Raw genomic sequence first — 144179 nt, forward strand, 5'->3', positions numbered from 1 at the left:
TATGAAAACCCATCAGTATAATATATTATATAAACAAACTGAAAGAGAAAAAACCACACGATCATCTCATTAGATACTGAAAAGCCTTTGACAAAATCCAACACCCCTTCATGTTAAAACTATTGGAGAGATCAGGGATACAAGGTGCATACCTAAGCAAAATAAAGGCAAGATACAGCAAGCCAGTAGCCAACATCAAATCTAATTGAGAGAAACTTAAAACAGTTTCACTAAAAATTAGGGATAAGAAGAGGCTGCCCATTCTTTTCCTATCTCCTCAGTATAGTACTTGAAGTTCTAGCTAGGGCAAGTAAGGCAACTAAAGGAGATCAAGGGGATACAAATTGGAAAGGAAAAAGTCAAAATATTGTTATTCCAAGGTAATATGACAGTATGCATAAGTAACCCCCAAAATTCTACCAAAGAACTCCTGCAGCTGATAAACAACTTCAACTAAGTGGCTGGATCAAAAATTAATGAAATTAATAAATTTGAATTAATAAAAACCAGTAGCTTTCTCTTATACAAATGATAAATAGACTGAGAAAGAAATGGTAGAAACAAAAGTTTACACTATCCAGAAATAATATAAAATATCTTGATGTAACTCTAACCAAGCAAGTGAGAGACCTGTAGGACAAGAACTTCAAGTCTCTAAAGAAAGAAATTGAGATATTAGAAGATGGAAAGATCGCCATGCTTATGGATTGGTAGGATAAGCATAGTAAAAGTGGCCATCTAACTAAAAGCAATATACAGATTCAGTCCAATTCTCATCAAAATTCCAACACAATTCCTTACAGATCTTGAAAGAGCAATTCTCAACTTCATGTGGAAAGACAAAAAAACCCAGAATAGTGAAAATGATCCTGTATAATAAAAGAACTTCTGGATGTATCACCCTCCCCGATTTCAAACTGTATTACAGAGCAATAGTAATAAAAACTGCATGGTATTGGCATAAAAACAGACGGGTTTATCAATGAGATAGAACTGAAGACCCAGAAATAAACTCATACACTTATGGACACTTGATTTTTGACAAAGAAGCCCCAAACCACATAATGAAAAAAAGAAAGAAAGCATCTTCAACAAATGGTGCTGGTCTAATTGGATTCTGCATATAGAAGAATGCAAATAAATCTATATCTAAGACCCTTCATAAAAGTCAAGTCCATGTGGATCAAAGACTTCAACATAAAACTGGACACAGCAAATCTAATAGAAGAGAAAGCAGGGAACTGCCTTGAACACATTTATATAGGAGATGACTTCCTGAACAGAACACCAATAGGTCAGGCCATAAGATCAACAATTAATAAATGTGACCTCATGATACTGCAAGGCTTCTGTAAGGCAAAGGACACCATAAATAGACAAAATGGAAACCTACAGAATGGGAAAGGTTCTTCCCAACCCTACATCTGACTGAGGACGAATATCCAAAATAAAGAATGAACTCAAGAAATTAGACATCAACAACCCAAATACCCCAATTAAAAAGTAGTGTGCAGGGCTAAATAGAGAATTCTCAACAGATGAATCTCTAATGGCTGAGGAACACTTAAAAACGTCCTTAGTCGTCAGGGAAATGCAGATCAAAAATGACGTTGAGATTCCATCTTATAGCCACCAGAATATCTAAGATAAAACACTCAAGGGGTAGCATATGCTGGGAAGGATGTGGAGCAAGGGAAACACTACTTCATTGTTAGTGGAAGTGCAAACTTGTACAATCACTTTGGAAATCAATTTGGTGGTTTCTCAGAAAATTGAGAATAGTTTTACCTCTTGACCCAGCTATACCACTCCTGGTCATATACCCAAAAGATGTCCTATCATACTACAAGGACACTAGATCAACTATGTTCAAAGCAGCTTTATTCATAATAACCAGAAATGGGAAGCAATCAGATGTTCCTCAACTAAAGAATGGATAAAGGAAATGTGGCACATCTACACGGTGGAGTACTACTCAACTATTAAAAACGAGGACATCATGACATTTGTAGGCAAATTAATGGAACTAGAAAATATCATCCTGAGTGAGCTAACTCAGACCCAGAAAGTCATATATGGTATGTACTCATAAGTGGTTATTAGCCATAAAGTATAGGATAACCATGCTACAATCCATACACCCAAAGAAACTAAGCCATAAAGAAGGCCCAAAGAGGACGCTTGAATCTTACTCAGAAGGGGAAATAAAATAGATCTTAATGGTGGACAGAGGGAGGGAGCTGGGTGGGTTTCTATTGGGGAACAGGGATGATGATCAGGTACAGGAAGAGGTATGGGTAGAAGTGTGCTGCGAGTGAGAACACAAATTGGTTGGGGGTATTTCTGGGACAAGCTGGGATAGGGAAATTTCCTGGGAGTCTATGGGAGTGAGCCTAGCTGAGACTCCTAGCCGTTGAGGATATAGAGACTGAAGTGGTCATTCCTGTAGCTAGGTGGGACCTCTGGTGAAGGGAGGAGGACACCAACTAACCAATAAAACCTTCCACCCAAAATTTATCCTGCCTACAAGATGTGCAGGGATAAAGACAGAGCAGAGATAGAGAAAATGGCCAACTAGTGACTGGCCCAACTTGAGATCCACCCACAGGAGAAAGCCAACTTCTGACACTATTAATGATGCTCTGATATGCTTGCAGACATAATTGTCTAATATAATTGTCTCCTGATAGACTTTATCCACAGCTCATGGAAACAGACACAGAGACCCACATTGAAACATTAGGTAGAGCTTGGGAAGTCTTGTGGAAGAGTAGGGGATAGAATTGAGGGATCAAGAGGGTCAAGGACACCACAAGAAGACCAACAGAGTCAACTAACCTGGGCCCATGGGGGCTCTCAGAGATTGAACCACCAACCAAAGAACATGTATAGGCTGGACCTAGACCATTTGTAGCAGATGTGCAGCTTGGTCTTCATGTGGTTCCCCTAATGATTGGAGTGAGTACTATCTCTGATACTGTTGTCTGCCTTTGGATCTCCTTCTCCTAGCTGGGCTACCTTGTAGGGCCTCAATGGGAGGATGTGCTTAGTCCTGCTGCAACTCGATGTGCCAGGGCTGGTTGGTACCCTTGGGGGCTCTGAGGACAAGGGGAGGGGGGAGAGGGGTTTGTGAAGGGTGGGACTGGGAGGAGAGGTGGGGGGGTCTGTGACTGAGACATAAATCAAGTAAATAATGAATAAATAAAATAATTAATTAATAAGAAAAACACGATAGGAAACCATGGTAGTAGAGATGTCTATCTACATCATATGTAACTGATAGAGAAATGGGAATTTGGCTCCCAAAGAACAAAAAGAAAATGACAAGTGCCATGATTTGAATATGATTTGTTTTCTCTTACACATGGTGAATTTCAAGTAGTGAAGACTGAAGAAGATACAATCTTAATCCATCTCTGGATTTAAAAGAGGAGTCTTTGGAGATGATAAGATTTAATGAAGCCATCAGGGTGGAGCCCATGATTTAATCCTGCTTGTTTTAGATAAAGGGAGGTTGACCAAAGCGCATATATATTTGATATATAATTGTCAATCACCATGTCTTGAACATCCTACAACAGAAGATCAACAAGGGACCAATGGGGGTGGGGGAGGTGGAGGTGGGGAGGAGAGTCTCTTAACCTCTGGCCAGAACCTTGAGTCTAAATAAGCTTCTTTATAATATTCATAGTCTTTGATATTGTGTCACTGGCAACAGAACATGAACTAACACCACAAGTCAGCACAAGAATAGGCAAAGGAGAGATGGTGAGATGAGTTAGCAGATAACGGAGCTTGCTGTCAAGACTGGTCATTTGAGTTCAATCCCTAGGACCCGTAAAGTGGAAGGAGAGATCTGACTCTCGGAAGTTGTCTTCTGACTACCATACATGTACCATGGCACATGTGCTCCCATGTAAATAAACAAATTTAAAAACAAAATTAAAAAAAGAGAATAGGAAAAGGGGGGTGGGTATTAAGCTTAGCTTAGCAGGTAAAGTGTTGGCTGTGCAAACACAAAGCCCTGAGTCTGGATCCCCAGTGCCCAGTAAAAAGTGGATCATGGCAATGTTCTGGATACAGAATCTCAGCACCTGGAAGGTGGAGAAATCAGGAAGCCAGACCCTCATGGACCCAGCTTAGCCACTCAATGAAGTCTCGGTTCATTGAGAGGACTTATCCCTCTAAATAGTCTAATAGATGACACCTTAGACTCCATGGGGCCCTGAAAGAAAATAGTGAGACAAACATGGTGAATCGAAAAAAATATATTTATATATGGAATCTGATTACTATATATAGTGTAATCAGAGTCCATCTCTCAGACATTCTTCTCTAAGGGCTGGGTTCATTAAAGCGCTCAGCCTGAAATCCTCAAACAAAGGCTCAACAATGTGAATTGTATCTGGTGCCAGCTCCTTTCTTCCTGCTTTACTGTCTACACAGTACCTTCCCCATCCCAGCATCTCTGGGGTGCTCATCAGCAGGTTTCTCTCAGTGCCCTGGTGAAGGAGTCATGAAGCCATTGCTCCCAGGTCATTTTGAGAGAAGCAGTACAGTCGACATTACCCCCTTGGATTTAGTGGAACAGGGATATTGGGTTGAGTTCAGAGAGGCCTGATGATTAGAGTTGTCTCTACAGACTCAGAGATCATTGTTATTTTGCTCAAATATTTCATCAGCAAGTAAATAAAACATGGGATTATGAAAGTGTGGCCATAAAAGCGAATGAAAGCAGTTGAAAGTCTTGCCCGCCCTGGCCCCTCCCTCCATGTCGTCCCTCCTCTTCACACTAGTATTTCTTGTGTTGACAAAAGCTGCTTTGCATCCAAATTCTTTGTGCGACAGGCGAGGATGCTGCAGTCCACAGGGATGCCTGGATCTGCTCAAGGTCACCTTGCCAGCCTGGTAGAAGTCTGCATCCTCACAGTCATGGGCTCTGTGCATCATAACTTGGAGTAATCTCTTGCGTTTCTTAGACTTGAACCATTATGAACATATTATATTGATTTTTTCTTCTTCCTTTCTTCCTTCATTTATTCGCTGTCTACGTTCTTTATGTTAAAAAAAAAAAGACAAATTTGGGTGTTTCTAAATCAACCCATGCAATCCTCATTCATTACGTTCTTACAACTTTTCATTCTGCTGAGCTCCATGTGAGTTAATTCCTAAGTAGTGGATGACAGAGGAGGGAAGACGGATTGGAGGGACACTGCTAAGGAGGAAAGCTACATGAGCAGCTACCTTGCCTGCTGGGCCCCACACCATTCTCTTTGAAACCGCACATGCATAGAGAACCTGTTTTATCAAGCTATGCTTTTTAAATGTCAATATTTCCCTTCCAGGTAAACCCATTGCTCACTTTCAGCACAGAGTGAATATTAATGACGTTTCTCAGGTGATTTCAGTGTGGCAGAAGAGATACTAAATGCTCACATACATTAGCCCATGTAACCCACAGAATAATAGTAGGAGGGAAACACAATGATTACCATATCTTATTTACAAAAAGGTAAGTAGAAGTGGATAGAGGTTAAATGTTTCACTTCGAGACACATAGCTGATAAATGGCAGAGTCGAGGTTGAGTCTGTGTGCTTAGCAACTGTCTTAGTTAAAAGTTTAAGAGACACCATGGTCAAAATTGGGGGTTGGCTTACAGTTTCAGGAGTTCAGTCCATTATCATCATGGTGGGAAGCACGGCAGCGTGCAGGCAGACCTGGTGCTGGAGGAGCTGAGAGTTCTACACCGTGGTCCAAAGGCAGCCAGGAGGAAACTGTCTTTTTTTCAGGCAACCAGGAGGAAGGTCTGGATCACACTGGCCAGACTTAAGCATATAAATGAAAACTCAAAGCCCCGCCTCTACAGTGACACACTTCCTCTAACAAGACTATACCTCTTTCAAGGCCACACGTCCTAATAATGTCACTTCTGAGGGCCAATCATATTCAAACCACCACAGTAACGATCCTATTATATGTTAGACACGCCTTTCTTTATTCATTCATAGGATAGGTGTCTTACTAGATGTGTGGAAAAAGGAAAAGTTACCTGCAAAACCGGTTTTCCTTCTTTTTGTAATCTATCTTATGATAATCGTATATATTTTGATTAGAGGTACTCAGGAATAAATAAATAAATGTAGGAGGAAATGAGTCATATAAATACAACCAACTAGCAAGAATAATGAAATTCTCACTTATGTAAGTTTCGCTTTCAACATGTAAGTTTTTCTTTCAAACACAAGGGCGATTTCTCTCAGAGCTGTATGTTGTCAGCTTCAGTCTGACTGCCTTGTAGACTTAGTTCTTAAATTGATTTTAAGGGACTTTTAAGGACATCTTTAAAAGAATGTTGATTACTGGTTATGTGTTTGAAAGAATGGTGAGCTAGGCATTTGAAATAGTGAGTTAACCTTACAAAATCTCCTTCTGAAACTGGGAGGGCTCTCTCGTCACAAACCTTTAAGAAATGAACACCACACTGATTTAAAAAAGGGTGGATAGTAGGCCGTACCACAGGCAGTTCAGAAGAAGAGGTATCTTTATGTTAGGTTTAATGATTCAGAGCACGTAACGAAGGAGCAGGTTCTCTCACTTCGTTCATTATTCCGAAGCCTTAGCTTCATTCTCAAGTTGACTTCTTCATGTTCAAAATATAGCCGCTGGCAGCATTTGGGCTACAGCCTTCTTATTCGCATACAGGAAGGCAGAGAAAATTGTCTTTCCACTACTCTCTGCTAAGCAGCAAGAAGAACTTTCCCAGAAGCCTCCCTTTCTTCCTGGCCAGGATATAGGGTCAATATGACTGTGTCTTTGCTAGCCCCTTGAAAAGGAGTTGAAGTTGCCTACTGTAAGCCAGACTCATCTTTTTAACTGATATATTCAGGCAGATGCCATTGCTTATCAGTAAGAAAGAAATGGAATACACATTACAGGAGTAACCACAATGCCCAGCATGCAGTACGCCCGCACCAGATGGACGCCATGATTCACCAACACACTCCAGAGGTGTGTGTTAGCTATCTGCCATCTGTTCAGAACCAAGAGATTCTGAAGAACAGTTATACACAAATCCCTCTTCTTATTAGGTGAAAAAATTGTGCTTCACGTCCTTTCTAACCTCAAGTTTGTATACGCACTTAACATAAACCCTGTTATAGTCAGAGACCGCACAAGACTTGGCAGCTAAATCCAAGTTGACAGCTCCATAACAGAAAAATGGGCCAAACTTAGGCCATCACTTAGGCTGAAGCAACTATTAAGTACAATCTTTTAACAAAAAACAATCACTATTCTTTTTGCATAGAGCAACTTTCCTTTATCATATGATAGGTCACTCAATTGGCCTTGATCCCTTGAGAGCCGAGAGTCTCTGTCCTATCACCCAAAAGTCATCAATTTGACTTTAGAACTGTAGATTTATGTCTTATTCTCTGAGGAAAGGCTCAGAAATGCTTATCGTTGGGGCTTGAAGTGTCCTATATTGGCAAAATAATTCTTATTTTGGAAGTACCAAGTGTTTGCTGATGGACTTCCCTTAGAAGCAATTGAAGAACGGAATGTGAGAACGAGTGAAGAGTTGTCTTACTCTGTGATTTGGCAAGGTCTGAAATGTGTCAATAGACAATTTTAATTCTCTCCCTTTTCTATCAGCCCAGCAGACTGCACCTGCCTCTTTGTTAGCAGTAGATGAGTGAGTACCTAGCAACACAAAATTGAATCTTTTTATTCTGCTCTGCTGGAGACATGGGAAGATATAATGCTTCCAGAGAGCCAAAGGTTATCGGCTCCAGCACCAGGGCCATCCTAAGAGCTCCGAGGGCCTAGGGGAGGCAGGGCATGCGCACTCCTGTCTCTCCCTGGGACTCCTTTTCTTTGTTTATTTCCGGAGGAAATTGGAGCAGAGCACAGCGCTGTGGTCTTTCTCAGTTTGTTCCGAGTGACTCCCAAGCCGATCGTTTCTGGCACTGACGGTTATAAAGAGACAATTAATGTATGGTTTTACTTTTGACACCGTTTAATTGCTGGCTTATAAATCTCAGTAAATATTCTCGTTTATTAACGGCAGCACGTGCTTCGCACTGTAGAGAGAGGTGGGAAGGGAAACATTGAGGAGGCCAGTGAGCCGAAAATTAAGCTCCGCCAAAATGGCAGTACAGGACTTTGGCTCACCATAGCTCTAAACTCATACGACATTTTATCTCACACCTTTTTTTTAACCTCCAAGTAGTTTTAATGACTTATTTCTTGTGCAGATTAGACACTAATCCCGTTATTGCTCACATGGTTCCACATGTATTTTATCACCTTTATCCCAGTGTCTAAGTATGGTTTATCTCCCTCTTAGCAGCTTACATATGTGTAGTTTGAGGTCCACTTTTCAGCACCTCATAAATACCCCAAGACTAAGGGGTTAGGTGGGAATAGTCAACAGGGAAAGGGAGAAAAGGGGAGGTGACTATGGTCAAAGCATATAATACAAAGTAATTCGTACAATGATTATAACAAAGAATATACATTAATAAACATACGCAGGAGTGAGGATAATGGAGAACAAAACATGAGACCTGGTTGGCCGAGGCTTCTTCTAACTTTAAAGAATCACAGATTTGCTTTGAAACATGAAGAACTGTGTTTTGGTCAACTCTGAACCTAATGTGTCTGGTTCTATAATTCAAGATTAGGACTAAGGCCCTGAAATGCAGTGGTCCTCACGACAGCACAGGGCATCACAACTCTAATCCTTAAATATTGTCTGCTGTGTCTCCTACCTTTTCTCTTCCTTGATAACCCAGTCTCTACTTTGCCATCAGAATTTTCTTTTAAAACACAGGAAACAAAATTTGCCAGCCCCCTTCATAAAACTGTCAAGGACAGTCAAGCACCCTGAATAAAATCCAGATTCTAACCGTGATCTTGTAAGCTTGGTTGGTTTAGGTTCTGATGGCTTCTCTATGTTCTTTACCGTTCTGATTGCTGTACACAATCCTATTGCTATTGCTTTTCCTCCATGCCTGGAAAGTTTTTTCTCTGATCCTTCATGTCTATCCACCATGAGAAATATTCTGACCATTCTTTTCTAAGTAGTGTGGCGACTCTTATGGATTGAGTACTTTAAGATCCATTTAGTTCCTCTTTTCCTAGGCTAAAAATCCATAGCAACCCTTCTCCATGCCCCTGACATTTCTCAGACTCTCTTAGAGCTGGGATCCTAGAGAAGTTTTATTTTCCACCAACAAATGCAGGGCACCCATTTTATGGTTCAAAGGGTTTCCATTTGGACAGGACTGAGCATCCTTGTGCTGGCACAGGTTGTGGCAATAAGTGGCAGGAGTCTGGAGGAAGCAGTAGCAGCTGAGGCCAGGGCTTGAAGCAGGAAGAGGCAGATGCCAGCTTCGGTGGCTTTTGCAGCGGCAGTACAAGCTATTGCAATTTCAATGGAACTTAGGCTGGCTCTTCGGTCAGCAGGGCACTGCACCTTCCTAATACAAGAACTTCCTATAACAGAACGTGCAGAGGCTAGGATGTGTTCTCGAGAGAGCAGCCTAATATCTGCTCCACCAGCCCTTGAAATAATTTATCATATTTCCACTCCCTGTATAGTCATCCTTTGCTGTCTTTACGGCATTGGTTGCAGGATCCAGGGTGGGTATAAAAACTATGGATCCTCGAATATGTGAAATGGCCTAGTATCTCATATAACATATACATAACCCTTCATGTACATTAAATCAGCTCTAGACTAATATTCTACCTAAGCTGATATAAATAGCTGTTTGCTGAATGTTTTAGGGAATAAGAACAAAATCTGTATGTGTTCAGTGCAGATACATTTTCCCCACATATTTCTCATTAGTAGATAGGGAAGCTGGATAGGGAAAGCCAACGGTGTGAAATTGCCTTCTGTTTGAATAAGAGAGTAGATCCTGTTGTCTGCAGTAGGCCCAGTGGAAGTGATTTCATTAGCTAGTCTTTGGCATATTAGTCAAAGTGTTTCGACGCTCACAATAATCTAAATTATACTACTAATATGTTGTTGCTGTCCACTGTAGTATAGGTGTAGAAAGAATGACATCTTTTCTCTTTCGCCATTCGGTCCCTAGCACTTAGAAGCATGGGGGAGTGCACCATAACTGTTGCATGAATGAATGGGTCGTAGACATTTGCTGAGGTACACCCCCCCCCCCCGGGTAATCTTCGCAGGAGTAGGGCTTGCTCTGAAGCAATCATCTTTAATTTGACTCACTCATTTGTATCAGGCCCAGCTCCAATTTCAGTCTTCTTACTCAGCAGTGGGAAAATGCTCTTTTCGATGGTGCCAGAGTTACGTCCTTGAGTTCTCTAAAAGCGCTGCATCGGGAGGCTCTGGCTAGATGGAGTCCCTCGTGCAGCTCATCAGCACAACGATGTTCTGCTGGATTTTGCTCTCAGCAGGATCAGGCAGTGGGTCAGAGACTGGACAAGTGAGCACCAGCCCAGCTTGGCCATTGCAGACTCTTCTTGTTTGAAAAACTATTTCACAAACAATAGCAGGTCCAGGCAATTTCCTGACAGACTGCCTAGGTCATTCCATCCATTCTAGTTGCTTGCAAGACATTCCCACATATCAAGCAGGCTTTATTTTTTTATTCTGTAAAAGTTTTCATAAATCCAAAGCATTCCCTAGCAAACTGAACAGTATTTTCTCTTAACAGGGAGGCCACCTTCCCCATTTCCTATCCCCAGGTGAGTCAAAGTGTCTAGAAATATGTACCTGGTCTTGCTTTGTTTAGGAAACTGAGTAGTGGGTTTCTCCTAACAAAATGTTGAGTAGTAAATTATTCACCTAAAATGATCTCTGTCTTATTCAGTTCTTACTGCTGGGGTATACAGTCTGGCACAGAACGGGTGTTCAATAATGCTTTGAAGGATGATTGAATGAGTGTATCATCCCACTTTGCTGCCTTTTTATTTTTTTTCAAGCTGGCAAAAGGTTAATATATGCTGAGAAGACAGTATACGAGAAAAACATTGCACATATGACTTTGATTCTATTCAAATGTGTTCCTGCAGCTAGGCAGGACTTCATTAACATTTCCTCCGAGCTGCGCCTGCTGAATATCACTGCAAGGTTTAGTTGACAAGTGCCATTCACAAGCCACATCCCCAGACCTAAGAGAGAAGCTCTCCACATGAGGCTTCTTTTTCCCCAGTCTAGACACAAATAAGACAGCAAATGTCAAGTGGTCCTTTTTAGAACTCATATATAGACTGGTGTGCTTCTCCAAGGTCAGGTCAAGCACCCACTTGACTTTGCATTCATGTTCAAGATCGCCAGCAAAGTCAGGTAACCTTCAAAGGAGGCTGTCACAGGCAGAGAGGGGAAAGGCCAAGAACTGAATCTTCCCTGAAACGTCACATCTTCTGGTTGGCAGGAGAAGGGACTCATGTCAGGGCAAGAGACTCAGTGGCAGCCAACGGCTGCTGTTTACTGATTAATCTGGGCAGGCATTTTAAAGGCAAAAGAACAACCCAGAGTTCAGGCTAGGCAAGCTCTTGCAGGCTCTCACCTGGTGGGGGAGAAGGTAAAGGTGGGGGGAAAGGGGAGGTGAGAGAAAGGACATAGGGTACGTGCCTTCTGCCTGGTGGGAAGAAAAGTCTCTCAGAGATAGCCAGGGTCTCTTTGCCATGGAAGCTGCCAGAAACAGGTAATCTATTTTTTTTAGGGCAGATAGTTCTGAGTGTTGCCAGCTGTCCCAAAGGGCAATGCAAAATTCTCAGATGTGAATGATTTCCTACCTTTGTTAACAATATCTACAACACAGTAACCTCAGAGTGCATTTGGAGGCCAAAGATTTCCACCCTTGAAATGCTGGTATTTTCACTTGCTTACAGTGGTATAGTGAACCCAGAGCAGGCTTGGCCTATACATATACCATAAGCCTTCAACTGAATCCTTACAACCTGCTGACATGTGTGTGTGTGTGTGTGTGTGTGTGTGTGTGTGTGTGTGTGATTTTGTAAATAAGGCATCCAAGAGTCTAAACAACTTGTCCCACATTACAACTGAAAAGGGACAGAATTCACTTTCTTGTATGAAACAATTTTGTTCCTTTCTAGGTAGGTGAGTCATTCAGTAGGTTCTTTGTCAACCTCACAAGATTTTTCTATTTGGCCCAAGGGATGCTGCTTTCCATAACTGTGAGCTTACTGTTGATGGTGCCTTTGGATCTTTCTGTTCATTTTAATAACTCAAGATCAAACTAGGTATAGACTCAACTGCATGAAAAAAGGTATGATTTGGCCACAGCATGCACGGCAGTTACTTGAGGAGTCAGCTTATGAACGTGGGTAGAGGAGGGTCCAAAGCTGCAGGCTCACTCTTCTTCTCTCCTCTCCCATGTCAACCTGCTCTGATGGTTGAAGTCTGCAGAAAGGAGCCATTCATTTAGACTGCTGGTCTACCATCTCTGTTTATAATCTCTCTACTACAATTTCACTTTGTTACCTGTGAAGACTGGTGTAGTAAAAATAATGTGAACATTTTGTCTGCAAACAGCAATTTCTCTCATTTGGTTTTCTTAAGCTTTAACCAATGGGTCTCTTTGGGTTAATTCATAAGAATAGAGAACTCTGAGCCACTGAGATGACCCAGGGAGGGAAAGCACAACGTTCAAGCCTGAAGAACCAAGCTCTGTGTCTGGGACCTAGATATCGGAAGGAGAAAACCAACTCCTGCAAACTGTCCTTTGACCTCTGCATGCATACTATGGTATGCGTGTGTTTACACATAAATATAATCATGTGTGCATGCACATGCACATATACATACACATGAGAGAGAGAGAGAGAGAGAGAGAGAGAGAGAGAGAATGGTTATCCATATGTTTACTATGATATGTATGTGATCATGTATAAACAGTAGCATAAACACACACACACACATATATACATACACACACATGTACACATGAGAGAGATACACACGTGTAAGTAAGCAGGAGTTGTCAGAAAAGGGTGGCAACATCTCTCCACCATGGTCTTTCAGGATCCAGTACAACCTGAAACACAGAGAGGAGAAGTCAGCACAGTATGTGGATGTGAGCATCAAAGAGCTAAGGACAAGTTCATGAAAGTTAAGAAGCCAAGGTCTTTGGATATTGGGAAGAATCTGTTTCTAGTGTTAAATCTGTAATAAAAATTTTAGGTAAACTTTATTAACTTACCATTAAATATATTTTACTGAAGAGACCATATCTCTTAACAATTTTGTCCTGGCAGTCCTAGGTAGAACAAAAACCAGATGCTGAAAGAGAAGAGGGGAACCAGTATGAGTGTGGTGAAGTTCATGGACTTTTTTCTGATGCCAGAGGTAGGACAGGGGCATCTGTATCAGCAAGTTTCTGTTTTTAGATCAGGAAGTTTAGGCAGACCTTATACACAGAGGTTTAATTACAACATGGACTGTGGACTGTGCCAAGGTCATCTGCTTCCCTAGGATGTGGGTGACCATGACTGTCCCAGGGAAGTTCCAGGGTCTACCCTCCATTCTCCCAGCCCGAGAAACTCTTACATAGACCTTTGTCCTAGTCCTGTCCTATAAGACACTCTTAGCTTCAGGTCTTTGACAGCTTGTTGTTTCCCTGTAAGTCATTTCCTGAGGCCTCAAAAACTCACATCTTCTTACCACTGGCTTCTCCTTCCCTGGCAAGCAGTGCTCGCCTGGGGCAGGCTTGCCAATCATGCCAAATCTGGTTTTTATTTCCTCTGTTCTTCTTGCTCCATTTCAATGGAAGTTAAGTGTGTTGTACCCTTATCCTTTTCTTCTGCCCATCGCTACCTCTTGACTAGTTCACCTCTTTTGCTCCAGACATGCCCTGCTTTGGATTGTTCTTTTCAACCATCAGAGCCCACTTGCCCTAAATGCCTATTTCAAGCTTCCTTGTTTCAGGCTTCTTTCTCTTGGTTGGTAATACCAGGTCATACAGATAAAGGAAAACTAATTAATATGTTAGCTAACTAATGTATCAGTCCTGTTAAGCAACACCTTCAAATGTCTCAATACAGGCTTTGTTTGTATTAGGAAGAGTCCTTGAGGCATAGGCCTAATGGAAAACTCCAGCACTGTCACAGATCACATGGAAGACATCTCAGTCACTGTTCACCTCAACCTGGGAGTCAGCTGCCCCTCTGTGTCTGTATAAGACAAGCCCTGGGAGGTTTGAGAGTCTAGACTTGTACTTCATTTTCATTCCAATAAGATCTTGGCAAGTAGCTGTAAATCTCCCTAGAGCCTTGAGGGTCTTTCTCTGCAAAGTCAGTGTTAAACAGTAAGAGGGCAATTTCCTTTCTGTATGTGGTGACCTGACTCAGTACACAAGTTTTGGCTACTAAATTATTTCAAAGTCTTCAGCAAGCACTGGGTGCCTCAGAAAGGCTTAATAAAAGATTTGGATGAAATTTCCCCTGTTAGTTGGATGGGATGTTGAGATTGGATATTTGGCAGAGTCAAGTGCTGAAAAGAGAACTTCTTATAATGCATTAGAAAAAAAAGAGCTAAATGAAGTATTCATAGCCATTAAATGCTTTCTGCCCTTAAAAAAATGCAGCCTGGCAAAGCTGGAAGCTGACTGCTGCCAACCATTGTCCAAGTTTGTGATGCTGTCTTAAGGAGTCTTTGAGACACATTGTGCTATGATGGTCTTTAGGTTGGCACAGGACAGTCCCAGCATTTGAATCCCATTTCCATAGACTTAACTGTGTGGGACATGCATGCTTCCAGATGTTAGCCCAAAGAAATCCTGTCTACTTGCCTTGTTCCAGAAGCCACCCAGAATTGGATTTAATAATACTGAAAGGCAGAACACAGTGTACTGGTTCAATGACACCGAATTTCTCATGAAGGCGTTGGTAATTTCCTGTTTCCACAGAGCTTAGGCTCTGAGTTCATCATATTCAACAGTCACTTGCTCTCGTCTATACAGAAGGGTATGTTTCTGAAGAGCGTAAGTTCTTTCTGTGAAAATGGGCATCGATTGGACCTCATAGCTACATCTGAACACCCCAGAGGAAAGTCTGTTCCACATTAGGTGACTGGGTTCCCAAAGCTTGACCAAGGTTTGGAGTTGAGACAGAAATGCTAAAATATAAAGAAAAAAACCAGGACCTGAAGTGTTTTGCCTAATGTCATTAGCAAGATGAGTAGCACTCACTTATTTTTAATTTTTCTTTATTTTTTAATTGATAGTTTATGTTGTATACTCAGGGCAAAAAAGAACAAAAGAACATTGAACATTTGACTAAATATCTGTTCTTCTTTCTCTTCCGAGGCAACTTGCTTGTGTTTCTGTGGTGGGACCTTCTATGACTGTTTTATGAGCCTATGTCTACACTTCAGGAAGTAGAGGCAAGGCCAGTTGGCCAGTAATGTCTCAGATACCTTTTTTGCTGTTGTAATGAGACACTGTGACCAAAATGGCATATAGAAGAAAGAGTTTATAGGGCTTATAGTTTCAGAGGGTGAGTCCATGACCACCATGGTGGAGAACATGGCAGCAGGCAGGCCAGTATGGTGCTGGTACAGTAGCTCAGAGTCTACAGTTAGATCTACAAGTAGGAAGTGGTGAACTAATGCAGGGGAGTGGAATGGGCTTTTGAAGCCTCAAAACTGTCCTCAGTGACACACCTCCTCCAAGATCCCACCTCCCAATTCCTGCTGAACAGTTCTACCAATTGTGGATCAGCTATTCAACTATATGAACCGTGAAGGTCATTCTTATTCTTTACACCACATAGTCTATCACGGCTGGGAAGGCATGGCAATAAGAACATATGCTCTCATTGTGTGTTTATTCAGGAAGTAGAGAGGATCCAATACTAGTACTTGAACTCTTTTTACTCAGTCTTGGATCCTAGCCTACATGTAGTGCGGGTATATCCAGTTTGATTGATCCAGTTTTCAAACTACTCTTAAGATATGCTAAGAGGTTTGTTTCCTAGGTGATTTTAGATCCTGTCAAGTTGACAATCATTATTACCTAAGTTTATTATATTTCTTTAGGGAAAATACTTGGGGAGAACATTATTTAAAGTTCATTGTGCAAGTAGAGAGGGACCAATATTCTTTCCAGCAATAGGATAGCCCACCCGTGCTATGAAGATGTGCTACAGGAGATCTCATATTTGGAAAATCTATCAGAATTTTTTCAGGAATTGATTCTTTTGACATTAACTGGCATTTTATTCTTTACCTTTTTGGGGGGTATTCTTTTTTGATCCTACCAGTTTCTTTTCAGAAAGATTCTTTGGGTTCTTACATCTTTCAGTCTTCTTTTTAATCAGGAAGAGGTGACTAACTTAGGTGATCATAAGAATAGGTGGCAAAACTATGAAGTGGCAAATGGAATAACTGGGAGAGGCTCTGATGGGGTGGAGGGAGGGAGGTTGATAATGAAGGAGAAAGGGGGACAAATAATATCAAGTTTGTTTGATGAAGTATCAAGGAATCGTATTATTTTATATTTATATAGACTTATACATAACAAATATAAGTATATGTAAATATTTTATCTATATTTACTTAATATATGTGTATATTATAGTACACACTATGGAAGTTAAGCTACTTGGACTGACAATATTCCCCATGAGAGCCGTAGACTAAGAAAAAAAACCCCAGTGTCAAGCATAAGAAACCACCTTTTGAAGGGTTTGTCAGGGGAGTCTAAGTGGCTCCCAAAATAATATAGATTTTTGGTGTAGCCCTTGATTGCCTCTTAGGTATTAATGGTAGTCCTGTATTGTTGAAGACACCATACCTTTAGGACACATGAATAAGATGTTTTTAGCTAGATTTGACCCGAAAGCCTCTTTGTTGTAGTCTAGCTTTCATGGTTCCAGAAAATACTATGCAAGCTGCCAAGGGAGAAAAGCAATTAAAAATCCTACCCAGCTGTAACTCCTATGAACCATGACAATTACCAGCATGGCAAGATATGAATAAAGGTGCAAGAAATGGCACTCCCATGTTGGTGGCAACCAAGAGCTGTCTAATTGGATTTCAGGCCTACTCAAAAGGACAGAAATCATGCCTGGTACTGGAAACCTTGCCAGCTTCCCAGGGTTAGTGAGGTCTTGGACTTTAGAGAAAAAGTATTACTGCCACTTTACTAGATAGCATAACTCCTCACTACATTTTAAATTTTATCCTTACACCCACAGTTAAACAGCTAGCACCTTTCATCAAAGACCTTTCTCTTTATAGCAAATGGAAATAATCACACAATACAGCAATTGGAGACGATACAGAGACCAATGGAGCATGGGCTGCTCAGCCCCAAAGGATAAATGTACATCTCAGTTCCTGCATCTGTGGTTCAGGGAATATTCCAGAAGAAGCTTTGGGAAGATTGTAAGAGCCAGAATCCTAGGAAGTCTGCCATGAGGCAGTCTGTCACAGTAATGGACGCACAAACCAGTCTAGAATAATAGAAATGAACAATGGATGTGTTAATATGGAAGGGGGAAGAACCAGACAAAGAACTGTGGCAACTATTGACTGCTGGGAGAGGAATTAGCCTTTCCCGGAACGAACCCCTCTTATCAGTTGTCCAGTACAGAGTTGTCAGCCTTGAAACCATATATATGCAAATGTATTTACATACATTTGTACATACTCACATATATGTATATACATATACATATATATGGGTATAACAAATATAAAAAAGAAAAAGAGGCTATAAACTTGAGAGTAGAGAGGTGTGAAAAGGGTTCAACAGAGGGTAACTGGGTGGGCCTTGAGGGAGGAAAGGGAGGGAGACATGATGTAATTCTATTTCAATGAAAAATGCTTCATTTAAAAAGAAACGGTGGATATTGGAAGTACAGTTTTGGTGATAAAATTGGGTTGATAAAAAGAACATGAATACTAAAGAGAATGAATATTCAAGAACCAATGTTCTAAATTTGTGAATTACAATGGTGCTTTTGAGTCATAGAGATACTACAATCCTAATGCTGGTATCGAAGTCTGTTTCCGTTACTATGATAAAGAACTATAGACTGGGTAGCTTGTGAACAACAAAACTTTGCTCCTTACATTTCTGAATGCTGGCTAGTTCAAATCAAGGAAGCTGTGGGCTTGACAAGGTAATATTTCCTGATTCATGGATGGCCACCATCCCACTGTATTCTCTCATAGTAGAAGTGGAAAGACCTTTCTGGGCTCTCTCTAATAAGGGTATTATCCTGTTTATGATTTAATCTACTAAAGCCCACACCTACAAATACTGTCATATTAATAATTGGGTTTTAACATATGAACTCTATCTGTACTTGCCACAGGACAGGCCCCTGACACACTGCTGGGGATCCACTGGTAACTTGCCTATTTTATACTGAGCCATGTCCTAAATTTCTGCTCCTCTTGCTCATTGATCCTTATCATTTTATCACAGTTCATGTTGAAGAAGAAGAATCGGAAATGAGGCATACTCTTGATTGATTATCTGCTGATCTAGAAAGAATGGTCTTTTTTATAGAATCATCTTCTTATTTCCAGAGCTTAATGGTTTTTATCATTGATGACAACTCTTGCCAGGTGAAGCAAGATACTACAGAGGTCAGAAGCCTTGATACATTTTTGGTGTTTACGATTACCATCTGTCTTACTTAGGGTTTTACTGCTGTGAACAGACACTATGACCAAAGCAACTCTTTTAGGGCTGGCTTACAGGTTCAGAGGTTCAGTCCATTATCATCAAGATGGGAACATGGCAGCATCCAGGCAGACATGGTGCAGGAGGAGCTGAGAGTTCTATATCTTCATCTAGTTTTGGATGTTCATCGAACCTGTAACTTGTATCAGCATCTCATTTCTTTTCATGATTGAATAGTCATCTACTATGTGGATGTACTACTGTTTGCTTAGCCATTTATCTGTTGATTGACATCAGAGATTTTTCATACTTTGGCTACTGTGAATAGTGTTACTCCGAATAAGCACCTACATGTCTTGTTTGAGTATCTGTTTTCATATTGTTTAACTACATACCCAGAAGCCTAATTGCAGGTTTGTGTGGTTCTGTGTTTAACCATTTGAGGAAACACCAAAAGGTTTTTTTTATAGTGGCTCAATCATTTTGTTCTTCAACCATTGAGTGTGGTGGCAAGCCTAGCTTGAGGAAGAGACCATGAGAGCATGAGGTAATGAGTGGGATATTGAAATGCCAGAGCTGAGGGTCTGCAAGTCAGAATGATGTTCTTGAGCCTTAGAGCCCAGTGCTGTGGCTTTATTCCTCTTCAGCGTCTAGCTTTTGCACACTGTCAACAATATTTGTCACTTCGGTTTAACATACTTTGAAACCATTGTGTTTATGCCACTTTTTGTAGTCAATGAAGTATTAGACTTTAATTTTTATCAGTCTTTAACAATTGAGTGCCACAGAGTGTCTGATACTATCTGAGCCCCAATTCAGAATAATTTATTCCACTTTCCCTCTGATCCTGTAATTCATCCCTCTGACTTTATATCTTGATAGATTTTGAGCACAGCACTTACTGTCAGGGTGAGACCTCTTTGTCTTGACTCTGTTTTATGCATGGCAACTTGTACATGTCAGCACTGATCTACACCACAGCTCTGACTTCATGGTCTTTATTCAAGTCCATTCAACTCAGAAAGTTAAGTAGCAGTGCTCACAAGTTCCATCCATTGAGACTTTTGCTGTGACACAACAAAAGGAACACAGGTTCAGTGGAGATGACTGACCCAAAGGAAAGGGCCCATATTCTCCTGTGTGAGTCTCGCAACTGGCAAAGGGATGATGAGGGTAGAGGGTGCTGAGATAGGCCTGTAGGGCTTGAGGATGATAGAGAGGAGCAAGAATGGCTTTGTAACCTAAAAAGTAAGCTGGATCAAGTATGAGGGTAACTGTCTCTGGCAGACTACATTTGCCTGCTATCCCTAACTCGACCACTGAATCAAACTTTTAGGGAAAAATGACAAATGCAGAATTCAGGTTCTTTCAGTCTAGGGACCACTGCAGTGTATGCTAAGTAATCAATCCCTGAGGAGGGACTGCCTTAATGTTCACTCTATACTTAGGAGCCTCCCTAGCCAGCCCCCAGTAGATGCCAGTAGCACCTTTATACCACTCTGAATAGCTTAGGAGGCAGAAATCATCCTTACTTGAGAACCCCTTATGTGGTTTCCCTTTGGCTTATCAGTTGGAATTATTAATGGGTTGTTGTTTGAAAGATAGTGTTTATCGAGGCTCTGCTGCATACCAGGAACTAACATTTTCATTCAACCATTGCTCAGAAAACGTGTGTCTGTCCTACTAGGGATAAAGTCTGGAATGTCGATTCACATGCAGGCAGATTCCTGCCCCATGGAGCTTTTGTTCTAATAGAAAGACAAACGTGCTAAGAATAATTATGCAAACCTAAAACTGTAAGTGTGGTAAATGAAAGCATGGCTTTATGTTTCTGGGAAAAAGGCGATGCAGTAAGCAAACTGACGAGGGTCTATTTTGGCTCACAAGTTTGGGGATTTTAGTCAAGGTCATTTTGTTCCTTTGCCTCTGTGCCTCTACTGGGCATGCACAGGAGGACATGTGACTTCATGCCAGGGAACAAAAAGAAAGATCACAAGGAGTTGGAATTCTACTGTGTGCTCTGAAAACACACCCCCAGTAATCTAAGACATCCTCCTATTAGGACATAGACATTGAAGGTGTAGCACCTTCTAAGGGCACTGAGCTGGGGACCAAGTGTTCTAGATCCCAACTATTTACTGCAAGAGACCTTTAGGGACTCTGCTGGGAGAGCAGTTTCCCAAGGTTTCCCCACAATATGGACTCTGTTTTGAGAGCATCTCAAGCATCCGCTCCTGGGCCAGTGAATAACCCCATGATATAAATACAATTCGTTACAGCTGCTTCACAGAAAAGGAATCTCAGAGGACAAAAGTGACATGAATGGTAGTGCTAAGTGGCAGAATCTGGATTTTGAACCTAGATGGTTGTCATCCCAAACAAAGTCTTTAGCTACTACCTAAGGTGAGACGAAGGGAAATATGAAGGGTAAGGGGATGCCAACCTGTTGGAGCATAAGTGGGAAACCTGTCTCAAGAAGCAAATGGGTTAACTTGGGAGCACAAAGGTAGACATCTGCTGGAAAGATGCCATGGCTGGAGGTAGTGTTTGGATGGAGGATACAAAAGAAGATGGGTAGCAGCCATGCCATCCTGAGGCCTTTCTGACGTTATCTTCATCTGGAAACCGATGGCGACTCACTGAGGGGTTCTTAACGAGGAACAAGACTTGCTTAGGGACTTCACATTATATTTAATATTTGCAGCTACCTAACAAAGACGCGATGGCATCCACTTTGCACAGGGAGCAGGAAGAACTCAGGAAAACGAATGTTTTGCTGAGGAAACTCGAGTTTTCCCAGTTCCCTTCTTCACAGAAACAAGATTAGAACATGTCACCTTCTAGTCCACGGTGGGGTTGGAGGTTTCAAATATAACCAGGTCACTAAGCACACGGTCTTTTCATGACACCTGGTGAGCTTGGTTTGAGGACAGGAAATCTCATCTCTTGTGCTTTGTACTGGGTGTGGAGACATAGAGACGATTCTATGCATTGCAGCCACAGTCATCCCTTAACTGCGGAATGGTCTGGTCTCTGTTTATTTTCTCTCATGCCAAATCCAACTCATCCTCTCATCACGTCCACCCCTCAACTCTGCAGTTCTGCCCCGGGACACTGCGCTTGTGGCCGCTGATAAGAGTCATTCCATTTAGAGTAGCTGGCAGATAGGTGTCCTGTGTATCTGGCCCTGTATAAAGGTATCCAATCCCCAGAAACCTCTGTGGTGGAGCTGGGGCTGTGCGCTTGGCCTTTGTCTGGTCTCTTGGAGATAGTGTGTTTGCCCTCCAGGTAAACTTCATGCTAGTGTTCATTTGAATATTAATGTGCTGTTGTACAATGTCTCTTGCACTATCCCCCCATTCGCTGGGGATTAGGTTGAGCAGGCCATCTTGCTCAGTTTAATCATCCGTTTCAGTGCTGCGGAGGCTGGCTGTGGTGTTGGTTGCGTCCCTTTATACCATCCAAAATGCTCCGGAGCGCTAACCAAATGGAAATGAGCCCCTTCATCTTGCACACAGATAATTAAACTTCAAACACTGTTTATCTTGGTCCCCAAATCCTCAGAATGCAGAAGCAAATTAATTTTAAATCTATATCTGCTTTAAATAGTAATTGTTTAATCAACAGGCTTGATGTATAATTATATTCTTTGTTCGTGCTCCTTGCAGGCTTGAATAGACCACATAATTCCTGGGTTGCTTTCATTTCTGTAATTAAATCACGTGACAGATACTTGCTATATTACAGTTGACTACAGTTGCTTCTCTCTTACCCCCTTTTAGCTTAGAAACGGTTTCTCGGGAACACTTGGATCACAACCGTTCAGCTTAGCAAGGAGCTCCCAGTATTTAGCTTTAATCCTTCCTCTTCGTTCAACTAATAATTTACTTAGGAGCAATCGATTTTTACTGGTGCTTTATCCTTTCAAAGTTGAGGCTTCTTGTCCTTCCTTTGAACTCGTTTTCTCAAAGAACCCCCTTCACACCTCCCTTGACTGCATAGAAATTACCTACGTGAACCTGTGGAAGTCATATTATCTGGACAGATGTTATATATAAGGCTCAAACAGCACAAAAATATTCTGGGATTTTTATTTTTATTTTTTAACCATCTGGGACTTTGAGAAGAAAAAAGGAAGTAATTTTCATTATTAGAAGGAGTGGCTTTGGCTCCAAGGATTTATTTTACTTGCCTGGATTCCTCCCGTAAGAATGAGAACTGGACAGTGGATAATTAGGTCAATGCTGGAATCCATTCTCCAATTGGAATTTGTTTGTCCCACACAATATGCCTGATTTTCTTTGGGTCTGTGCTGGAAATGTGATTGCTTTAGCCAATCTGCCTCTCATTTCCTCTGCCCATCAAAGCCTCCAGCTCATTATCCCTCCGGTTTGCTCTCCTCGAGTTCTCACAGTTTTTAATAGTGTTCTTATCTAGGCAGGCGAAACCGGTAAAGCATTGTTGATCTTGGAACAATCAATACTGTAAACACTGGCAGGAGTGACTGGAGGTCAGAGAGAGAGAGAGAGAGAGAGAGAGAGAGAGAGAGAGAGAGAGAGAGAGAGAGAGAGAGAGAGGACGGCATCTCAAACAACAGCAAAGGAAGGACACTTAGTGCTCGTAGCAATCAGATGGTTTCTTCCTTCACCCTTCAGGGCTGTGTCCAAGCTGGCACTTAGAGAACGATGTCTAAGTTGCACTAAGTTCCACGCCAGTCACTCCTGGGTCTCCTTCACTTTCTCCATCTATTATTCCTTGGGTGGAAAAACCCAGGGAGTATCTGTGGTTCCGATGGGTTCCTCTTACCTCTCCCACTCTGTGCTTCCTGGGCACTGTCTGGACCTTCTGCTTTGATCTAGCTGTGTACGATTATGAGATTATGATTTTCAATGTGATTTCCTACCCCTATTCTGTAATTGTCAGATTTTTATTCCCTCATTCTTTCAGGTATTTGTGGAATACATTTCAAATTATGCCTGGGGAATTAATTTCTGCATTTGTCATATGCCTTTCTACATGTCCTTGCAAATGCTGACATAAATGCATGCCATGTCCACAAATGAGTAATTACCCTGTATTAGCAGATCTAGGATATATTTGGGCTGGAGAACTCTAAACTGAATTTTTTTTCCTTCTCTTTACCGGGATAGTACTCATGATGTAGTTTGAGTTTGTATGTTTTCTAAAGTATGGAATCATGCATGATTATACAAATGATCACACGGATATGCTTTGATTAGATGTTGTGTCAGCTAGAGGTTAGTGAGGAAGCATAAAACAGTTTAATCTCTCAACAGATGCACTGTTCCATAGAACTGGTTGTGCTGTTAGAGTTATAATCAAGACACTGTTGAGGGGGTGAGAAGCGTCTCAGAGTTTGGCAATGGCTAACAGCTGTTTCAGACCTGGGGCAGGCATACCACATGGGGCGGCCGGGATAATGGAGCTGTAGTTGGGGCATCAGGGAGAACAGGGAAGTGAGAGCTCAGAGGAGCTGCTTGTTTTTGAAATTGGGGGTCTGCAGGAGCACTGCAGGACACTCCCGGGGCAAAGAGAAAAAGGATGGACAACTTAGCTTCTCCCTTTCTCCCGCCTTGGTCAAGCTTTCTAGACTCCCATAGCCTAATTATACATGGAGTCACTTATGTGCATGAGATCCAGTTCCCCAGTACACACAGAGTAGGCAGAGGAAGTGGAGAGAGTAGGGCTGAGAGCTAAGAGGTCGATGGTGCACAGATGTGGTCAGCCATACTGAGAAAAGTATGTCGGTCAGCTCTACCCAGCAAAGGAACTTCACACAGGCCCTTTCTCTGTAATCTTGCCAGTTCACCATATGTCATTGTCTGCCTCAATGATCCTTTCTGAATAATGACCCCTAATTCTTACCAACGAGGTCTAACTCTCCAGGATTTTCCTCATTCGAATTTCCTTGATAGCTCAGATGCAATCATTTGCTAACATGCCTCTTAAAAAAAACTGATGCTTTTTTCTTGAAATTTTTTTGAATTTTTAACTGTTTGGTTTGCATGTATGTATGTATGTATGTATGTACGTACGTACGTACGTACGTATGTTTGTATGTATGTATGTATGTATGTATGTATGTATGTATGTATGTATGTATGTATGTTATGGACAGTTGAAAGCTGCCATGTGCTTACTTGGAATGGAACTTCAATACTCTGGAAGAGCAGTTAGTGCTTTTTTTTTTTTTTTTTTTCGGAGCTGGGGACTGAGCAGTTAGTGCTTTTAATTGCTGGGTCAACTCTCCAGTTGGCACAACTTTAGAGCAATGGTTCTCATCCTTCCTAATGCTGCAACCCTTTAATACAGTTCCTCATGTTCCTCAAGATAAAATTATTGTGTTGCTACTTTATAACTGTGAATTTGCTATTGTTATGAATCATAATGTAAATATCTGATATGCTGGATATCTGAAATGTGACCCCTGTAAAAGGGTCATTCAACCCACAAAGGGGTCCACTGTGTTAGAAGAGAGAAAGGAAGCAAGGTATAGGATGTCCACATATTATGCTACAGATACTAATCTGGGAACTTTGTGGAGTGTCTCTCAATGTGTAATCCTCAGGTACTATTCCTGTGCTTTGGTAAGATATTGACTGAAACTCAGCAGGGGAGGGCATCTGTTTTAAGGTGACACAGTGGGGGGTTGGAATTGGAGCCAGGTCCATGTGACACTGACCTTGTTACTGCAACACCATATTTCCTCTTGGCTTTACTAATGCTTAGAGAAAATAAATGATTTATGGACTGATGAGGTGTTTTACTAGTGGACATGATGAACAGGTTCAGGGGATAGTAACATTCTATCCTTAAAACTTATTTCTATCAGAATTAATCTCTTTTTGCTTCACTGGGCCATCTTAAGATTAATGAGTTCAAATCCCGTGAACGAAAACAACTGATGGATCAAATCAAGGGTCCTGAAATTGGAAGACCAGAAATGAGGAAGGATTTCTATTTTATTAACAGTGGTAAGATAAGTGTGGCTGACACTAGGTGTTGTGCAGATGGCTATGTTTTCCACTACAATAGAGTTCTCATGGTGTCTGGCATCTTGACTTTTCTTTTCCTTCTTCCTTCCTTCCTTCCTTCCTTCCTTCCTTCCTTTCTTCCTTTCTTTCTTTCTTTTTGGAAAGGTCTTAGGTCTTAGGTTTAGCTCTCAAGTCACTGCACATCTAGGTATTTTGGATGTTGGCTTGGTGGACGTATTGGGCAGATACTGTGATAGCTTCAATGTATTGTTCTCCTTTGTCAAGTGCCAGCAAGTGGTATGGCTATAAAGGCAAGGAAATCATTCCTCCAAGAGGAAAGAGGATAGAAGATGAGGTGTGTCCATTTGTCAAGCATGTGTGAACTACTGAGAACTTTGAATGACCAATATACTCGTGTTTAGAAGTTAGCAAGGGAGGGCTCCCCAACCAGCCACCTCCCCTAGCCATGTGTGGGAAAACAATTGGGAATCTCCCTTTGATGGGCAAGGATGCTGGACCTTCAGGTGGAGATAGGGCTCATTTGAGCACGTTGTGGACTGCCTTTAGGGATCCCTGGAGGAGACTGAGACTTTAGATGTGCCTTTTCCTTCTACACCTCCTTGGTCTCAGGAAAGTCTGATGACGTATGTATTTTTCCTCATTTTAGCATCCTGCTGAATGCTTCCATAAGAATCCAGGTTTACCTGTGGTACTGGTGGGCTAAATCTTTTTTTTTTTCATTTGTAAAACCCAATACCATAGTTTCTGTAATTTACCCCTTTGCCTCTCTCCCAGTCTCCATTGCTGGTGAGAAAGCTTCTTCACTCCATCGCCAGACACTTAACTGTCTATTATCCGGACCATCTGCTGCAGATTTTTCTGTCTTATTTTAAGATTTTAATGAAGCTTTTTAAAATTTGTTCATTTTACATCCCGTATCCTAACCATTCCATTAAGGACTCAGCTCAGATTTCCTTGGCCATCTGGAAGAAGATTGGATCAATCTCATATATATTATTGATTTTGGAACTGACTCATAACTTTTTTTGAAGATTTATACAGTTTTTAACTCATTGATCATGGTCCAGAACATTCTAGCCCACTGCTTAAATTTTATTCACAATATGGTATTCTCTTGCTGCAAAAATATTTTATATAGCAAATTTTATTGATCTTGATTTGGTTATCCTTAAAACTGTTATGATGGCAAAGCAGGACAGAAGGATATTATCAGCTAGGTATCAATATCAAAGATTAAACCCCCAGAGCTTTCTAGTCTTCTCTCACTCAGTTTTTAAGAATTTGTGACTTTGAATTTGGCTGAACACATTTCTCCCTTTCTCTCTTTCACAGTTTTTTGCATGGGTTTTTTTTAATTTTTATTTATTTTTATACTTTTTTTTTAGTCCAGTCATTTACTCCCTTCCTGGTTGACCCTCCCGGAGTTCCTCATCTCATTCCTCCTCCTCCTCCCTGTCTCCAGAGGATCTCCCTCCCCACAGGCCTCTCCACTCCCTCAGGCTTCAAGTTTCTGGAGGGTCAGGTACATCTTCTCCCACTGAGGCCAGACCAGGTAGGCCTCTCCTCTATATGTGTGGAGGGCCATGGATCAGCTTCTGTGTGCTGCCTACTTGGTGGCTCAATGTCTGAGAGATATCTGGGGTCTAGGTTATTTGAGACTACTGGTCTTCCTATGTGGTCGCCCTCCTCCAACTTTTCCCTAATTCAGCTCTATGGTTGGGTGTAAGTATCTGTGTCTGTCTCAGTCAGCTGCTTTTTGGGCCTCTTGGAGGACTGCCATGGTAGGCTCCTGTCTATAAGCACACTACAGCATCAGTAATAGTGTCAGACCTTGGTTCTCTAGCCAGTAGTTTTCAACCTGTGGGTCATAATCCCTTTGGGGGGTGCTAACTACTTTTTTACAGGAGTCACATATCAGATATCCAGCATATCAACCTTCCTAATATTGAGACCCTATAATACAGTTCCTCATGTGACTCTCTGACCATAAAATTATTTTTATTACTACTTTATAACTGCAATTTTGTTACTATTATGAATCATAGTGTAAATATACAATGTGGAACCCCACCAAAGGGCCATGAACCACTGGTTGAGAACAGATGCACTTATAGTAAAGATGGTAAACCCTAAGAGTGTTGAGGCCTTCTGCTTTTTACTTATGTCCCTAGAAAGTGTCATCTGCGTGCTCAGTAAAGACCAGGTAAATGAGTATGGCTACCTGCCCGGTGGACCAATGCTAAGGGCCAGAGGTAGGAAGCCTTTGGAAGTCTGCGCCCAAGAAGTATTTTCCCTCACAAAACAAAGTTGTCTTTCTAAAGGTTAGTGTTCTTTAATCTTTCCTATGTGATGATTTTTGTTTGTCCCTATTTACATATAAACACAGCTACTTTATTATTTTTTTTAAATAGAGAGATTCTATACAGAAGTCCAAGCCTGATTTATTGTTCTGTTTCCAGGGAAATGTCCCACCCCACAAAAGGCAGAGAAAAGTACAGGAGGAGACAAGACTGTGAAAGGACATGCACTTTGGAGTTGGGCAGAAGTGAGTGTGAGCTGTGTTGCTTCTTCCTGGTAAGGAAGCTTTGTGGCCAGCCCTGAGTCTGTTAGATGACACTGCTAATGAAGACCAGATGAGATGACATTCCATGATACAGAAAGGTCTCCAGGGTCCTGGCTGGCCTAATCCTGACTGGCCCCGCCATGCTTTCCTTCACCAAATTCCACCAATAATGCTATTTCATGGGTTCTCTAAGCCAGTAGTTCTCAGCCTACGGGTTGTGACCGCTTTCACGGTGTGGGGCGGGGAGAGCGGGGTGGGGGTTAACTATCTTTTCACAGGAGTCACATATCAGATATCCATCCTATCATATTTACATTACAATTCATATCATCAGTTGCAGAATTACAGTCATGAAGTAGCAGTGAAAGTAATTTTATAGTTGGGGGTCATGAAAACACAAGGAACCACATTAAAGGGTCACAGAATTACGAAGGCTGAGAACCACAGCTTTAGGTTCTAAGCTCCTATGCATCCCCCACAGGGGATCTGCACACTTCTTTGTACTTCTCCATTCTTTTTTTTCTTTTTTTTTTTTTCTTTTTTTTTTTGGCTTTATTTTTTTTTATTTTTTATTATTATTTTTTTTTTATTAACTTGAGTATTTCTTATATACATTTCGAGTGTTATTCCCTTTCCCGGTTTCCGGGCAAACATCCCCCTCCCCCTTCCCCTTCCTTATGGGTGTTCCCCTCCCAACCCTCCCACCATTGCCGCCCTCCCCCCATAGACTAGTTCACTGGGGGTTCAGTCTTAGCAGGACCCAGGGCTTCCCCTTCCACTGGTGCTCTTACTAGGATATTCATTGCTACCTATGGGGTCAGAGTCCAGGGTCAGTCCATGTATAGTCTTTAGGTAGTGGCTTACTCCCTGGAAGCTCTGGTTGCTTGGCATTGTTGTACTTTTGGGGTCTCGAGCCCCTTCAAGCTCTTCCAGTTCTTTCTCTGATTCCTTCAATAGGGGACCTATTCTCAGTTCAGTGGTTTGCTGCTGGCATTCGCCTCTGTATTTGCTGTATTCTGGCTGTGTCTCTCAGGAGCGATCTACATCCGGCTCCTGTCGGTCTGCACTTCTTTGCTTCATCCATCTAGTCCAATTGGGTGGCTGTATATGTATGGGCCAAATGTGGGACAGGCTCTGAATGGGTGTTCCTTCAGTCTCTGTTTTAATCTTTGCCTCTCCCTTCCCTGCCAAGGGTATTCTTTTTCCTCATTTAAAGAAGGAGTGAAGCATTCACATTTTGATCATCCGTCTTGAGTTTCGTTTGTTCTAGGGATCTAGGGTAATTCAAGCATTTGGGCTAATAGCCACTTATCAATGAGTGCATACCATGTATGTCTTTCTGTGATTGGGTTAGTTCACTCAGGATGATATTTTCCAGTTCCAACCATTTGCCTACGAATTTCATAAACTCGTTGTTTTTGATAGCTGAGTAGTATTCCATTGTGTAGATGTACCACATTTTCTGTATCCATTCCTCTGTTGAAGGGCATCTGGGTTCTTTCCATTTTCTGGCTATTATAAATAAGGCTGCGATGAACATAGTGGAGCACGTGTCTCTTTTATATGTTGAGGCATCTTTTGGGTATATGCCCAAGAGAGGTATAGCTGGATCCTCAGGCAGTTCAATGTCCAATTTTCTGAGGAACCTCCAGACTGATTTCCAGAATGGTTTTACCAGTCTGCAATCCCACCAACAATGGAGGAGTGTTCCTCTTTCTCCACAACCTCGCCAGCATCTGCTGTCACCTGAGTTTTTGATCTTAGCCAATCGCACTGGTGTGAGGTGAAATCTCAGGGTTGTTTTGATTTGCATTTCCCTTATGACTAAAGATGTTGAACATTTCTTTAGGTGTTTCTCAGCCATTCGGCATTCCTCAGCTGTGAATTCTTTGTTTAGCTCTGAACCCCATTTTTTAATAGGGTTATTTGTTTCCCTGCGGTCTAACTTCTTGAGTTCTTTGTATATTTTGGATATAAGGCCTCTATCTGTTGTAGGGTTGGTAAAGATCTTTTCCCAATCTGTTGGTTGCCGTTTTGTCCTAACCACAGTGTCCTTTGCCTTACAGAAGCATTGCAGTTTTATGAGGTCCCATTTGTCGATTCTTGATCTTAGAGCATAAGCCATTGGTGTTTTGTTCAGGAAATTTTTTCCAGTGCCCATGTGTTCCAGATGCTTCCCTAGTTTTTCTTCTATTAGTTTGAGTGTGTCTGGTTTGATGTGGAGGTCCTTGATCCACTTCGACTTAAGCTTTTGTACTTCTCCATTCTTTTACCAGTCAATTCTTAGTGATGCTTTAGATCTCTGCCAGAGTATCACTATCTGAAAGAAACTTTCCCTAGTCTCCAGCTAAGTGGAATCCCCGATGAAGTACAACATGAACATTATAGACTCCGTCTCATAATTGTCAAAGCTAACAATGGTGTAGTCAGTCACTAACACACTCCTTCCAGAATGTCATATAAAGTTGTTTACTCCCACCCCATTTTTCACAACTGCTTTTTACTTTTTAAAGTTTTGCATGGGAAAGTAAGAATACCGGAAAGAGACGAGGGCCTAAATGAGTGTACCCTGACCTCCTGCAACTGTCTGAACATTTCTCCCTTGGCTATTCCTTTGAATTCCACAGTTCTCTTCTCTCCTGCTGTAACAGAACCCTACAGAAGCTTTGGAAAAGAGAAGATAGAAACTTAAGGTAGCCTGGGTTCCTTTCATCAGCTTTTTTAATGCTTTCTGGGTGATTTTAACATGTAACCAGGGTTGACAACCATTGCTCTAGGAAAGGATTTATTTTGAAAAGACTTTTAGTTTGAGTGTACAAAGTTCTTTATCAGTTGGAGTAGGTGAAACAGCTTAGCACTTAGCAGAATTTCTGCACTGACTATGGTCCTGAGGATGCACTGTGGTCCTGAGGATGACTGTGGTCCCAAAGAGGGGAAGAAAGCTGGTAATGTTTTGGATGTGTACCAGGTGGTCATGACGAGGTGGGGCCCTGTGAAAGCAAACTCCATCTTCTTCCACACTCTGCTGAGGGCAGGGTTTGTCTAAATGTGCTAGGACTCTTGTTATTTTCAGGTAGTGAATAACATAGGGTATTTGTGGATGTGCCTTTTCCCTGACAGAATGTTGGATGGGATGGCTTTAGTGTGGCAACAGCTTCCAGGATTGGCTCTGGAAGGTACATGGAGGAGAGTGGCTTGAATGTGATACTCAATGCCAGTTGGCAAAGATCCTGGGGAAAAGTAAGCAAGATTTAGCTTCAAAGAATGAATTAGTAGAGTCTTAAAAAGGAGGGAAATGGTAAAAAATATATATAGAATAATAATTTGGATATAAAAACTCTCTGATGCTAAGTTTTAAAACAAGGCTTGGTATTTTCTGGCCTAAAGGCCCAAGCCTGCCAACCACCCATTTTGTACAGCTTGTAACTAAGAATGCATTTTATATTTTCAAATGGCTGAAAATAATCAAAAGAAGAATTATATTTCATTGCCTATAAAAGGTATATGAAATTCAAATTTCAGCGTTCATAAAAAAATATTACTGGAACACAGCCACACTTTATCCATTTGTGTGTTACTGCCCATAACTGCTTTTGCTATACACAGGCAGAGTTGAACAACTGCTGTAGACCATGTAGCCCACTAGGGCCCACCTATTTACTGTCTGGTTCTTTACTGGTACAGCCCGCTGATCATTGTGTTAAAGAATCAAATAAAGATCTTACTAGAAAGATTAACCACGAACAGTGAAGAATAGCAAAGGAAGAAGAGAAGAGGGCAAAGAAAATTCCGGTTAGATTGCTAAGTACACTATACAGTTTCTCCACAATCCCAGGACAGAGTTAGGGTCCTAGCAAAGCACAGGAATGACCTTGGAAAATTGAAATACCTGGAAAAGGATGATGCAGTGGACTGCTTGCAAAGTGAGAGCAATGGTGACCAGCCATAAAATACTTCATAGGCTTCTAGCAAAGAAGCCTTTGTCACCTCTAGGCCTGAAGAGTTGGAGGAAGAGAGAATTTCCAGAATCCATAATATAGGAATGATACAGACAGGTCAACCTTCAAGAGCAGTAGTAAGCGTAGGTAAAGGACATTGCTATTCATACAGGACTCATGGAGACCACATTTTGCCCCCTTTCTAGTTTCCCAATAAAATAAGAACCTAATGGAGACAGCCCCAAGTGTCTGCTGAAAACAACTGGAAGCTTGCAGAGGGATTTTTTTTGGTGCCAGTTACATACCTCAACGGAGCAGAAATAAGGTTAAGGAAGGGACAAAAGGGCCTGTAGGCACAAACAGAAGCTGCCTTGCATAGGTGGGCACCACAGTCACTATCAGCCCCACTTTCTCAGAGTTTTATATGTGATGGAAGTTTGGCTCTGATCCCATGAACAATTTCCACGGGTGGGATTGAATCTGACAGCATCAGATTCCAAGAGCTGCCATATGAACCTTTATTCACATAGGGGACATGGATCTGTAAGAAAATTTAGTTTTATTTTTTCCAGCTCAGGAAGGTCTTTGACCATGTAGTTAGCAGCAGGCCCTTTGGCCACTGCATAAATAGCTCTTCAATAGGGACCGATTATGCCCTCGAGGTTATTTCTCTCTTCCCTGAGTGATCACTGTTATGGATTGAAAGTTCTTTATAGTGGACAAACCTGGGAGGGAATATGTACTCATTACAAATATATAGGAATTAGAGGCTTCCAAGATGGCTTGGGGGTTAAGTATGTGGCGGTTGGTTTCCAGCCCCCAGATCAGCTGGCTCTTAACTCAGCCTGAAACTCCAGATCTCAGGCTATCTAACAACGCTTCTGGCTCCCAGACTTCTGAACTCATATGCACAACCCCCCATACATGCATATAATTAAAAATAACAGCTTTTTCCTTTGAGACAGGATTTTTTCTTTGAGAACTATATAGCTTTGGCTGTCTGTATAAATAGATCAGGATGGCCTCATGTGTCTGTTTTAGAGTACTGGGATTAAGGTGTATGTCATCATGTCCAGCTTAAAAAAAATCAATCTTTAAACACACCAAAATCTGATGCTCTGGTTTTCCTTTTTCCCCCATTTCTTTAGTTTTTTTTTCACTTCAAAGTTGGTAGAGAAGTCCCACCGATATTCTTTTTTGATGTACTACTCAGCACCCCCCTTATGTGATATCTTTTATTTAATGTCCTATTTCAGTTCAATGGTCACATCCCATAGTCTCTTTTGTCTTTCAAACTCATAGCCTTTAAGCAGAAGGCACAAAGGCATACCTTGGGCTATAGCCTTTATTATTTCTGTTCCTTTTTTGTTTTTAAGTTGGTCTGAAAGGTATGGGAGGTGGTGCCAGTCTTGTATGAAGCAGCAGAAGTGGACAATAGTGATGGTGGTCAGGGGTAACTTGTGACCATGTCCTCTCCTTTTCCCTCCTCCCTCCTTTCTCTTCTCCCTCTTTTTCTCCCTCCCTCCCTCCATTCCCTCAATCTGTTCCTTCCTTCCTTCCTTTCTTCCTTTCTTTCCTTTTCTTTTTAATTTTTTATTAAAATATTTTCACCCAATATATTTTGATTATATTTCCCCTGCTTCTCCTAGATTATCCTTACCAACCAACTTCATATTCTCTGTCTCTCTCAAAACATCCAGAAAAATAATAACAAGTAAAAACAAAACAATCAATTTCAAGAGAAAATAGTACAAAAAAATGCCAAAACAAAACAAGACGTGTGTGTGTGTGTGTGTGTGTGTGTGTGTGTGTGTGTGTGTGGTGTGTAAATGTGTGTGTAAAATGAAGTCCTTTTATGTTGGCCAACTACAGAGCAGCCTGTCCTGGAGTATGGCTGATATATACAGAGACATTCCTCTTTGCAGATCTGCCCTAAATGGAATGTTTGTTTGTTTTTAAATCAAATATCTCCCCTAAAACTCAAGGACCTATGTGGAAGAGGAGGTGGGAAGATTTTGAAAACACAATGGCTCCTCTTCTAGACACAACAGATTGATACAAATATATCAGAGACTGTGACAGTGTGTCTCCTTCCTCTCTCTAAACTTGCATGCTGGACTGGTTCCTTAGCTCCTCTTACAATCACTCCTGATTTCTTTGAAGACTCCTTAAAAAGCAATCTTTACAGTTAATAACATGTACAAAGTGAAGATGAACATTACTATGTTCCAATGATCAAAGACAAAGTTTCCCACAGCCTGCTAGCCCATCTGTCCTGAGCTGGGTCGGTGTGGCTCCTCCTGTGGACAATGATAATGGATGGCTAGGACGATTTCCATTGCTCCTCCTTGCCACTTCTCTACTATGTGACAGTTGTTTTCCCAAAGTGCACCAGCTCTGTATATGTCAAGCCCAGTTTGATTTGCTTAAGTTTTGAGGAAAGTCCTATAAGATTATCTAGTGGAATTGTTTTCTGCAAGTTAGGTGATGGAAACAGAATTCTAATTATCACACCATTCTAGAGAGTTTTATGAATGAAATGCACACGTAAGCATCAACATTCTTTTTTAATTAAAATTGCATTGATGTGAGTAACAGAGCATTTGTAGGCAGCTGGATAATGGCCGCCATTTGTGGGGAAGGTTAAATAGTATTACTCACAACTCAAAAATAAATATTTTTAGGGGAGGGATGAAATCAAGGTGAAGGGCAGGGAGTGTCTCAGAGTTGCAGTTCCCTCCTGAGCCAGCTGAGGGCAGTTGGTGTGGGAGAGCCATTGTCTATTTTTAGATTCTACTCAAGTCTGATGAATGGTCTTTTCCTTAGGAGGAAAGATATTTGAGGCACTCAGAGGACTCCGTTAGAGGGAAGGCTGACAGAAAGCACTCAGATCGATTTACTTATTGTTTCTCAGCGTGGTCCTGAGACTACCTGAATTATCTGCTGAAAATGAAGATTCTATGTTCCACTCTCAGGCCTCGGAGTCAGGAATCCCTCGGGTGATTCTTCTTACAATAATAGTCTAAAAGTTACCACTCTTTGAGCTTCTGTTCAGGTGGAATGGGGATTAAACACAAAGATATGAGTTGGCCATAGTGTCACATAGGGACTGCCACAGGAACCAGGAAGTAGGGAATGCACAAAGGTCAGTCAAATGAAGACCTCCTCCAGGAGGCTTTTGCTTTACTAGCTGGAATTTCAAAATGGAACTAGATGTGAGGTCGACCTGCCATCAGATGACAGCAACTTTGTCAGCCCTGGGTGTTCACACTCCCCAACCTGAAAGCTTAGAAGCCCCTGTGTGCAGGGACTTGAGAGCTGCTGACTGTGATCTCCAAAATGCCTTCTTTCACTTGGCCGTGGGAAGAGGAGTAAACTCACGATTTCAGTTTTCCCTTCCTCCTTTCTAAACCCACAGGATATTCTCTTGTCAACCCAACAACCAAGTTGCATCCATGTGAGCAAGATCCAGGGCTTTGTCAACACACTTGTTGGACAGAATTGATCTAGATGTAACCTCTCCCTCAGACTTCTTAGTTCATGGTGATAAGAGCATTTCAAGTCATGGACAAAGCCCATAGCACGCGTTGAGAAAAACCAGACAGCTGGGGCTCAAATCGTGTGCACAGGTGGGCTGGAACGCACGCTGTGACTTCCGAGGACACTGTGCTGAGTTGTGGGTTTTGAATTTATCCCGAGGGCAGTAGGGAGCAATGGGAGTGTCTTAAGCAGCAGGATCAATTAGGATCTGATTTGTATTGAGCCTGAGAAGCTCTATGGGTGGGTAGTTAATTGGATCACGTTAACAAGAGAAGCAGAATAGGGCCAAGTTATTTGCTTAGTTGTTTTACTGAGACATGAAGTGCACATTTGGAGGGATTTGACGTGAGGTAACCTGCTATGTCACATGCTGGTCCTGGACTCCATCCTTCTCCCTTGTCCTCACTGCTCACTTTTCTCATGTTTGGGAGGGAAAACAAACAGGATTCTTCTAGTTCCAAGTAGGAGATGGGAAACAAAGTTAGGAGTACACTCATCTTGTGGGATTTTTTTCATATATTCTTCAAAAATCCAAAACCAATCATTACAGAAGAGGCACAAATATTAATATCTTAAGAATGTTCTGGGGGATTTGCTTCTTATTTTCTTCAAAAAGGAGCCCAGGACTAATGAGCTAGAAACCAGTAGGACTGGTTAGCAACCTGGGTCTGCAGGCGCCAAGGTCAAGGGAAACAGAGGGCGTGAGTTTTCTGACTATAACCTTTTATTTAATTTTGACTTATACACCTTAATAATGGTTTACATCACCAAACTATTAAATGAACAAACAGCAGCAGCAGCAGCAGCAGCAGCAGCAACAGCAGCAGCAGCAGCAGCAGCAACAACAACAACCAAGCAAGCAAACAGAAAAGAAACCAACGAAGTTTAAACTAGCAAGGATAGAAAAAAAAAAAAACAAAAAACAAACAAACAAACAAACAAACAAAAAAAAAAAACGAAGGCCGAACTCAAAAGAAAAGCAAAAGGAACTGCATCAGACAGATTAAAAGAAAGCCTACACATTGGGAAGATCACTAAGCATTATGAACTCCAGTGATAATTTTTAAGAAGAAAAAGTGTAAAGAGATCTTGGATCTTACTTACTTGGTATTGTATGAGCTACTATCATGGGGGACCTAGGTTCCCACTCTGGAATAAGGGAGATATCAGTATGAACTTGATGGTGAAAATTCTTCTTTATTTTAAATTCTAAATGATTAAAGTTGGTATTCAAAGTAATGGATTTCGTTATGGCATTTTCATACATGTCTGTCACTGTACTTTCGTTCTACTTCATCCCATCCTTGATTACCCTCCCCAAGTCCCTTTTCCCATCGCTTTCCTTTCACAGGCGTCCTCTCGGTCCTGCCCCCAACAGGCGACTCTTGCCTGAATTAGTCATTGTTCTTAGTCAAGTTCTTCTCTATTTCTAAGTCCCGCCCCCACTTATTAGTTGATATTATTCAGTAAAAAAGAGTGTTTCTTTTTCCTTCTTACGTTTTTAAAAAACAATTTAAACAAATGTATTATTTTTAAAGATTTATATATATGCTTAAAGATTTTATGTATATGCATATACATACACGTACACATACACACACACACACACATTTGGGGATTGAACTTAGGACCTCTGGAAGAACAGTCACTGCTCTTAACCACTGAGCCATCTCTCTAGCCCCTCCCTTTTATTTTTTTAAATATTAGATTATCTAATCCATTTTAAAAATAATATATTTCTTCTACTTGTCATTTAGTTGCTCAGTGTTTCTTCAGTGAAAAAAAAAATCCTTCAAGTGGACCACTGTGTCTTCTTGATATTTCACTACCATACTAAGGAGTGAACTTTTGAAGTAATTAGTTTATATTGAATCTGCTAACACTAATTCAAAAGTACAGAACAAAAAGTAAATTTAAAAAACTTCAAAAAGTGATATCAGCTAAATGCACTAGCTGATGAATAGGTGATCTCTGATTGGATTCCAAAGATTCATGTGAATTTCTACATAAAAATGCATGCATATGCACACTCAGAAACATACAAATGCACAGAAGATACACATTCTATATGAAACTATAGGAACAATAACTGGAAAACTGGGAAAAGGTGTCTGTATTAAAGAAGAGTATTTTGTCAGTTTTTTGAGTATGATCATTGTGTCCTTAGAGTGAGAAAAATACTTTTTGTTCTCTTTAGAATCTTTAGAATGTAAGAACAAAATATCATAAAGACAGGCAAATAAATTCTCTGGTGACTAAATATAAATTGTGTGTGTGTGTGTGTGTGTGTGTGTGTGTGTGTGTGCGCGCACGCGCACGATTGTGTGCATGTGCATAGACGAACTACACATGGCACACCATGAAAAGCAAGTGTGTGAATTAAAGTAGATTTATGTGCTATTGTGCTGTTCCTTCAATTTTTCTCTAAGTTAGCCATTTTTTCAAAATAAGGTGGGGTGGAAACTTGCTGGGCCAAATGAGAAAGGCTGAGAAGGGAAGGCTGGGGAATTTTCAAACTTTAACATCTGCAGAAAGTCCTAGAGCATCCCGGGGGATGCGCTACTGGAATGTGACTAGAGGCAAATGCCAGAAATCAGAACTTCTTTTATGCCGGGGCACGGCTTACTTACACTGCTTTGAAACTTCAAGCCTTGGGTTATAATGACACAGCTACGTGTTTTAAATATACATACGACACCATTTCATCTCAAATACATGCTTCACAAACACAAATCCAAGGTCATGTACCAGCTCTGTCCCAAACCCCATCACTCAGCCAAAGGCACATTTATTGGCGATTCTGGCAAGATGGGTTTCTCTCCAGAGCTCTTCAAAAATGATTTCAATTCTTTCCCATTAATCTTGTCATGGAACTGTGGTGCCAGGATTGTGGAGGAGAGTATCCAGGGGATCCAGGGATCAGAAGTACGGCTTATTTTCTGTCACTATCTGACTCTGGTTTTTATCTAATGCTTACTTGCCACATAGCTTCTCACAGAAACCAGTTTGCCAGCCCACCTCCCTCCTCACCCTGCGCTTCCCCGGCTACAATATGGATTCTGATTACTGAAGCTCTTGTTCGATGAGCTTCAGAAGGCTCCCGTTCTCATTTTTGTCCCCCTGAGTAAAGTAGCGACTGCTTTAAACTGATAAGGATGTGTTTTGCTGCCCTATAGACAGTCATTTAGACTCTGAGATATGTGGCCACTGCCTTGAAATTCAAGCAATGGAAATGACATCATTATCAGCAGACTCTTTATGATGAAAAATGACCCACATTAGGAAACAATCTGAACCGGGGGAAACTTCGGTGATCAATCATCACAATTATAATTTGCTAGTCTTTTATGTAAATCCAACCCACAGTGAAGCCTGGCCGAATGGGGGAGTTGGCAGAGAGAAATCCAGTGGAAAAAGAACATTAGTACAATGTAATTAAGCAAAAGGGAAAGCTTTGGATAATATATGCCTCTCAGGGGATCATTGCGTGCCTTGGGGACCCTGACGGATCTAAGCTGAAAGGGTTGCATCATCATCATTAACTACACTTGTTAAATGCCCAGGACACACAGGAATGGAGGAATGGGCAGGGCTTTGTGCCACAGTGAATTCATTGCAACAAGCCAAGACCCTTCCTCAGACATTTGAACCCTCAGCAGGCTGCCTGTTGGATGGGTGGTAGGAAAGCACACTGGGCGCTTCAGAGAAGCCATCACAATCATCAGAAAAAATTGTTATAGTTTTGGAGTGTCTGGTTAGTTCCTCTCATACCTAATTCATTTTTTGGGTCTAAGTTCTACATAAGGTTGTGTTGCAGCCGCAAGGTGGTCTGGGTAACTGAAAAATAAAAACAAAACAGAATAAAACTATATACAAGGACGATTGTTTTCAGAGAACAAATGGCGTGTACACTTGGTGATGAGGCTGGTTGTTATCCCCAAGGACACACATCCATGTACCTGGCCAATCTCACTCTCTACTTAAGTAGTTCTCAATCTCCCAAATGCTGGAAAGGCATTAATACTGTTAAAGGGTCACCTCGTGTTGTGGTATCCCCCAACCATAAAATTATTTTTATTGCTACTTTCTAACTGTAATTTTGCTAGTGTTACAACTCATAATGTAAATTTCTGTGTTTTATGATGGTATTAGGCAACCCCAAAGGGGTTTTGACACACAAGTTGAGAACTGCTGCTTTGCATGAAGTCTTTGGGGTTTGTTCTATGCATTCTTTTCTCAGACCTGGAGGTGGGGGTATGTATATGACTGAGTACAAGCAGATCCATGGGAGATGAGGAAGGGCAACGAGGTTATTGGTGTGGCTGCACTGGTCCCAGGAAACGTCAGAGAACAGCCTTCTCTAGTCATCTCCAGATGGCCCTTACTCTTGGTCATGTGAAATGGAAGAGAAGAATCTTAGGTTGGCCCAGTTATCTTATGCCAGACATTCCAGGTGCTAGAGATGTAGACACAGCAATATCGCTTGGGGCTACCAAGTGCCCCAAGCATGGTCTTTACACCCTGGCCTCTATCTGAGAGTACTAGGTCCTCTTCAGCACTGGCCCACAACCCTAGAAAAACACCTCTCAACTTCTCTTAAAGCCGACTCATGCTGTGAGTGCCCCACCATCCTCCTACTTCTCTTTCTGGGCATTATTTCTCTCCATGACTACAGATAAACCATTTTGTGTGGAGATTCCCTCGAGACATGGCAACCTTCTATTGAAAACTTTGAAAGGCAGCGTGTGAAGTCTGTATGGATTGTGAATGGGATCTTATGCATGTAACGGCTGAAATGGGTTTCAAAAGATTAAAGGGGAAAAGAGCCGGGAGGCAAGGGAAGGATGGAGGGCCTATAGTCCATATGTACATGTAGGAAAGACGGGGATTTGAAGGGAGAGTTAAATCCATCTCAACTTAATTTTGACTTGGAGTCAGGCACTGTGCTCAGCGTCCACACCACGCATGCTATTCAATCATTGAAACAACATGTTCCTCTGTGTGATAACTGTATCCCTTTCTGTTGAGCCTGTGGATTGGGGAGGTTAAATGCCTTTTCAAAATCACCAGGTTGATGGGAGGAGGTGGGATTCAGCCCTGTTACTCTGACTTCTAACACATGTGCTTCATCACGCTCCTCCAGAGAAGAGGCACACGGTGGGAAGAAGTCTATCAAGTTTCCTGGAAGAAGGTTCCTCTTGTGATTACCTCAGCACTGCCTAAAGTTCAAGGCACTGTGGTTGTCTCTAATTCTCTAATGCACCAGAGAAATGCCATAGCGGTGGCAGGAGACTACATGCCATCTAGAGACTCATTAGCCCTCCTACAGATGATCCAATTTCATGGATTAACTCTAGAGCAGTTGAGGAATCTTATCCTTGGCATCAGCAGAGTACTCCATTGGTCACTTTCAGACTAACAGTGCCAGCAACTTCCTAGTCCAACCAACTGAACATTTTAAACACTGCTGGCAAACGCCAGGGTAATTTATTGAGAGAGATTGATGGGATCATATCTTGGGATCTACAAACCTCATTGGGTGTGCTCCCGTTAACCTCAAGAGTGGTCCAGTGGCTGATTCCTGGGAGCTTCATCTGTTCAGTCTGCTCAATGACTATGATGTGTTGATAGTGGCTTGGTTTTTCTTGAAGGGAATACCTTGCCTTGTTTGAGGCTGAATGTGAAGACATTTTGGAACATGTCCTCAAATGCAGTCTCTCTTGTTCATCCAAGTAGCTGATACCTTAGCAAGTGGCTGTCTGTGTGCTGTAAAGTTAAGGAGCTGGGCTTTCTGGGAGGTTTGGTCAAGTGACTGTGGCTCATTCTGAATGTACTCTTCTAGCACCATAGCTTCAGGTCTAGGGAAGGGCAATGAGGGGTGCTATTTTAAAATAATCTACTCAGAACTTACCTCATGCCTCCTTTAGTGAATGATCTGCATCTGGTTACTAGATCACCCTTCTTCACTTTTTAGTTGGGGGGAGGGATAAAATCAACAGCAATGGTTCTGTTTTTCCTGTATTCATGGACATTGCTCATTTTAGAAGCTCAGGACTTTCACGTTAAGCAAGAAGAGGGGCATGGGTTCTCCTAAAAAAGGGACAAAAACAATTCATAATGGTTGGGAGTGTAGAGTTTGGGAAAAGAATCAATCTGCCTTCATCTGTAAAATTCCCATTGTTTTATACCTTTCTGAGACTATCATTTTGTGGCTGAGGTCTAAGGGACATCTTCTTAATATACTATGGTCTTGATACTCATGAAATCACATGGAAAATTGCCTTTTGTGCCAAGAATGTTTCAGGAGCTGGAAGAGTGAATATCTTACCTAAGTTCTTGAACTTACTTTTTTTCCTTTGGGTTCTCTCGTGGGGTGGGGGTATACAGTCATAACTAGATTTTAAAACTGTATATGTCTCAAGTCTCTCTTAATTCTCAGCCTTCTTCAGGCCCATGAACTGGGTGTGTTTCTAACTAAGAGACATACCAGGTAGGTGAGTGCTGGGTCATGGGTAGTAAGGGTTGAGGGGTTAAGTGCCAACTGGTGGAGAAAGGGGAACAGTATATAACAACCACGGAGGCAGGAGGCATGAAACCAAGAGATAGGATTTGTTTAAAAACTTGCTGGGCCTTGGCTATTTGTCTATACACCAGAGATTATAAATACTGACCCTGAGGGGTCTAGAGGGAGCTTGAGTAATATAAAGTGCATGGATGAAGTGCTCTGGGAATTATAAAACATTTTACACATGTAAATTGTGGTTCCTGGATTTGCATTGAATCAAATAGTTCTTTAAAATATGACAGTCTAAGTCTGGTGCTTTGTGAAACCGATATTCCTCATTGATCTTTTCTCCTAATGGGATTTAATCTGTACACTGTTGTGTCTCTGTGTTCAAGAGATGAGCTGGTTGAAAAGAATGGTACTCTGAAGTTGAGTAGGGTCCCCACCTCGCAATGTAGAAACTGCTCAAAGCTTGAGCACTTGTCACTGTACCCTGGCAAACAGATGTGTGTCTCGGTAAGGTACTCTGCATTTGATGGGTTGGTGGGTTCCACATCTGCCCTCCAATTAGTTTTTCACCTCTTTCAATGCCTTTGAGCCGCCATAATTGTATACAAGGACTATGATCATGATTTTGCTGAATCTTCAAGTCTTTCAGAATGAGAAATGCTTTGGCATTTAGGCATGTTTTAGAATTTCTGCCACTTTCTGTTTACTCTACGTGTGTGTTATGAGGGGTTGCTCTAAGCACTGGATTGTGTAACTGCCTTAATGAAGCAATATTTTCAGGTAGGAATTGTTAATACCCCTAGTTTATGGATAAGGGAATTGAAAACGGAGAGCTTTAGGTCAATTGTTCTGGGTCAGGAAATATGACAGTGCAAGTTATGGGTATGTGTGGGTCTGATTGGCTCCAAAGACTTCTCCTACATCAGAATACTGCTCCATGTCTGGCTGGGCTAGAGATAGCAAGAATTCAAAGGTATTGGGTGAGGTTAAGAGGTATCTCCCTCTTGCTGGAGAGAAGAAAGGTCCAGAACATGTAGCATCCATCCTGAGGCACTGATGGACTGGACCCACCTTCAGCCCCCACACCCCCAAATTTCACATGCCTAGATTGTCTGTACATAGCACATGTGTGCTGGTCCCTATGCTCCACACTGCTTTTAAGGTGCAATTGGTCATTTCAGCCATTTGTTCTGAAGAGAAATGTCCAGTTTTTGTGTGTGTGGCTTAGAGCAGGGCTTGGGTAAACCACAGATCATTAGAACTTCTCTAAGGGCTCACTTTAGCCTTGCTTCCTATTGTGCATTCAGAACTTATAGGCATTGCCTTCAGAATGAAAAGGAAGGAAGTAAAAGAGGAAAAAGAAAGAGTGAAAGAAAGGAAGAAAATAAAGCAAAGAAAAGAAAGAGGTTAGCTTAAGCAAGCAGAGGAGAAGGAAAGGGACAGGGACACAGGATTCAGGGTGGGGTCAAAGAGCATGAAACTGAGACCTTGGACAACTCCTTATTCACCCTATGCCATCTCATAAATCTTCATATTTCATTTCACTAACCGTGTCAGAAATGCAACTATGCTTGTTCATAATTGCTGCCATTGAAGAAATCCACCCTGGCATACCCATATGAAGTAAAAAAAAAATAACCCATGTAACCTAAGAGCAAATCAGAGGCTGGACGCTCTGTGCCAAGCATAATCTCAAGCAACATTTAACTAGGTTCAATATTTATTTCCCTGCCTTGACTCACTTTGAAATGATCTGGACTCAGTTCAGACAGGACCAGCCCTAATTTTATGGTGCTCTTGGATTACTTCCAGCAGCACAAGGCTCAAATGTCAGGGAGTTCCAGAAAAGTGAGATCCTCATAGATTTCACAATGTAAGACACCCTCCTTCTCTCATTTTGCAACACGAAGGCCTTTTCATTGATGATGTGACTTTTTGAGAGTTGTTTGAGCACCCTTAAACAATATCTCTCCTGCATGTCTCTAGGGGTAAAGAAAATTGACTTGGTTAACAATGGGCATAAGTAAAAAATCTCAGAAAAATCTTCAAAGACCATTGACGAGTATTCAAACAGATGACATGCCCCCAACCATTGAGGAAGTCAGACTTAGACTGAGCTCAGCTGACTGTGGAAGTAGACTAAGCTACAGTAAATAGCAGATGACACTCAAGCAAGTTTGATGGATACAAGGGACACATCAAATAAAAAGCAGCTGATTCTCAAGCTTTTGTACCTCAAATAATCAATAGAAAAGCCAACCAATTTTAGTATAAACCAGAGATAAATCTTAGGATGGCAGGACTGGTTTCTAGCTCCCCGTTAAAGGAGGTATTAGGCTGACACCGAATGACCTCACACTCAGCCATGACATTTATTATAGCAGTATGACTTGGTTAAGGGAAGTGATTGATACCCTCCCTTAAAATGAAGCCTTTCATATTTTTTTTTCTTGGTTTGGAAAAAGACTCCAGGACCTTACTCTATAAAATAACATATTTTCATTTTCTTTATTTTACTGTCACTGTACGAAGTGAGTTTTTATCCAGCTTAGCTGCAGGAACTTGGAAGGCTGTGAAGCCTATATTCACACCCTAAGAGCATCTTTTATTGACCATCAAGGAAATTTGTGGGCTTCTCTAGGTGTAGAATTGGGAGACTTGAGGAAGATAATGCATTTAAAGCAGCTAGTAAAATATGCCGGCATATATTCAAGAAATGCTGGGCATGCTGTTGTTCAAAATAATAATTATCATTAAAGTTATTTTGATTCTTGATGTCATAATTTCATAAACCATTATGCTATCGGCAGATGTAAAAACAATAACACCTATGATAGATGTTTTTGTTGATAGCAACCAGCTTCCAGGCAGGCAACATGCTTAATATGTTATTTTTTCTTTGGATTCGCACAGCCATCACCAAAGTATATGAGTTTTAGAAAGGAGGGAACTGAGGGAACGGAAGGAAATTGTCAAGATCCAAGAATACTGAGTCTTGCTGGCCTCCCTGTGCCATGTCATGCAGATGGTTGGGTTTTGTCCTGTTATATCTTTGGATGACCAGCAAACACTGACAAACTTGGAGGGGGTTACTTTGTCTCTTTGGACCTTGGGCTTTTCATCTGTCAGGTGAGAAAGTGGAGTGGATTACATGAGATATTTTTGGACTCCAGGACTCTAACAGAGTCAGTTCTTGAGAGATACAAGCTCGGAAAATGTATAAACAGGGTTTTATGTGTTTGGCATGGAGCTTGTGTGCGTGGATAGCACGCTTTGCTCTGTCACTCTTTCACTCAGGCTGAGGGGAGGAATGGTGCTGCATTTCCCATGATCCCTTAGCTCTCTGTAAGCTCTTCCACAGAAGAAGCTGTCTGCTTCCCAGTCACATCTGCAGTCTACATGGCTGGTTTCACAGTAGTAGTGAAGTCCTTAATTCTAGTGAATCTTCATGTCCTGCTTCCAAATTTGGTTCTTCAGAGACACTTAACGATATAACTCCTTCTTTCCACATCCTAAAATAAATTTTCCTTTCATTCTGGGAATACTGTTATGAATTAAAGAATATTTATATTTGGTCCTGGATCCTCACACTTCAGGGTAGATAAGAAAAAAAGAGATTGGCTACTTTGTTGTAGGATGTGTGTGTGTGTGTGTGTGTGTGTGTGTGTGTGTGTGTGTGTGTATTTGTTGTTGTAGGGTTAGTATATATAAAATATAATATACTTTATATATGTTAAATATATACTTTTTAAGTTAAGAAGTAACTATTTTTGTTGTAGAGTTACTATATAATTCTGGCCACATGTTAAGCAGTTTCCAGATATAATATGTTTTGGAGCTTGGCCTCTGGGGGTGGTGGGCAGGGCTGGGGTCCAGTGTCTGGAAGATGATAGGGTCCATAAGTGATAGTAGGAACTCTGAACTTTATAGTTTTTGTGGCACCAAGCCTAGGGACGTTTCTGATGACCAGCTATTGTGGCCTGGTGCCCCAATAGACTCTTGCCGTGGACTTGTGTTCATTCCTACTCTTGAATCCATACTCTGCGGGGCCTGACTCCATTCTGACTTACTGTCTTGGGAGTGGGAGGGGCATGTAGAAATGCCCATGTTGGTTTGATTTTTAAAAGCAGTTGGGACATTGGCACATTTGGGGCCTTCTACTTTTGGGGAGGTGAGAGAATGGTGGTTTTCAGGCTATAGAAAAACATGAGAGGAAAAGAATAATCCCATCTGCCTTCAACCCCGAGGGCTAGCTCCTTTATGCTGTCTGTTGGTAGACAGGACCTGTCGGGGAGCCACCAGCTCCATCCTGCTCACTTTAGTACCCCAGAGATATTTGGAGGGAAGATCAGAATTAGTTAAACAGTGATTCCACTTTTAGATATGCTCATTGATTTTATGGCAGAAGGGTTTTGTTTCTTTGTTTGTTTCTTAAATTTGATTAATTTACATGTATACACATATCAAATCAGGGCCTATCAGTTTCATGAAGGTTGCCACCCATACCTAGGACAACTGAAGGAATAGTAACAGAAACTCACAGATGGACCAAGCCTTTTAGGGCAGAGAGGAAGTAAATAGAAGCTGGAGGTGTGTTTAATAATGTGTTTCAACAGCACTTACCCAAACTGAGAAAACTCTTAAGCAGAGATCTGTTAGCCTTGCTTTTGGTGGTTTGTACCTAACAGTAAAAATCAGGAGACCAGTCCTTCACTGAAAGGGAGGACCATCAAACAAGATTTGCTGTCCTTTAAATATTATTTACCCAAATATGACCTGGCTTTTCAGGGAAAATGTACAAAGGGTAATAAAAATGTCTATTTTTTTTAAAGAGCCCCTTAAAGCTTGCTGTTGAAGCTCTGTCATGGATTTTAGCAAAGCTCTTTTGCAGGGGTTTGAAATATACTCATAAAAATTAACTGCAGGCTTCTTATGCAAGTTAAAAACAGAAGTCATGTGGTTCTTTTAAAATCTTATAGGTCTTTAAAAGAGGCATAGTGAAGACAGAGCCTCCTCAATGCTTTCCCTGTAGCTGCACAGCCTGTTTGTTTAAGGACCATTAAGGCTTAGCAGCTCATCTCACCTTATCCCCGCTCCCAGAAGCACCAAGTATTTCCGGTTTTGTTCAGAGCGATCAAGGAAAATGCCAGCTGTTCCTTTTTCCCCCCTTCTTACCCCCGTTGAAATTGAATTAGAGTTCAGGAAAGGTATAAGATAGCTTCATGGTGCAGAGCCTAAAACTCCTGCTCAGGTCTCTAGGAAACTGATGCTTCAATAGTATGTGCGTAGGACCAACTCCCATGGTCCTCTGGGGCCATGGTATGGAGTACCAGCTGATCTTGTCAGGCCTTGCAAGTTAGGTCTGCTAGACTATCCTCTTTCTTTCTTTTTGTTCTAGTCACAGTAGAAGATAGACTTCTAAAGTCATTGTGATCTTTCTGGGTCCTGTCTTCCCTACCGGAAGCTAAGACTATACCTACATCATGTTCTGCTTTACTCATCCTTAAGAGAAGAAGCCACTGTTGGTCCCCGCTGAGGTGGCTTTCATTAGTTCTGTTAAGGACCTCTTCTTGGGTCTTTGTATTGTCTTGGAATATGGTTGCAGTGTTCCGTGTGGTAGGAGGAGAGATTATAGCACGGAAGACTCAAAGACCTGCATTTACTCACATATTCAAATATAAAGTGAACATGTGTGCACGACACATCACTAGGGTGCCAATGATGAGCCAACAGTACAAGTTTCACCCTCACAGATGAGAAGCCTGCAGGCATAGGAGAGTTCACCTTTACAGTGTATGTGTGAGAGCCAGTCCTCTGAGGGCATTGTGGGGCAGAAGGGAGCCATCTATCCCAGAGAGTAGTTCATGAAGAATTTCCTGAAGGGAGACTCATGGTTGTAGGTGAGGAACAAATGCTCATGAAGGCCCTGGAATAATAGTGACAGTGAATAATTTATTTGTGAGATAAATGTCCTGGTGATTGTAATTTAATGCCAGAGGTTGTAGAGGACATAGCCTTTCAGGACCTAAGTAGCACAAGCACCATCCTTTCTACCTGTTTCTGTGAGGACGGTGCCATTTTGTTCCCTGACACTTGGCGTGCTCTCTTCCAGGTTTTGTCTCACTTACGATCAAAGTCTAAAAGATCAGATTCCAGCTCTGCCAAGCTCAGAGCCTCAGCCCACCTCTTGTTATTTCTATATATAGCACTGACCCGGCCACCGCTACTTGGCTGGGTCACAGATGTCTAACACTATGAAGGTTCTCATTGGAGATGCCGCTCAGGAGAGTAACCTCCCTTTGACCTGTTCTTGGCACATTGGTTTCACTTTGTCACCATTACAGTCTCTGTGGACTAAGAATTAGCCAACGTCTGGTAGCAGAGAGGCCTTTCGCAAAGTCAGAACAGAAACTCAAGCAATGTTGCCTTTGAAACCAAGCAAAGATTCTATAACCAGACAGAGACAGACAGCTTTATCCTCTGATTCAACTGCTAACAGAGCTGCTGGCAGGTAGCACAAACGAGTCTTTTTCCTCAGTGGGGATCTTGGATTACTTCTCGTTCCAGTAGATTATTTCTGATTTCAACATGGGTGGGCATCTTGTTTCCTGGTTCTCAGAATGCTAGTAAGAACGAGCAAAGAAGAGGAAGGAGGACAGTTATCTGTTAGAGGTGGCCAGAAGAGACGGTAGATGGTGACGCAATAAGGAAAGAAGCAGAGGATTGATGTGTGGGACGGGAATAGGGACAGAAGGTCCGAAGAAGTAGAAGGTCTCTGGCCGGGTGGGCCAGAGTGGAGAGTCCGGGATATTCTGGGCTTTCTTCTCTGTCATCAGCCATCCATTCTGCTCCCTATCTCTAGCATTCTGTCCAATTAAATGTGTTAAAACGTTTCCTAATTTTGAACTGACATGAAAATTATGGTAATTTGTGATAACAAGTTTCTTAAGTCATTTGATAAGCTATTATAAAAATTGTGGCTAAAGACAAAACATGCAGGTCCCCTCTCATATGTGAGTCGTAGGCCATAATGCATACATGCATATATGCAAATGGCTTAAATGTGAGTAAAGTCTAAAAACCTAGAAAGGAGACTTGAAAGAGGTCGATGTTAAGTGATGAAGAAGGATGGGGGAGGGGTAGGCAGAAAGAAGAAAAAGGGGATGCGAGGTAGCAGAAAGTTGGGGACATAGGGTTAGAAGAACCAAAAAAAAAAAAAAAAAAAAAAAAAAAAAAAAAAACCAAAAAAACCCCACACTATTCGAAAAGGCCAGAATGGTACCTAACATACTATATGATGTTTTAAAAAATAACATATAGATAATAATAAAGAGCATAGCTGTGATTGATGAGAAAAGTGTCAGGGCCTTGTGAGTACCCTTAAAGCAGAGTCACATGGGTCCAGTGGGGAAGCAGCAGGTGGGACATCTTCCACCTGTATCTTTGCTGCTTTGGGCTTTTCCTCTGACTCTGAAAGGAATGCACATATCCAGTCTTCCTTTTGTAATAGAAAGTTGGGGATGTTGTAGGAATATTGGAGTGCTACGCCTGTATAAAAGAGATTCTAAAATGCATCGTATCTGTACTGTGACTCGTCTAGCATGCAGGAGGTTGAAGCCCAAGGAATGCAGGTTCAACGCCAGTGTAGGCTAAATGGTGAGGATGAGACCCAGTTGTAAAAACACCAATAAGCCTGGTGGTGGCACATGCCTTTAATTCTAGAAGGAGGCAGGGGGCAGAGGGGCAGAGGGGCAGAGGGGCAGAGGGGCAGAGGGGCAGAGGGGCAGAGGGGCAGATCTCCAAGTTTGAGATCAGTCTGGTCTATAGTTTCAGGATAGTCAGGCCTACACAGAGAAACCCTGTCTTAAAAAACAAACAAACAAAACCACAATAATTTTAAAAAACCAACAACAATAACAAATAGCTGCTAAAACAGAAAGAAACAACAATAACAAAGCATGTTCCCAAGAGCTCTAGAATCCTATGTTATATGTTTGCGCGAGGCTTGGGAAAGAATACTCAGCCCACCAAATCAATCCCGGATGCTATCTTGGAGGTGGTTTCAGAATCAAGGTGTTTTCAGGCTTTGTTTTAGAGCTGGGAAATGAGATGTGGCAAGGTAAGTTAACATGGCTGAAGGTCCCTATGAGAGCAAAGTTGGGGCCCTTTGGCTCCTGGGTTATTCTTTTCGTCCATTAGTTTGTGACATTGCCATTAGTTTGTGCCATTTAGACTGGTGGAACTACCCTTTGATTTTTATGTATCTTCTAAATTGTATTTATGGCATGCTGGAGCTTTTCTCTTGACACTGCATTCAGAATTATTTTATGGCTAAGGAAATCTTTGAAGGTTTATAATGCAGTGGCCTCTAATAGCGGGTCCATCGAAAGAAGCCTTTCACTTGGCACCAATTCTCAATGATCTCAGCAAGCTATTTAAAGCATGGTGAAAGAGCCCAGAAAACTGCTGAAGTGCCACCCTAGAGCTGCTTGGCAGATGTAATTTGGATCCTGAGAGAACAATAGTTGTCACAGTCAAATCACTTGCTTTAGCTTTGTTTTCTTGTTGTTGGGATAAAATACCTTAGCAAAGGCAGCTTAGTGGGAGAAGAGGTTTTTTTTAAGCTCACAATTTGAGTTATAGCTCACCATTGTGGGGGAGGTCATGGTAACAGGAGCATGGAGCAGCTCGTCGCATCCATAGTCAAGAGCCAAGAGGGAAAATGAATGCATTCAAGGTCACCACTCTCCCTGCTCTTTTTCATTCTTATGCAATCCAGAGACACAAGCCCAGGGAATGGTGCTGCCCTCAGTAGGCAGATCCTGCCACATTAGCAAACTTGTGATAATTTCCCTATAGATATGCCTCCAGGCCAACTAGATCTTCTGTGATTAGGATATTACCTTTAGACATTCTCTTGTATACTGTATGTGTGCATGTCTGACTTCCCATGGTCTTGCTTATCACTAAGAGAATGAGGGATTGTGGCAGGTCTATGCAAGAAGATTATTGGTTCCCCATAATACCAATACTAGTCTCTCTTCTTCTCATGCACCGCAATCCAGAAGGATTATTCTTAGGTAGTCTTTATAGAGATTTGAAGGACTATACATGTTTTTTCAATGCCCATTTGCAAATAGAGTATCTATGAAGTTCTTTGCTTCATGCTAGATAAAATGGGCAGTAGATACAGATAGAGTAAGTGATCCCTACCTACCACAGACTGGAACTCAACTGTGTAATGAGGACAAAATAGAATGAATATAGAATGATATAAAAATAGTATTCAGCCAAGATAGTATGAACAAGCACAAAAGATGGAGCATGTAAGTTGGGGAAGGTCATGGATTTTCTGTCAGTATTCATGACCAGTTATTTCTAGCTTTGTTATTGTAGTTAAATAGACTTGGAAAGTTATGAAGATTAAGTAAAGACCTATATAACTGGTTTAGAATAAGACAGGGTGTATAAGGAGTACTCAGTAAAAAACTTTGCCTTATTGTTATTATGATAGACCTTATAAATGCTGCGAGAATTCAGAGGCGAACATAGTGGGTTTGGAACGAGAAGCCCTGGCCATCCTTACAAAGGAGATGTGAGAATGAACATGCAAGTCAATCAGCTAGTTGCCCAGACAGAAATGATGGGTAGATGAGGGGAAGCTCTTAAATTGCCAGTCTCTGGAAGCTTTTGTTTTTCCTCAGCGATTCACAGTAGTGAGTAGCACAAGGCAGGCAGAAACAGCAGCAGATGATAGCTTCTGCACTTCAGTCTCTGTATAGGCCTCGGATAGCAGGACCCTTATTGCAACCCTGTAAGTGTTACATTCTTGTTCAGGGAGGCACAGAGACTTTGACACTGTTCATTTTTGGTGGTAGCCAGTGTTGTGGCTCCTGGCCTGGAATCAGAGGTCCTTGACTTTGTTCCTCATGACATTTGAAGGTATTCCAGCTCTCTGGAACTCTCGGTGACCAGGACCTGCAGTTTCTCTTCTCTGGACTCTTACAGTTATTTATCCTTTTTAATTATGGATTTTTGCTCTCTCTGGTCCCCTCCTCTCTCCTACTATTCTTTCTGTACATTTCTCCAACTTAGCAATTACAGGGACTATCACTGTGTCCCCCTCTAATGGAATGTTTACGATAACTTTAGGGACATGTGGGAGCCTGAGCTGCCTGGGAAGTAGGCATAGGCCCCTTGTGCCCCTTGTATCTCTTTGTGACAGTTTAAGTGAGAAATGTCCCCAGTAGGCTCATGTACTTGAACACTCAGTCCTCCACTGATGGTCATGTTTGGGGATGTTGTGGAATCTTTAGGACTCAGAGCTCTGCTAGAGGAAGCATAAGACTATGGATGGGCTTTGAGGACTCAGAGCTCATACTCATTTCCTATTTTCTCCTTCTGTCTCCTGTACGTTTACAAAAATACTATCAGCCAATTCTCTGTTCCTGCTACCTGCTACTGTGCTATCCACTCCCTCCCTGCCATCAGGCCTCTATCCCTCTGAAACCATAAGGTAACATAAAACCACTCTTTCTTCAGTTGTGTTTGGCCTTGGTGTTTTATCATAGCAACAGGGAAGTAACTCTGAGCATCCAACTGCCTCTCTGCTTTCACAGCTCTGTCTGCTAATGACTCAGCTGTCACTGCCATTGCTATTGTGCAGTGCCCCCCCCCACAACCCCCACCACACTCCACCTTTCTGATTTCTTTGCCACCATCATGGCTCTCTGCTGATCTTCCTTCCTGTTGCCAGCTCTTCCTGCACTGCTGAAAGTGGGCAAGAAAAGACCGCGCAGGAGAGCAACAAAAGGTTGCTCAGACTCATTTGGTGAACTGAGTGGCAGACCTCAGGGAAGCAGGACAAGGGAGGTTCTCCTCGCTGAGTAGTAGCTCACTTATATGTCCTGAGAGAGAGGGAAGGAGGGTGGGAGGGGACTAAACATAGACATTTCTTTGAGCCACTGTTGTTTGGTTCAGTTCTATCACAGACAGCTATTTGGCCAATCGCAGTCCTGTTTCTGAGGACCAATCACACCAATCTCTTTGCTACGTCATCAGAAGAAGTGCTCCTTAATTGTCCAAATAAGAAATGACTGCAGAGTCATCTAGAGTTGAGATTTCAAAGTCCCAATGAGCTGCAAATTGGCTTCAGGTAGTCAGCTGCAGTCTTCATATAAGTATAAGTATAAGTCTTCATATAAGTCTTTAATATCTATAGAATGTTTAAGGTGTCTCTAGTGTCTCTAGTGTCTCTAGAACGTTTAAGATAGTTGTCTATCTAGTTGTGTCTAGTCTATACAGAGTGCTTATGATGTTTGATGCTGGGATAGGCAGGGTGTCTATTAGAACGACTGTCCTTTTCATCTAGGCATGAAGGAGAATCCAACAGATCTTAATTAGGGTCAAGTCTCTGTGTCTCATCATGTCTGCTCATTTATAGGAAATTGACACCAGAGAAGTACTTGCGATCACATTAATTATATTATATTATAATATTATTACTATTGACCAATTATTAGTTAACTCTGTGTTACTCATGATCTTAATTAGATTTTTTTATTTATTTTTTTTCTTTTTTATTTAATTTAAACATCCCCCTCTCCCCTCCCCTTCCTTATGGGTGTTCCCCTCCCAACCTTCCCCCCATTGCCGCCCTCCCCCGCATAGTCTAGTTCACTGGGGGTTCAGTCTTAGCAGGACCCAGGGCTTCCCCTTCCACTGGTGCTCTTACTAGGATATTCATTGCTACCTATGGGGTCAGAGTCCAGGGTCAGTCCATGTATAGTCTTTAGGTAGTGGCTTAGTCCCTGGAAGCTCTGGTTGCTTGACATTGTTGTACATATGGGGTCTCGAGCCCCTTCAAGCTCTTCCAGTTCTTTCTCTGATTCCTTCAATGGGGGTCCTGTTCTCAGTTCCGTGGTTTGCTGCTGGCATTCGCCTCTGTATTTGCTGTATTCTGGCTGTGTCTCTCAGGAGCGATCTACATCCGGCTCCTGTCGGTCTGCACTTCTTTGCTTCATCCATCTTGTCTAATTGGGTGGCTGTATATGTATGGGCCACATGTGGGGCAGGCTCTGAATGGGTGTTCCTTCAGTCTCTGTTTTAATCTTTGCCTCTCCCTTCCCTGCCAAGGGTATTCTTTTTCCTCATTTAAAGAAGGAGTGAAGCATTCACATTTTGATCATCCGTCTTGAGTTTCGTTTGTTCTAGGGATCTAGGGTAATTCAAGCATTTGGGCTAATAGCCACTTATCAATGAGTGCATACCATGTATGTCTTTCTGTGATTGGGTTAGCTCACTCAGGATGATATTTTCCAGTTCCAACCATTTGCCTACGAATTTCATAAACTCGTTGTTTTTGATAGCTGAGTAATATTCCATTGTGTAGATGTACCACATTTTCTGTATCCATTCCTCTGTTGAAGGGCATCTGGGTTCTTTCCATTTTCTGGCTATTATAAATAAGGCTGCGATGAACATAGTGGAGCACGTGTCTCTTTTATATGTTGAGGCATCTTTTGGGTATATGCCCAAGAGAGGTATAGCTGGATCCTCAGGCAGTTCAATGTCCAATTTTCTGAGGAACCTCCAGACTGATTTCCAGAATGGTTGTACCAGTCTGCAATCCCACCAACAATGGAGGAGTGTTCCTCTTTCTCCACATCCTCGACAGCATCTGCTGTCACCTGAGTTTTTGATCTTAGCCAATCGCACTGGTGTGAGGTGAAATCTCAGGGTTGTTTTGATTTGCATTTCCCTTATGACTAAAGATGTTGAACATTTCTTTAGGTGTTTCTCAGCCATTCGGCATTCCTCAGCTGTGAATTCTTTGTTTAGCTCTGAACCCCATTTTTTAATAGTGTTATTTGTTTCCCTGCGGTCTAACTTCTTGAGTTCTTTGTATATTTTGGATATAAGGCCTCTATCTGTTGTAGGATTGGTAAAGATCTTTTCCCAATCTGTTGGTTGCCGTTTTGTCCTAACCACAGTGTCCTTTGCCTTACAGAAGCTTTGCAGTTTTATGAGATCCCATTTGTCGATTCTTGATCTTAGAGCGTAAGCCATTGGTGTTTTGTTCAGGAAATTTTTTCCAGTGCCCATGTGTTCCAGATGCTTCCCTAGTTTTTCTTCTATTAGTTTGAGTGTGTCTGGTTTGATGTAGAGGTCCTCGATCCACTTGGACTTAAGCTTTGTACAGGGTGATAAGCATGGATCGATCTGCATTCTCCTACATGTTGACCTCCAGTTGAACCAGCACCATTTGCTGAAAATGCTATCTTTTCTCCATTTGATGGTTTTGGCTCCTTTGTCAAAAATCAAGTGACCATAGGTGTGTGGGTTCATTTCTGGGTCTTCAATTATATTCCATTGGTCTATCTGTCTGTCTCTGTACCAATACCATGCAGTTTTTATCACTATTGCTCTGTAATACCGCTTGAGTTCAGGGATAGTGATTCCCCCTGAAGTCCTTTTATTGTTGAGGATAGCTTTAGCTATCCTGGGTTTTTTGTTATTCCAGATGAATTTGCAAATTGTTCTGTCTAACTCTTTGAAGAATTGGATTGGTATTTTGATGGGGATTGCATTGAATCTGTAGATTGCTTTTGGTAAAATGGCCATTTTTACTATATTAATCCTGCCAATCCATGAGCATGGGAGATCTTTCCATCTTCTGAGGTCTTCTTCAATTTCTTTCCTCAGTGTCTTGAAGTTCTTATTGTACAGATCTTTTACTTTCTTGGTTAAAGTCACACCGAGGTACTTTATACTATTTGGGTCTATTATGAAGGGTGTCGTTTCCCTAATTTCTTTCTCGGCTTGTTTCTCTTTTGTATAGAGGAAGGCAACTGATTTATTTGAGTTAATTTTATACCCAGCCACTTTGCTGAAGTTGTTTATCAGCTTTAGTAGTTCTCTGGTGGAACTTTTGGGATCACTTAAATATGCTATCATATCATCTGCAAATAGTGATATTTTGACCTCTTCTTTTCCGATCTGTATCCCCTTGATCTCCTTTTGTTGTCTAATTGCTCTGGCTAGGACTTCAAGAACTATATTGAATAAGTAGGGAGAGAGTGGGCAGCCTTGTCTAGTCCCTGATTTTAGTGGGATTGCTTCAAGGTTCTCTCCATTTAGTTTAATGTTAGCAATGGTTTGCTGTATATGGCTTTTACTATGTTTAGGTATGGGCCTTGAATTCCTATTCTTTCCAGGACTTTTATCCTGAAGGGGTGTTGAATTTTGTCAAATGCTTTCTCAGCATCTAATGAAATGATCATGTGGTTCTGTTCTTTCAGTTTGTTTATGTAATGGATCACGTTGATGGTTTTCCATATATTAAACCATCCCTGCATGCCTGGGATGAAGCCTACTTAATCATGGTGGATGATTGTTTTGATGTGCTCTTGGATTCGGTTTGCCAGAATTTTGAGTATTTTTGCGTCGATATTCATAAGGGAAATTGGTCTGAAGTTCTCTTTCTTTGTTGTGTCTTTGTGTGGTTTAGGTATAAGAGTAATTGTGGCTTCATAGAAGGTGTTCGGTAGTGATCCATCTGTTTCAATTTTGTGGAATAGTTTGGATAATATTGGTATGCGGTCTTCTATGAAGGTTTGATAGAACTCTGCACTAAACCCGTCTGGACGTGGGCTCTTTTTGGTTGGGAGACCTTTAATGACTGCTTCTATTTCCTTAGGAGTTATGGGGTTGTTTAACTGGTTTATCTGTTCCTGATTTAACTTCGGTACCTGGTATCTGTCTAGGAAATTGTCCATTTCCTGTAGATTTTCAAGTTTTGTTGAATATAGGTTTTTATAGTAAGATCTGATGATTTTTTGAATTTCCTCTGAATCTGTAGTTATGTCTCCCTTTTCATTTCTGATTTTGTTAATTTGGACGCACTCTCTGTGTCCTCTCCTTAGTCTGGCTAAGGGTTTATCTATCTTGTTGATTTTCTCAAAGAACCAACTTTTGGTTCTGTTGATTCTTTCTATGGTCCTTTTTGTTTCTACTTGGTTGATTTCAGCTCTGAGTTTGATTATTTCCTGCCTTCTACTCCTCCTGGGTGTATTTGCTTCTTTTTGTTCTAGAGCTTTTAGGTGTGCTGTCAAGCTGCTGACATATGCTCTCTCCTGTTTCTTTCTGCAGGCACTCAGCGCTATGAGTTTTCCTCTTAGCACAGCTTTCATTGTGTCCCATAAGTTTGGGTATGTTGTACCTTCATTTTCATTAAATTCTAAGAAGTTTTTAATTTCTTTCTTTATTTCTTCCTTGACCAGGTTATCATTGAGTAGAGCATTGTTCAATTTCCAAGCATATGTGGGCATTCTTCCTTGATTGTTATTGAAGACCAGTTTTAGGCCGTGGTGGTCCGATAGCACGCATGGGATTATTTCTATCTTTCTGTACCTGTTGAGGCCCGTTTTTTGACCAATTATATGGTCAATTTTGGAGAAAGTACCATGAGGAGCTGAGAAGAAGGTATATCCTTTTGCTTTAGGATAGAATGTTCTATAAATATCCGTTAAGTCCATTTGGCTCATGACTTCTCTTAGTCTGTCGACATCACTGTTTAATTTCTGTTTCCATGATCTGTCCATTGATGAGAGTGGGGTGTTGAAATCTCCCACTATTATTGTGTGAGGTGCAATGTGTGTTTTGAGCTTTAGTAAGGTTTCTTTTACATATGTAGGTGCCCTTGTATTTGGGGCATAGATATTTAGGATTGAGAGTTCATCTTGGTGGATTTTTCCTTTGATGAATATGAAGTGTCCTTCCTTATCTTTTTTGATGACTTTTAGTTGAAAATTGATTTTATTTGATATTAGAATGGCTACTCCAGCTTGCTTCTTCTGACCATTTGCTTGGAAAATTGTTTTCCAGCCTTTCACTCTGAGGTAATGTCTGTCTTTGTCTCTGAGGTGTGTTTCCTGTAGGCAGCAGAATGCAGGGTCCTCGTTGCTTATCCAGTTTGTTAATCTATGTCTTTTTATTGGGGAGTTGAGGCCATTGATGTTGAGAGATATTAAGGAATAGTGATTATTGCTTCCCGTTATATTCATATTTGGATGTGAGGTTATGTTTGTGTGCTTTCATTCTCTTTGTTTTGTTGCCAAGACGATTAGTTTCTTGCTTCTTCTAGGGTATAGCTTGCCTCCTTATGTTGGGCTTTACCATTTATTATCCTTTGTAGTGCTGGATTTGTAGAAAGGTATTGTGTAAATTTGGTTTTGTCATGGAATATCTTGGTTTCTCCATCTATGTTAATTGAGAGTTTTGCAGGATACAGTAACCTGGGCTGGCATTTGTGTTCTCTTAGGGTCTGTATGACATCAGTCCAGTATCTTCTGGCCTTCATAGTTTCTGGCGAGAAGTCTGGTGTGATTCTGATAGGTCTGCCTTTATATGTTACTTGACCTTTTTCCCTTACTGCTTTTAATATTCTTTCTTTATTTTGTGCGTTTGGTGTTTTGACTATTATGTGACGGGAGGTGTTTCTTTTCTGGTCCAATCTATTTGGAGTTCTGTAGGCTTCTTGTATGCCTATGGGTATCTCTTTTTTTAGGTTAGGGAAGTTTTCTTCTATGATTTTGTTGAAGATATTTACAGGTCCTTTGAGCTGGGAGTCTTCACTCTCTTCTATACCTATTATCCTTAGGTTTGATCTTCTCATTGAGTCTTGGATTTCCTATATGTTTTGGACCAGTAGCTTTTTCCGCTTTACATTATCTTTGACAGTTGAGTCAATGATTTCTATGGAATCTTCTGCTCCTGAGATTCTCTCTTCCATCTCTTGTATTCTGTTGGTGAAGCTTGTATCTACAGCTCCTTGTCTCTTCTTTTGGTTTTCTATATCCAGGGTTGTTTCCATGTGTTCTTTCTTGATTACTTCTATTTCCATTTTTAATTCCTTCAACTGTTTGATTGTGTTTTCCTGGAATTCTTTCAGGGATTTTTTCGATTCTTTCAGGGATTTTTGCGATTCCTCTCTGTAGGCTTCTACTTGTTTATTAATGTTTTCCTGTGTTTCCCTAAAGGAGTTCTTCACGTCTTTCTTGTAGTCCTCCAGCATCATGATCAAATATGATTTTGAAATAGATCTTGCTTTTCTGGTGTGTTTGGATATTCCATGTTTGTTTTGGTGGGAGAATTGGGCTCCGATGATGGCATGTAGTCTTGGTTTCTGTTGCTTGTGTTCCTGCGCTTGCCTCTCGCCATCAGATTATCTCTAGTGTTACTTTGTTCTGCTATTTCTGACAGTGGCTAGACTGTCCTATAAGCCTGTGTGTCAGGAGTGCTGTAGACCTGTTTTCCTCTCTTTCAGTCAGTTATGGGGACAGAGTGTTCTGCTTTCGGGCGTGTAGTTTTTCCTCTCTACAGGTCTTCAGCTGTTCCTGTGGGTCTGTGTCTTGAGTTCACCAGGCAGCTTTCTTGCAGCAGAAAAGTTGGTCTTACCTGTGGTCCCGAGGCTCAAGTTCGCTCGTGGGGTGCTGCCCACGGGCTCTCTGCAGCGGCAGCAACCAGGAAGATATGCGTCGCCCCTTCCGGGAGCTTCAGTGCACCAGGGTTCCAGATGGCCTTTGGTGTTTTCCTCTGGCGTCTGAGATGTATGTGCAGAGAGCAGTCTCTTCTGGTTTCCCAGGCTTGTCTGCCTCTCTGAAGGTTTAGCTCTCCCTCCCACGGGATTTGGGTGCAGAGAACTGTTTATCCGGTCTGTTTCCTTCAGGTTCTGGCGGTGTCTCAGGCAGGGGTCCTGCCGCTCCTGGGCCCTCCCCCACGGGAGCCCAGAGGCCTTATACAGTTTCCTCTTGGGCCAGGGATGTGGGCAGGGGTGGGCAGTGTTGGTGGTCTCTTCCGCTCTGCAGCCTCAGGAGTGCCCACCTGACCAGGCGGTGAGGTCTCTTTCCCACGGGGTCTGGGAGCAGAGAGCTGCTGCGGGCCGGGATCCGCAGGTGTGGGCTTTCTGGTAAACACAGGACGTGCCCGGTCCTAGAGGAATTCTGTCTCTGTGTGTCCCGATTTCACCAGGCAGCCTTCTTGCAACAGACAAGTTGGTCTTACCTGTGGTCCCGAGGCTCAAGTTTGCTCTCGGTGTGCTGCCCACGGGCTCTCTGCAGCGGCAGCAAGCAGGAAGACCTGTTCCCGATCTTAATAGATTTTAAGAGTGTTTAACACCTGTGCTTTTCCTCTGGGAGAGTTTGGTCCCTCTTATATGTTTCAAGCGGGATAAAGAAAGGGCCCCTAGGCAGTGTTAAACAAGTAAAAGAGAATCTTAAGTAGAAGGAGAGAGCATTTTTAGAATGATGTCAGGCAAAAGGTTTTTGAGGGTCTATGAGGCATGGGCAATGATGGGGGTGGCACTGGATTTGCCTAGGGCCAAATCATCTACCCACTTCTTCTCTCAGCTGGCTCTCAGACACTGCTCTCTGCTTTCTTTCATCCACTGATCAGCAGGATATCTGTGAAATGGGTTTCAAAGCCTTCCCATAATTACTTCTGCCTCATGCGAGCAGATGAGGGTCAAAAGAGGACCTCTGGTTCACAGCAGGTGGCCTTGTGACTAATATCCAATATCTTTGTGCCACTGCCTTTATCTTTGTGCCACTGCAGTTCCTGTTACCATGGAGTGTCGAGGCTCCAGGCATCTCACCAGAGAAGAATCCAGACAACAGAAGAGATTGGGGAAGTCATGTAGCATCTGGGACTTTATTGTGGATTTCTCCTCTTCATACAGAGTTCCTGGTAAAGGCCTGCTCATTTACCCTCATGTCAGTGCTAGGGTATTTTTGACATGAGAAATCACCCCCTTTGCATACTTCTCAAGGTTCTCATTCAGCAAGCATCACGGACTTGCTAGTGCGTTTTTAGTTTAGCTTCTATAGCAATTGTCTTCTTTTCCCCCTGCTATGTCTTACTAATTACAGATGATGGTAAGTTCCCTCCACCCACAGAAAACCCAAAAGGCATTAGCTGTCTCCATTATCATCCATAGGCTTGTGCAGCTGAATGGGAAAACGGCTGCTACAGCCAAATTGCTATTTTGAAAGAATGATTATGTATCCCTCAGGGATTTTTAAAGCGTGTTTCTTGATAGCCTTACTGAGAAGAGAGGGGATAGTACATTTCCCATCTAAATCCGTATGAAAAGCTCCTTGCGAATGTATCTCTGAGGCTCAGAGCTAGGAGGAATTGCTACCTGGGCTTTGAAAACTAGCTAGTCCTTGACCGTGGATTGTAGAAGTAGGTCACTTTCTAATATCCACTCTCAAGAGCCCCTTGTGTATTGTTTTATGAAGGACTTAAGGCAGATCTTGGTACTTCTATTGTGGATTTGTAAGCCATAGAGAAGTAGACTACGATTTCCGTCCATCACAGAGCAGCCTTGCATTAGTTATGCTATTTGGTATAACAGTATTGTTTTATTGTCCCCCTCCTTCCTTTGAGGATTCATTCCGTTCAAACAGAAGATGGAATGACACTTACCTACTGACCTCTTTAGGGTGAGGCAGAGCTGTCCAAAGCAAGACTGAGCACTTGCAGCAAAAGGGATAGAGAATCTTTGAAGCAGAGCTGTGTTGGGGATTGTTCTGATTCTAAATTAGTTTGCAAATTGATATTATTTAGTTTCTCTGTTCCATTAAAAAAAAAAACCAAAAACCATTGTTTCCTTTTCAGCGTTACCTTCAGGCAAGAGAAAGGAAGAACATTTTATACCAAATAAGATGTGTGATAGTAACAGTGATCTAACTACTATTTAAATGAGGACATGGTGTTTCTGATTCTTCCCTTGGGGAGAGAGTAAGGAAAGGAATGGTCGGTCCCCAGATGTCACATCTGCTAGGGAAGCAGGAAGGCGTCCTCATTATTACTAAGTATTAGTGTATTCACCTAGGATAATTCTCAGGACTCAAACCTACCAGTAGCCCTTGGCTGTGAAAGAGGCCGCTCCTTTGCCACAGACATGGATGTGTCAGTGTGTTTGTCTCATGGAGGCCGAGGAGCACGCTGCTTGCAGCAAAACTGATAGAGAATCTTTGAAGCAGAGGCTGCAAGACAAAGGATGGGATGGCTCTGGTTTACTAGTACTCCGTAAGATGGACAAGAAGAGTTCCCTTTCTCATGTGGGGCAGGAAAGTTTCTTCAAGCTTCTTTGCTTGAAGGGAATTTGTCGGCACAGTGGTGGACGGTAAAAGAAATCCTAATCCAAGGACATTAGGTTAAAAATATAACCCGCAGAAAATGTATAATTTAGCTATTAATAAAACAAACAGAAAAACAAGTTAAGCTTTGATTCTGTCCCTCCCCTCACCCCTTTCCTTCTTACATTTCCGATCTTTTGTTCCTGAAAAAAAAAACCAAGCAATTGCAGGTGTGTTAGACTTCTCTATAGATAGTGACACTTACATCTAGGTTCATGCCTATCCTCAGATCTGGTTAAACCATTTTTTAAAAATCTTGCATCAAGAAGATTCTGGAAAGAATGTCTTTTTTTTTTAAAGGATATACTGTGGTCAGGTCCCATAATTTTGAGATCCTGGTATTGATTATCTACAGTGTCTCGAAGCATTTCCTTACTCCCTCTTTTGTTCATTTCTTTAATGCTTACCCCTCCCCCGCTTAACTAGTTTTTCATTAGTTTTTATTTTCTGCCCTGTACTGTACTTATGCCATTACCTCTCTAGCTTCTGCCAGTCACATTTGTACTCAATTGAAAGCACCAATACCCAAGATTAGGTCCTATATCACAGGTTGATGTATATATGGCAAATAAAACTTCCTGTCATAATTTAAGAAGATTAATTGTGTATCATAATTAGAGAAATAAAGTTGGTCCCGTACAAAATGCAGGTGATCAAATGCTCAGCATCCATGAATTGGGGCAATGTTTTTGGGGGAAAGTAGACAATATCTACTACTGCCAGAGAATACATTTTGAATCTTATTTATTTCAGTGACAGAAGTCTGCAAAGATGCAATCAACTGATAATTTTAATGTAGACTCAACAATTCTATTGTTGGGAATTTACTTTGATATAAAAATGTAATTTCTATGCACATACAAGCGCTTTCCATACCAAGGATTGTTTGATTAGAACTTTAAAAAGCACTTTGAGTAGTTTTTATGATACTGTGAAAGTAAACTATAAAATATCTATACATTGTAATGTTATATGCAGGTTAAAGTAAATAGATCCACTTAGACTAATATGGAAACATGTAGATTACCTGAAATAGAAAGTGCAAGTGTGAAAATGAAAGTGTAACTCACTCATAGTTGTGGGATGCAGCAGAAGCAGTACTAAGGGGGAAATTCATAGCCCTGAATATATTCTTCAGGGAAAAAATGATCAGAACCAAACCCCTAAGCCCCCACCTGAGTAAAAATGAAAGAGAGGAACAAACTAACTTGAAGGGCAACAGAAGTCCACTGAGTTTACAGTCTGTTAAAAAAAAAGTAAAGAAAGTCAACAGAAGAAAGGGATAATACAGATCAAGAAAATTGAAAGTGGCAAACAATCAGGAAAAAACCATGAAGAACATAATCTGATTCATTCATTGACAAGATCATAAATACCCATGGGCATTTAGTCTGGCTATAAAGAAAACAGAGAGCATGAAAAAAATAAAGTCTAATATCAGAAGTGGAAGAAAGAACTTAGTATAGATCTCACGGTCAGTCAGAGTACTATATAAGAATACTGCGAACTATTCTTTTGCCCATATGTCTTTAAAATCTCAGGTGAAATTGATTGACTTTTAAAGGTCATCTGCTAAAACTCACACAAGAGGAGATATTCTGAGTGGGTGTACATCTTGTGAAGAAATTAATTAGTAATTAACAACTTTTCAAAAATATACATCTCCATGCCTAAACATGTTCACTGCTGAATTCTACCAAAACTGAAGGAGGAAATTCAACCAATTCCTTACAAACTCTTCCATACATTTCAAGACCTAGAAACAGAGATGATGTATCCTGATTTAGGCAGTACCCTAATAACAATGTAATGGAAATTACAGGAAACGAAGTGCAAGCTAATGTCTCTCATGACTATGAATCTGAAACTTTTCAAATATTTGAAAAAAGTACATATATTTGACATGTGATTTCAACAACAGATTGTAAAAAAAAAATCCAAATTACCACAAGGAGGGATTACCCCAGCTTTGGTGAGCTTGGTTCAACATTTAAACATCAATTAATACAATCTATCATATTAACATGCTAAAGTAGAAGACTTGACAGGCAAACACCAAAGACAAGAAAGAAATCTAATACCTATGAAAAATAATTTCAGTTAGGTATGAGCAGAGGAGAGATCCCCATACTTGATAAAGAATAGTCATAAGCCCCCTTATAGGTAACAGCCTATTTTTTAATGAGAATCTTGAAGTTTTCCTATTAAGATCATGAGTAAATAAAACCCTCCTCATCACTGCTTTATAACATCATGCTCCAAGATAAAATATGACAAAACATGTACGATACCCATATAATAAAAGCTATAAACTCTGGTTAAAGAAATAGATGAAGTTATTACCCACGTTCATCAGCAGAATGACTCAATGCTTTCAAACTTTCCATTCTTTACAATTGAATGAATAGACACTAGTTGTGGCTTCAGCAAACTAACTCTAATATTTAATAGAAAGACAAAATATCTAGAATAGTAAATGAATTAGGCAAAGAGAAGAGAATTGGAGAGCAGTCAGTCACTTTCTGATTTCAGTATATAAAGTTACAGTAACTTGAGACACCAGAGCATTGGCAAAAGAATAGAAAGAGCAACAGAGCAGAATAGAGAACTCAGAAGTAGAGTGACATAGCATTCTATTCATCTTTGGCAAATGAGGAAGAACGGTATAAGAAAAATAGTTTTCCTTTTCCTTTTTGCGCATGTGCGTGTGTGTATGTGTGTTACACACAGGTTGTATGTCTAAGTACATGTTAAGACCCTGGTTGTAATTTGCTTTTCCATCTTTTTCATTGAATCAGGGTCTGTTACCCACAGCTTATTCATAGGTCAAGGCTTTCTGGCCATCTTGCTTTCATGATCTTTTGTCTCTGCCTTTCAAGCTTGGACTTAGAAATAGGCCAGCACATGCCATCCATCAAAAACATGGGTCCTGAGGAACAAACTTTCTTCTGCATTTTTTGCATGGCAAGTGCCTTAACCCCTTAGGAGTCCCCACAGTCCAAGCAAGTGAAGGTGGTTCTCCCCTTCCTCTTCTTCCTCTTCTTCTTTTTTCTTTTTTCTCCTCCTTTTTTTCTTCCCCCTTCTTCTTTGTCTTCTTTTCTCCCAACAAATGGTATAGAATGGATATCCACATAGAAAATAATGACTGTAGACACAGACCTTTTACATATCATAAAGGTCAACTTAAAACGAGTGAAAGGATGTGAAAATCATAAATCAAAGAGAACATAGAAGAAAATGCAAACAATCTTGGGTGAGCAATGACTTTTTAGTTGCAACATTGAAGACATACAATGATAAAAACGAAGAATTAATAAACCAAAGTTTTTTGAAAATGAAAAGTACTTCATCAGGGACACAGTTCAAAGACTGAGAAGACAAGCCACAGAGATGAAGAAGACATTTGCAAATGATAATATCTGATAAAGGACCAACTAAGCAAATAGTGATGAGCTCTTAAAAGTCACATGTAAGAAACTGATCATTAAAAAGATATACCAGAGACCATTAGAAGTTTTACCAAAGAAGATATACACATGCAAAATAAGCATGTGAAAAATGTTCCACATTTTCATCAAGAAAATGCACAGTAACTAACAGTCAGATTTCACTGTACCCCTATTGGTTGACAAACTACATAAGAGTAACGGTGTCATATGCGGAAGAGAGAATAGGCCAATAGGCATTCTCATTCATTGTGGATAGGATGGAAAAATGATGAGGCCCTTTTGGAATATGCTTCAACAATTTATTCCAAAAATAAACTCACTCTTCTCATATGTGTGAGAACACTTAAGTTGCCACTCTAATTGTGGCCCTGGTATTTACCTGATAGAATTGAAAACTTAAATCTGTACAACGGTCTGCACGCAATTGTTTATAGAAATTGAATTCATGGTCACTAAACTCGAAAGCACCCAAGATATCCTTCAGCAGGTTAATGGATACATAAATTGTGTTGATTCCAGACAATTGCATGTTACATAGTGTTAAACGAGCTGTCAAGTCATGAAAAACCATGAAGAGCCTTAAATGCTTATTGCTGAGAGAAAGTGTTTTGAAGAGGTGATACACTGTCTTACTCCAACTGCTTGACATTGAGGAAAGGCAAACACTAGGACTGTAAAAAGACCAGTGGTTGCAAGGACTGGGGGATGGATGGATGAATATCTGGATGACAGGATGTTTTCCAGGTACTTAAAACAATTCTGCATTATACAATAGTAGTGTTTACACACTATTGTCTATTTGCTCAGACCTTCAGACCATAGAGACAGAATGAACCCTAAAGCAAGCTGAATAACCTGGTGTTAAGGATAAGTTATCCTTTATTGCACAAATGTTTTCCGGCAGGGGATGCTGATGCCGTTGGAGGCTACATATGTATGATGATACACATATGTGGAAACCTCTGTACCCTTGGCTTAGCTTCCTTGTGAGCCTAAAGCCACTCTAAGAAGTAAAGCCCATTTTCAAAGCTTCTGTACAAAGAAAGTAATTTCATGCATCTTAAAACGGACTAGCATTACATGATAACCCAGAGTACAGGGTAAATGTGTAAGTGCATAATGACACAACCAATGGTTGAACAAATGAACCATTGATTTAAAAGTAAATATTTTCCCCTTCAGAAGAATTCGATGACTACAGAGGTACTGATTCTCTAAGTCACTGAGCTCACTTTCAAGGTGCTAAACTTTGTCACCAGTTTATAAAAAGTGGACAGGAAAAAACCACTAACTCTAAAGTGGAGTGCCAGATGAACGCTGCCGTGGCTGGCAAAATTTGCATCACCCATGAAAAGCCATGTTGATAATATGTATTTTTGGATGAGATGACTATACCAGTCTCATTTATATTTTGAAATCCGTGCAATGTGAACTAGATGTTAAAAAAAAAAAAAACCTAAGCAGAGGGGTAGCAACAGTGTGACCAATATTCTTCAAAATGGCGTAGGCAGTGAAAAAAGAACAGCAACAAGAAACAGAACAGATGTGACTAAAGATGACAGCTAAATTCACTGGGAATTTTGGAACAACAACAACAAAGACATTATTGAATAAAATTAATGACTTGATGGCTGTGGTTCTGTGAATAGTATTACACCAATATTAATTTCTGAATGTTGACAAATGTGGTGCGACTATGGAAAACAGTAGCAGTCTGGAGAAAAGATATGTCAGTGTTTCCTGTAAGTTGTTTCATAAATCTAAAGTTATTAACATTTTATCCCAATAAGGCGAAAGAAAGAGTATGATAATATGCACACGTATAGACATTTCCGGAAAGTTAGAGGAGAAATTGTGGAAACTTTTTGCCTCTGAAAAATGTGACTGGGCAGTGGAACGGAAAAGTGATGGATTTGGTTCACACCAGCATCATTTGATATTATTATGGATTGGTTTGGCGGAGGCTGCCTTCTCTGGGAGAACTGCTTCCAATTGTGTAGGCAAAAGAGGGTGTTCAACTTCTAGCTACCTAGAAAACTTTTAATGAAAACTGAAGTCCTGTGATACGATTTTGTCAGGAATAGGGATCAAAGCCAATCTGTCTTTCTTAACATGTAACAGATCGTAACGTTCATGTACTTTATGATAGAGTCAAAGATTTTTGAGTATGTTTACATTTAAAGAAAAGCAACACACACACATTGTCTAATGCCTGGGCTGAGAGCAAGGATGAGATCATGGTTAATTAGAAGGAGATGTCATAGAGTAAAGGAGGAAGAGCAATGTTGTCCATGTATACAGTAGCTAACTTTTCCTGGGTTAATGGGCATGAAGAAAGTTATGTTGATGTGTGGTTAAAATTGTCTCAAAAGCATAGGTCTCAGAATTCTCAAAGGTGCTTCCTCCTCCTCTTCCCCCTCCTCCTCCTCTTCCTCCTCATCATCACTATCATCATCACTACTGTTGATTATTACTCTCTCTCTCTCTCTCTCTCTCTGTATGTGTGTGTGTGTGTGTGTGTGTGTGTTTGCACGCACATGTGTGCACGTGCCATGGAAAACATATGGTGGTCAGAGAACAATTTGATTTGCAGGTATCAGTTCTCTTTCTACCATGTCTTTCAGGGATCAAATACAGGTTGTTGAGCCAGACAGCAGGTGATTTCTAACTCTGAGTCATCTGCCTTGTCTCAAGGCTATTTTATTTTCTCTTGTTAACGTTTACATTTTTAATTAAACTATAATTACGTCATTTCTCCCATCCCTTTCCCACCTCCAACTCCACCTTTGTCCTCTCCCTCTGACCTCTTCTGTGTCTCCTCCCCTTTAATCTCTCTCAAATTCATGGCTTCCTTTCTGCACACACACCAAATTATACATGGATACTAAGGTTTGGTCTGTTGCTATGTATTGTAATGTTAAGTTCTCTACCTGAAGGTATAGGGCTGTGAGTGAATTCTCACATTTACCAGCTTTTGTTGTATAAACCTTGTTCCTTCATTTAAAACTATTGGTCAAATAAAAAAATGGCTACAGCCAATTACTGGAGACATTGGAGATAGGCGGGTTTTTGAGTTACCTGATTGAGCATGGAGCAGAGGAAAGAGAAGGGAGAAAATGAAGGGGAGAGAGGAGAAGGTGCCACCAGAGGAGAGGTACCATGAGCAGGTGGCCAGGAGATACAGCATGTATTTGGGTACACCACTGGGGAGGTAGCCAGGCCAGCAATTAGGAAAGCAGATTAGGGGTTACCCCTCAATAATTGCCAAAGCCAAATAAAAGAACCATAGTCTGAGTCTCATTTATTTCAAGCTGGTTGGGGATCAGCTTAGGTTGGTTGTACTATACAGAAACGCATAAATATATAAATAAACCTGCTGGATTCCTTTACTGTTACTTGTATGTATCTGATGTCGAGCTTAGCACTTGGTTTGGTATAACTAATTAGGAGGCTTGTCTCCGGGGTGGAGTCTTCTTCCTCTCCAGATTTTGTCTCCTAGAAATCTCAAGGAAGCTGCACCTGTGAGCTTGCAACAATATGGCCAATGACACCCCTCTCCAGCTAGTAGATATGCTAATGTTAAAGGGGAATAATTGCAGGGGGATCGCACAGAGGCTGTTTTCTTAAAAACAGGTGTCTTGGGGGTCTTTCAGATTTTCGCCATAATTCTGCATTTCCATTTTGCTTCTGTTGGGTTGATTTTCTTTTGATAATTGATTTCTTGCAGGCTTTAAAGAGCATCTCCTGTATTAGACTCTTCGGTTTTCTAATTAATCCTGAGCATCTCCACTCTACCCATAAATGACTAATGAAATTATGGAAATGGCTGGAGAAGGTCTCCGATTTTGTTAGTATGCTGTGTGTTTTTTTTTTCTTTTTGTGTTGTTTATTTCTATTTTGGGCATCCAAGTTATAAATGTCAATTGCATTTCATATACATTCTACCAATAATCTATATATACTTAACTGTTCACAGCCTACAGCTGAGAACTAACATTGTGCTGCTTCATATAAATTGTACAGAACAATATTGTATGTATCAGTTTGTCTTCCCATCCTTGATAAATGAGTTATCATATGTATCACTCCCATGAGATATTATATTACTTTGTGAACTCATAATTCTTAAAAGGGAGGAAGGGGGTTTTCTATTTAGTTCAGTCTTCAGTATTTAAAACTGTGTATGTGTACGTGTACGTGTACGTGTACATGTATGTGTATGTATGTGTATGTGTAAGTGTATGTGTGTAAGTCTATGACTGTATGAGTAGCAAAGGAAGGCCAGAGGAAGGTATCAGATCTCTTGCAGCTGGAGTTACGGGTGGTTGAGAGCCACTCCCCATAGGAGAGGGTCCTCTGCCACCCTCATGGGTGCTTGTTCTCTGGAAGAACAGCAAATATTTTCAATATTTACTACTTTTGATGTTTTACACTCCTTTATGTAAACTCGTTTTTATTTGGTGCTCTTTTCTCCTTCTAGCTACAGAATTCCTTTAGCTCTCACTATAATTCAGATCAGAGGGAACTGTATTATTTTATACCACAATGTCTTTATTTCCTTCAGCTCATCTTGTAGCTCAGATACCTGAGAGTTGTTTATTTTTACAACACAGCATCTTTATCTTCTTCCTTGAAAGCTTCACTGACTATTGAATGTAAGCTTTATACTTTCAGTTTGTTTTGTTTCCTTGTTCTTCCAAAGATACTCTACTCTTGGGAATTTTGAATGGGAAATTGTTTGAATGAGAATTATTTTTCTCTGGTGTATAAGTTGCTTGATTCCTTTTTTAACGTGTCTTTCTCTCTTTCAGCAATGTAACTATGTGAAGACTATGCTTGGTTTTTCCATTGTGATTCAGTAAGCCTTTGTGGAAATTGAAGTCTTTTGCCAAATGGAATTTTTTTTTTTTTTTTTTTTTTTAGCAATTCTACCTTTAAATATTGTTCTGCTCTGAGGTTGGAGAGATGGCTCAGTGGTTAAGAGCACTGACTACTGTTCCAGAAGTCCTGAGTTCAATTTCCAGCAACCATCTGTAATGGGATCGGATGCCCTCTTCTGGTGTGTCTGAAAATAGGAACCGTGTACTCACATACACAAAATAAATACATCTTAAAAAAATATTGTTCCTGTTTACCCCCGTTTCCCTTTGTGAGGCTTCAATAACATGTTATTCTATATGCCAAGGAATTCATGAAATAATTTCCCATTTCCCCTAAGCCCATCATTCTCTCCCCACCCACCATCTTTCAGATTGAGTCATTTACCTGCCTTCACCTGTACTGACCTTTTTATATTTCTGATCTTATGTAGTAAATTTTAATTTTAGGTGTTCTATTATTCATCCATAAATTCTATTTATTGCTTTTATGGTTTCTATTTTTCAGTAGAAATTTTTTGTGTTTAAATTAATTTAAAGAAAATTCTCCCTCGTCCATTTTCTTTAGGGGTATGACCTTAGTAGGCCAACCATATTCCAGAGGTGCCTGCACAGCCAGAGCAGGTGGGAAGTACACATTAGACTCGATGGGCTTAAAAGAAATGGGGACACAAGGTCAGGTTGGTAGGGAAGGGGGATACTTCTGGGAGGATTTTGGAAGGTGAGTCAATACAATCAAAATATATTGTATGAAAATTCTCAAGTAATAGTAAGAAAAGTCTCACTCATTTCACTAAAGAGAGCATCTTTGTATAAGAAATTTCAGATTATAGTCTGCACATCTGAACATTGTGTTTTATTGTCTATTAATTTTTATGTATATGTGTGTGCAACATACATGTTCAGCTGCGTGTGCCTGTGCATTTGTAAGGCCCGAGGAGGACTTCCATTGTCCTGATCTGTCTTTCTCTGCATTTTCTTCTTGAGATGCAATCTCTCATTGAACCTGGAGTTAGGTTGGCGGCTAGCATGCAAGCCACAGTGCTGCTCATGCCTTCCAGCCCTCCTTCCACACAGTGCTGGAGTTTTAGGAATACCTGACCACACCTGGCTTTCTTTTATAAAAAAGACAATTGTAGGGATTTGAACTCAGGTCTTCAGGCCTCTGCAGCAAAAACTCTTACTTGTTTGACCCTCTAATCAGCTTGCTCTGAACATTTTAAATGATTGGTTATGGACACTCTAGTTGTGTCCTGATTTTCTGAAGACCACTGATGCCTTCTTTCAACAGGGAATTCCATCAGTGATGTGAACTGCAAACTTTCTCTTGTGTGGGATTTAATTCTCTATTTAGTTATGTCGCCATTTGTTTGCATTTTTACTGAAGCTCTTTGAGTCTTCCTGGCATATTTGTAACTTGAGAGTCATCTAGAATCTTGGAATAAATGCGTATACAAAGTTTTAGGCTTTTTATTTCTGGCTTACTTCTTTTGATTGAACTTTCTGAGGAGCACTTCCTTGTAACTGTGACTTTCTCAAATTCTATTCATTAGTCATGAATGTGTTGGCTTTTCTATTTGTTACCTACGTAGCATTGACTTTGACCTGCCTGCAGGCAGAAGCATACAAAAATGTTAACTCACTCTGAACCAACCCTATGCAATCTCAGCTCCTTTTCAAGATTTTACTGCTTGAGTTCATTGTCTAGTACCTTTGGCTTTTTCATTCTTGTTTGTAAAAATCCCTGTACTAAACAATTGAGTTTTATCTCGACAAAGCATTTTCCGTGTTTTATTAGTTGACCTGTTGGAGGCTAGAGTATGGGATGATCTTTTTGGTTCTTCTGTAGGTGGAAAAGCAGTTTAAAATAAAAGCAGATACTAACTCAGTTAAAACTCTTCAATCTACAATGATGACACTCCTGCAAGATGCGTCAGAGCGATAGTGGTATAAAGCTTGTGGGATTACCAACCCACATCTGGTTGGATTCAAGGCCCATTCCATAGATAGACTCTATCTCCAATTCTGGTTGGTTGGCCAAGAACCTAAGACCAGATAGGCCAAAGACCTAGGAGGAAACCACATACTATTGTTCAGCTGAAGGAACATAGCCATCAATGATTCCTAAAGACATCCTGCTATACTCAAGGATCAGTTTCTTGCTCAAGTACTCTTCTAGAGTACTTGGGAAGAAATACAGAGACCTACAAGCCGGACAGTGTACTGAGACCTTAGAACACTCTAAATGGGATGCTGTCATTAAATGTCTCTCCTCAGGTCCCAGGGAACCCTGGGGAAGAGTAGGCAAAAAGAGTAGAGGAGTTAAAGGGAATGGAGGACACCAAGATAATAAGGCAGTAGAAACACAGCATGACCAAGGTATATACAAACCCAGAGGCTGGTAGCACACACAGAGCCCGCACAGGTCTGTACCAAAGAGGGTCCCAGCATTGAGAGAGGAAGTGGACACATCTGCCCATCCCTAACATGGAAGCTATCTCCAACTGATAACCACTTGCAAAGGAAAAATTGGTTTTCTCCAATGGAGTCTCATTGGGGCATGCAAGCCCATGCTCAGCAATAGATGGCCAGCACGAACCAAATTCAATGGTATCGTTGGACATCCTTTGTTTCGTAATGCCTTTTCAGGGCAATCCCCCCCACACACAAGTCCATTATGGATCTATTATGGCTTCCAGCTTTGTGTTTTTATTGGATTCCTGAGTATATAGATATGTGTGTCTCCATGTCCACATGTGTTTCTCATGCTTCTCCCATGGGCTTCTCCTTCTGTTCCTCTTGTCCTATTCTGGTTTGTTTGTTGTTTTCCCATTTTATTTTTTTTATTTCGTTATTCTTTAGATGCTTGTTTGATCTCTGATGGAGACTGAAAGGGTGTGAGTTTGGGTGGGAGGGGAGGTGAGGAGGCTCTCAGAGGAGTTGAGGGAGGAGAAACCATAATCAGAATATATGAAAAATATTACTTTTGATAAAATAGAAATAGAGAAAAAATAAAATGGGAGAAGTGCAAACCGTCATTTTCTGTGAGAGTTCAGTAATTTAGGGCTTAGGGTATATTTGGAAACATGAAGCTAGTTAAGGCTTATGGCTTTTATTTTTAAATTCCTCCACAAAATCCTATAAACAGGTTAGGTGTATAAGCATAAAATATAGAGAGTTCCATTAACAATACTTTAGAAGCCAGAGTTTTGTGATGTAACATTTCAGAACAGAATTTCCCGAGGGTCTTTGAGGAAGTTACTGATCCAGGAAGTGAACGCTTAGGCTTTAAGTGGCTCTTCCAGAAACTCACAACTTCCAAAGTTCATTTTGGATAAAGATTCATATTCTGGTCTATAAAGTCTGGAGAAAGGAATTTGAAAGACATGAATCCAGCGATGGTGTTGGAAATAGTAATCAGTGGATATGCGATGGGTCAAAAGAAGTACTTATGAAATGAATACAAGAACCACTGGCTTATGCTTCTATGAAGAGAAACTATAATAGAACAAATAATTATATGTAACTGTGGTTCTGCATGCATGCCCTCTTACTCAGATACTGAGGAAGAGACTTCTACAGAGAAATAGAAGCTGAATTTCTTGATCTTTTTTTTTAATGTAGAAGCTTTTAACTCCACCTTTTGTCTCCTGTCTTTAGTGGCGATTGCCCTATGATAGGCCAGGAATCTGGGAGGTCAAAAAGGAAAACTGTAGAAAGGCCAGTCAGTTCTAGATCTTGGTCCACAGCTTATGCACAGTTCATTAACTACTGATAAGTACAAAACATAGTTACTGGTGATGTGTGAAACTAAATTATTGCAGACTGAATGCCCTTGTAGCCAATGAGCTAGGAGGAGGAAAATTGATCTGAGCACATTCTTTAGCTGGACCATCTGGTTTACTGTGTTTGGCATCTCTGATGGCAGAGATGTGGCAACCTGTGCAAAGACCTTTGACAGGCTCCAGGAAGGCTCTGGGCTGTGCTGCTTCAGGATCTCTAGCCAAGCCAACTTGGAGGGTCTGGAGTTTTATTAGGAACCAGGGACTTTCTGGGGGTCAAAGAAGCTTTTGCAACTGCTCCTAATGGAGTCTTTCCTTGACAGACCTCCATATTTTTATGCAGTCTGATGTTTTAGTTGGCCTGGAGTCCCTTTGGCTAGAGTTTCTGCCTTTTCTTTAGGCCGTTTTCTAGAGAACAAAGTCAGTTTTTCAGCTCCCTTTATAGAAGCTGTTTCATCAGCTTGCTGGCTATTCTGAGCCCTCTCCCCATACCCCAACCAAGCCTCTAGCTCTCCCAGGATTCTCTTTGTAGAAGGCAGTGATTAGAATGGTAAAGGCTGTGGTGTACTTTCTATTGGTGTGAGACTGCCTATCTGATACAGTTGGAGATGTGCTTCCTACTTTAAAAGAAATTTGTAGAAATCCCCTAGTATAGCACGTCCTAAATGACCTGCCTCCCATTTTTTAAATAATTTTTTTCTGGGCTAACACGTAAAAGAATGTGTTTCATTGTAACATATTTGTGTGCTTATATAATTATACATTGTTCTTATTTCCCATGAAGTATATATTAAATCTAGATTCTGCATTTGAGAGAAAACAATATACCTGTCTAAGTCTGCGTTGTCTTGTTTAACACAATGATCCACTGTTTCATTAATTTTCCTAGAAGTACCATAGTTTCCTTGTTAACAGCAGAGTAAAATTCCACTCTGTGTGTGTCTTATTTTCTATGTCCATTCATCTATTGATAGACATCTAGGTTGTTTCTGTTTCTTGACTATTGTGAATGGTGCAGCAACAACCGTGTGTACAGGAGTATGCTAACTTAAGGTCCTCTAGTACTCGCACAGGTGTGTCATACTGGCTTATATGCTAGTTGTGGTGCTAGTATCTGGGGGAGCTTCCACACAGATTCTCACAGTGGCTGTACTTGCTGACAATTCCATCAGCACTGAGTGAAGGCTACTCTTTCCCCACATACTCATCGGAACTTGTCATTTGTTTCCTTGGCAAAAGCCATCCCGACTGGGATGAGATGGAATCACAAAGTAGTTTTAATTTCTATTCCTGATAGCTCAGAGAGTTAAATGGGTTTTCATTGAATATTCTTTTTAGAATATTCTCTTAAATTCATTAGTATATGATTTACTGACTGGAGGACTGGTTTTTTTTTTTTTTTTTGCTTTTAACGTTTATTATCTGTATATATACTAAATGATAACTTGATACCTGATACATAATTGATGAAGATCCCCCTCCTCTTTCTGTGGCTTGAACTATATTTCCTTTCCTGAACAGACTTTTAATTTTAAGCAGTACTGTCTATCAGCTCTTGGGGTTATTTCCTGTGCCATGGGGTCCTTTGCAGAAAACTTTTGCCTATACTTATGTCTTAGTTTTACCTTGCATGGTCAACACGTGAGTCTTACATTAAAATCTTTGGTTAAACATTTGTTTTTAAGTTTGAATTTTTGAATGGACATGTCTGTGTAGGATGAGAGATATGGCTCTAATTTCCTGTTTTCATGTGAAAATCCAGTTTTCCTAGCATCAAAGATACTTTTTTTTCTCAATATATATTTTGGTTAATTTTGTAAGAAACAAAGTAGCTACAGATATGTTTATGTCTGGATTTTCTAGTTCTTTGGTGTACAATTTGTTTTTGTGGTACTGTCATGCTCTTTTTTGCTACTATGGATCCATAGTGTAGTTTGGGATAAGGTATTGTGACTCCAATGTAATTGCTATTTGAGATCTTTCATACGAATTTTAGGGGGATATTTTTTCTAGTTTGGTGAACCCTGTTGTTGGAATTTTGATGGGAATTACATTGAATCTACAGATTCCTATTAATAATGTGATCAGTGTTGTATTAACTCTGCTTAGCCATAAGCAGGGACATCTTTCCATATTTTAGTGTATTCTTCAATTTCTTTTTTGGGATTTAAAGTTTTTATTCTAGAGGCCTTTCACTTTGGTTAGGTTTATTCCTAGGTATTCCCAGAAAGCTATTGTGGATATGATTATTTTCCTGATTATTTTTTTGTTAAGATCATTGTTGATATATAGGAAATGTACTAACATTTATATATTGAATATGTATCATGTTATTTTGCTGAAAGTAGATGGTTATGTCATCTGCAAATAGGGATGTTTCAGATTCTCCATTTTCTATTTGTATCCGTCTCCGGAATAAAACCCAATTAACCATGGTTCACAGTCTTTACATGTTCTCGAATTCACTTTTCAAATATCTGATTGAGAAATTTTACATATATGTCCAACAGGGCAATTGGTCTGTGGTTTTTTTCCTCTTTTGTTATAGATGTTGTATCCTTATCTGTTTTGATGTCAGAATGAATTTAGCATTCTTTCTATTTTATTGAATAGTTTGAAGAGTATTGGCATTAGTTGGTTAAGGATTTGGTAGAAAGCAGAATGAATCTATTTTTGTTGGGAGACTGGGAGACAGTTATTACCACTTTACTAGCTTCATTTCTTATGGATATGTTACAGTGTTCACACCCTCTTAATTTAATTTTGGTAGATTTTGTGGATGTAGGAATTTATCCATTTCTTCCAGATATTCCAGATTTTTTGAAATAGAGATATTTTCAAAATATTCCCTAATGATCTTCTGGATTTCAGTGGACTCTCTTGTGACATCTTTTCATTGATAATTTATTAATTCAGTTCTTTTTTGATATGGTAAGACTAGCCAGAAGACTATGACAATCATGTTCATTTTCCCAAAGAACCAAACTTTGATTCTATATACTGTTCTCTTAGTCTCGATATCCTTACTTTCTGTCTTGCCATTTATTATTTCCTGCCATCTATTTCTTGCTCTTCTTTAGGGTTTGTTTTTTTTTCTTCTTTCTGTAAAAACAAAAGGTGCACATCATTATTTATTTGAGACCTTTGGGTATATCGTCATTATTTGATACATCCATGTGTACTCATTAGTACATGTATCAGTCACTAAGTGTTTCTGTGCATGTCTCTTTTTCTATTGACTTCTAGTTTTATTTCACTATGGTCTGATAAAATATAAGAAGTCATTTAGATTCTTTTGTATTTTAAGGATTTCTTTGACCCAGAATATGACCTTGTTTAAGGGTAATTCTGTGGGCTGCTAAGAAGAACGTTCATTTCATATCTACTGGATTGGAATATTCTGTACACATCTGACAGGTCCATTTGATCTTTGACATAGTTTATGCTCTGTCAGCTGACCTTTAGTTTGAATGGTCTATCAGATGATGAGAATGGGTTATTGGTGTCATCCACTATTATTATCTCCGGATCTATCTGACTTTTTAATGCCCATTAAAGTTTTTATGAAATGGAGGGCACTATTGCTCAGTATGTATATACTTATAGTCTCCATGTTTTCTTGATGAAATTTTCCTTCTATTACTATGCAATGGCTCTTTAACTCTTCTAATTTTGAAGGTTGGAATCTTTTCTTAGAAACTTCAATGGCTATGCTATCTTGTTTTCAGCTTATGCTTGACAGATAAATTGATTTTTATCCTCTGACCATCAATTTGTGGGTGTCTTAGACAATGATGCATGTACTCAGAGATAACAGAAAGTTTAATCTAAGTTTAAGTTTTCTTTTTCTTAACCTTTTTTTTACATCTCAACCACTATTTCCCCTCTCCCCTTTCCTCCCAGTCCTCTCCCACCCTGTATTCTCCTCTGCTCCCCCACCATTCCTCCTCTTCAGTTTCTCTTCAGAAAAGGCCAGTTCTTTCATGGATAGCAATCGAGCATGGCATGTCAATTTGCAGTAAGACTATGTACCTCCCCTTGTCTTAAGGCTAGATGAGGCAACCAAGTATGAAGGAAAGGGTCCCAAAAGGAGGAAAAAGAGTCAGAGAAGGACCCTACTTCTGTTGTCCAAAGTATCACAGGAAGACCAAACTACAGAACTGGGTCTAGCGTTTTAATCGGTTATGTGATCTCCCTCTTTAATTTATTTTTCTCTCACACATTACAACATTACAATCTGACTGCAGTTTCCCCTCCCTTCACTCCACTCAGTTCTTCTCCTACCTCCCCTCTTCCCCAGATCCATTCTTCCTCTATTTCCCTTCTGGAAAGAACAGAGCTGCCAGGGATACCAATTAGTAGGACTCCTGCCTGCAGAACTCTCCCACTTACTCAGTTTGGTTCCTAAAGACCCAATATGCTGCTACCCCTTTCACCTCCAACTCTATTCCTGCTGCCTGGTCACTGCCAACTCAGTGGACATCTGTTTAATCTGTGTCTCTTTATCGATGACTTGAGATCATTGAGACTATATTTGTTAGACAAGGCTTGCTACTCCCTGTAATGTCAGTTAGATTATCAGTTGTTCTTTACTTCCCCCCTTTATTTTGAATTAGGGCTTTGCAGGTTTACAGTGTTGATCACGGTATTTCCTTTCCAGTACTCCTTGTGTAAGCCATTTCTTTACTAAAATTTATTCTTCCTTGGGTTCTCGTGAATGTTGTTCTCCTGTGTATATAGTATTGCTTTAACTATCTTCTGGAGTCAGTCTTGGTGGTTTGGAACTGGTTTCTTTTGTGTTTATCTTGGGATGTCCTTATTGATCTGTCAACTTTAAAGAGTGGTTTTGTGTTTTCCTGGATCTAAGAATCATGCTAGCAGTTACTTACTTTAGGGGACTGAAATGAATATCCTATGCTTTCTTTGCTTTGAAGGTTGATGATGATGGATTTAATGTAATCCCAATGCTTCTGACTTTAATGACCAATTGGGATTTTCACCTCACGGCCTTGACTGTTTTGTTTTTTTTTTTCTTCTGACTATCATACGTTGTAGAGAAGGTCTACTTTTGTCATGTCTACTTGGGTTCTAAATACCCACGTGTTTTAAATGTCAATTTTCCTCTATGTGGGAAGGTGGTCACTAATGTTTCACTGCCTAGACTATGAGTGCTTAGTTTTTGGCTCAGCTCCTTCCATCCATGGATGGTTCGCTCAGGCCTTCTGGTCCTGTTCTTAGAGTTCTTGTAGGTTGTGGTCACAGTCGTTCACTTATTTCTTTTCTTTGTTGATGTTTGAATTTAGTACTTCTTAGCCTTATCCTGGATACTACTTTTTCCCTTAGTCAAGTCTATTTGTATATATATATATATATCTTTTTTTCTCCATCTTTATTAACTTGGGTATTTCTTATTTACATTTTGATTGTTATTCTCTTTCCCGGTTTCTGGGTCAACATCCTCCTAACCCCCCCTTCTATATAGGTGTTCCCCTCCCCATCCTCCCCCCATTACCACCCTCCCCCCAACAATCCTGTTCACTGGGGGTTCAGTCTTAGCAGGACCCAGGGCTTCCCCTTCCACTGGTGCTCTTACTAGGATATTCATTGCTACCTATGAGGTCAGAGTCCAGGGTCAGTCCATGTATAGTCTTTGGGTAGTGGCTTAGTCCCTGGAAGCTCTGGTTGCTTGGCATTGTTGTACATACTATTTGTATATTTTTCATTTGTTGTTTTTATTTCCAATGTTTTTGTTGTTTTCCTCCCAAGATCCCCAAAACTCAGCATTCTTGAAAACTCCTTCATCTTATTGACCTATGCACCCATATTGCCGATTTCTAAATCATTTTGTTGACTATCTCCTCTAACTGCTGCTTTTCCTCTCCATGTCCTGGATTGATTTCTTTACTCCATTCATCTGCCCATGTGTATCTTCTCGAGGTAAGTGATTTTTGTGCCAGTATATGTTTGGGATATTCATCTAGCTTTTCACCATTTCTATTTTTGTATTTAGTAGTTGACAAGTGGAGATCTTTTGAAGGATTCTTGCTGCTCTGCTCTTATGCAGTTTGGTTTCTCTGTCCAGCTATTTACACATCTGTTTTTTTTAAATATTTTGATTCTAATATTATTCAAAAATCTTCATAGTGACCCAATCATGCTTGTGGGCTCAAACTCCAGTTCTTTGGAATAAGACTTTTGTTTCCTCCTCCCCTATCAGGGAAACGCACAGCTAGAGCTGTGTTAAACTCTTCTTCGTCTTGATCTGTTATGTTTCTTGTTTCTTGGTGCTTTTTGGCAGCCCTATTATTGTTTTCATGGATTTACAAATCATTTCCTCTTTTCTTTGCAAAACCCAAAGATTTTCTGTTTTCTCTTCCCATACTTTTCTTTACCAGGTTACACAGAGGTCACTCTAGCCTACCATCTTTCCTCGGGGTGCCTGTGTTTATACTTTCTGATCCTCGAGACTTTAATTCACCATATCATCATAGTTTGGGGATAATCAGGTGCTGTATCTCTACAGGGCAATGCATGCTCAATAAAATGCAGGGGCTACTTTGATCAAGACTGAGACCTTATTGGGCACACAAATAACCAGTGTTCAAAGCTCATTCCTTAACTTCATGCTCTTGAACAGCATCCTCTTTTGTCTTGAAATTGTTGCTGAGGTGGAGGGCATAAGATGGAGGGCATGAGGGGGAAGGCATGAGGAGGAGGAGGGCCTTTATCATCTTTGTCCCTTCTAACCTCAAAAATTATGAACCTAACCCAGGTCCTTCAATTTCTCAGTGTTTCTGTCCACTGCTATATTTACTTTGCCTTAGAACCTCTTTTCTCTGCCTTTCCCACTGACTTTGGAGCTCATTCCTATCTTTCTTTTGCACAGACAGCTTCAATGAAGGATCTTTTCTGTCGATACCAGCAAGCTTTGATGAGCAAAATTGTTCATAACTACTCTGATAGATTGTTGTCCTAAATGGCAAGACGGTACAAATTGCAGTTTGCACTAGATGGCTTTGTGCTATGTGAAAAATATCAAAACATTCCTTGCATTGAGAGTCGAGTAGAAGCAACACAGTGAGCATGGTGGGGTGCAAATTGATACAAGCTTCTGGAGGGTGATATGCAAAAATATTTGAGAGACCTGGACATTTGCAAAGCTAAAGTTATCCTTTTAGAAATGTATCTAAAATAAAACTAGAGCCATTGAACATTTGCTCATAATGTTTTAATTTTAATTAGCACAACTCAACTGCTCCAAATGGCCATTGATGAATGGTAGGTTGAACCACATGAGATCACTTAGAGTTGACAAACATTGAACTATATAAGATATTTATATGTTCTAACCAATTAAGTTAGGATGTCGACATGATCATTTCTATGCAGGTATAAAGCCATATTGAAAGATTAAAACATTATGTATAGGGAACAGTATATAAAAGTAACAGTACAGCACTAAATTTCAGTTTAATTTTGTGAAAATACCTGTCTGTATATGTACACACATGTATACAGGACCAAAACTGACTTCATGGAAACGTTCACTTTAACAGTAGTTCTCCAGCTGACTAGATCACTCATTTTTATTTTCAATTTATCTTTATATTTTCCTGTCATTCCCAAACTGTGTGGTTTTACTATATAATATTCTAGATTTTCCCCTGAAGTTACAGAGTGAAAGCATCCTCTACGCTGCGTCACACTCTTCAGACCATTTAAATGGAGCCACACAATCTAGTCAGCTGACTTACATTAGTTTCTTACTAATATAATATAATATAATATGCTATTATATTATTTAATATTCCCTTAAATATTCCTTAGCAGTGGGCAGCTCAAAGCTGGACCTCCCTAATTTCCATGCTTGCCTCTTTGTTCTCTTACCCCTCTCTCTAAAAATAAATATAAGACCATCTGATGGATTTTCCCATTTCCAGAAAATCTATCTTCAGAAGCAAAGCTGTGCTGGCTGAAGAGGGGGACCGGGGGGGGGGGAATGAACACGGTAATGAAGGTTGTCCCTGTGCTTCTTATCCCTGGGCTTTGTTCCCCATGGAAGGGCTAGAAAGTAATGTTCTGAAGCTGCTGCTTGCTAATGGAAACCTTGCTTCTCACAGTGCCCAGATTAGGGGGGCACAGCTCAGTGACGCTTTACTCCTAAGCCTTGGAGAAAAATTCAATGCAAATACTGCTTGCTGGTCTGTTAGCACATGTAACCTTCCTCTTTGTTTAGGAAGAGCTTGAACTTTGGGAAGCCCAATACTTGATTGACCTAAATCTATCCAGGAACCCATGGGTGCCATTTCAGGCTCAGACCTTTAAGGCAAGGAGCAGTGGCTCCACATACATTCTGCTGGCAGGATGTAGAATAGACCACGGCTGCTTGGTCCTTCCCAAAGTCTTGGTGTCTGGATACCTGACAAGCCTCATCAGCTTTGGCCTGACTTTAAACTGGCCTTTCATCTTGTTTTGTTTAAAAACAGAGAGCTTGTGGCAGTCAGAGGACCTATAGGGGGGGGCACCACTAGACGTCCTGACGTTTAGGAAGTAAACTATCTCCAAGCCTCACATCTGGGTGACTTTCTGTGAATTAGGCATCTAAGAGTACCTGAGCCAGCTAGGAAGCAAGGCCAGGTCAGCTGCAGGAGAACTTGGAGAATGGGAAGCTCTCTTGGGCATAATGACAGCTGGACAGCCAGGCTCTGGATAGACTTGCAAGCGTCTTCTCCTTCACTGCCAGCATCTATTGGGCCTCGGGTAGGCATTCAGTGATAGGCTGCTCCTGAAAGTAGCACATGGATAAGATTTGGCACTCTCACAATGGGTCAAGGCAGGCTAGTAAATGGACACTATAAAAGATGACAAAGTAGGAGAGGACTTACTAGAAAGAAGTGTTTCAGTAGGAGAGGTGAGGATATGAGTGTTGTGGTAAAATCAAAGAGATGCTTGCTCGTCCAAACTCGTTCCGCGTGCATCATTCCACACTTTCTCTCCTGGGCTTCCTCTGACCTGAGTGGTCTACGAGCTGTGGCAGTGCAGCACCCTGTCAGGCCACCCTTCCCTCACTCACAGCTCCCTTGGCAGGTTGTTACCATGCCAGGCGTACACATCCCAATTCCATGGCGGGCCTGGTACATCATGCCACCATACACTCTCTTGAACTCAATTAAGTCACCACATGAAAGAACACACCACACAATAACCCCTGAACCAATTGATAAGATATAATTTGCCCATCTAGGCAGCACAAAATCCTGTACACACCGTCCCTTAAAAATAGTCATAACAGCTTTCCGCCGGGGCAGCCATCTTCCAGTAACTCACCAAAATGACGAACACTAAAGGAAAGAGAAGAAGTACTCGGTATATGTTCTCTAGACCTTTTAGGAAACATGGAGTCGTTCCTTTGGCCACATACATGCGAATCTACAAGAAGGGTGATATTGTAGACATCAAGGGAATGGGCACTGTTCAAAAAGGAATGCCCCATAAGTGTTACCACGGCAAAACCGGAAGAGTCTACAATGTCACCCAGCATGCCGAGGGCATCATTGTAAACAAGCAAGTTAAAGGCAAGATTCTGACCAAGAGGATCAATGTGCGGATTGAGCACATCAAGCACTCAAAGAGCAGAGACAGCTTCCTGAAGCGGGTGAAGGAGAACGATCAGAAGGAAAAGGAAGCCAAAGAGAAGGGCACCTGGGTTCCGCTGAAGCGCCAGCCTGCGCCACCCAGAGAAGCCCACTTTGTGAGGACTAACGGAAAGGAGCCTGAGCGGCTGGAGCCCAGTCCATACGGATTCATGGCCTAATGGACACAAAGGAAAGGAAGGACCTGGACTGCAAAGTCTTTTCCTTAGCTTGAAATGTGGTGTCTTCTCCCTGAAGGAAAATGTTAAAGCAAATTTTCATTGTCTTTGCTGTTCAGATTTTACTAATTGTTCTTCTAAATGATATTGCTTAGTGTGTAGAAAGTATACTCTTGATTAGAAAGTAGTCAAATATTTACAAAATGTGTACAGTAGTTCCGAATCACCGAGGGAAAGCTGAGAGAAATTAGTGTGTGGCCAGGCATGGCGGTGCAGCTCTAAACTCTAGCACTGGAGGCCGAGGCAGGCGGCTCTAGGCCTGCAGGACTTGCACAGTAGCATGTGAGTGTCCCAAGGTGGGATATCAGAGAGTGCGTGCCTGGGGTGGTTCCCACTTCAATGACTGTCTAAATTCTCCAGAGCGGGCAAACAAAACCAAGCCAAGGACAGGGCCGGCCACAGACATTTTGTACTACTTGCTGAAGAAGCATTGATTGTTTTCCTAACCTAAAGAACAAGGACAAATTGGCATTGGGTTCACCTTTCTGGTGTTCTTTCAGGTTGTATTTCTCAGGTGCATTTAATAAATGTTGCCACAGAGTGTTAAAAAAATAGTCATAACAACCTCTAACTGTGCGCAGAGAAGAATCTGCCATCATGTTCTCTCATCTCCTTCCTCCTCTCTCCCCCTCGCTCCTCTGTAGTCTTCTCCCTGCCTTCTAAAGCCTCTGTTCCCACCTCCCTTCCTTCTTGTCCAATGACAGGCCTCATTTTATCTTGTCTGCCTTCACCTGTGTAATGAAGTCATGGGGATGAAAATACCCCAGATGCATAGATGTATGAAATTGATGAATATTTTTAAAGACACAAGAGAGAGGGTGACATACAAGAATGAGGAGAAAGCTGTGGTGACGCTGGAGAATTGTAGGGTTGGGGTGCTGAGCTGGTGACGGAGGCTGAGCAGGATGCTGCTTCTGGGTGGTTGGAGGAAGAGAAGAGCATGGCTTCCCCACCAAAGGGCAGCCACACCTGCCAAGCTAGGGTTGGGTAAAGTGAATGCTGTTGCTGACCTTGGTGTCCACTGCTGCTGACTTTGAACCACTGATGAGCATTTCCTGCATCAGTGTAGCACAGGGCACGGGGTTCTACAGGGAGATGTGAGCGATGGGGCTTCCTGCCTAGTTAGAGGGCCACTCTCAGTTGTAACCTTGGGAAGACTGTCACTGAAGTAAAACTAAGCACTAAACCATGGGCAGAGCTGGGTTTTTTCACAGACTAGTTCCTCATTGCCTTTCTAGCCACTTATCCCCATGTATAAGGAACACAATCTCTACCATATATATGTATATATAGTTATATATATGTATATATATATATACTTCCTAATATCAGTATATATTTCTTATATATAAGTGTACTAATCTATGTATATATATGATCAAAACATGTAAATGTGATGAAAGTATATTTTCTACTCAATGCAAAGGCATGTAAAGATTTATTTTTATTAGTATGTGTGTGTTGTATGTGAGCATATGTGCTGCAGTGTGTACCTGTAGAGGCCGGAAGAAGGCATTGGATCCCTGGAACTGGAGCCTCCGGCAGTTGTGAACTGCCTAGCCTGGGTGGTTACATACAAACTCTGATCCTCTGTAAGAACAAATGTCTTAACTGCTAACTCATTTCTCAAGCTCCTTAATTCTTAAAAAAAATTGTGTGTGTGTGTGTGTGTGTGTGTGTGTGTGTGTGTGTGTGTGTGTAGGTTAGAGGACAACCCAGAGGAGTCTTTCCTCTCCTTCAACTATGTGGATTCTGGGGATTAAACTCAGATCATGAGTTTTGGCAGCAAGCACCTTTACCCAGTGATCCATTTCCCCAGCTCTAAATTATTGTTTTAATCAATAATAATAGATTTAGCTTGTTTTAATTTGTTATTATACACAGCTTTGTAATAAATATCCTCCTGGGTACATTTCAACCATATGTCCCAATGAATTCCAAACAGAATTACTGTTTTAAATGATGTGAAGGAACCCAGGTCATTTCAGTTGTTAGACAAGTACTTGACCACAGAGCTACACTTCCAGTACACTTGATTTTTTGAGGCAGTGTCTTGCTATACAGCCCAGGCTAGCCTCCAGTTCATGAACTTCATGTCTCAGCTTCCTGGCTGCTAGAATTACAGGTTCCCCTGCATCTGGCTCTATTTTAATTTTAAATGATAAATACTTGCTATATATATGATATGAGCATGCTTATCACTTAAATATCAAGCAATCCATGCAACTCATCATGGTTCTTCGTTGCACTTGGTGTTGCTTGGTCTCAGGGTGTTTTCTGAGTTATCAGTCTTCCTCAGGAGAATTTTTCACCCTGACCTACTTTCCTCACTTTGAAGGTTGTGTCCCTGTATAACCTATTCTTTATGAAAATATGGTTTTCAGTAACTACTAAATAGGGAATAGAAATATAATTTATATAATTGCCAGGCAATTTTGGTGTTCTCAAGCATGACCAATGGACCTGAAAAGTTAATAAGTGAGAGATTGTTTAATTACTTAACTAATAATGATTTTTTTTCCAGGGCTGGAATAGTTTGGTTTTGGACCTGAACATTTTCTATCAAGCTGATTAGAAATGACCCGTGAAAGCAGGATAGCTACTCAAAAGGTCATTGTGTTGGGGTCACCATTATGGATTCCACTGTGGGACTTTATGAAATCATTGATTAGGATATTGACCAGTTAGATATTTTAATGCAGCCTTTCTTTTAGTATGAGTAGGCCAGATATTGTGATAAAAATCAATCAATCAATTCGTTGTTTTCAAATACAGTTCTCCAAACTGGACCCCTTGTCTGTACAAGGCTTATACTGTATTTCAGTTACAAATTTTCTAGAAAATATTTTCTAAAACCTTGGTCATATATTAAATCGGTGTTAATTTTTTCAAATCAATAGAGAGTATTCTTATCTTCTTAATATTAAGATTAATATTATATTCTTAGAATATTATTATTATATTATACTTTCCTCACCTTCTTTCTCAGCTTTCGTTTTCTCCCTCTATCTTCTCTTTCTGTCTTCTTCCCACTTTTTCTTCTCTTTATTCCTCAATTCCTCTCCCCTTATGATTCTCCCATTCTTTCTCCCTCCCCCTTTCCCCTCTCTTCCTCCCTCATAGAGACTAGGACATTGATAATTCAATAGGAGCTGGAAAGAAGTAAATTATTAAAAATATGTACCTTCCCATGTGGAAAGAGAAATGTCCTCATCCTCTGAACAGTGTGTCTTGGTCATATTACAGTCAAGTCACCCAAGAGCCTTGTGATGGGTTCCCAGGCCTGTCCTCAGAGGTCCTGATATATTGGCCCTTCAGATGCCTTGAGGATGTGCCTATCTCACAGGTTCCTGTGTGCTGGTGGTGATGGTGGTGTTACAGCATGAACATGTTTCTTCTCCCTTACCCTGTATTCAGACAGGCTGCTTATTACACTCTGTAGGTGAGACCTTATAAGTGTGCCTCTCATTGTTGACTTCTTCACACTACCACTGAGCAAATTCCTTCATCGCACACCTGAATGAGGGGAACTGGGTCTCCATTGCCCCGCCCCAGGCCTCTAGAAATGACAGTTTATTTTCTACTTCTCATTATTCCACGCACGGGTTTCTTCCATTAAAATGTAGGTTCCTTCTGGCAGAAACCATATTTTATTTATTTTCCTACCACAACTACCTGAGAAAATTATGTGATATCTGCTTAATAGATGGCAGACTGCACTAAATGGTGATGCTGGATAGACAGTGGGGCATATGCACAAGGTCATCCAGTCACCATAATTATTAAACATCACTATCGATTGAATCATGTACCCCTTATCTGCCCAATTCATATTTTGATGTTCTAATTTTCAGTACTTTAGGATGTGACTATAATTGGACATGGGGCCATTAAAGAAGTAGATGAAAGGACCATTAGTGTGAACTTGCTTCTTATTTGATGGATGCCTTGTACATCACAAGAAGGCAAAGACATCGGCAGGCTAAGAAGACAGATCTCACAAGAAACTACCCCTTCTAATACTTCTGTATCTCAGACTTACAGCTTCTAGAACTATAAAGGTAAATTTCTGTTGCTTAAGCCTCCCAGCCTGTGGCATTTGTTTTGGTAACTCACATGCACCGTTTATGCATTAAGTCATTATAGACAAGGATGTCCTGGTCAAACCCTGTCTTGGAGAAGCTTTCAGTCTTCTAAGTGTCTATTTGACACAAGTGGTAACTCAGGTCTGCACAAACAAGGCGCTCTTCCTAGACAGCTGTCTGTAAGCCAATCAATACCTGAAAGATCAAGGCAGACACTATTTAACACATACAGCGAAATGAAGAGACAAAATATTCAAGACCAAGCAAATCAAGGATGGGCATATCTAGGAATGCTAAAATGGGAGAGGAACATTTAGGACAAGGTACATGGAAACTCTGTTGGACAGGATTCTGAGAAGGTGTGACTTTAGAGAGGTAGGGCTCATATGGAGGAGAAAGTTCTTCTCAGCACGTTTCTACCCCTGGTGAAAGCTTAGAAGAAGTTGATGTCTTAATTACTGTGACAAGAGACTATGACCAAGGCAACTTACAGAAGAGTTTATAGGGAGACTACAGTTTCAGAGGGTTAGTTCATGACTATCTTGGGGAGCATGGCAGCAGACAGGTAGCCATAGTGTTGGAGTAGTAGCTGAGAGTTCACATCTTGAGACATGATCACAAGGCAGAGAGAGCTAACTGGGAATAGTGTGGGCTTTTGAAACCTCAAAGCCTGTCTCCAGTGACACATGTCCTCCAGTAAGGCCATAGTTCCTAATCCTTCCCAAACAGTTCCAGCAACCAAGGGCCAACAGATTCAAATATAAGGACCTATGGGGACCATTTTCATTCAAATCACCACAGCTAACATTTCTAAGGGGTTACTTACATGTGGAGAAAGGGCAGTATTAATGAAGAGATGAAGGAGCTCTTTGGGGAGCAAAGGAGACTGCCAGTCTTAGCTGTCAGAAAACAATGAAGGCAACCAACATGTACTATGTCTTTGTATTTCATATGTGCAAAGTACCATGCTTTCATGACTTAGAAACATTGGTTCATTTTGTCTTTCAAGGACATCTTAGTATATAGCTTTTAGCCTGGGTTTAATCATCAGTACCATAAAAACTATATTTAAAGTAAAACTAAAAGTAAGCAGTGTGTGTGTGTGTGTGTGTGTGTGTGTGTGTGTGTGTGTGTGTGTGTCTGTTTAGAGACACAAAGATTGGGAAGGTGAGAGGAAGAGGGATTGAGGGAGGAGAGATTGATTGATTGATTGCCTTATATGTCCATGAACTTACTAATATATCTGAGTATGACCACGAACTTCTGATCCTCCTTCCTTTGCCTTGCTAATAAAAGCATTTCACTACATCTAGTTTATGTGGTGCTGGAGATCAAACCCAGGGCTCACAGATGATAGGTAAGCAATCTACCAACTGATCTACATCCCGGCCTTGAGGTGGCATTATATTTTCATGTACAGGTTATAGCCCAAGCCTCAGAGCAGTAGCAATGTTTGGCTATGATGGCCCCCTCTTCAAAACCATAGAAGAAAACACACGAAAGAATAGACAATAATTAAGAATGAGCAGTGTCGGGCTGAAGAGATGGTTCAACAGTTAAAAGCACTGACTGTTCTTCCTGAGGTCCTGAGTTCAATTCCCAGTAATCACATGGTGGCTCACAACCATCTGTAATGGGACCCTCTTCTGGTGTGAAAACAGCCACAGTGTACTCATATAAATAAAATATTTTTTTTAAAAAATGAGCAATGTGGGGTTGGGGATTTAACTCAGTGGTAGAGCGCTTGCCTAGCAAGCGCAAGGCCCTGGGTTTGGTCCCCAGCTCCGAAAAAAAAAAGCAATATCAGTCTTTTATTAATAATAAAATCATGATTAAAAGCTTGATGCGGTGGCCAATTGAGGTGTAATGTACATCAGCAGTTCCTAAACTGGACTACCCTCAGGACCCCCTGGAGAACAAGAGAGACTTTAGTGCCCAGACTTCATATTAAACCCTAGTTCCTGAGATCTGTTCTAGAGATCTCTGTTCCCCAGATCCTCTGTCCCTCATGTCTTCCTGACACAGATTCCCTGTAGGTTCAGTCTGCCCCGTCTTCAGCTTTCATGCAGATCTTTTTATATCCCTTTGCAGACTCTTCCCATATCAGCCTCTTCATGATGTGGCATCCAGAATGAATTTTCCTCTGGCATCAAAGCGTACAGCATACAGCTCATCCACTCACTAATTTTATTGGATTTAGAAGGAAGTCATAGATTCCTTTGAGTGTTCTCCCAGTTCGTGAGCATATGTGGAATGTCCTTGTGTAGTTTCTCTCTCCCCTCACCTCCCTTCTCTTCTTCATCTCTTTATGTACTCATCCATCTGTCCAACTGTGGCACTCATAGGCTTCCATAGCTCTGGTGCATGTTGTAAACATCTAATCCTAGCTTATTAATTTCCTGATGCCTCTGCGTACTTGTTCCAGTTCAGATCTAGTGTGGACGTCTATTTATCTACCCTCGTTTATCCACTGCGCTATTTCCCAAGGCTTGGAAAGCAAACCCGCTTTATTTTTCTTGGCTTATACCTAGTAGAATGCAACCTCATACAAAGTAGAAAACGCACCCTTTTTCCCTAAAGAAGATACAATAATAATTCTTCTTCTAAACAAAAAGCTAAGGGCTTGCATAGCTCGTCAGGCAGAGCATCTTAGCTCTGGTTTCAGTGTGCATTATAAATTGAGATAGAAAACACAGATGGCAGGGCAAGAGCTTCATGCTTTTCTCTGCCCACTGAGGCTGGGTACCACCAGATGCTCCTCAGTAGTGGGAGGGGCCGGGGCAGGTACATGGGTGGGATCTGCAAGCCTTTGGCTCTGTTTTGTGGCACAGTGCATCTGCCTCGATGACTCATCTCACTCCATTTCTGTTTCCTACAGGCGGTACGATTTATCGTTTGACATTGCTTCTCAGATACATTATCCAGGACTACACAAAGGCTGAGCTTATAAGTAGACTCGAGAATAATGTAAACACATTGAGGTAAGGCCGCTGTATTATTGATATTTTGGAAGGGAAGTTTGGGGTGTATTATCTCTACTCTCAAACTAACACCTTCTTCTTAGCAAAGGTTCACTTGGCCCCATTCTCAGACATGGTCAGCTGAGTTTCCCATGTGCTTCAAGGTCATAGGTAGACATCAAGGTTATTGATTTCATATGCGTCTGGAAGAGTTTGAGCTCGAGACATTTGTGGGTCAGTAAATAACTGTTGTACCTGCGGGTACTAAATTGCTAACAAGAAATGGGGCTTCAGAGAGGCCTGGAGATGTCTTATGTTCTGATGTTCCTTAAGTTACTGGACAAATATATTATGAAACAAATTTCAAATCAGAGTTGCTCAAATGCCTAATAAGCTACCAAGCAAAGACCCTGTGGTTGATTTTATTAATAGCATCCAGAAAGTCACACAAGAGAAACTGCATTGTGAAGAAGACACTTTTAAGAGTCTGTGGCCAAGACAGTTGTGCAAACGAATTCTGTCTCCAAGAGCAGTACAGACACGCTGCCATCAAATCACCTCAATAACGTCTTTCTGGTAAAGGGAAGAGGACAACTTATAATTTCTCTTCAAGTGTATTGATTTTGGCCTTGTTATCTTACTTTTTAGAAGCAGTTCAGACACTGCAAATAACTTCTTCAGAGTGAAGGATGACAGGCCAATTAGCTGCCAAATCAAGGGTGAGAGAACCAAGGGACACGTGACTAGAAAATTCCACTTACCTGAACAGCCAGGGTCCAAGGGAAGTTTGCATTCAGAAAGAGATAGATGCAGTGTTTTCTTTCTGCCTTTGTAACCTAGCAAAGAACAAGCCTAAAGAAATCCAGCTCCGAATAGACAATAGCAACTTCCTGTTGCTATAAAAAGTAATAATAAGCCGCTAACCAGGGAAATGAAGACCCGGCAGTAATGATTAAACAAGAGAGAGGAAATCGGCATTAGAGACTCGGGACTTGAAATAATAATAACCACTTGCCAAGGATTATTGTGTGATTATTAGCCACAGATGTTTTCCTTGGCCATCCAAGAGCAGCAGACCAGGACACTGAGGTTTCTTCCTCAGTGAAAGGTGGAGTTGCAACACCAAGCACTCATAAGCCTCACCCCCAACACTAAGCCAAAAATCAGTTTAAATAACCTCCAACCCCAGAAATTACCAAATGGATGGAGGGGACTCGGAGACTGCCTCATGGGAGGAAGCATTCAAGCACTGGATTTAGTGCCATAGAAAACAGTTCTTAATATTCTCTGGAATTAGAAAAAAACGGAATGCTAATTCTTTAAGGAAGTCAACCGAGAGCCAGGATTGGCAAATATCATTAGGACATTCGATTTAATTTATTGCTTGTGGATGCTAACGTAATTGAACGGATGCAGATAGGCTGCAGAATTAGACATTTTCCTCTGTATGTCTGTGGCCTGCCCCCCCTTTTTTTATTGGAATGAGTCATGACACTGTATGGTCCTCGTGCATCCAAAGCCTGAGGGAACGGGGTGTGTGCCCGCTTGTAGGCACAGCCTGCTGTAGCAGTATAATACGTCCCTAACTGTTCCGGCTGCCAAATATGTCATGTCTTTTTTTTTTTCTTTTATCCCTCCCTCTAGATCTAGAATAAACCATGATAAAACTGTCCAGTCTGAGTTTTTGTTGTAGGTAAAAAGTGAAAACAACGTATGGCTGGATAACACAGTATCTTAATGGTGGACATGAATACATTTTGAAAAAGACCTTACGGCACAATGAAAAAGGGGGCGGGGCGGGAGGGATCAACGCCGTAACTATTGGTAATTGTGGTCTATGGAAAAACTGATAGAAAGATGGCAATATGCTAGCTATGGAGGGTAGGGGTTATGGCTGCTCTTCGGGATTCTGTTTATTTTCAGGCCTTTTCTAAATATCGTCAAGCTCGGCTCCTCAGAAGTCCATGCCTGTACCGGCTTCAGAAAACGAGTGCGGGTGCAGGCTCCTGCTGTGTGGATAGACACTCGGTCAAGACAGTGCTAGAAGCTACCTCAAACGGTACAGATTCACATGAATTTTCCTGAATCGTTTTTATTTTTAACAGCTTTATTAGGCTTGACATATAATGACTACACGTGTTAAAAAGTATACAGCAGTGATAGATTTTGACATTTTCATATGCCAATGAAATTAGCGCCATAACCAAAAGAGTGTGCATAGCCATAGTTTAAAGGCTGAGGGTTTTTTTGTTTGTTGTTTTTTTTTCCCATCCACCTCTTCTGCTTGCTGTAGTCTTCGTTCCACATGTATCTGTCAATATGAATTAGTTTTTTTCTAAGATTCTATATAAATGGAATCATATGTGTCTCCCTTTGTCTAGTTGATTTCCTTCAACATAATTGCTTGAAATTCATCCATTTTGCTGTTTTATTGGCATATCAATAGTCTTCTCCTTTTCATTGCCGAGATATGAAATTATATGAACATACCAGAATTTGTTTCTCAGTTTTTTTACTGTAGGTAATGTTTTCTGGTACGAACATACCAAAATTTCTTCATCCATCTAGTTATAGACTTGAGTTGTTCATAGTTTGGGGCAGTAACAAAGAAAGGAGGAGTCTGAAGATGTTCATCTATAAGGCATTGTGTGGACGATCTCTCTTTTTAAATTCATGATTAAATGCCTTAGTGGGAGAGCCTGGTATCTGATAAATGCATGTTTAGATTGTATTCTTTTGGTGTTATACTATTTATTTGTTTATTTATGCATTATGTGTTTTGCCTGCCTGTGAATGTATGTCCCACATGCACGCCTAGTGCTTGCCAAGGTCAGACGACAATGTCAGATCCCCTGGAACTGGCGTTCTAGATGGCTGTGAGCCACCATGTGAGTGCTGCGAACTGAACCTGGGTCCTCTGCAAGAACAAGTGTTCTGATCCTCTGAATCATCTCTCCGGTCTCTGTATTTTATTTTTTTAAGATTTTTTAATTGATTTTTAGTTGTGTTTGTATTTGTGTGTGTGTGTGTGTATGTGTGTGTGTGTGTGTGTGTGTGTGTGTGTGTGTGTGTCTGTGTGTGTGTGTGTGTACAGGTCTCCCTGGAGTCCAGAAGAGGTTGTCAAATCCCCTGCAGCTTCAGTTACCGGTGACAATTAGCAGCTTCATATGGGTGCTAGAACCAAACTGGAGTCGCAAACACTCATGACTGCTGAGCTTTCTCCCTAGCGCCCTTTGATATGTGTTCTTCTCCTTAAGCTTAAGACATTTAAATTTTTCTCTCAAGACTAATGTGACTCATAGGTTACATAGAAGGCCTTCTCACCTGTGTTAGGTTTCCATGGTTTTTAATACTTGTCAGCTCTTTGTTTCCCTCCCTTCCTCCCTCCCTTCCTCCCTCTTTCCCTCACTCCCTTCCTCCCTCCTTCCCTCCCTTCCTCTCTCCTTCTCTCTCTCTTCCTTTTCTTATTTCTTTCTTTCCTTTCTTTCTTTCTTTCTTTCTTTCTTTCTTTCTTTCTTTCTTTCTTTCTTTCTTTCTTTATGTTTGGTTTGATATTTGATTTTTATTCTTATGTTGTTTATCATGTACTCCTCACCATACCTCTTTGTTTCGTTAAAGGCTGTAGGATGTATAGATCTATTTTAAAATCTACAGAATCTAAGCACAGTTAATTTTTGCGTAACTCTAAGCACAGAGTACAGAGTTTCCAGTGGTCTCTTTCCAGCTTCCACCTCAGGCTTTATTTTTTCTTTTCTTTTTGTTTTATAGTTCAGATACTACCTAATTACTGGATTAGCTTCAGATCATGGATTGGTAGTCCAGGATTGTGAGAACAAAGTAGTTTACCAACTATATATGTAAATAAAATTTTACTTTAATATTGGCACAAGTAGGCTGCCCTTAGGGCTTTATTTTATGTCACCATGGAGACCAGCTCTTTCTCTGTAGCAGAGAAAGCTTACAGGTTTTTGACTAACCAGGCTGCTGCCTTCCTGGCTCACCTACTGAAAGAGCGTAAACCTAAACGGGGAGCCGAGTCTCTCGCTCCAATCATGGGATGGGGTGCCCCCAGGAATCACGAGTAGCCATCTTGATGTAACAGCAGGAGGTAGCTTTTATTAACGAGATCCCGGGTCTTAGCGGGATCCCGGGTCGACACGTATCCCACACAGGAGACAGAGGAATCGACCCCGAGCTTCCAAACTCGGGGGTTTATATAGGGGCATTCGCGCGGTTACACATGATTGGTCAATTCAAATGGTGCACAGTTACTTTCGGCGCGAAATTACATCAGCAAGGTGTACGTGCTCTCTAGCAGCTCGGCAGGCTGGTAGGGTGGCTCATCTCACTCAGGGGGGTGAAGGAAGGGGAGGGGGTGGCTACAGATGGTCAATGTCCTTGGGGCTGATAGCTGGTTTGGCAAGTCCTATCTCTGGCTCTCCCTCAGGCAGGTCCGGCCCTGCACATCCGGACTCTGACAATGAGTAACCTTTTTAAAACTCTAGTCCTACACTACAGACCTGCCATGTGAATCCGGTCTCTCTGTGTGTTTGGAGTAGGGAAATTTTGTCTGTTTGTTCTTAAAGTGCTTTGAAGAAAATAAAAATCTGGACTAGCAATCCTAAAATATTTCCCTTGAATACCACTGCAGTTGTCATTTAAAAACAAGGGCTTATATAAAAGGGAAAGTTTTTGTGGAGCTGTCCAAACTGTAACCCTCTAGACCTGGAATGAACTTGAAGAGTCATTTGGCCCCAGAGGGCTAAAGTATTCTAGTATGGCCTATAGTGAATATGTTTATTCAATTTAACCATGTGCTTTCGGCCTTTCATGTGCATGAGTCATATGATAAATTTACTAAGATACAGGTTTGAATTATGTAAGTCTAGGGTATGGGAGGGGGACCCCCATACCTGTCCCACTGGTTTGGGGACAATGATCTAAGTAGTAATGGGTTAAAAGAATATATTTAGGGGGTTGGGGATTTAGCTCAGTGGTAGATTGCTTGCCCAGCAAGCGCAAGGCCCTGGGTTTGGTCCCCAGCTCCGAAAAATAGAAAAGAAAAAAAAAAGAATATATTTAGGAGTATATAGACAAGAAATAAACCGGGGAGGGTATATGGGAAAAGAAAATACAATTATAATAACCATTTATTCAGCCATTGAAGGTCTGAGGAATGTAATACCCAGTAGTGTAAGAAAAGTGTGGTGTGAGAGTAAAGTCTGTTCTTGTAGAATTTAGGAATCAGAAGGAGCTGAAAGTGTGCAGCAAAGCTCTAGACTATATATAGTAACGTGTTGTTCTAGGGGTTCATAATTCTTGGGCTCAAGTTTCAGTTTGTGAAAACTTAGCCAAAGCTATTTCACCTTTAGATACTTTAGGTTTTCTATCTGAAAGAAAACAAATAAGAAACCAAATATGTAAGGTCAGAGGTCATTGCCTGGCACACAGAAAGAACGAAAACGTCGCTCTCGGGGCTGCTTGTCCCCTCCTCATTCTCTCTTGCTTTTTGCTCTCTTCTCTTCCCTGATCTTTCCTTTTGTCCCTTCTCTCCCCATCCCCCCCTTCCCTCTATGTGTTCATGGCCGACCTTTGCTTCTCCCCTCTTCTACTCTTCTTCTCTCATTTAAACCTCTCCACTTGGAACCATAAAAAAAAAGTTGCTCTCAACCCAAGTTGAAAGTAAAATCATCATAAAATAATTCATAAAAATATTATAAGTTCTATTCTGATTGATTGCCATTGATCATTCTTTTTTATTAAGGGGCCTATAAACAGAGAGGGGGTTTTTGTTTTCCTGCCAATGCCAGACTGACATAGATGGTAATTTTGGTGCTATTCCTGCTATATGAAGGAAGATGAATGGGAAACTGAGAAAAAAGCTTTGGAAACGTTGTCCCCCATACTTTTTTTTTTTTGTTCTTTTTTTCGGAGCTGGGGACCGAACCCAGGGCCTTGCGCTTCCTAGGCAAGCGCTCTACCACTGAGCTAAATCCCCAACCCCATCACCCATACTTCTTAATATCACTACTTTTCCTCCAGTTTATCTTTAGATCCAGGAGGGATGGTTGGAAATCTGAGCCTGTTAATGAGAGTTGGAAGCAATGGTAAATCTTATTTTTTCGATTATTGGATATTTTTTAATTTACATTTTTATCCCCTTTCCTGGTTTCCCATCCAGAAACCCTCTATCCCATCGCCTCTTCCCCTGCTTCTTTGAGGGTTCTCCCTCAACCACAAATCCACTACTTCCTACCTCCCAGCCCTGACATTTCCCCACATTGGGGCATTGAGCCTTAACAGGACCAAGGGCCTCTCCTCCCGTTGGTGCCTGGCAAGGCCATCCTCTGCTACATATGTGACTGGAGACATAGGTCCATCCCTGTGTATTCTTGGGATGGTAGTTTAGTCCCTGGCAGGTCTGGGGAGTCTGGTTGGTTGATAGTGTTCTTCTTATGGAGTTGCAAACCCCTTTAGCTCCTTCAGTCCTTTCTCTAACTCCTCCCTGGAGACCCTGTTCTCAGTTCAATGCTTGGCTGCGAGCATCCTCCCCTGTATTTGCAAGACTCTGGCAGAGCCTCTCAGGAGACAGATATATCAGACTCCTATCAGCATGTATTTCTTGGCATCCACAAGGGTATCTGGGTTTGGTGTCTGTATATGGGATGAATCCCCCAGGAATGGTAGTTAAGAATGGCCATTCCTTCAGTCACTGCCCCACACTTTGTCTCCATTTTTCCTCCTGTGAATATTTTTGTTTCCTCTTCTAAGAAGGTCTGAAACATTCACACATTGGTCTTCCTTCTTCTGGAGCTTCATGTGGTTTGAGAATTGTATTTTGGGTATTCTGAGCTTTTGGGCTAATATCCACTTATCAGAGAGTGCATAGCGTGCATGTTATTTGTGATTGGGTTACATCACTCAGGATGATATCTTTAGTTCCATCCATTTGCCTAAGAAATTTAAGAAGTCATTGTTTTTAATAGCTGAGTAGTATTCCATTGTGTAAATGTACCTCATTTTCTAAATCCATTCTTTGGTTGATGGACATCTGGGTTCTTTTCAGGTTCTAACTATTATAAATAAGGCTGTAAAGTGTCTTTGTTATATGTTGGAGCATCTTGCCAGGATATGCCCAGGACTGGTATAGCTGGGTCCTCAGGTAGTACCATGTCCAATTTTCTGATGAACCACCAGACTGAATGGTTATATCAGCTTGCAATCCCAACAATGGAGGAGTGTTTTTCTTTCTCCACATCCTTACCAGCATCTGCTGTCACCTGAGTTAGCCATTTTGACTGTTGTGAGGTGGAATCTCAGAGTTGTTTTGATTTGCATTTTTCTGATGACTAAGGATGTTGAACATTTCTTTAGTTGCTTCTTGGTCATTCAATATTCCTCAGTTGAGAATTCTTTGTTTAGCTCTGTAGCGCATATTTTAAAAGGATTATTTGATTCTTTGGAGTCTAACTTCTTGAGTTCTTTGTATATATTGGATATTAGCTCTCTATCGGATGCAGGATTGGTAAAGATCTCACAATCTGTTGCCATTTTGTCCTACTGACAGTGTCCTTTGCCTTATAGAAGCTTTGCAATTTTATGAGGTTCCATTTGTCGATTCTTGATCTTAGAGCATAAGTCATTGGTGTTCTGTTCAGCAAATTTCCCCCGTACCCATGTGTTTGAGGCTCTTCCACACTTTGTCTTCTATTAGTTTCAGTGAATCTAGTTTTATGTGGAGGTCCTTGATCCATTTGGACTTGATTTTTGTACAAGGCAATAAGAATGGACTGATTCGCATTCTTCTTCTGGTGAGCTCCAGTTGAATAAGCACCACTTGTTGACAATGCTGTCTTTTTTCACTGGATGGTTTTAGCTCCTTTGTCGACCATAAAGTGATCATAGGTGTGTGGGTTCATTTATGGGTCTTCAATTCTATTCCATTGACCTACCTGCCTGTCTCTGTACCAATTCCATACTTTTTTTTTTATCACTGCTCTGTATAACAGCTGGAGGTTAGGGATGGTGACTCCCCCAGAAGTTCTTTTATTATTGAGAATAGCTTTTCTATCCTGGGTTTTTGTTATTCCAAATGAATTTGCAAATTGCTTTTTCTAACTCTGTGAAGAATTGACCTGGAATTTTGATGGGGATTGCATTGAATCTGGGGATTGTTTTTGGCAAGATGGCCATTTTTGCTATATTAATTCTGCTAATCCATGAGCATGGGAGATCTTTCTATTTTCTGAGATCTTCAATTTCTTTCTTCAGAGACTTGAAGTTCTTGTCATACAGATCTTTCACTTGGTTGGTTAGAGTCACACCAAGGTATTTTATATTATCTGTGACTATTATAAGGGGTGTCATTTCACTAATTTCTTTCTCAGCCTGTTTATCCTTTGAGTAGAGGAAGGCTACTGATTTGTTTGAGTTAATTTTATACCCCGACACTTTGCTGAAGTTGTTTATCAGCTGTAGGAGTTCTCTGGTGGAACTTTTGGAGTAACTTAAGTATACTATCATATCATCTACTAATAGTGATATTTTGACTTTTTCCTTCCCAATTTGTATCTCTCTGGCCTCTTTTTGTTGTCTAATTGCTCTGGCTAGGACCTCAAGCCCTATATGGAGTAGGCAAGGAGAGAATGGGCAACCTTGTCTAATCCCTGATTTTAGTGGAATTGTTTCAAGTTTTTTTCCATTTAGCTTGATGTTAGCTACTGGTTTGCTATATATTGCTTTTACTATGTTTGGGTATGGGCCTTGAATTCCTGATCTTTCCAAGACTTTTATCAAGAAGCAGTTGGAGTAGCCATTCAAATATTGAATAAAATCAACTTTCAACCAAAAGTTATCAAAAAAGACAAGGAAGGACACTTCATATTCATCAAAGGAAAAATCCACCAAGATGAACTTTCAATCCTAAATATCAATTCTGAATTTCAAGACTCATACAAAGGTCATAGCTTAGGTAATGAATGCATTGAAAGACACAATTCTAAGAATTGGATTCATTCATGAGAGCTTCGTTCTGTGAATTTATGTCTATAAAATGTTTTTTGTAAAGACTGATATAATAATTTCCGCTTAATGTACTGTAATTTTCCACCTTACTGAGAAATTGTGAGTAAATTTTATTTGAAAGACTAAATATACTTCTTTAAACAACCAAAAAAAGAAACATTGTTGAATTTTGTCAAATGCTTTCTCAACATCTAATGAGATGATGATCATGTAATTTTTTTCTTTGAGTTTGTTTATATAGTGGGTTACATTGATGGATTTCCATATATTGAACCATCCCTGCATCACTGGGATGAAGCCTACTTGATCTTGATGGACCATCATTTTGATGTGTTCTTGGATTCTGTTTGCAAGAATTTTATTGAGTATTTTTACATTAATAATCATAAGGGAAATTGGTCTGAAGTTTTCTTTCTTTGTTGGGTCTTTGTATAGTTTAGGTATAAGAGTAATTGTGGCTTCATAGAAAGAATTGGGTAGTGTTCCTTCTGTTTTTATTTTGTGAAATAGTTTGGAGAGTCCTGATATTAGGTCTTCTATGAGAGTCTGATAGAATTCTGCACTAAACCCACCTGGTCCTGGGTTTTTTCTGGATGGGAGACTTTTTAATGTCTGCTTCTATTTCTGTAGGGGCTATGGGGCTGTTTAGATGGTTTATTTGATCCTGATTTAACTTTGATGAGTGATATCTGCCTAGAAAAATGTTCATTTCATCTAGATTTTCCAGTTTTGTTACATATAGGCTTTTGCAGTAGGATCTCATAATTTTTTGAATTTCCCTGGTTTCTCTTGTTATGTTTCCCTTTTCTTTTCTGATTTTGCTAATTTGGATACTATCTCTGTTCCCTCTGGCTAGTCTGTTGATTTTCTCAAATATCCAGCTCCTGGTTTTGTTGATTCTTTGTATAGTTCTTTTTGTTTCTACTTGGTTGTTTTCAGCCCTGAGTTTGATAATTTCCTGCTGTTTACTCTTCTCAGGTGTATTTTCTTTTTTTCTAGAGCTTTCAGGTGTGCTGTCAAGTTGCTAGTGTATGTATGCTCTCTCCAGTTTCTTTTGGGGGGCACTCAGAGCTATGAATTTTTCTCTTCGCACTGCTTTCATTGTATCCCATAAGTTTGGGTATGTTGTGCCTTCATTTTCATTAAACTCTAAGAAGTCATTAATTTCTTTATTTCTTCCTTGACCAAGTTATCATTGAGTAGATCATTGTTCAGCTCCCGTGTGTATATGGGATATCTGCCACAGATGAATTTCTTTTTTGGTCTGGTCTATTTGTAGTTCTGTAGGCTTCTTATATGCTTATGCACATTTCTTTCTTTAGGATAGGGAAGTTTTCCTCTATAATTTTGTTGAGGATATTTCCTGACCTTTTAGTTCAGAATCTTCATTGTCTTCTATACCTATGATCCTTAGATTTGATCTCCTTGTGTCCTGAATTTCCTGGATGTTTTGAGTTAGGATCTTTTCTCATTTTGCATTTTTGACTTTTGTGTCAATATTTTCTTAGTATCTTCTACCTCTAAGCTTCTCTCTTCTATCTCTTGTATTCTGTGGGTGATGCTTGCATCTGTGACTCCTGATCTCTTTCTTAGGTTTTCTATCTCCATGGTTGTCTTTCTTCGTGATTTTTTTACGTTGTTTTTAAAGTCTTCTCACATCATTATGAGATGTGTTTTTAAATCGGAACTTTGCTGTTCTGGTGTTTTGGGGTATCCAGGACTTGCTGTGGTGGGAGAACTGGGTTCTGATGATGGCAAGTAGCCTTGGTTTCTGTTGCTTAGGTTCTTGCACTTGCCTCTTACCATCTGGTTATCTCTGGTGTTATCTGGTCTTGCTGTCTTTGGCAGTGACTTTAACCTTCTGTGCTCTCAAGTATGCCAGCTCTCTCCTGGTGGGATCTGGGTGAAGAGAACTGTGGTACAGGGTCAGTTCTAGGTGCAGATGTTAATAGGAAGCATGACAAATCTTTTAAATATGCCTCTGCAACCATAGCTTTAAAATTAAAGTATGGATAACAGTGGGTGGTCATGAAGTGGAGGAATTAAAAGCAAAATTGTGGGAGGCTGTTTAATGTTTTCCCTGAAGAGATCCAGGTCTTAGTCTTTGGCAACTGTGAATGTTATCTTATGGCAAAAGAGACTTTGCCATTTTAAGGCTCTCAAGATGGTGAGATTATCCTGGATTATCTGAGAGAGTCAAAGTAATTACAGGTGTTCTTCTAAAAGACAAGTAGAGGGGAAGTTGACAGAAGCAGTGGTAGTGTGACCACTGGAGGAAGGGGCTGCTTATGTGGCTTTGGAAATAGAATGGATCTTTGCATTTGAGTCATATAAAGATGAAAACATCAGGGAAACAAATCCCCTCCTTAACCTTCAGAGGAAGGTACCCTTCTCCTGAGCTTTTTTGACTTTGACCCAGTGACACTGATTTCACATTTCTGATCTCTAGTGCTACAAGAGTGAATACATAGCTTGTAGAACTACTAGCTTTGTGATGCTTTGTTACAACAGTGGAAGAGGAAAATCACAAGAATCAGCTATGGAGCTCACCAAACTGTCATTGCTCATCCTTTCCCTGACTAGAGAGGCATCCCTGGCATGAGACATTGCTAAGACCAAGGTGCTGTAGTAATCTGTTTTTCATGAAGAGAACTAAACTATGAAGTGTTCTTTCCCTGACTAAGAGGATGTGATATAAAGGAAGAGGTTGTGGTTGTGGCTTTCCAAAAGAATAGTAAGAAACTTGAAGGCTGTACTGCTCTGTGACACCATGGAACTGACTAGGTGACCAGATGTCCCAAATGAAAGTGCCTCTGCTTTTCACATTGTTCCAAAATTATTTGTCTATAGTTTAAAAGGCACCAGGTCTTTTAGATACTGCAACAAGTGTCAGTATACAAAGATCAGATTAATGCAACTAAAATTACATTAGACATGAACTTTGTAGTATGCATGTTGGAAGCCAGCTGTGGTTCTGAGGCCTCTGTTTTCCTCCCTCAGGTATCCCGGTGCCACTGCATACTGGCCTAGAAGGATGAAGCAAAGTTTAGAACAGGTGAGGTCTGCAGAATCCTGGCTGAGAGTAAGTGGGGGATGGGGGAGTAGACCTCTGAGGTCTTTTAGACAATACTCCACAAAACATCTCTTTTAAACAATCTTCAGTGAAACAGCTGGTGCACATACACTTCATTGGAAGTGACCAAGGGCTATATATGGACCCTGAAGAGTTGGAAGGAGTATTCAGGATAATGTAAATCATTGGCTGGGTTCTTATTGGGAGAGAGAAAGATGAACTTGAAGGTATGCCAAAGACTATGTTACCCTCCTCAGATAGATGGTGTGGGGGGGTCAGGTTCCCCAATAAGGTCAGAGAATGGGAAGCCATGCTGGAAAAGGGAGTCCTCCATTTTGTGCCGAGCTCAGAGGAGCTATCCAGATCTGGTAGACTGCAACCTTAAGTAGCAGGGCTTCCCAGCTCCATACAGGATGAACAAGCAAGCAAGGGACAGTGATTCATGAAGTGATTGAAGCACATTATGCTTACAGATTTTAGTCTGGAGTATTAATCATATGTTGTCTAATCAGTCCCTCCAGATTAATAGTGACAAGACTTCAGGAATCAGGTTGGAGAAAGAGTATGCAAAAGTTAATTGTTAGTATCTGTAACACACACTGGCCACTAGTTCAGCACCACAAGATTAAAGTGTGGGACTTTTAATTATTAAATAAGTTTGGTAAATTAACCTTTTAATTATAAAATAAAATGACCTTTTCTTCTTCCTTGCACATCTGCTTTGAAATGTCTCCACTGGATGTAGAAGTCTCTGTTACCAGGAACTAACAGGCTGTTAGGCCTGTTCTGCATCTTATTACATTACCTACCCTCTTTACCCTCTATATGATACCAGTGGCTTTTCTTAAAGAGAGAATCTAAGTTCCTACTGCAAAGGATGGTGGTTATTCCTTCTTTTGCATCTTTTTGAGAGTCTATCATGTTCCCCTGTTAACTTTAAGTAGCACCTAATTAAGCACAGTAGTTTAGCCAGGATTGAATGGAGTTCAAAGTCTCAATGGAAAATGTGGCATATGACAGCCATTTTACTTAGCCACACATGGGGTTTGGGAACCCTTTGAAAACTCTAGACATTGATTGGAGGACTCAGAATTTGTTACTTTGGTGAAGCATTAGTGACAGTATTTGGGAAACTGTAAAGTACTTGGCTATACTGTAAAGTTAGTTAACCATCATAATAATTGCAACAGCTACATATCACCAGGGTTAATGGCTTTTCATGGACATTGAAGTCTCCTTCCTAACTTGATTCCTATTCTGTGAAAGGATTTTGTCCTGGCCCCCGGAGTCTGTGTAGATGAGACTCAGGAGGCTCAGCATAGAATTAAGCTCCTCCAACCAGTGTCCTTCTCACTTACTGCAGCCAAGTCCTGGTTCCACATTCACTGTCATAGCTGCTATGTGTCACCCTTCTCCTGGAGTTACTTTCCCCCTTTCCTTTCTGCATGTTTTCTTCTCCCTTCTTCTGACAGTCCCCTCTACCTTAGGTCTCTTGATCTCTTCATTTTTGAATCCCAGTGTTGTCTCTCTCTTAACTTGCTGTGGTATATGGAGAGGAAAACACACTGTATTGAGTAATACCAGAAGGTGGTATGGAGTTCATGAACAAAGGCCAGGGTGACAAACTTGAACCTAATTGTGGAGGATTTTTCATGCTAAGAGGAAGTATGACAACTTTATCTTGAAACTGGGGTTTCCATTCTGAAAATACTTAAACAGAATGTTATATGTTTAACTTGCATTTATGGTAGATTGTGATAATAGTGTTGCAGAAGACTGCTTTATCTTATGTGGGATATGGGTCTGTGGGATAAAATTGTCAGTTCGGTGAGAATAGGTATGACCGCTAATCTTTGTTGTCAGCTTGACTTGATTTGGAGTTACATACGAGACACACTTCTGGGTGTGCTTGTGGGGACTTTTCCAAAAAGGGTTAACTGAGGAAGGAAGACACTCCTTGAATGTAGCTGGCACCATCCCACAGGCTAGAGTTCCACATTAAACGGCAAGGAAGAAGGAGCTCTCTGAGCACCACATTTGTCTCTTTACAGTTTCTGACTGCAGCCATGATGTGACTAGTTCCCCAAGCACCTGTCATCATGTTTTCCCTCTACAATGGAGAATATTTTCCTCCAACCATGCCCCCAAGTAAACCTCCCCTTACATCCATAAGTTGATTTTGTCTGGCATCTTATCCCAGCAAGAAAAGTAAGTAGCACAGCAGGCCGGGGGCGGTGTATTAGTGAAGAAAGCGCTGCGGTGCCTCATGCACACATAATAAAAAACACTTGAGCTTAACAGTTAAACTGGGAAGAGACGAAAGTGATTGCTAGGTAGCTCATGGATGGAGCCGAGGCCAGGATATCTCCTGGGGGTTATCTGCACAGGAAAGTGGAAGTCTAGGAATCAGATGCAAGAACAAGGGGATACATGAGCAAGATGGGCCAAAAAAAGCCACTAGAACGAAGCCGGAGGACACATGTGGGTCAGTAATCTATTAGAAATGAATAGAATCTCCTCCCTCCAGACTCTCAGCTATGCACCGGGACTGGAGTCTTCCATTTCATTTTACTATAAGGTTCTTTCTAGTTCAAGTTTTACTGAGGAGGAGTGGACTGTAGAAAAGGAGAGGTCATTTTCTGGTCATGCTAGAAAATGTGAGTAGGCATGAGGACAACATTAGCCAGCATCGGGCGGTTCTTCAAAGCCTTCCAAATGACTCCCTGAGAGCCATCTACTCTGTGCCAGTCAGCCAGGGTCATGGGGAGCATCAGGACAGTCAGTGTACTATCCTGAGTCCCCTTTACCTTCACACTCTTGGCCTTTGCAATGATTTTATAAATTCCTAATTCTGCTGTGAAATCATTTTTGTTGTTATCTTAAGTTCCCATTTTCATGATTTGTCTGCTATATAGAAAAAAATCTCCTAAAAGACCAAAAACCAAAACATAAATGAAAGAACCTTTCAAGTTGAGATCATGTGGCTCAGAGGTCAGCGGTCTACTCACCCTGCCACCCTCAGACTGTTTTCCCAACATCACACAGCCCTTTAGTTAAGAACTCAAAAGGATGGGACATGGATTTACAAATATTTCTATTTAAACAATTTAAAATAGAAACTTCTACTGAGTTGATATTTAACATCCAGTTACCAAAATCTTGACTATTCAAATGATCCCATTCTCCTAAAATACGAGCACAGAGCTGAAGTTTTAGTAGGGGTACAGTGGTGTTTCATAATAGGAGGGAACAAAAGATTACTAAACTTGAAACTTCATGTGTAGTCATGTATCAGATGTTACTGATAGGTGGATTAATTTTTTTCCCCAGTAACCCATGGGCTGATGAAAAGATATTCAAATGGACTTGCATTTGAGAGCCAAAAAATTTCCATGCAAAATTCCTTTGGGACTTTTTTTTCTTCTTCTTTAGATAAGTAAAACCAAGTTCTGGATGCAGGAGGGGAAAAAAAGCCTAAATATTATGACCTCACTTGTCATCAATATGCATATCAAGTTTTGCTGTTTTAAAATTTTCCCGGTCAATGTAGGTATTAAAAGCCCCTTGTCAACCAGCCAACTGTGTTGATCTCTTTTCTCCTCAGTGACTGTTTCCTAGTCAGTTGCTGTCTGGGGTCAGTTTTCTAGGCTAGACAGCACATTTGTAAATACAGAGACCTCTGGCTTTGAGTCAGTCCTTAATATCTGGATGGGGGAAGGATGTGGCTCACCTCTTCTCAGGTCAGTGGATTGCTGCCTTTTATGTACCAGGCATCTGAGTTACTCAATAACTTTTGGGCAAGTCAACTGTATTCTCGAAGCACGTAGGCACTTTTGGTGTTTAAGTAACATATTTGACACTGAATCAGATCCCTATAAGCCAGATTTCAGTTCTTCCAAACTCTAAAGATGGGCTAAGCTTGGCTTTCGGCTTAGTTCACTGAATAGCTCAAAATTGTTTTTCAAATGTCCCTGGGATTGGCCAAAACCAAATCTACTTTGCCAAACATTTTACTTAATTTAATAACAAAAATCCCATCTGTATTTTAATGAAAATTTAATCCATATGCTTGATTCACTTTTTGCATTTAATCCATCAAAATATTTTGTAAGAGTTATCTGGAATCCAAAAGGCCTTCTATGTCATTTTTTTTTGTAGAAATGTGTTGGCATAGGACTCTCTCCCTAAGCATTTTCTTCTTCTCCTAATAGGGAAATTCTGCTTTCCCAGCACCCAGATGACTTAGAGCTTGTGCACCCTTTCTGTGGTTCTCCTTTACACCAATTACACTCTTGTGGAATCACTAATCAAAATGGCTCACAAAGATATTCTCATTCTGCATTTCTGTAGTATGTAAGAAAGGAAAGAAGTGAAAGGTTAGGGTGATATGGAATCTTGGCTTTTATTCTGAGGTAGAGCCTAGAAGCCATGCCCTTAGTCCTCCATGTCCATGGAATAATTGAATGTATTTAGGCAGAAGTATTTCATAAGTATTTCATGTCGAAGGGGATGGGGAGGTGGCTAAATATTTCCCATAAAGCTGATTTATAGAGGTTGAATATATATATATATATTGGCTAATTTCTCTCTTTTTTTAAATTAATCATTCAACTCGTTTACATCTCAAATGATATTCCACCTCCCAGTTACCCCTCCACAAACCCCTCATCCCACATCCACACTCTCCTCCTCCTCCTCCACTGTCTCTATGAGGGTATTCTCCCACCCATGCCACCTTCTCCTGCCCCACCGCTCTAACATCCACCTGTACTAGGGCATCAAACCTCCACAGAACCAAGGGCCTCCCCTCCCACTGATTGTCAGACAAGGCTATTCTCTGCTACATATGTATCTGGAGCCATGGATCCCTCCCTGTACACTCTTGGTTAGTAGTCTAGTCCCTGGGAGCTCTGGGTAATTCGGCCAGCTGATATTGCTCTTCCTATGGGGTTGCAATTCCCCTCTGCTCCTTCAGTCCTTCTGCCAGCTCCCCCACCAAGGTCTCTGAGCTCTGAAGGTTGGCTCCAAGCATCCACATCTGCATTGGTCAGTTGCTGGCCAAACCTCCCAAGGTACAGTCACACCAGGTTCCTGTCAGCAAGTGCCTCAAGTTACGTAACATTTCAGGTGACTATAACATAGAAAAGCTCTTCCTAGGCTCATTGGAAAAGAGATTGCAAGTGCAGAGCATTGATAGTTTACTTTGAAGACTAGCTCTGCCTTGCTGGGCAACAGGCAGTCCAGCAGTGGCTAAAGAGAGGAGGGAGGGTGGAAGGGAGAACCAGAAATGGAGGTTTGTGGCCTTGGCTGTGCTCTTCAGTGAGGTCATCGCTCTTCATTGCTGCCCTGCTGGGCCTGTCCTGCTGCCAGGACCCAAAGAGCTTCAGATACAATTGATCTCATTATAGATCAGGACAGACTTGGCTCAGATGGATGGCGGGCTCTCTCCCAGTGATTAGGACAGAGCATACTTTTCTCCCCATCCCCACTCCTATCTCAGTCTTCTGGCTGAAGGTTCTTTTGTCTTTGGATTAATCTAGGGTTAATCTAAGTTTACTTACTTGCTGCAAGTCTGAGCTGGCAAGGTGGACATAATCTTCAAATAACTCTGAAAATGCCACTCCCACCATCAGTGCGTGTGCTAATTTGTTTAACCTCTGTCTACATTGGACCCAGACCAACTCTGAAATACTGGGCACAAGGCTTAGTAGGATTAAATCAAAGATTAGTTCTGCATCTGATCTCAGACGTAGTTCTTACTTTCTTGCCGGCTTGCTAGGAGACTTCTCAGTGCTTTGTTTTTCTCAGAGACAGAGTAGAATGGAAGAATCTGGAAATACAAAAGGAACTTCAGAAGGCTATTAAGGTGCTCCAATAATGACTGCACTTAAACTGTTCCTTCAGTGAGAACTTTTCTCTCAGACACTTGTGGAGGAAGACCACCATTTCCTTGATAAGGCATTCTGTTTCCCCATAATGTATGGTGATTCCCTCACAAGGGTGATTATGATGTTTAGGGAGTGGTGGTGGGCAGATCGGAGAGATACTTGCTTCCTTCCCAAACTTAAGAAGTGAAAAGTAAAGACAGAAGGTAGAGCTCCATGTAGATTCTTCCCGGTGTACAGAAATGAGCTCCATTCTGATTGTAAGTTCTTGACATTCCTTGTTTCTACCTCACTGTCTCTGTCAGAATGATACATGATCTGTGATGTTCTTACATCATTCTAGATTGAGACTTAATTCCTCTGAAAAATAAATTGCAACAGACCCTCTGTTTCTTGCCTAAAATCTTCCTCATTCAACCAGCAATCTGTTTAAGCTAAGATAGAGACTTCTCTGTTCTTTTGGTTCATACTGAAGTGTCTGTTCTCATAGTTAGTAAACTTGCTACTACCAAAGATGAACACTGGGACCTGGGAACCCTCAGATGGGTCCTGGGGACCTGGGAACCCTCAGACGGATCCTGGGGACCTGGGAACCCTCAGATGGGTCCTGGGGACCTGGGAACCCTCAGACGGATCCTGGGGACCTGGGAACCCTCAGATGGGTCCTGGGGACCTGGGAACCCTCAGATGGGTCCTGGGGACCTGGGAACCCTCAGACGGATCCTGGGGACCTGGGAACCCTCAGATGGGTCCTGGGGACCTGGGAACCCTCAGATGGGTCCTGGGGACCTGGGAACCCTCAGACGGATCCTGGGGACCTGGGAACCCTCAGATGGGTCCTGGGGACCTGGGAACCCTCAGATGGGTCCTGGGGACCTGGGAACCCTCAGATGGGTCCTGGGGACCTGGGAACCCTCAGACGGATCCTGGGGACCTGGGAACCCTCAGATGGGTCCTGGGGACCTGGGAACCCTCAGATGGGTCCTGGGGACCTGGGAACCCTCAGATGGGTCCTGGGGACCTGGGAACCCTCAGATGGGTCCTGGGGACCTGGGAACCCTCAGACGGATCCTGGGGACCTGGGAACCCTCAGATGGGTCCTGGGGACCTGGGAACCCTCAGATGGGTCCTGGGGACCTGGGAACCCTCAGATGGGTCCTGGGGACCTGGGAACCCTCAGACGGATCCTGGGGACCTGGGAACCCTCAGACGGAACTGTTGCTACAGTAGGCACACACAAACAAACGGCACACAATTTCCCTTCTAATGGACCTTCATCATGGAGGGGACAGAGCACTCTGCTCTTTCTCATTATATCTACATTTTCTTTTTATTTCTCTATAGATAATAAACTCCAAATAGTCTCTACCTTCCAAGGGAAAATATATAATATCCAGTAAAAACATGTTTTTTTTAAGAAAAGAAAATCCCCAATGTTTCAAGATTATTGATCTTAATGTTCTAGTGATATTGCCTTTACTTGGCAGCACTTACTCAGGGAAAGGCAGGGCTCCCAGTTGGGCCCGAGAAATGCTGAGCAAGTCACTTACAAAGCAATTTTAAAGTTATGGAAAGAAAGTGAAGGCACGGTATAATTTGAAGCATAAGGGGGAACCTTGGTAAGACAGTGTTCTGTTAAGAGTTTTGAAGGTTAGCATCTGGAAATCACTTAAGGAATAAAGCATTCATGAAAAACAAATAAATAAATTACCATTGAGTTCTAAAAAGAAAACATGTTCAATTTAGTAAAACTAAGACCAGCATTATATCAACATCATATTGTGTGAGATTATGCACACAGGTGGCTTATCTTCAATTTTCTGTTTATTGAAAATTATAGTATCCACTGTCCACAGAACTCGAGAAGGTTAACAGACAGAAGGGCCCAAGTGAGTATGCTCCAATCCCACTTGGAAGGGAGAGGAAAGCGACCTCAGGAGGCAAAGGGAGGGAGGGACCTGGGTGGGAGAGGGGAGGGAGAAGGAAAAGGGGGACATGATCAGGTATGGAGGCAGGAGACAGGAGAGAAACCCTGAGAGCCAGCAGCATGAGTGGAAGTGTGCAACCTCAGGGTGTGGGAAGTAGGGGGATCCTCTAGAAAGTATCAGATTCTCGAGACATGAGAGACTCTCAGGACTCAAAGGGTCCTTAGATGAAATGCCCAACAGTAGGGAAAGGGAACTCATAAAGTCCACCTCCAAGAGAAAGACAGGCATCAAGTAAAGGGATGTGGTTGCTATCCCACAGTCAAAAACTCTGATCCAGAATTGTTCCTGTCTAAAAGAACTGTAGGGACAAAAATGGAGAAGAGACTGAAGGAAAGGTGGCCCAAGGACTGGCCTAACTTGTGATCCACCTCAAGGGGAGGATCCAAGGCCTGACACTATTACTGATGCTATGGTGTGCTTACAGACAGTGGCCTAGCATGGCTGCCCTCCAAGAGGCCCAACAAGCAGCTAACTGAAACAGATGCAGATTCTTATACCCAATCATTGGACTTAAGTCAGGGACCCCTGTGGTTGAATTAGGGAAAAGTTGGGTGAGGCTGAGGAGGAGGAGGCCGACCCCACAGGAGGACCAGCAGTCTCAACTAACCTGGACCCCTGAGATCTCTCAGAGACTGAGCCACCAACCAGGCAGTATACACCAGCTGGCCCAAGGCCCCTGACACATATATCACAGAGGACTGCCTGGTCTGGGCTCAGTGGGAGATGTACTTAACCTTCAAGAGACTTGCGGCCCCAGGTAGTGGGGAGGCCTAGTGGTGGTGGTGAGGTATCCTCTTGGAGACTGGAGAGGAAGAATGTGATGAGGAACATCAGGAGAATGGACCAGGAGGGGGGCAACAACTGGGTTGTAAGAAAAAATAAAAGCAATAATAAAAAAATTATAAACAACTAAAAAATTATAGTATCCAATTGAAGACTCTTAGAATTAGTAGCAAGATCTTTTTGGTGTTTAGATTGAAAAATTATGGAATAATTTCTCACTGAAAATTATTTCATGTTTTCCATCAGATGCTGCATCAACAAGTCAGGTGCACTAAAGTAGGGAACTTTAACCTTGATGACTCAATAGGGAGGCGCCAATGAATGGAGTCTTGGGCTTCCTCTTTGATATTATCAGTTATTATAAGCATTTTTCCATATTCTACAGTCAAATATGGATACAGTTTTTGGAAAAGTTTAAAAAATATTCTTCGTGATATTTGCACAGATTTTTGTCTTTGCTGGATAAAGGAAAACATCATATGCTGAGAGAGAGAGAGGGGGAGAGAGAGAGAGAATGAATCTGACCGTACAGGAAGATGCTGCATGAGTGACTGCTGGACACCAGTCATGCTCAGTATCGTGCAGAAACCCTTCCATTTGATTCTTTATCTAAAAAGTTATTATGATCTTGGTCTTCGGTGGAATAGAACACCTCATGTGGAAAAACAGAGTGGCAAGCTTTCTGCTCATCTCATACCTCAGAAAGTGGCTTGTGTGTGAACAATCTTCATTTGTTCTCTCAACACCACAACCAGAATCGGAGTCTCATGGGGAGCACCGTACATAGAGAAGCCAGTGTGTCACTTTTATTCAGATGACCATAGACCAGATCTAGCCCCTGCTGCCCATCAGTTGTTAACCAAGTGCCCTTTAAAAAAAAAAAAAACTCCCTTCAAACAATTGGTAATGAGGGAAAAAAAAGAGCAATGAAGTTTTTTCTCTTTCAGCATGAACTTTCAAAAAAGTTTAAATACTCATGTAAAATATTAAAAACTATTTATAACCTTTTCAGGAGTAACTCTATACCATAGCAGGAAAGTTCCCTGCATGGTAACTAAGACACCCTACCCGCCCCACACACACAGTTTCTCCACTCCCTAAGACACACACACACACAACACACACACACACACACACACACACACACAGAGTTTCTCCACTCCCTAAGACACACACACACACACACACAGTTTCTCCACTCCCTAAGACACACACACACACAACACACACACACACACACAGTTTCTCCACTCCCTAAGACACACACACACACAACACACACACACACACACACACACAGAGTTTCTCCACTCCCTAAGACACACACACACACACACACACAGTTTCTCCACTCCCTAAGACACACACACACACACACACACACACACACACAGAGTTTCTCCACTCCCTAAGACACACACACACACACACACACACACAGTTTCTCCACTCCCTAAGACACACACACACACACACACACACACACACACAGAGTTTCTCCACTCCCTAAGACACACACACACACACACACACACACACACACACACACACACTCACACAGTTTCTCCACTCCCCGAGTTTCTTCCATCCATTTCCAAAATGAGGTCTTTAATGCACAGGTTTCTGATAAGGTCCTGGAGCTGCCATATATAGGTTGAAACTTCAATCACTTAATGTGTGAATTCCTTAAATATCAGACTCTGGAGTTCTGGAGTAAGACCGTAGCTTGGTGATTTTCTTTTGTTGTTGTTTTGAGGCTTGCATTTGATATTCATGAATGTCTTGGCTTACAGCCTAGTACACAGATTTCACCTGTGGGCGTGGCATGTTCTGGCCACTCCCATTGTTAACACCTCCAGCCATTTTTAGGAACACACTCAAACACCTTCCTCCTAGTAAGCCTCCCTAAATTCCTCAAAGTCAGAATTTTCTTTTTTCTCAAATTACTTTCTGTATTGTCTTATAAAAATAGCCTTTGCCTACTGGCAAAAAAAAGTTAGGCAATTCGCAGTATTTAGAGTAAAATTTCACAGCAAACATTTTGACATGTACTCTTATGGCTATTTATGTCATACATATAGGATTAGTTGTATATCAATCCCCCCTCTACATCACAAGTTTTATATTTTATTCTTTAGTACTTTTATTTTTGCATCCATTTTTTTTTCTGTATAGCATTTTACATTTCCCTTAATTTAACAAGGCTCTTTAATTTTTGTCTCAGGATCTTCTTGGGAAAGACCACTCAATAACAGTTATTAAGTGGATAGATAAGCGTCACACCATTGCCAACAGAAAATTGAATTTATACCTCATCACACCCTGCCTTTCCCATGCTAGCTTCCCAAACTATGTTTCTATTGAATTGAAAATCCTTTCTGTCCAGTGACATATGCAACATAGAAACTTGATAAGCTGAACTATGTTTCTGAGGCCAAGGCCATGCACACCAGTGCTCCATAAATACTTCTAGCAGGAGTTAAAATGGAAGAGGTGGAACTTACACCAGGAGTCACAAGCTGAAGAGCAGTGAGAAGAAACCCAAGCCATATTTGGTGTCACGATCTCAATTTAGACTCCTCATTTTGAAAGCGTAATGGCAGTGGCGTGATAGCACAGTCACGAACCTTCTAAGAAAACCCCCCTGTGCTTCTTAGGAATGTAGAGGGAGACAACACGTGGGGGAGATAAGAGTGGAGTCAGGAAGCGTGAGGGAGGGCACAGGTGCTTGTTCGTATTGTTTTACTATGCACGGTGCAGCTCCGCGTTTGTCAGCATCCCTGAGAATGAACCAGGAGTGACTCTGCAAACACTTGGGTGTCATGGAAACCACACAATGCCACAGAACTTTTATTGCGAGGAGCTAGAACTAGTTTCTTTCCCCTTTCTTTCAAAGTAGTTGTATTAAAATGATAGTTTTGGGTGTTTTTTTTTTTTTCGTTTTTTTTTTTTTCGTTTTGTTTTGCTAACCTGGGTTATTGGCCTTTATCACAATCCAAACTATTATCCAAAATATTTCCAGCTGACAGACTTCAAATCATTGCATATGTTTTGCTCTCTAGTCTCTTGCTATAAAGTGTTGGTATGAGTGTATCATTCCTTTGACTGAAGACCTAGTCTCAAAATCTTTCAACAGTCTGGGAACATTATGTACCCTCCAAGAATCATAAAAAGACGCTAACTAAACTACAAATAATACTCACGTAGCCCTATTGGATGCCTGCCAGGTGCCAAGCCTTGTACTAAACATTATTTGTAAGTAATCCATTTAACTTCCACAAAACCCTAGCAAGGTAGAGGAAGAAGAGATAAATAACTTGCCTATCTTAGTTAGGGTTACTATTGCTATGATGAGACATCATGACCAAAAGCAACGTGGAGAGGGGTGACATTAATTTCCCTCGAAGTTCAATATAACCGTTTATTATTTTAAAAAAAAGTGAAGGTAGGAACCTGGAGGCGGGAGCTGATGCAGAGGCACTGGAGGGATGCTGCTTTCTGGCTTCCTCCTGCTTGCTTGCTCAGTCTGCTTTCTTATAGAACCCAGAACCATCAGCCTAGAGATATTGCCATCCACAATTGGCTGGGCCAGCCTTGTGGATTCATTATCTCAATCGAGGCTCCCTCTGCTCTGATGATTCTGGCTTGTGTCAAGTCGACATAAAACTAACCTGCACATTGTCCAAAATGATTTATCACCTTTCAGCTCCTTTAGGATGTTCAAAAGGCACTATCTTCCACTGTAAAGGGAATCCAAAAGTATCGATGGTGGTCATCTTGGAAAACAGCACTGTTATAATACTCTTTGAAGCTTCACGAGAACCTTGTACTGTTGCTTTGACATTGAAATATTGAAACTTTTGTTGAAAATCAGGCTCATGAGTTTATAGACTTTTTTCAAAGATTTTTGTTTATTTTATTTTTTGTGTATGAATGTTTTGACTGCATCTAAGTATACTGAGTGCACACAATGCCCACAGAGACCAGAAGAGGGCATTGGATCCCCTGGTGCTTGAGTTACAGAGCATGGTGGGTTGCCATGTGGGTTCTGGGAACTAAACTCATATCTTCCATAAGAACAACCAGTGCTCTTAACTACTGATCCACCTCTCCAGCTTGACTTCATAGTTTTTTCCTTTCATTTCTTCTCTTTTCATACTTTTCTATCAGGCCTAGTGAATGTTGTTTTGTTTTAAAATAGTCTTCCAGGGTAGCCTTGAACTAACAATCCATTATACCACCGGCATCTCTAGTGATGCGAATATTAGTCTGTGCTGCCATATGTACCTTTGTGGTACATATGCGGTACAAGCATTTTTCTCTGATAGTATTCATTGCCTCTTCAACTCTTGGCATTTCATGACCATTTTGGCAGAATGAAATGTCTTTCCTTCATCCTCACTTTGTGTGAGTCTTAAGATTAAACCCTGGCTTCGTATTTCCATGTTAAGTAAGGTCTCTACCAGGGACTGTATCCCCACCTTTTTGGTTACTTTGTATTTTGAGACAGTGTTTTAGGAAGATGCCCAGGTAGGCCTTGAGGTTGCAACCCCCTGCTCCACCTCCTAGACAGCAGATAATGGGCCTAGGCCCCCAGGCCAGGCTTCTTCTTTTTCTTGAAGGTCAATTTGCAATTATTAAGTAAACCTCAGAAAACATGTCTCTTGCTTCAGTGAGACAATTCTTGATACATGGGATGGAAAACAGAGCCAAGAACAGAATATTACTGGTCATCTAGGACTTCACTCTAAGGGGTAATATCCCTGCTGGGTTTCCATTCACAGTTTCTTTGCTCTGTTGCTGGGTTTGGCTTACACACACAAACACACACACACACATACACACACACACTGTTACACACAATCACATACATACACATTCTCACACATAGTCATATACACAGACACATATACTCACACAATCTCTCATACACTTACGCACACAAGCATACACACACACACACACACACACACACACACACACACACACAGAGTTTATTTTTTGAAACAGTGTCTCATACTGCTTAGGTTGACCTTGAACTTGTGGTATAGCTGAAGCTGGTCCTGAAGTCCTGATTCTACTGCTTTAACCTCCTAAGCACTTGTACTGTACATGAGCATCACTATGCATGGCTTTAAATTCTGCTTTTAAATCAGTATTTTACACCACACACACACACACACACACACACACACACACACACACACACACACACACATTCTTAAACAGAATCTTTGTTTGAACACAGTTGGTTTAATAGAGGAAAGTAGATTGGTTGTTGTTAAACGTTGGGGCATGGGGGGTGTTATAAGAACTTTGTTCTCCGTACTTGGTCCACACAGAAACTTCTCAGCATCACATGTGGAATCTCAAAACCTTAGGAAATGTAGTTTTCAAATACTATCAACCAACCCTCCCAGTATAGACCTTTCTTTTATACCTAATCCCTGTGTCCATCTGCTTCAGCTGTTTGCTTGAACAATATTTTCATTATGTAGACGGACTATGAGGACAGGAAGAGGAGTCGACACTTTTAGTTTGCTACAATTTCCTTAAGCTCAATCTAGAAACCCAATACTGTGGTGTCATTGAAGAGGTTCCTTCTTGTTCTCTGCCTCTACCTACCTTCTGGTGACTTCCTAGCATTTCCTGTGGTTCTCTGGCTTGCAGAAGATCCACTTGAAATTTTCTTTGTGCAGTTTCGCTGTGACCACTCACCTTACTATGTGTCTCATTAGTCTTTCTCTAAAGTCCCTCCCACCCCATTTGTAAGGACAACAGTCACCTTGGACTATGGCTTACCCTAGTGAGTTAACTTGAATTTGATTAGCTCTCTAAGAATCCATCCTGGAAACAAGGTCATGTTCTCATCTACTTGGAATTGGGGCTTCATTATACAAATTTGGAGGGAGGCACTAATCAATCCAGCACACTGAGATACCTTTTCCGACGAAGGAAGCAAGTAAATCATGGTTTTCTTCACTAGCTAGTCTAAAAGGGGTTGTATAAGGTCAAATCAGCTAGTAGGACTCAAGGCCAATAGCAGCATTTATAAAACAGTGGTTACGTTTTATACTTACCTGTGGTCAGGTGTGGTGGCTCATGTCTATAATCTTAGCACTTGGAAACTTGAGGCAGGAGGATCATGGTCTAAGTTTACAGACACCAAAGACTGGGGATGTGGTAGAGGGCTTGGGTAAAGCAGGCCTCTGCACTTAATCCTCTGCCTCACAAAAGCAAACAAACAAAAGCCAAATGCATAAAACATTAACTCCAGAAGTTGGGCCCAACTCTGAATCCTATTCCTGACCTCTTCCTTTACCAGCCAAGTGAGTGAGGCTTGCTTTGTACTTATTTCCCTTGTTTGATCACTGGCTGTGAGAGCACACACCTTGTGAGATTGTTGAGGGTATTCAAAGGGTTAATAAATGCTGTGCCTAAGGTCAGGCTCAAGGCAAATGTGTTATTAAGTTCAGGAAAGTCATTTATTCTAGCTCATTTTCAAGAGGACCATTTGTCGGCAGAATGTCACCATGAATGTACCACTCAGAATAAGGGTGAGCTTTGCCTAGGTTGCCAGCCTGCCTTAGTCTTTGTGCAATGCTGTGGCTACCTGACAATCTGGGTGGCTTGTCTTAGTCACTTTCTGAAAACACATGGTGATGTCGGAGCAGACATTCGCTGCCTCCCCTTTGTAACGATGCGTTATGGGCACTCACATGGAGAGAGCCTGCAGCATTCTTTCTATTTTAGGTTGACCTTCTCTATGCCTCCTGGCTGAGTGAGGCCAGACAGAGATTTGAGTTCAACAGAGAACAGAGTAGCCCAGGACTTGCTTCACAATAGTCTGCTCTCAGAGTGAGAAAGTGGCTTGTATAGGTTTGGAGAGCAGAGTTTCAGCCTCACTAGATGGGGCGAGTTGTGCTTTAGAACAACCCTGGAGTGACATGGGGTCCTGGGACTAAGGTTCTCATCCATGTGTACTCTTAGTAATGAGCTGATCATTTGGGCTTTTACAATGGTAACTGTCGTGCTGAACAATTTTTCTCAGAATGTTTGGGCGATTTAAAACATCTTCACCATCTACATGGCAACACTTGGTAGTTACTCTTTTAGCGTATGTATCATTTTTAATATTTTTTAGAGAGGAACATTTTTTCTGCTTTGCTTCTTTCCAACTATAATTTTAATGACCACATAAAAACCTCTCAAATGATGCATTGTGGTTACCTAACCATACCCTCATTGGATTTCTAGATAGGTTTTTAAAAACTGTTAAGTTATAAATCTATGATGAACAGCTTGCTAAATAGTTATTCCTTTCCATATTTTAGATGACTCCCTTAGAAGAGAACCCACAGTGAAATTACTGGATCAAAAATCACTACGTTTCCCTGATACTTAATTTATGCTGCTAAACTGCTTTCCTAAAGAGATATGTCAATCACAATCATGGCTGCTATGAAGCCAAGCACCCACTCTCTGTCTGCCAGCCCTGGGTGTTGCATTTTTTTTATTTTGATCATTTTTTCCAATAAAATGGTGTCTTTATCTTAATATTACATTTTATTACTGATATTAAACTGATTTCTAGATTTTAAAATATTTTATCATTGCTTTCCTTGGTTTGATGAGAAATTTTAGCAAACTCGATTTTAAAGTTTGTTTTGCTTCACTTAGAAATTAATCTTTTTTTCATCATATGAACTTTAAATAAATAAATATAATATATAATATATTTCTGTATGCATGTCACATATAAGTATACTACAGCTATGGTTTAGTCAGCGGCTTCTTTTTTCTAGGTCTTTTCCCTGGTATGTCTCTGTGTGGTGTGTATGCGCATGTGTCTATGTGTACTCACGTGTATGTGGACGTGCATATGTCTATAATTCTGTGATGTGAAGGCTTGAGGCTGATGTCAAGAATCTTCCTCAGTTGTTCTCGAGCCTTATTCTTTTAAGGCAGGTCCTCTTAGCCCAACACATGGATTGACAGTGTGACAAATGCAGCTGGCCAGCTTGCCCTGGACTCTCTTCTCTCTGTTTTATAATCACTAGAGCAACCGCTGGTCCACTAGAGTAACCCATGATTCTGTGGATGCAGGAGATGCTGACTTATAACTTATAAATGGTCCACACTCCTGTGGCTTCTTTGAAAACTTTACTTTGTATTAATTTGTTGACATTCGGGATTTAGCAGTAAACCCGTTGGCTTCTCCCCTTCTAAAGTATTCTCTGGTGCTGTAAGCTTACAGAATATCCTCTCAAGATGGTTAATAGCCATCCAATTCCCTTTGTGCATGATTTAGTTCTTTAGCAAGTTTTAGGGAAATTTGAATCTATTTGAAGTGTATTCTTGTTTTCTTGTTTTCAAAGGATTCTTCTTAGTTTAGAGTTTCCTTTTGGAAAAAGTAGCGAGATACAGAGTTGAGTCCCTCCTGGAGAGTACATGGGATAATGTAGAAGATGCTGGAAGAGGCGGAGCTGGGGGAGAAACAGAGTTTGGAAGGAGGACTGACAAACCAAAGGATTAAACTTGGTTCAAGACAGCCAGATTGATTCTCCAGGTGATAATATGCTTAGGATATTTATTGAAGATGGTTCTTAGAAGATCTAAGAGTCACAAGAATTACCAGTTTTTGCTGAGTTATTTCTTTGTGCATCATCAATGTAGTCTATAATAATAAACACAAGATTTAGGAAACTGTTCAAAGATTCTTCCATTAATTTGATAAGTATCTATTGGATAGCTACACATTCTAAGCCCCATGCAGTATTAAGGATCCAGTGGAGCAAAGCAAGGACTAATAACCTTTGAGCAGAAATCTTCCTACTCAACAGAGTCAAGCCCTGCCTACCTAACTCTAGCCATACAGTCTGCACATCTCCTAAATTAATAAAATGCTCTGTTGCTGACTGGACATGTCAATACACTGGCCTTGATTCTGGATTATTTAGTTTTGCACTGTTGTTTGGTTCTGCTGAGAGAGAAAACTATGGTCTAGGCCATAATAGCTAGCAGTTAGTAAGATTAGTTCAGAGGGCTTCACTAGAGTTGCCTTGGGTCAAGCCAAAGACTAATAGACAAGGTAATATACTTGAGGCTAGTGGGTGTTGCTGCCAGTGGAAGAGGATGTGGCCTGACTTTTGATCATGTCTGGGGTTCCTGAGGATGAACCCTTTTCCTGTGATGGGGTTGAAGTTGTTGAATTGAAGTTTTACATGTAGCTAGTAGTGATGGGATCAGCTAGACAAAGTCATTCTAGACTGAGGAGACCCTCAGGTCTTGGGGGATATTGTCATTAAACCTGAAGGGCAGACAAAATATGGCTTGAAATGTACCACAGAGAATGAGCTAAGCTAGACAGTGGATGAATTTCTGTCTAGGTTGCAAGATGACCCCAAGAAGGCGATGAATACTATGAGGTATAGCAGATGCAAGGGAAAGTGTAGGAGATTTGAGTTAGACCAGGAACCTAACACAGGGCCTGATATTCTGCTGAGTGTGATAGGCTGCACCCTACTGAGGAAGGAGACTCAGGCAGATTCATGCATGTTGAGCCTCAAGATCAGTTACTTTGCTCCAGCAGACAGAAAGATTATGACATCACAGAGTGGGTGAGATTCCAGTATGCGAGCCTCTCCTGGATACCCACAGAGTTCCATATCATATCTCAGGTGGTTCTTGGGTATCAGGTACCAGTAGTTGGCAGAGGGTCATTCCAGCATCCTCTCCTGCTGAGCCAGGATTTCTTGAGCCAGATCTTTCAAGTGCCCCCAACCACATGTCCAGTGGCAATGTCTTTTCAGCTGCTCACGGTGGTTCCAGGGTCAGTACTGCTTCCAGGCACAGAAGCACAGCACTCCGGGGGGAGGCCAGGCAGAAATGGAGGAAGAAAGGGAGGCGTCCCTTGTAGTTTTCAATCCCTTTCTCTTCTTCAAGTCCGTGTCAGGAGTCAACAGGTGTGTAGAGCACAGGTGAGAGTCTGATTTCTTTATTTTTAAGTAGTTTTAAAAAGGGAAAAATTAAATTGTACACTCGGTGCTCATAGGAAACCCCTGTACTACTCTTTCTTATCCTCAGGTCCCAGAAATTCTGACCAATACCAAAGAGACAGGAGGTAGCCAGAACAGGGTATGTAGGGAGACCTGGACCTTGTCAGTCAATCTGTTCTTGAGGTGTGGGAACTGGTTTTCCTGATGTGTGGTTGCCTTTATCATATCGTTTACCCTCAGAGCAAATGCCATGTAACCTTTAAATCGAGCATATCTTACTTCTTTTTTTTTTTTCTTTTTTTTTTTGGGCAGGCTCTGAATGGGTGTTCCTTCAGTCTCTGTTTTAATCTTTGCCTCTCCCTTCCCTGCCAAGGGTATTCTTTTTCCTCATTTAAAGAAGGAGTGAAGCATTCACATTTTGATCATCTGTCTTGAGTTTCGTTTGTTCTAGGGATCTAGGGTAATTCAAGCATTTGGGCTAATAGCCACTTATCAATGAGTGCATACCATGTATGTCTTTCTGTGATTGGGTTAGCTCACTCAGGATCATATCTTACTTCTTAACCCATTACACGGGTCTCCCCTCTTTACCCTGACATTCTAGCTAAAAGAGAGTAAGAGGGCAAGGGAGGCTGATTTTGGAGATACAGAATTCAGAGTGGAAACTGTTTTCCTCTGCTTGTGGGTATATTGTCTAACTTCGGGCTTGTTATTGGCCCTCTTTTGGAAGTACTCCCTTCTCTGTGGATGCTCTCCATGTAGGAGGCTCTGAATGCCAATCCTGCCGTAAGCTCCTTGGTTCTAGGTTTTCTCTCCTTGTGGAACTGTGTTCTTCCTGCTTTAACCTAGCAGGATTTGGCTGATTGTTTTTCCTTCCTCTTATTCTTTTTTAAAATATAAACTCCCAAGAGTTTGGATAACAGCCTCTTTCATTTTCCCTTTCCTCATAGATCCACGCAGGAAGCAAAATACAGTGTAGTACATTTTGATCGCTGGGACATGGCAGGAGGCGATGGATGAGAGGTTTCAGAAGAGCTCATGCTACGGAAGCTGAGATTCAACCAGTCTAGGAGACCCCAGTGCCTCTCAGTGTGCGGGTGACTGCCGAAGGAAGTTAAATAGGTAACAACAGAATGAATGTTTTGTGTGCTGGCAAGACCCATCTTAGAATGGTTGCTGAAGTATATTCTAGAACTGCCTATGGCCAGTATTTTCATTAAAGAACCAAACCAGTAAATATTCTCGATGATAGCAGCCTTATTGTACGCAGGCAGACAAGGATGGCTGAGTTCCCTTAAACTGACTCATAAAAATGGATAACAAGGAGGATTTGGTCCACTAACGTGCTTTGTCAATACTTCTCTTAATCATATCCTGACCACAGGCCTCCAAAGTATGGCAGTAAAAGCTCATTAAAATGACATTTATTTACTTACTTTTAGTGAGGCCTAAATCATAACCCTCATTAAAATTATGAACCCAACATGGAAACCCGCTATCATTTCCATAATTTACTGCTCACTGTTCTTGAGGTGCAAATTGATTCAGTTGAATAAAGGAAAGAAACGTGAAGAATTCAACTAGAAAATTATCAACAGCGACAGACATTCAGGATGATGACGATGTACAAACTTAGTTCAAGAGAGTCATCTTTTTGAATATGAATAGTCTTTTAGAAAACAGCAGTAAAGTGTAATTTAGAGCACAACTAATAATATTTAGTAATAAATAGGAATATTTATGATCAATAGGAAAATATTTGAGAATCTAGAGATATAAAAAATGCTTGAGTAAAACAGGAAAAAAATCATCTTGTTTGCATGAAGGAAGGCATATTATGAGAAGGCTAAAATAATCTGTGGATTTACCCAAAGCCTCAAGAATGGGAAAGGCATTTAACTTTAATTGTTTTAGATATAAACATATTTATTTAGTTACAAATTAAATGATGTTCTAAAGATCAACAGGCAAGTAAAGAATGCTAAGGGAGGAAAAAGCAATCTCCCCTTAGGACCAACCCCCTAAGCTGATGATTGGTTATTCAATACCAAGTGGTCAGCCCTGAAATCACATATATACAAGTAACATACTGACTGAGAAAGACCTGTATCTACATATTCACAGACATACAGACAATTTAAACATAAACAAAGAATTAAATGATTTTGAGTTTTTAGGGGTGGGGGATTATTTAGGAGGTTGGGGAAAGGAAAGGAAAAAATAAAAATGATGTCATGTTTTAATTTAAAAAAATAATTCTAAAATACAAATTCTAACAGTTGACCATAAACTATCCCTTACATATGTGGCCAGTTCATCTGGCCCTTCTGTACCTATAACCATTCTGAATTTTAACGTGCCTTTCAAGTTTGTCTTTATCAAAGTAAAAATAGGTCTGCTCAGCATTAGGATATCTTTGATTATGCCAAGGTTATTACATATTTCCTACTTTACTCCCCTTGCTCCAGACTTAAGCCCATGTTCTTTGTACAAACAATGCATTTTGCTAGCATCTTCACAGCACATATTGTGTTCTTTGGTCCCATTAACCCACCCCCACCCTCTTTTGTTTCTTTTCCCTTCTTCCTCCTGGCTACCCCCTCTAATAGTTAGCTTCCATCTTCATATATTATTTTTGAAAATCTAGATTCCATATAGGATTGGGATACTAAAATGTGGTTGTGGTATTTGTCTGTCTGAGTCTAGTTTCTTTTGCTTAACACAATGTCCTCCAGTTCCATCCACTCTCTCACAGATAAACAATTCATCCCTCTTTCTGTCCAGCTACTGCGGATGTATATACTCCACTCTTTATTCATTTTTTGGTGAACTTGAGGTTGAATCCATTAATGTGGTTGTGAATTCTGCCACGATAAACACGTATATGTAAGGATCTCTATTGTATATTGATTTTGATTCTTTCAGAAGATATACCCAGCAGGGATAAAGGTAGAACATATAGTAGTTCCACTTCAGGGTTTTTCTCTCTTTGTATTCCATCCTGTCTGTCTGTCTGTCGGTCTGTCTGCATCTCTCTCTCTATGTGTGTGTGTGTATCTGTATCTGTATCTGTGTACGTGTATGTATATGTGTATGTGTATGTGCATGTGAGATGATGTACGTGTATGTATATGTGTATGTGTTTGTATATGTATATGTATCTGTATATGTATTTGTATCTGTATCTGTGTATGCATATGCATATGTATATGTATAAAACCTTTCCTGTGTACAAGTGTTTACATGTTCATGTGTGCATGTGCTTATGGAGACCCAAAGTTGATGTAAGGCGTCTTCCCCAGGGCTCTTTACTGAGCCTCCTCTTCAGCTCAGTTCTAGGTTTGTTTTGGAGCAAGCTCCACATTAATTTGTGCATTAGCTCTATTTATTTACATTTTTACCCACAGTGATTAAGGATTTCTTCCTCCATGTATCCTTGTTAGTAATTTCTGTTGTTTTCGAGACAGTGTCACTGTATTGAGAAGTGATGTCAATACAGTCTTGTTTATATTACCCTAATGACTAAAGGTGTTGATCATTTTAAAAAATATACTTATTACTAATTTCTTCTACTTTGAACTATCTATTCTATTCACTTACCAATGGATTGATTAAATTTGTCTTATGTATATATAGTATTCTGACTTATGCATATATTCTGTATGCATAATCCTTAAACTAGATGAATAGTTGGCTAAAAATAAAACCTCATTTTGTAGATTGTCTCGTTATTCTTTATTTCAGAGACTTTTAAAGTTTATGTGTCTATCAATTCTTGCAATTATTTTCATTATTATTGAAGTCCTTTTCAGAAAGTCCTTGTTTACACTTATGTCTTGATATCTTTCATGTTTTTGTTTTCTTCTAGTAGTTTTAGAATTTCAAGTTTTGCATTAAAATCCATGATCTATTTTACATTATTTTCGTTGGTGGTGGTGTTGTTTGGCTAGTGAGATAGCTCATCAGGTAAAAACACTTGCATCCTAGCCTGATAACCTGAAGTCAGTCCTCAGGATGGCTTTTTGGAATAGATGTGGCCTTTTTGAGGAAGTATGTCACTGGAGGGTAGGGTTTGGTGTTTCAAATGTTCAAACCAGGCCTAGTGTCTCTTTCCTCCTGCTGACTGTGGATCAGGTGTAGAATTCTCTACTACCCTTCCAGCACCATGTCTGCCTGTGTGCTGCTATGTTTCCTTCCATGCTGAGAATAGACTGAACCTCTGAAACTCTAAGCATGCTCCAATGAAGTGCTGTGTTTCCTAAGAGTTGCCATGGTCACGGTGTCTCTTCAAAGCAATAGAATATGAAAACATCATCTTTGTCAAAAATCAGGTGTCTATAAAGGTATAGGTTGATTCTCTATTCTGTTCTGTTCTTGTATATAGTTTTCTTTCTGTTAATGTCATGCTGGATTTGCTTCTATGGCTCTGTAGTAAACTTTGAGATCAGAAACTGTGATATCCCTTGAGTTGCTTTTTGTGCTTAGGATAGTCTTGTCTTTTTGTGATCTTCCACACCTCCACATGAATATAAAGTCTGTTTTCTGCTAGTTATGTGAAGAATGTCTTTGGAATTTTGATGGAGGGTGCAACGAATGACTCAATCTTGGTAGTATAGGCATTTTCACCATACGGCAGTACGGAGAGGTTTGTATTTAAGACCTGGGGCCTGTTGGAAGGTCTTGAGAGTGTTGCCATTTGGAGGAGATTAGTGGAGTTCTCACAGGAATGATCCTGCTACTCATAGGAAGTACCACAAGAATGCTTGCTATGCAGCAAGGCTTCCCCAAGTACTCGATTCTGCACAGGCTCATCTCCCTTGTCTGCTTCTCTTCCACGTAATGATGCAGTAGGAGGGCTGATCAGATGATGGACAGATGGTACCACCTGATGCTTGAATTTTGCCCTCCAAAACTATATGCTAAAGGAACTTCTTCCCTTCCCTTAGAAAGTACTCTGTTATGGAATAGAGACACGTTGTCTATGGAAGACTAAATGTGCAAATAAAGCAAGGAAAAGAAAAATGATTGAGGACTCCCGAGGGAAACACCAAATGCCATCTGGGACCCTGGTGGACGGGTGCTCCCAGAAAGGGTGGCACAGGTCCTCCTGGTTGCTGCTCTCGCGGAGAGCTCATAAGCAACACCGCACAAGCAAACTTGGACCACAGGTAAGACCAACTTTTCTGCTCCAAGCGACCTGACTGGTGGCCTCATAACACACAGAGGCAAAATTCTTCTAGGACCGGACACTTCTGGTTTTTAGCGAGATTCCCAACCTCGCTGATCACCGCCCACAGCTCATTGCTCCCAAACCCCATGGGAGAGAAAGTTCACTGCCCAGACAGGTGGGCACTCCTGAGACTGCAGAGCAGAAGAGACCAACAACACTGCCCACCCCTGCCCACATCCCTGGCCCAAGAGGAAACTGTATACGGCCTCTGGGATCCTGTAGATAAGGACACTGGAGCAGCAGGTCCCCTGCACCCGAGACACCACCAGAACCTGAAGGGACCGACCAGATAAACAGTTCTCTGCATCCAAATCCCGTGGGAGGAAGAGCTAAACCTTCAGAGAGGCAGACACCCCTGGGAAGCCAGAAGAGACTACACTCCGCACACATTTCTGACTCCGGAGGAAAACAAAAAATGCCATCTGGGACCCGGGTGCACGGGGGCTCCCAGAAAGGGTGGCGCAGGTCCTCCTGGTTGCTGCCCACGCGGAGAGCTCATTAGCAACACCCCACGAGCAAACTTGAGCCTCAGGACCACAGGTAAGACCAACTTTTCTGCTCCAAGCGACCTGCCTGGTGAACTCAGGACACAGGCCCACAGGAACAGCTGAAGACCAATAGATAGGAAAAACTACACGCCCGAAAGCAGAACACTCTGTTCCCATAACTGGCTGAAAGAAAACAGGGAAACAGGTCTACAGCACTCCTGACACACAGGCTTATAGGACAGTCTAGCCACTGTCAGAAGTAGCAGAACAAAGTAACACCAGAGATAATTGATGGCGAGAGGCAAGCACAGGAACCTAAGCAACAGAAACCAAGACTACATGGCATCATCGGAGCCAATTCTCCCACCAAAGCAAACACTGAATATCCAAACACACCAGAAAAACAAGATCTAGATTTAAAATCATATTTGATCACTATGCTGGAGGACTTCAAGAAAGACATGAAGAACTCCCTTAGAGAAATGCAGGAAAACATAAATAAACAAGTAGAAGCCTATAGAGAGGAATCACAAAAATCCCTGAGAGAATTCCAGGAAAACACAAACAGCTGAAGGAATTAAAAATGGAAATAGAGGCAATCAAGAAAGAATACGGGGGGTTGGGGATTTAGCTCAGTGGTAGAGCGCTTACCTAGGAAGCGCGAGGCCCTGGGTTCGGTCCCCAGCTCCGAAAAAAAGAACCAAAAAAAAAAAAAAAAAAAAAAAAAAAAAGAAAGAACACAGGGAAACAACCCTTGACATAGAAAACCAAAGGAAGAGGCAAGGAGCCTTAGATACAAGCATCAACAGAACACAAGAGATAGAAGAGAGAATCTCAGAAGCAGAAGATTCCATAGAAATCATTGACACAACTGTCAAAGATAATGTAAAACAGAAAAAGGTACTGGTCCAAAACATACAGGAAATCCAGGACTCAATGAGAAGATCAAACCTAAGGATAATAGGTATAGAAGAGAGTGAAGACTCCCAGCTCAAAGGATCAGTAAATATATTCAACAAAATCATAGAAGAAAACTTCCCTAACCTAAAGAAAGAGATGCCCATAAACATACAAGAAGCCTACAGAACTCCAAATAGATTGGACCAGAAAAGAAACTCCTCCCGTCACATAAGAGTCAAAACACCAAATGTACAAAATAAAGAAAGAATATTAAAAGCAGAAAGGGAAAAAGGTCAAGTAATATATAAAGGCAGACCTATCAGAATCACACCAGACTTTTCGCCAGAAACTATGAAAGCCAGAAGATCCTGGACTGATGTCATACAGACCCTAAGAGAACACAAATGCCAGCCCAGGTTACTGTATCCTGCAAAACTCTCAATTAACATAGATGGAGAAACCAAGATATTCCATGACAAAACCAAATTTACACAATATCTTTCTACAAACCCAGCCCTACAAAGGATAATAAATGGTAGAGCCCAACATAAGGAGGCAAGCTACACCCTAGAAAAAGCAAGAAACTAATCATCTTGGCAACAAAACAAAGAGAAGAAAAGCACACAAACATAACCTCACATCCAAATATGAATATAACAGGAAGCAATAATCACTATTCCTTAATATCTCTCAACATCAATGGCCTCAACTCCCCAATAAAAAGACATAGATTAACAAACTGGATACTCAACGAGGACCCTGCATTCTGCTGCCTACAGGAAACACACCTCAGAGACAAAGACAGACACTACTTCAGAGTGAAAGGCTGGAAAACAACTTTCCAAGCAAATGGTCAGAAGAAGCAAGCTGGAGTAGCCATTCTAATATCAAATAAAATCAATTTTCAACTAAAAGTCATCAAAAAAGATAAGGAAGGACACTTCATATTCATCAAAGGAAATATCCACCAAGATGAACTCTCAATCCTAAATATCTATGCCCCAAATATAAGGACACCTACATACGTAAAAGAAACCTTACTAAAGCTCAAAACACACATTGCACCTCACACAATAATAGTAGGAGATTTCAACACCCCACTCTCATCAATGGACAGGTCATGGAAACAGAAATTAAACAGAGACGTAGACAGACTAAGAGAAGTCATGAACCAAATGGACTTAACAGATATTTATAGAACTTTCTATCCTAAAGCAAAAGGATACACACTCTTCTCAGCTCCTCATGGTACTTTCTCCAAAAGTGACCATATAATTGGTCAAAAAATGGGCCTCAACAGGTACAGAAAGATAGAAATAATCCCATGTGTCCTATCAGACGACCACGGCCTAAAGCTGGTCTTCAATAACAATAAGGGAAGAATGCCCACATATACATGGAAGTTGAACAATGCTCTACTCAATGATAACCTGGTCAAGGAAGAAATAAAGAAAGAAATTAAAAACTTCTTAGAATTTAATGAAAATGAAGGTACAACATACCCAAACTTATGGGACACAATGAAAGCTGTGCTGAGAGGAAAACTCATAGATCTGAGTGCCTGCAGAAAGAAACAGGAGAGAGCATATGTCAGCAGCTTGACAGCACACCTAAAAGCTCTAGAACAAAAAGAAGCAAATACACCCAGGAGGAGTAGAAGGCAGGAAATAATCAAACTCAGAGCTGAAATCAACCAAGTAGAAACAAAACGGACCATAGAAAGAATCAACAGAACCAAAAGTTGGTTCTTTGAGAAAATCAACAAGATAGATAAACCCTTAGCCAAACAAACAAGAGGACACAGAGAGTGCGTCCAAATTAACAAAATCAGAAATGAAAAGGGAGACATCACTACAGAATGAGAGGAAATTCAAAAAAACATCAGATCTTACTACAAAAGCCTATATTCAAGAAAACTTGAAAATCTGCAGGAAATGGACAATTTCCTAGACAGATACCAGGTACCGAAGTTAAATCAGGAACAGATAAACCAGTTAAACAACCCCATAACTCCTAAGGAAATAGAAGCAGTCATTAAAGGTCTCCCAACCAAAAAGAGCCCAGGTCCAGACGGGTTTAGTGCAGAATTCTATCAAACCTTCATAGAAGACCTCATACCAATATTATCCAAACTATTCCACAAAATAGAAACAGATGGAGCCCTACCGAATTCCTTCTATGAAGCCACAATTACTCTTATACCTAAACCACACAAAGACCCAACAAAAAAAGAGAACTTCAGACCAATTCCCCTTATGAATATCGACACAGAAGTACTCAATAAAATTCTGGCAAACCGAATCCAAGAGCACATCAAAACAATCATCCACCATGATCAAGTTGGCTTCATCCCAGGCATGCAGGGATGAATATACGGAAAACCATCAACGTGATCCATTATATAAACAAACTGAAAGAACAAAACCACGTGATCATTTCATTAGATGCTGAGAAAGCATTTGACAAAATTCAACACCCCTTCATGATAAAAGTCCTGGAAAGAATAGGAATTCAAGGCCCATACCTAAACATAGTAAAAGCCATATACAGCAAACCAGTAGCTAACATTAAACTAAATGGAGAGAAACTTGAAGCAATCTCACTAAAATCAGGGACTAGACAAGGCTGCCCACTCTCTCACTACTTATTCAATATAGTTCTTGAAGTTCTAGCTAGAGCAATCAGACGACAAAAGGAGATCAAGGGGATACAGACTGGAAAGGAAGAAGTCAAAATATCACTATTTGCAGATGATATGATAGTATATTTAAGTGATCCAAAAGTTCCACCAGAGAACTACTAAAGCTGATAAACAACTTCAGCAAAGTGGCTGGGTATAAAATTAACTCAAATAAATCAGTAGCCTTCCTCTACACAAAAGAGAAACAAGCCGAGAAAGAAATTAGGGAAACGACACCCTTCATAATAGTCCCAAATAATATAAAGTACCTCGGTGTGACTTTAACCATGCAAGTAAAAGATCTGTACGATAAGAACTTCAAGCCTTTGAAGAAAGAAATTGAAGAAGACCTCAGAAGATGGAAAGATCTCCCATGCTCATTAATTGGCAGGATTAATATAGTAAAAATGGCCATTTTACCAAAAGCAATCTACAGATTCAATGCAATCCCCATCAAAATACCAATCCAATTCTTCAAAGAGTTAGACAAAACAATTTGCAAATTCATCTGGAATAACAAAAAACCCAGGATAGCTAAAACTATCCTCAACAATAAAAGGACTTCAGGGGGAATCACTATCCCTGAACTCAAGCAGTATTACAGAGCAATAGTGATAAAAACTGCATGGTATTGGTACAGAGACAGACAGATAGACCACTGGAATAGAATTGAAGACCCAGAAATGAACCCACACACCTATGGTCACTTGACTTTTGACAAAGGAGCCAAAACCATCCAATGGAAAGAAGATATCATTTTCAGCAAATGGTGCTGGTTCAACTGGAGGTCAACATGTAGAAGAATGCAGATCGATCCATGCTTATCACCCTGTACAAAGCTTAAATCCAAGTGGATCAAGGACCTCTACATCAAACCAGATACACTCAAACTAATAGAAGAAAAACTGGGGAAGCATCTCTAACACATGGACACTGGAAAAAATTTCCTGAACAAAACACCAATGGCTTATGCTCTAAGATCAAGAATCGACAAATGGGATCTCATAAAACTGCAAAGCTTCTGTAAGGCGAAGGACACTGTGGTTAGTACAAAATGGCGACCAACAGATTGTGAAAAGATCTTTGCCAATCCTACAACGAATAGAGGGCTTATATCAAAAATATACAAAGAACTCAAGAAGTTAGACCGCAGGGAGACAAATAACTCTATTTAAAAAATGGGGTTCAGAGCTAAACAAAGAATTCACAGCTGAGGAATGCCGAATGGCTGAGAAACACCTAAAGAAATGTTCAACATCTTTAGTCATAAGGGAAATGCAAATCAAAACAACCTTGAGATTTCACCTTACACCAATGAGAATGGCTAACATCAAAAACTCAGGTGACAGCAAATGCTGACGAGGATGTGGAGAAAGAGGCACACTCATCCATTGTTGGTGGGATTGCAGACTGGTAAAACCATTCTGGAAATCAGTCTGGAGGTTCCTCAGAAAATTGGACATTGAACTACCTGAGGACCCAGCTATACCACTTTTGGGCATATACCCAAAAGATACCCCAACATATAACAAAGACACGTGCTCCACTATGTTCATAGCAGCCTTATTTATAATGGCCAGAACTTGGAAAGAACCCAGATGCCCTTCAATAGAGGAATGGATACAGAAAATGTGGTACATTTACACAATGGAATATTACTCAGCTATCAAAAACAATGACTTTGTGAAATTCATAGGCAAATTGTTGGAACTGGAAAATATCATCCTGAGTGAGGTAACCCAATCACAGAAAAACACACATGGTATGCACTCATTGATAAGTGGCTATTAGCCCAAATGCTTGAATTACCCTAGATGCCCAGAACACATGAAACTCAATAAGGATGACCAAAATGCAGATGTTTCACTCCTTTTTTAATAGGGGAACAAGAATACCCTTGATAGGTAATAGAGAGGCAAAGATTAAAACAGAGACAGTAGGAACACCCATTCAGAGCCTGCCCCACATGTGGCCCATACATATACAGCCACCCAATTAGACAAGATGGATGAAGCAAAGAAGTGCAGGCCGACAGGAGCCAGATGTAGATCTCTCCTGAGAGACACAGCCAGAATACAGCAAATACAGAGGCGAATGCCAGCAGCAAACCACTTAACTAAGAACAGGACCCCCATTGAAGGAATCAGAGAAAGGATTGGAGGAGCTTGAAGGGGCTCGAGACCCCTTATGAACAACAATGCCAAGCAACCAGAGCTTCCAGGGACTAAGCCACTACCCAAAGACTATACATGGACTGACCCTGGACTCTGACCTTATAGGTAGCAATGAATATCCTAGTAAGATCACCAGTGGAAGGGGAAGCCCTTGGTCTTGCTAAGACTGAACCCCCAGTGAACTCGATTGTTGGGGGCAGGGCGGTAATGGGGGGAGGGTGGGGAGGAGAACACCCATAAAGAAGGGGAGGAGTGGGGCTAGGGGGATATTGTCCCGGAAACCAGGAAAGGGAATAACATTTGAAATGTAAATAAGAAATACTCAAGTTAATTAAAAAAAAAAGAAAAAAGAAAGATGATTGACCTAGATTTTAGATGCATGTGTATATGCCTGTATATGTGCGAGTGTAAATCAACATTCTTTTTTTTTTTTTTTTTTGGTTCTTTTTTTCGGAGCTGGGGACCGAACCCAGGGCCTTGTGCTTCCTAGGTAAGCGCTCTACCACTGAGCTAAATCCCCAGCCCCTAAATCAACATTCTTTTACTTGATTTTGTTTATAATTAGTTAGGTTTTTGAGATAGTTGTGTGTAACACAGACTGCTCTCCAGCTCTTTCTGTAGATGAAGATAACCTAGAACTTCCTGTCCTCCTCTGTCTACCTTCTGAGTACTAGAATTTACTGGCATAGCACTACAACACCTGCTTTTAAAATACTCTTATTAGATGCAGCTGGGTGAAGCTGTCTGTAATCCAGATATTCTAAAGGCACAGGAGGCAGACACAGAAGGTCTAAGGCTAGTGACCTGTTACAGAAACCGTGTCAAAACAGAGCAAAAAGAAGGCTGGGACACTGGTTAGTCATAGAGAGCTTGCCTAGCATGGGCAAGGTCTTGTGTTCAACTGGAGGAAATAAGTACAAAACAAAAGGAAACAAAGCAAAGCAAAGCAAAACAACCACCACCACTACCACCACCATCACCACCATCACCACCAGCAACAATAACACCACCATCACCACCACAACCACTACCACCACCACCACCAGCAACAACAACAACACCACCATCGCCGCCACCACCACCACCAGCAGCAGCAGCAGCAGCAGCAGCAGCAGCAGCAGCAACAACACCCCTCTATCACAAATAAGAGATGTGTGTACTCTTTTGTCTCCCTGAAACATCTATAAGAGGTAATCAGATGTGCTGCAAAAACAGTAGAAACAATTCTAACAAATGCATTCTTGTTGCAGCAGAAATTTGAAGCATAAAACAAAATTTAGTGGAATATCACATGGAAAAAAAATAAACACCCTTAAAGGAAATGTTGAGCTGAAGAATGCATCTGAACTGCTACCTAGAAAATAACAGGGAAAATAAAAGCAAATCGTGAGACGTTCCTGAGGACTAGGCCTCCTTCTCAGAGGTCACGCTATGATAGTGACTAGAGCACAAAGCCGGCCGAGTGAAATGGTCTCATTTGCAAAGTTAAGGTCAAGATAAAGTGAGGCCAAGAAAGCAGAAATCAAAAATGCAAATGAATATTAATAAATAACATGTGTATACTATAGACATGTTAATAATTATATATAGAGAGACATAACAAGTTGAATAGCTCTCTTCTACAGGTAAACATGAAGAGATAACTCAGCTGATCTGGGTAAGACCCTAAGGAAGAAAGTAAAATAAAAAGTAAGCAATTTCAAGATTGATAGATAATTGCATGTGCAGAAAGAAAATAGTTCCGAGGCATTTGGTCGTCACATTTATAAAGATAAATTGAAAAAGCCAGATGCAGTGCAAGATTTGGTAGAAAATTATCGTTTTTCTAGTTGTCATACAAAAACTCATAGACGAAACATGAAAGATTTATTCCCTCTCAGGAAGCAATAGGCTCAATGAGGTGACACAGAGTCATCAGACATGTAAGGGTAGAGAACTCCTATACAGTGTAACACGTGTTTGAGCACACCAAAACAAAGCCAAGCTTATAACAGTCTACAAATAGAGCACCGATTTCAAAATATAAGAGAGAAACCCTCTGGCTGTCACTTTCACTTTTGAGCGCTGATGGATTGTCCCAATAAAATAGGAAACAAAAACCGGGTCTCAAATTGAAAAATTAAAGCAGCGTGGTAGAACTTATTCTAAATATGCAAAATATTTAATATTACAAAATCGTGTTATGAAAATTTACCCCATTTATATGTAAAATAAAAAATATTGTCACCTTTGGGAGGCTTAGAGGCATTTAATAGCATTTGATTTTCATGCTTGAGTCTTGAAGTCGCTCAATAGATAGATGTTAGGCAAATATGTACACATGAAGTCAGTATGATTCTTACCAGGAAATGGAAACATTTCCATTAAGATGACCAGGGAGCGGACTTCCTTTATCATACTCTCATTAGTAAATTGTAAGTGAGTCTAGCCAGTGTAATCAGGTTAAGACAACAGGGAAGGAAATATGCAAGATTTATGTGAAAAAATGTAAATGTCAGTAAAAGATCTGGAGGCCAGCAAAAGAGCATTTTTCCCAAATAAAAAGCACACTCTATTTGGTTTTGGATAGGGAAAACTAAAACCAGAAATATTCATGTCTCATAGTCAATACATTTCATATCGTCAATTAAAGTACAAAAATAACATACCCACTATGGAACCATTCAATCCAGTTCCAGAATTCAAATAAATGTTGGTCTTTACCAAGAAACAAACACAGCTAGGTTATTCCCAATAGGTAGAGAAACCAGCCTCTTGGGCTACTAGTGCTTGTGATAAAGCTGTAATAATTAAAACAACCCGGTGTTCTTAAATGAATAGCAAGATCAGCAGAAGAAATAGAAAGTCTGGATCTAAGTCAACATGCGACTGAATTTAGGAGTATGTGTGATTCAGATCTTTAGAGGAAGGTGGTTTATGCAGTAAATAGTGCTAGAATGATTAGTTCCCCAGCACCATGGAAAGGCACCTCATCCATCTCAGTGCACAGGAGGCTGAGAGGGGGGAACCCTGGAACGAACCGGCTTCTTTGATTAGCTGAACAAGGTCTGGGTTCAAGTGAGAAACCCTGCCTCAATAAGAGAGAGAGAGAGAGAGAGAGAGAGAGAGAGAGAGAGAGAGAGAGAGAGAGAGAGATATTAGGAAAGACATCCAACATCTATCTCCAGTCTCCACAGGCATGAGCATACAGGTACACTCACACACACATGTGCACTCACACGTCCACATCCCCATACACACACCGAAAAAGTACAAATGACACTCAAAGAAATGTTTTTAATTCATTACCAAAGTAAAAAATAGTTTGTGTATATAGAAAAAGCTACAGATAAATGTGTATTTTAGAATTTAATAGAAAAATCAGCCGAAAGTTTTGAACATGCGTCACAGAAATGGTATTGCAAATCATCTCGAGAACTATGGGCAGATCCTCAAACATAAATTCAAATTAAATAAGACCTTATTATTTTTCACTTGTTATACTGTCAAGGTCAAAAGAACAAATAATCGCTTGTGGCAGTGTCAGTCTTTGCAGCCCACATAAAGAGAAATTTGCTTTGTTCATCGGAGTTACATTGCATCTTTTGGAAAAGTAGACTTTGGGCAGAATCAGAGTTGTAAGAGTTCACAAACTTACATGGCTGTTCACTGTGGGCTTAGCTAACTACAGGGTGCAAGGAACACGAATATGAATTAACAGGATACCAATAGCACAGATTGTGACACGTCTGTACCACTCAGTTATGAGAATATGAGATAAATGTCTATATATATATGTCACCCACCATAGATTGATAGATGATGGTCTTCAGAATATAATGAATGATGAAAAAGCCAAGATGTATAGGAGAATGTGTAGCATGATGACAATTTTTAAGTGAAACACACTCCCTAGAAGAATGTATTTACATATTTACATATCCATGAAATATATGCAGATAAATAGATAATGTTTGAGAGCATCAATTGCACCCAGGGTAGGAGATAAATGCTAGAGGCAGGGGGATATTTTTGGTTTACACATTTTTGTGGAACTATTCTTATTGATTGCACACTTTCAAGGATTAACTTTCCTGTTGCATGTCCCCCCACAAAATTATCCCCACAGTCAAGATGCAGAAAATGCTGTTTTCCACCAGAAACTTTCTTTGGCTTCTTTGCAGGACATAGCTCCCTTCAGTTCAGGCTTCAGGCACCTACTGACCCATTTTTCTTATTAAATATTGGTAGAATTTTTATTGCAATCACAACAGAACCTATAAATTAATCTGGGCAGAAATAATATTTTAACAATGTTGTATCTTCCAAACTTTAAACATGAAAGATCGTTCCATTTTATTTAAGTCTACATGCATTTATTTAGTAATACTCTAATCTTCAACAAAATTTTGTTATTTTTAATCTCTAAGAATTTCAGGCTGATCCATTGCTATTACAGAGAGACTTTTTGAAATGATGTTTTATAATTAGCTTTTGTTAGTAGAAATATAATTTATTGTGCAAATTATTACCTCACAAATAAGGTGTTTCACAATGCATCTCCTGGTCTCTATGGAGTGGCATCCAGGAGTGACTACCAAGGTGGTTTGGCTGTGAGGTTTCCATGAAGAAGTAATGTGGACTTCCCGTCCTTTGGTGGCTCACATGAGGCAGAAGAGCCTGCTTCCACATTGGGACATTCATGCTGTCCTGACAGATGGTGCTCCATGTATGACGCAGGCAGTAACTGGGTTCCCACAGAGCAAGCAAAAGCTGTAGTGTTTCCTTTTGACTTACCTTATTATCTCTATTATTTTATTTATTCTTTTAATTGCAGTTTTTCTCTACATTTCAAATGTTATCCCATTTCCTGGGTTCCCCTCCAGAAATATGCTATCCCACCCTCCCTGATTCTATGAGGATGCTCCCTCCCTCACCCACCCACCCACTCCCTCCCGCCTCGCTGCCCTGACATTCCCCACCACTGGGACATTTAGTCTTGACAGGACCAAGGGCCTCTCCTCCCATTGATGCCCAACAAGACCATCCTCTGCTACATATGCAGCTGGAGCCATGGGTCTGTCCATGTGTTCTCTTGGAATGGATGGTGGTCCCTGGGAGCTCTGGGGGGGTATTGTTGATTGATATTGTTGTTGTTCTTATGGGGTTGCAAACCCCTTCAGCTACTTCAGTAGCTGAAGTTTCTCTAACTTCTTCATTAGGGACCCCGTTCTCAGTTCAATGGTTGGCTGTGAGCATCCACCTCTGTATTTATTAAGCTCTGGCAGAGCCTCTCAGGAGACAGCTCTATCAGGCTCCTGTCAGCATGCACTTCTTGGCATCTGCAATAGTGTCTGGGTTTGGTGGCTGTAAATGGAATGCATCCCCATGTCGGGCAGGCTCTGGATAGCCTTTCAGTCTCTGCTCCACACTTTGTCTCCATATTTCCTCCTATGAGTATTTTTGTTCCCCCTTCTAAGAAGGTCTGAAGTATCCACACTTTGGTCTTTCACCTTCTTGAGCTTCATGTGGTTTTTGAATTGTACCTCGGGTATTCTGAGCTTTTGGGCTACTGTCCACTTATCAGTGAGTGCATACCATATGTATTCTTTTGTGATTGGGTTACCTCACTCGGGATGATATTTTCAAGTTCCATCCACTTTCCTAAGAATTCCATGAAGTCACTGTTTTTGATAGCTGATTAGTACTCCATGTGTAAATGTATCATTATTTTCTGTATCCATTCCTCTGTTGAAGGGCATCTGGGTTCTTTCCAGCTTCTGGCTATTATAAATAAGGCTGCAATGAACATAGTGGAGCACGTGTCTTTTTTATATGTTGGGGCATCTTTTGGGTATATGCCCAAGAGAGGTATAGCTGGGTCCTCGGGTAGTTCAATATCCAATTTTCTGAGAAACCTCCAGACTGATTTCCAGAGTGATTGTACCAGCTTGCAATCCCACCAACAAAATATTCCTCTTTCTTCACATCCTCACCAGCATCGGCTGTCACCTGAGTTTTGTTTTTCTGGTTTTTGTTTTGTTTTGTTTTGTTTTGTTTTGCTTTATCTTAGCCATTCTGACTGGTGTGAGGTGGAATCTCAGGGTTGTTTTGATTTGCATATCCCTGATGCCTAAGGATATTGAACATTTCTCTTTTTTTAAAAATTTATTTATTATATATAAGTACACTATAGCTGTCTTCAGACACACCAGAAGAGGGCATCAGATCTCTTTACAGATGGTTGTGAGCCACCATGTGGTTGCTGGGAATTGAACTCAGGACCTCTGGAAGAGCAGTCGGGGCTCTTAACCACTGAGCCATCTCTCCAGCCCTTGAATATTTCTTTAGGTGCTTATCAGCCATTCGATATTCCCCAGTTGAAAATTCTTTGTTTAGCTCAGTAGCCCGTATTTTAAAAGGGTTATTTGATTCTCTGGAGTCTAACTTCTTGAGTTCTTTGTATATATTGGATTTTAGCCCTCTCTTGGATGTAGGATTGGTAAAGATCTTTGCCCACTCTGTTGGTTGCAATTTTGTCCTATTGACAGTTTCCTTTGCCTTATAGGAGCTTTGCAATTTTATGAGTCCCCATTTGTTGATTCTTGATCTTAGAGCATAAGCCATTGGTCTTCTGTTCAGGAAATTTTCCCCAGTGCCCATGTGTTCAAGGCTCTTCCGCACTATCTCTTCTATTGGTTCAGTGAGTCTGGTTTTATGTGGAGGTTCTTGATCCTCTGAGACTTGATCTTAGTACAAGGCAATAAGAATGGATCAACTTGCATTTCTCTACATGTTGACCTCCATTTGAACCAGCACCATTTGTCGAAAATGCTGTCTTTTTCCACTGGATGGTTTTAGCTCCTTTGTCAAAGATCAGTAACCATAGGTGTGTGCTGTTAATTTCTGGGTCTTCAATTTTATTCCACTGATCTACCTGCCTGTCTCTGTACCAATATCATACAGTTTTTTTATCACTATTGCTCTGTAATACAGCCGGAGGTTAGGAATGGTGATTCCCCCAGAAGTTCTTTTATTGTTGAGGGTAGTTTTGGTTATCCTGTGTTTTTTATTACTCCAAATGAATTTTTAAATTGCTCTTTCTAATTCTGTGAATAATTGACTTGGGATTTTGATGGGGATTGCATTGAATTTGGAGATTGCTTTTGGCAAGATGGCCATTTTCACTATATTAATCCTGCCAATCCATGAGCATAAGAGATCTTTCCATCTTCGGAGATCTTCAATTTCTTTCTTCAGAGACTTGAAGTTCTTGTCATACAGATCTTTCACTTGATTGGTTAGAGTCACCCTAAAGCAGTTAATATTATTTGTGACTATTATGAAGGGTGTGAAGGGTGTCATTACCCTAATTTCTTTTTAGCCTGTTTATCCTTTGAGTAGAGGAAGGCTACTGACGTATTTGAGTTAATTTTATATCCAGCCACTTTGCTAAAGTTGTTTACCAGCTGCAGGAGTTCTCTGGTGGAATTTGGAGATCACTCAAGTGTACTATCATATCATCTGAAAATAATGATATTTTGACTTCTTCCTTTCCAATTTGTATCTCTTTGATTTCTTTTTCTTGTTTAATTGCTCTGGCTAGGACTTCAAGTACTATATTAAATACGTAGGGAGAGAGCAGGCAGCCTTGTCTAGTCCTGATTTTAGTGGGATTGCTTCAAGTTTCTCTCCATTTAGCTTCATTGTTGGCTACTGGTTTGCTGTATATGGCTTCTACTATGTTTAGGTATGGGCCTTGAATTCCTATTCTTTCCAGGACTTTTATCATGAAGGGGTGTTGAATTTTGTCAAATGCTTTCTCAACATCTAATGAAATGATCATGTGGTTTTTTCTTTTCATTTGTTTCTATAGTGGACTACATTGATAGATTTCTGTATATTGAACCATCCCTGCATCCCTGGGATGAAGTCTACTTGAACATGATAGATGATCGTTTTGATGTGTTCTTGAATTTGGTTTGCGAGAATCTTGAGTATTTTGGCTTCGATATTCATAAGGGAAATTGGTCTGAGGTTCTGTTTCTTTTTCATGTCTTTGTGTGGTTTAGGTAAAAGTGTAATTGTGACTTCATAGAACGAATTGGGTAGTGTTCCTTCTGTTTCTATTTTGTAAAATAGTTTGGAGAATATTGGTATGAGGTTTTCTATGAAGGTCTGATAGAAATCAGCACTAAGCCCATCTGGTCCTGGGCTTTTTTTTTTTTTTTTTTTTTTTGTTCTTTTTTTCAGAGCTGGGGACCGAACCCAGGGCCTTGTGCTTGCTAGGCAAGCACTCTACCACTGAGCTAAATCCCCAACGCCTGGGCTCTTTTTGGTTGGGAAATTTTTAATGACTGCTTTTATTTCTTTAGGAGTTATGGGACTATTTAGATGGTCTATCTAATCCTGATTTAACTTTGTTAACTGGTATCTGTCTAGGAAATTGTCCATTTCATCCATATTTTCCAGTGTTTAGTATAGGCTTTTGTAGTATGATCTAATGATTTTTGGGATTTCCTCAGTTTCTACTGTTATGTCTCCCTTTTCATTTCTGATTTTGTTAATTTGGATACACTCTTTGTGCCCTCTGGTTAGTCTGACTAAGGGTTTATCTTTCTTGTTGATTTTCCCAAAGAACCAGCTCCTCCTGGTGTTGTTGATTCTTTGTATAGTTCTTTTTGTTTCTACTTGGTTTATTTCAGCCCTGAGTTTTATTATTTCCTGCTGTCTACTCCTCTTGGGTGTGTTTGCTTCTTTTTGTTCTAGAGGTTTCAGGTGTTCTGTCAAGCTGCTAGTGCATGATCTCTCCAGTTTCTTTTTGGATGACTCAGAGTTATGAGTTTTCCTCTTAGCACTGCTTTCATTGTGTCTTATAATTTTGGGTATGTTGTACCTTCATTTTCATTAAATTCTAAAAAGTCTTTAATTTCTTTACTTCTTCTTTGACCAAGTTATCATTGAGTAGAGAACTGTTCGGCTTCCCTGTGTATGTGGGTTTTCTATCACTTTTGTTGTTATTGAAAACCTTAGTCCATGGTGATCTAATAGAGTGCATAGGATTATTTCAATCTTCTTGTATCAGTTGAGGCCTGTTTTGTGACTGATTATGTGGTCAACATTGGAGAAGGTACTTTCTTTTGTTTTAGGGTGAAATATATTATACATATCTGTTAAATCTATTTGGTTCATAACTTCTGTTAGTTTCACTGTACCTCTGTTTAGTTTATTTTTTCATGATCTATTTATTGATGAGAGTGGGATGTTGAAGTCTCCCACTATTACTGAGTGAGGTACAACATGTAGTTCTGAGTTTTAATAAAAGTTTCTTTTATCAGTGTGGGTGCCCTGGCATTTGGAGCATAGACATTCAGAATTGAGAGTTCATCTTGGTGGATTTTTCTTTGACGAATATGAGGTGTCCTGCTTTATCTTTTTTTATAACTTTTGGTTGAATTTCAATTTTGTTAGATATTAGAATGTCTACTTCAGATTGTTTCTTGAGACTATTTGCTTGGAAACTTTTTTCCCATCCTTTTACTCTGAGGAAGTATCTGTCTTTGTCACTGAGGTGTGTTTCCTGTATTCAGCAATATGCTGTGTCCTGTTTATGTAGCCCATCTGTTAGTCTATGTCTTTTTATCGGGGAATTGAGTCTATTGATTTTGAGAGATATTAGGAACCAATGATTGTTGTTTCTTATTATTTTTCTTATTAGAGGTGGAATTACGTTGTGTGGTATCTTCTTTGGATTAGTTGAAAGATTACTTTTTTGCTTTTCCTAGGGTGTAGCATGCTCCTTTTGTTGGGAGTTTTCCATCTATTATCCTTTGTAGGACTGGATTTGTAGAAAGATATTGTGTAAATTTGTATTTGTCATGGAATATCTTGGTTTCTCCATCTATGTTAATTGAGAATTTTGCTGGGTATAGTAGCTTGGGCTGTCATTTGTGTTTTCTTAGGGTCTGTATGACATCTGCTCAGGATCTTCTAGCTTTCATAGTCTCTGGTGAGAAGTCTGCTGTGATTCTGATAGGTCTGCTCTTTTATGTTACTTGACCCTTTTCCTCTTACTGCTTTTTGTTATTTTGTCTTTTTTTTTTCCCAGAGCTGAGGACCGAACCCAGGGCCTTGCGCTTGCTAGGCAAGCACTCTACCACTGAGCTAAATCCCCAGCCCCCCTCTTACTGCTTTTAATATTATTTCTTTTTTTTAGTGTGTTTTGTATTTTGACTATTGATGGGATGATTTCTTGTTTGGTCCAATCTATTGAAGTTCTATAGGCTTCTTATGTGCTTATGGGCATCTCTTTCTTGAGGTTAGGTTACTTTTAATTTTGTTGAAGATATTTACTGGCCCTTTAAGTTCAGAATCTTTGTTCTCTTCTCTACCTATTATCTTTAGGTTTGGCTCTTCTCATTGTATCCTGGATTGCCTGGATGTTTTGGGTTAGGATCTTTTTGTGTTCTGCATTTTCTTTGACTGTTGTGTCAATATTTTCTATGGTATCTTCTGCCCCTGAGATTCTCTCTTCTATCTCTT

The 144179-nt window shown here is 40.8% G+C and overlaps 1 protein-coding gene and 1 long non-coding RNA gene across 2 annotated transcripts; both read left to right on the plus strand.

Moving 5' to 3' along the window:
* The first annotated feature begins 27781 nt into the window (after window positions 1-27781).
* On the plus strand, window positions 27782-93063 carry LOC134485829 (uncharacterized). The gene is made up of 5 exons (XR_010064058.1): window positions 27782-27976; window positions 28115-28200; window positions 88245-88451; window positions 90567-91456; window positions 91868-93063. It is a non-coding gene; the product is annotated as an uncharacterized LOC134485829 (long non-coding RNA).
* Rpl21l6 (ribosomal protein L21 like 6) lies at window positions 83836-84371 on the plus strand. Its single transcript, XM_063282834.1, has one exon. It carries the CDS (start codon window positions 83851-83853, stop codon window positions 84331-84333), a length of 483 nt encoding a protein of 160 aa, XP_063138904.1. The 5' UTR covers window positions 83836-83850; the 3' UTR covers window positions 84334-84371.
* Window positions 93064-144179: the final 51116 nt, after the last annotated feature.

The sequence above is a fragment of the Rattus norvegicus genome, chromosome 2 (genome assembly GCF_036323735.1).
Source record: "Rattus norvegicus strain BN/NHsdMcwi chromosome 2, GRCr8, whole genome shotgun sequence".
Lineage (NCBI taxonomy): Eukaryota > Metazoa > Chordata > Mammalia > Rodentia > Muridae > Rattus > Rattus norvegicus.

Coding starts and splice junctions, on each gene's coding strand:
- Rpl21l6 (XM_063282834.1), top strand. CDS start 83,851: ATGACGAACACTAAAGGAAAGAGAAGAAGTACTCGGTATATGTTCTCT.